Below are 127,500 nucleotides of genomic sequence, written 5' to 3'. Positions count from 1 at the left end.
TGCCAATCATGTGCATGCGAGAAAGAGAAAGTATATAGCTTTTGCGAAAAACCACTTCGTGCTTCGAATTATTGTGGCAGATGTGGAAAGGCCATCTTCCACAAACACACTACAACCATTTGTTCTGATTGTAAAAAAAAATAAAAAAATAAAAAAATATATATATGTATGTCTTGGCAGGATGCCACTGAACATTTTGAAAGTTGAAAGTGAAAAAAAAATTCAAAAGTGAAAAAAGTTGTCACACCTCAAAGCGCAACCCAATGTTGGACAAATACGTTTTATGTTGCATTATTTTGAAATGGCCATTGCAGAAAAAAAGCAGGCATGAAGAAAAATTCTGTTTCTGCGGTTTGGTGACATATTCAAGGCTCTATTTATGTCATATGCAAGATTTGGACTGGTTGTTTTTTTTTATTGACATATGCAGCAAAGTTAGTGTGTGATTGACACACTCCTGCTGCTGTGGCCCATAGAGGGCGCCAAATATAAATAAATAAAAATATATATGTATGAATGTCTTGGCAGGATGCCACTGAACATTTTGAAAGTTGAAAGTGAAAAAAAATTCAAAAGTGAAAAAAGTTGTCACACCTCAAAGTGCAACCAAATTTGGGACAAATACTTTAAACGTAACAATCTGTATTACTGCATAAGGGTTAATTGGGCCGTCTATGTTTCTCTTTTTCAATTTCATTTTAGCGCTGTTTAGAAGTAAAGGCTAATTTCATTCTCAAATGTATTATTTTAACTTGAGTACAGTAATAGGTAAGTATATAAGGTTTACCTGTATGCCGAAACATGAGCCTGAAACAATCCCATAAATACATTAAAGGAAGAAGCCGGATTTGTTGTCGCACTTACACACTTATACGAAAAAACTCACCTCTTGGTCTGGAACTTCATAAAAATCTGGAGGGAAAAAAGCCAAATTTGCGTTTCAGTGTCAATGTATATACATGCCAGTAGTTAATTTGATTTCTTTTTTATTGTATGAAAGCACTTTAATGTTTTAATAATGTTATATTCAGTTAAACACATCTACATACTGTGCATCTCACACACACACACACACACACACACACACACACACACACACACTTTTGACAAAGTAAGGCGAAAGTAATAAAAGTAAAAAGTCACATACAGATACCTGAAAAATACCCTAGTACAGTAACAAAGTATTTGTGCTTCATTACTTCCAATATTCATAAATCTAACTTATAAAGTTCCTCTACATGTATAAAAGATTTTATTATATCCATATTCATTCATTGTGCATGTACTTAATTTATTTTGTACTTGTCTATTTGAAGTTATATTAATCCACAGAGCGATGTGTTGTAGTTGCCTTGCTATAAATTGAATGGAAGCAAAAATTGGGAGGTGTGGCCCTTCAGAGCCTTCAGCAATTTTTGGATTTATTGCATATTGTTTCACCTACCTGAACTGGGTTGACACTTTGGTAAAGTTAGTTGGGATACGGGGTGGCCTTTCATGGTTCTGTTTGTATGAAACATCTTAGCATCTAATGAGAGACATACCCTCACCGGCCACTTTATTAGGTACACCATGCTAGTAATGGGTTGGACCCCCTCTTGCCTTCAGAACTGCCTCAATTCTTCGTGGCATAGATTCAAAAAGTTGCTGGAAGCATTCCTCAGAGAGTTTGGTCCATATTGACATGATGGCATCACACAGTGGGCGCAGATTTGTCGGCTGCACATCCATGATGCGAATCTCCCGTTCCACCACATCCCAAAGATGCTCTATTGGATTGAGATCTGGTGACTGTGGAGTCCATTTGAGTACAGTGAACTCATTGTCATGTTCAAGAAACCAGTCTGAGAAGATTCCAGCTTTATGACATGGCGCATTATCCTGCTGAAAGTAGCCATCAGAAGTTGGGTACATTGTGGTCATAAAGGGATGGACATGGTCAGCAACAATACTCAGGTAGGCTGTGGCGTTGCAACGATGCTCAATTGGTACCAAGGGGCCCAAAGAGTGCCAAGAAAAAATTCCCCACACCATTACACTACCACCACCAGACTGAACCGTTGATACAAGGCAGGATGGATCCATGCTTTCATGTTGTTGACGCCAAATTCTGACCCTACCACCCGAATGTCGCAGCAGAAATCGAGACTCATCAGACCAGGCAACGTTTTTCCAATCTTCTATTGTCCAATTTCCATGAGCTTGTGCAAATTGTAGCCTCAGTTTCCTGTTCTTAGCTGAAAGGAGTGCCACCCGGTGTGGTCTTCTGCTGCTGTAGCCCATCTGCCTCAAAGTTCGACGTACTGTGCGTTCAGAGATGCTCTTCTGCCTACCTTGGTTGTAACGGGTGGTTATTTGAGTCACTGTTGCCTTTCTATCAGCTCGAACCAGTCTGGCCATTCTCCTCTGACCTCTGGCATCAACAAGGCATTTTCGCCCACAGAACTGCCGCTTGCTGGATATTTTTTCTTTTTCGGACCATTCTCTGTAAACCCTAGAGATGGTTGTGCGTCAAAATCCCAGTAGGTCAGCAGTTTCTGAAATACTCAGACCAGCCCTTCTGGCACCAACAACCATGCCACGTTCAAAGCCACTCAAATCACCTTTCTTCCCCATACTGATGTTCGGTTTGAACTGCAGGAGATTGTCTTGACCATGTCTACATGCCTAAATGCACTGAGTTGCCGCCATGTGAATGGCTGATTAGAAAAAAGTGTTAACGAGCAGCTGGACAGGTATACCTAATAAAGTGTCTGGTGAGTGTAGAAAAGTATTCATCAGGAAAGTATTTTTGTCCATATAACCTTGAACAGTGAGGAGCATTTGGTACCAGCTTTTACTATACTCAACTTTCACATTTGTCCTACTTTTATTCAGAGGTGTAGCTTACCTGCAGTGGGATTGTCTTCAGGTTCCACATAGTTGTCATCCTCGGTATTGCCATCTGGACTGATGTAGTCTGCCTGTAGAGCCGCAAGGACAACACACTTTAAAGTCATTTCTTTGCCTGCAAGATAGCTTGAATTGACGGGCATAATTTCTTAATGCCCGTGACTTGAATCTTGATCTTACGTCATGACTGTCGATTTGTGTGGGTTCCGGGGGCAGTTGTCGAGATTCTTTGCCCCGTTTGAAGGCCTTTTTGTGTCCCAGATTTGGCCCATTATGGCAGCTGTCTGTAATGGAGAAGTAAAGCGTCAATATTTGCATAACGCTTCCTTCTGAATCCCCCTGAGGTGCTGGTTTGACAGTGTTTCTATTTAAAAATGTCACAAAAAGCACCTGGTTCAACTTGCTGTATTATAGTGATGATGTACAAGCTACAGTATTGTCAAAACTTAGAAACTATCAAAGTTATAGAAAAAGGATCAGACCATGTTTGAATTTTGAATATATCAGGAAGGATTTGGACTTCACTATCTGTGATAACGACGGGCACACTGACCAAGATAATCCCCCGTTAGGAAGGATGAAGAAGAGGTTCTGGTGAAGACTTTTTGGCTGGGAGGCGGCTCATAGTTGATATCGTGCTCTTGTGGATTGTCGTACATTTCATTATCCTGTGGACAACATACATTGGAAAGTGTGCCAGTTTAGAAAGAACTGTTGAGCTGTGTGAATAAAGTAAATTTTTCAAACTTACATAGTCTGGTTCAGACGCATCCTCTGGACCCACCATGTCTTCATCTGCAATCACCATATTGTATTTTGTATCTATCTATCCATCCATCTATCTTTACACTCTTAAAAAGTGCTATATATATATATATATATATATAATATATATATATATATATATATAAACAAACCTGAGAGAACATGCAAACTTTACGAAGGAGAGCCGAAGCTGAGATTTGACCTCTCAACTTTGAGATAGACAATCACTAGGTCACCGTAATGCCTTATGAAACGTTATGTTAAAAAAAAATAGCATATGTCATATTTTATCAATTTTGCACTTGTCCATCATCACAGTAAACGAGTGTTTTGACAATAGGCCAATAATGAATATTTTATTATTATTATTTTTTTTCGAATCAACAGTTTTTATTTTTTTTAAATCATGTTTTTTCTAGCAGCAAACTGTATTTCCTTGTCTAGAAGCAAAGATGGAATCATAATAAAAAGGTAAAAATGTAGATCTACAGTACCAGTAATATAACAGGCCATTGATTGTGCAGACTTCAAAAATCAAAATCAAAAGTTGGGGCTATTGTCAAGACAAACAAATAACATTATTGATTTTACACTAAACTACAAAACGGAGCCTTGTACTATTTAGACACATGTAAATTATGACATTTAATCAAGCAACATTTAATATTTGGTGGATTAGTGTGGTTGGTAAAAATATAATGGTAAAATTAATTACAAAACTGTCTCAAATGACAAATGAAATGATCAGTCATTGACCTGAACCCGAACATGAGAAAAGAAAAGGTTTGGATACTGAATTCATTCTTAAAACTTTTCAATGAGTCACGGTGCCCCTGCTGTGCCTCAGTTTGCCTTTTCCATCACCTTACCTCTGTAGTCTCTCACAGGTACCTCTGGACCTGGTTTGCTTTTCAGTCTGCCATATGGAAAGACAACACAAACAGAGTATTTATGACTGAAAAGTGATTTGACATGTTTTACACCCAAGCACCCACTCGTTCAGGCATGCGTGCGTTATCCATCCATCCATCCATCCATCCATTTAGTCCAAGCAACGAAAACCCTTGTTGGGTCTAAAAATGTGAGAAGGTGGAAACAGTTTTGAACCGAGCAGACATGTACATCGGTTCAATAACACAAATCTTCAGTGTAGCAACTCTGTGTGATCTCTATCCTTAAGGGGATTCAAATCAGAAAAAGTAAGTGAGACAGAGGCCATCTATTTGAGCTATTTTTGGCTTCATAGTCTTTCCTGTGGAAATTACTGTGAAAGCAGAAACATTTGTCACCAAGATTCATTTTTAGATGTTAACAATCTGCCATTGTCATGAACAACGCACATGTAATTTTATTTGCTGTAATAGTAGGGCAGCATATCGTTCATTTTCCATGCACAAGTACCTGTAGTCCATTTTGGGTCAATTTAGCCTCCTGATAGTTGTCTATATCGCAGCACAGACAGATCTGGGGACTGTTTCAAACTCCCCTGTGAAATCCATCTCCACTGATCCATAAAAATTCACATATACATGACTTGGACTCTTCTTGCTTTGAGATTCTATCATGACCCTTCAAAGACCAACAGGGGCATGTCTGGCAGTAACCTGTGCAAATATAGGGGGGCACGGAGAGTTCTCAGGACTGTTTCAAGTGCACTCTGGTACCACAGTCTCATAAAAAAAATGACACATATTTATGACATGTACACTTTCACAGTTTCAAGATTCCCACCATGAATTACTTTCATTTTTATGTATTTGGGGTCACCTTACAAGAGGTTTTATTGCAGTCTAATATCAAGGCCAGTCCTATTTGACCAGGGCAGTATGTAAAGGAAAAAAAAAAAAAAAAAATCAAAAGATAAATGTACCTTCTAAATTTATTCAGGTAGCTGGAATCATTCTTCTGGATGTCCTGAGCAATCTTTTGAAGCTGCCTAGAAAACAGATCAACTCTCTTGGTCAGTGAGAAGCTGCAGTATAAACATTAATGGGGAAAGGGTTAAATGCGGTGTTCCTTTTGTTCGTTTTTCTAGAAAGGCAAAGGCACATAGGCTATAGTCCTTTTGGTGTTTGCACCTGTAACACATTCCTATAAATATCAAAATAAAACTCGCATCATCGTTCACATGGTGTCAAAAATTCACATAGCTTACCGAATCTTTGCTGTGGCAGAAGCTGTGACTTTACTAAAAATGTCCATGTTTGTCGTCAATCCCCCTCCTCTTTACATATTTAAGTGTCAGTTATGTCATACTGTACAGTAGGTTTAAATAAGTCACACCTTCGTCACCAAGAGGTTGGAATTCATTATAGTGCTAAAAAAAAAAGAATCACTTCTCTTTTCTACGTCAATGTCTCCCCCACACTTAACGTAACACACACAAATGTTGATTTGGGTGACCACAGTTTTCAGCAAAACCTTTGTATCAGCAGGTGCATTGTGGGAACCGTCCGGTGTTGGTTAAGGTTGTTATCGCGCTTCCTTATTTTGGACGATTGCAATGAACACATCTGAAGGAGTAGCGTAAGTGCATGTTAGACCATTGGATTTTTAGACTCACTCGTGGAAAACTAGTTACATTTAATGTAGTTTGACTCAAATAAAAAAACATACGCATGTGCTGTATGTCCAAGACTAATGGCATCTCTATGTGATTGTGTGTACTGTACATACACACACCTTCAATAGTCTTGAGACACACATTCTGTATTGTTGCTGCTTAGAGTGAAACAATTTGTCTTTGATTTCTAAAGATGAATATGAAACGCAAGATCAACATTTCCAAATTCATTTTCAGGTTTACAAAACACAGAAAATTGGATATGTTAAAACAAAGTGGACATTTTGAGATGATCAAAAGCATTGGACCAGATAGACCTAAAATAGACCGCAAGTGAATAACACTTGCAAATCCTTTGCGTGTTCTAACTACACAAAGCCTGCTGTGGCCCATTGAAACAACCAAACTTTGGCATTCCTCTTTTGTGAAGCCTCTTGAAATGTGTGTGTCTGTGTGTGTTTAATGTTTACATCAACAGTGGAAATAAGTGAACACATCCCAGAAGAAACCAAACTTAAGCCACACAGTGACGTGAGGTTAGATTCATGACTGCTGAGTCAACTCCACACTGTTCAAGATAGTCACTGCTAATACAAGGTCACGTTTGTTGTTGCTGTTTTGTTTTCCTTTCTGATCTCTCTTTTTTAAAATGTAAAAGCATTTGAACTTACCTTTATACTTAATATGTTTAAAGCCCCGATAATAAAATTACCTATGTTTCTGGTGTCGTAACTGTGTGTCTGATGTTTTTGACAAACCAATCCGTGTCAGAATTGGTAAAGAATTGAATGTGTTTTGATGAGTTTATTGGAACCAAACACAGTGACCTCAATACAGGTGAATGGAAGAGATCTCCCGTGGACTCCAGGTTCAAGATGATGTGCACATCCTCAACCAGTCAAGGCTTCCGATGCAAAAGTGTCAAACTCGCAGCTTGGAGCCTGATCTGGCCTGGAACATAATTTAATGCAGCCCGCTAAAGTAACACATTCACTTTTTTTGGAGGGGTTGGGGGTGAAAATACTAATACTGTAAATTTTCTGAACCTTTAAAAAAAAAAAAATCATTACCAGGTCCTTTTTTAAAAAGAATTTAATAACAGTTGAGCACTTTTCATTGGCTTCTGATTTTGAAAGTACGGTAGTTAACCATCAATTTCATGTGTATATCTAATAATATGATATGAACATTCATTTAAATGGTTTCACAATTGTAATGGCCCTCTGAGGGAAACCATAACTACAGTGTGGACCCTCATCATAAATAAATTTGACACCATGTGCCATGCCCTGTGATTGGCTGGCAACCGGTTCAGGGTTTTCCCCCGCCTACCGCCGAAAGACAGCTGGGATAGGCTCCAGCCCCCTCCACACGGTGACCCTTGTGAGGATAAGCGGATCGGAAAATGTGCCAATGGAGCACAGCACTGCCACATGCTGGCAGTGGCAATGTACTTCCTTGACTCCAGAGTGCACCCAGTTGCTTTTCTGGCTGACAGGAAAATATTATTTTTCTGGCTGACAGAAAAATATTTTTCTGTCAGCCATTATTATTATTTTTCACACACATTCATTAAATATATCAGACACACTGTTGAACATCAGCATGTGCAGTACATGTGTGATAAAACACGTCCGTATATTGGTGATGTAAAGGCAAACAAGCAACGCCTTTTGTGTGTGGGATCCCGCCAACTGCCGGCGTTGGCAATTCATGGGTGTGTAGCTGCTGGAGGCACTCAAAGTGCTGTTGAATAGTATGGGAACACTAATGTGGGTTACAGATTTAAAATGAATCACTTGCTTGCAATGGCCCGTATCGTTGACAAAAAAAAAAAAAACATGATATTGGAATTCAAGCAAAAAAATAAATTAAAGCAAAATAAAATGCAATGTTTTGATATCTCTAATCATTCGTAAGCATGTTATACTGTACCATAATCATTTTACTTTAAACGACAATGACAATCTGGTATGAGAACAGTCAGTCCTTTACTCAAACTTACAACATTTGCTGCTGTAGACTGCAAATTTCCCCAGTGTGGGACAAATAAAGGTTATTTTATCTTATCTTATCTTATAGTGTTGTCAAAGGCATTTTGACATTTATGTTTGTTTTAAGGAGGCTGAGGTGAGTAATAAGAGTGTAGTCCTTGGTACTTACGGTCGATGGAACTTGCTCATGTCGCCATCTGATATGGTCTGTTCAAACAACAGAGATTAGCTGCATACAGATCTGATAAGTAACAAGATGGCTTTGTCGAGGTAATTTTGCACGTCGGCCTGTTTGCAAACAGTGGATGGCAGTATTTCACTTCGTCATGTTGTGAATGCCCTCTGCCTTCGTTGCAATTTGTTCCTTAAATCCAACATTTAGAGGTGATACTGGGGTCACCCTGGGGCATTTCTGGGGCACACATTTATTTCCATATTTTAATAAGCAGCACTGTCTCACCAACAGTATGATAACAACAACAGACAATGAGCAGCATTGCATCAGGAGGTGCCCGTGATGAGTGCTACTTGACACTGCGCAGTCTTATATTTGTAAACCGTGTGGTTCATATGAATGGACACCATTTGTGAACGATTTTAGTACACTATCTGCAAAGCAAATTATCTGAAAAACAAAGGTGCCGTTGTTACATGGTGTATGCAGGGCAATTAAAGACAGACCACCATCAACTGAGAGGAAACTGAGACTCTTCATGGGTGTTTTCGGAATGTGGGAGGAAGCCAGAGTAACTTGAGAAATGCAAACTACACAGAGAAAAGCCCACGGAGAGATTGGGATCTGCTTGGACTGCGAGACAGACACTTACCACCAGGCCACGGAGATGCTATATTAGCACCAGCAATAAATGGGGAAACAAAAAATGTACTGGTAAATTTTCTGGTGTCTAACTATTTCTTTGGAGCAGCAAGGCAATCGTAAATGAAAGGGAAAATGATTACCATAAAATATGCAACAATATCAACTAAATTATGTATTCCTTCTTCATTCATAATTCATTGCTCCGGGTCATTCTTTGCTCCAACTCTCTTACTCTCTTTCTCTTTGTTTTATATTCGGCCGAATGTTAGGGAACTCTGTGACAGTAAAATGCCATGTAAACAAACAGAATCAAAGAAACACATTCATATCATATTCCAAATAAGCAGTTTTTACATTTAATGAATAGTTATTTCATTAAAAAAAAACTGCAGTGATGTTCTACTAAGACTATCGATGTACAATTGTATAAACCACTTCAGGGAGGCTTTTAAAGCCACTAACATGACCTTTATTGTTTGAAGGTAGGAAGCTCCAGGTAAGAGACATCACCCAAAATAAGCGCCAAGTGAATGCCCTTTAAAGCAGAGTCTTATGATTTAACCATTTGTAAATCAGAGAGTGAGATTGCTTAATATGAAAGGCTTTACCTCCTTCAAAGAAAATGAACCTTGACCCCACACTTCATCATCATGCAATTTCCACTGGGGAAAAGGGTGTCTGTGTAAATCAAACTTAGCCTTCCGACACAGAATAAAATATCAAATAATCCACCCCAGTGGATACTTAGGCATCGTCCCAGTGTTGAATTATTTATAGGAGTGTCTGTGCTTGTTCAAATGAGACACAACTTCTCTCAGAGCTGCAGTCTATATCTCTCCTTCGTATTGCACACTGGAAGCCTTGTGGAGAGCTCCTTTCAAATCTTAATAACTCACCAGCTGTTAGAATGGTGTTCAACCACAATTCGTCAACACTTCTTTTAAGCATGACTTCTCTTTTTGTATGACGGCTGTGTGAATATAATACAAATATAATCTGTTTTATGGTGAATTAAACAATGTTCAATGTCATTTACCAATTCATATTTCCATCAGTTTTGTGCTCTAGTTATATTTCGCAACTGCACCGATGGCTCAAAATAAGTTGGCTCAGTTGCTTAAGGGGCAATTTTTTTTGTTGTTGCCAGAAATCTCTCCAGATCCCAGATTTTCATCTTTGCAGGTTGGTTAGGAACGTATCCCCTGTGACAAACGGGATTGACTGTATACAGTTGTCCCTCGCTGTATTGCGGTTCGCTTTTTGAGTTTTTATTGTATCGCAGATTTTTAAACAGATAAAATTTCACAGATTTTTCATTTTCAATTTGTTTCATATGGACTCTCACTGCAGAGCAATAAGCGGGAGAAAAAAAGCGCCAAAGGACATCATCTCCACAGTTTAGGAAAATAAAGGAGAAAAAGTGCAAAGTTTATACTGCATAGTTGAAGTGGCTTCCACAACTGCACATCTATGACAAAGTAAAACTTGTTAGCTAATTACATATAGCCTTTCACTGCTAGTTAGGATGAATCGTAAACCCGCCACAGGCAGTCAAGGCAGTTTGGTGCACTTTTCAGTCACTTAGTGAACAAATGGTAAAAAAATAAACATGAGCACATTCATAAACGAGGTCCCGATGGCCAACAGCTGACACCAGGTTACTCAACATGCAGAGTGGCTAACAGGTGAGCCAGTTCACAGCCAGCCAACTCCAAAATTTCATTCTCTGACTCCCATGTCACTCAACAGGCCAAGCTGCGCTTTTTATAGCCACACACATTCAGTCATCGAAAGATACTACTGTATAGTGTAGAAAATGAAAATGACAACCCTCAAGGTCACAAAAATAATACCTGCACATCACAGCCATAGTTTGTACTGTTATTGTTCACAGAGCTTAAAAAAAGTATATATACACATACACACACACACACACACACACACACACATATATGTGTGTGTACATATATATACACACACTTTCTTTTGCAAGTATATATATATATATATACACAGCCAATGTTCTCTCTTATCATGCCTCAAAGTTCATATTGCCTACTTCATATCTGTTGTGTGTGTGTGTGTGTGTGTGTGTGTGTGTGTGTGTGGATAATGAAATAATATATGGTTGCTACTTGATGGATTTTGGCCTATCATGGGGGGTTTTGGAACAAACGAGGGATTACTATGTTTCTTGTAAAAACTCAAAGACCAGATAAACCTTCGTACAATCATGAAAACTTTTTGTTTCTGGAACTTCAACCTAGATGTGCCAAGGTAGTCATATTTGAATCGCCTTTGTCGCGTCACATGTAACAAATGTTTCAAGAGTCTTTTTCCCAGGGCTGTATTGTTATATAATTATTTTCCAACCTTTTAAGGCAACTTATGCATAAACATCTACATGAATATGCAATGACAAAAAAAAAACAAACAAACAAAAAAAAAACGTCTTATTAAAAATAAACCCAAACAACTAATGCAATTAAATAGCTGGCACTCTTCTGATCAAAAGTCAGCTAAGGCCAAATAATTGGTTGTCTTGATGTGTTAAAAGTTAGTTTTCTTCCCCACTCTGTTTGGAAAACGGTCAGAGCCTCCAATTGTAAATGCAAAACACGTTCAATACTTCTGTTTGTAAAATCCTCGTGTGTGTTCAAAAGATGAGGAAGAGGAAGAAAGAAGACTCAGGATTGCATGCGTCCAGGCAGAATACATGTTTTGTGCTGTTCGATCATCTCAAGTAGACTATACACGCGATCAGAGCAGTAAGAACACACACCAGCCAATTTTTTCCTCGTCATGAGTTGGGTCTCTCACATCTTAAAAATTGCCCTTCAGTGATGTTAGTAATCTAATCAGTGTGTGTGCACTGGAAACATGTCATGTGTTTTGTGTGATGCTGCGGACTAACAAAAAAGCGTACCCTGCCTCACTTTCACATCGGCAATAAAACTAATAGCGATCAAAACAAAACCTTTGTGCCGGGCTAAATTTAAAATCCTCTCATGTTAATGTGAATATCTATTATTGGGAAGGAGAAACACAATAACAGTGTAGCTGTTTTGCTAGCCTCGGCATCATGTGATTACTACCACTTGGTTTGATTTGAAGGTAATAATAATACAGTTTACTGTCTTAGTTTAACAAGATGCAATCACACAATTTAGATGATGGAATGTTTGACAATGTCAGTGAAGATAGAAGCCTCAGCCCATTAGGTATTTGATGAGTTATACAGTTTAATGGGGTGCCTGGTGGTGAACCGGTTAGCACATCGGCAACAGAGGTGCAGGGTTCGATTCCGGCTCTGGCCTTCCTGTGTGGAGTTTTCATGTTCTCCCCGTGCCTGTGTGAGTTTTCTCTGGGTACTCCGGTTTCCTCCCACTTTCCAAAAACATGCGTGGCAGGTTCATGGAACACTCAAAATTGTCCCTAGGTGTGAGTGTAAGAGTGGATGGTTGCTCTTCTATGTGTACCCTGCGATTGGCTGGCAACCAATTCAGGGTGTACCCCACTTACTGCCCGAAGACAGATGGGATAGGCTCCTGCACGCCCCGCGACCCTTGTGAGGTTAAGCGGATCAGAAAATGGATGGATGGATATATCAGCCATGGTAGAGTTACATGTAATATATATCCAGAGACCAGGCCCTACTCATTTATATTCTTTACAAAACCACATTGTGGGTCGGATTAAACCCGTTTGCAGACCTGATCCGGCCTGCGGGCCATAGGATTGATACCCCTGGCATACAGTGTGGTCAAAAGGGACAAAGCAGTGAGAGACTCATTACTTTTTTGTAGGAAAGTGGAAGCAGAAGTGAACAATTATGGCCACTGACTACATCCTCAAGTAGAAAGGGAGAAGTAGGGCAACGGAATTGTTTTATACATTTCATTTTGCCTCTATCACAATGGTCATGTTTACAGTGCATTTAAAATGTAAAATTGACAACTGTACTTGAAATATTGTATGTAATTATGAAAAGACAAATGGAAAATGTTGCACTGAATGTACAGCATCCCAAACTGCCTCTTAATCATTTTTGACAAACAGCCTCTGTATATGTTATCATTGTGCTGTTGTAACAGCATAATCTTATTGCTTGCTAGGATTTGTCCATTTGGAAGTAATTAGAATGACAAATTGCTTAGCTGCAAGCCAGATATGACCCTCAGAAGATTAAAACATGAACAAATAATGGATAGTTATTTTCAAGTTGAAGCAAACAAAAACTGGGAGTTACAGTACTCACCATGAGTTTCTGTCCCCATATTTTCATTCTGTTGACAGCTGCAGCACAGTCTTCCGTATTGTTCTGGCAATAAACATACAGAGCTGAACAAATTTATTCCATCACCATCCAATGTAAGATTTATGCCACTGCTCTGCTCAATTAACAGCATTAGTATTCCCAAAATATACATTTTTTACATTTCTGTCATGGTCAATCCGCTAATACCAATATGTAGAAACTTTATCAAGAAACCATTGATGCTGATACTGCATACTTTAAATTATGAATGTTATCGAATAATGTTGAAGAAAAAATCTTTTTTTCATTATTTTTTAATGTTGACATTTTGTGTTACAAATCAACCCAAATTAGCTCTATACTGAATGCCATCGTTTATATTCTACTCATTAAAATGCTGTAAGTCACAAGCGGAGCCTGATTTACAGAGGAAATAGGTCAACTTGCCTTCTTGGCATCCATCTGCACTCTCAACGTACTTCATAATGTTGCTCTTATCACTCACCTTTCCCATAAATAAGGCCACTTGGCGCTGGTCCCACCCATCACACTGCTCTCTGGATGGCAAGTTCATTTCATTCACAGCAGGGGCACTCCGAGTTGAAATGTGTGTGCCCCTGGAAGTACAGTAATAGACTGACCTGTCACATCCTGCAGCTCCAGCTTTAAGCCTCAGCACAGAGAAGTGCGCAGTGGGAGGTCATTTCATTATTAGTCTCCCACATCCTTAACTAATGCAGCAATTAATGGTCCAAAACCTACACTGAGATTCAACTGATACATCCCAAAAATGGAAGAAGGGAGGCTCTCTGTACATTTCTCTGTATTTCATTTTCAAGGCCTTATTCTATTCAAATAAATTGGTATCGATTTCAGGTTGGACTGCCAAAAACAAGTGTAAAAATTGACATGTTTTTCAGTGTAAAAATAATCATAATCATAACAACAACAATAATAATAATAATAATTGTTGTTTTTATATGAATTATTTATTGCCCCGATGCAGCACCTTGCCACAAAGTTTCGTATGCTTGTACAAACCAAACCAAAGAAACACTGGATTTACACTGTCGGTCATTGTGATTAAGTGCTTATCTCCCAAATGTATAAAGGCGCAAATTCCAAGGAGGAAGCATATTCACATTTCCTCCTTGGAGATGTGTCATCTAGCATAATCTCACTGAATTAATATGGTGGCAGTGTTGCTATACAAATACCGTTGAAATGATGCTGTTAAATAGCCTGTTAAAAAAATACAGTGTTTGGCTACACTCTGGCCGTGTTATACATACTGAACCCGTTAGGGATGATTAAAGGGACGGACGAAGACCCACTTCCGTCCTTGCTTAGTCCGTCCTATAAAAAATAAATAAATAAATAAAAATTCTCGTCCTCCATCCCAAAAATGGGCCCGTACGGATGGACCGTTCTGTCCCGGGGACGGAATGCCCATCTGTGATTGTTACATCATTGTTTGAATGTTTAATACTGTACTAGGTTGTGGCGAGTGGCTTAAAAGTTGAAGTAAATATATACTGAAGACAATATATGTCAACGTTAACTTTCCATTTGCAAATGAAGTGCAGCTCTGTATATTCTGAAAAAGTAGAAGATCATGCAGCGGCAGATGCACCCTCGATGCATCATGGAAATGCCTCGTAGTGGCTGAATAGACCTCAGTAGATATCACTTAACAGGAAAGGCTTTGCTGTCATTTGCACTTGTGGTCTTAAATAAAATGTTCCTGTTTCCCCCGGTGTTGTCAGAATGCACAATGCTGGAAGCGGCCAGATCCCTTTAACAAGGCACAGAAAGAAAGAAAAAAAAAACTAATCCAGGAGGATAGCAAGAAAGAAAGAAAATCGAGCCACCTGGAGATCTCAATGGCCAGGAACCAAGTCTATATATGCCAGTTGTATGAAAGCCAGCAACAAATGGTTTTAGACAAAGGTTGGGATTTGTAGGAAAACTCTGAATAGTTATTGGACGATGTCATTTGGCGTCGACATTTGACTGCTGTGAAGGAAGTCGGTTGAGAAATTGGGTTCAATGCAATTTCAGACAATGCTACAGCGCGTGAAGTCATTTGTCTCAGTGATATTAAAATGTAATGGTCCTCAATTTGACAGGAGGTCAAACACCTTCATACCCAGCTGAGTAATTGAGGGTAAGGGGTAAACTGTCAAATTAGTCAACTCTGCTCTATGACATCCGTTAACCTAGAGAAGGCCAAGCTACGTGAGAGCAGTGTAATAAATTCTGTCAAGCTAGCTGGAGCAAAGTGAAGAAACCTTAATGAGATGTACTCATAACAGACAGAGTCTGACAGAGTATGTTATGAGTTTTCTCTCTCTTCCTCATTTAAAAGATGTTTTGCTGTAGTTATAACAGTGGAACCAAAATCACACAAGGTAATAGAATGTCTTCCTAAATAGTTATTTGAAAAGAAAAACATGAAGCCTGTAATCAGTTTGTGCTCCTGCCCACTTCTCCTTCAGCCATATTGTGGTCTGCTTTGTCTACCGGTGTGCGCAAAGGTTGTGGATGAAATTCCACAAAGACTCATTTTTCGATACGAAGCTAATTAAAGTGGTGCAGCAGATGGTGCTGACTTGGTCTGGACATAATGTGTGAGCAAGTGGCAAAATGAACTGGACATGGCAGGACAGCTGTGTGAGGTGACCAGAATTCAGGCAACTCCTTGGAGAGAAGCTCCACTCATTCCGGACTGTACTTGAAATGAAACTTTGGAGTTCATTTGTTGGGCACAACCACTTAAAGCCCATTATTGGAACATATATTTGGCAAGAAAAAAACAAGCCACTCAACATTGCAGGTGTTTCTATGGTAAACACCAAAACTTCATCTTCAACACCAACACCTGTTGCCAGACGCTTTCTCTGCCAGCAACTGTGACACTGTTAGGAAAAAAAAAAAAAAAAACAAGAGGAAGAGTGTCTTAGTTTTTTTTTTTCCTTGATGGAAGAGATGAGAACAAAGGCTGCAGAAACACTTAACTCATTCCAGAAAAGATGTTCCATGCTGCCGTTGGGCCTTGTGTTCGGAAGCGGTCAAAACCAGCGAGCGTCAGCGTCCCCAGGCATGCGGTGAAGTTTAAGGAGGTCAGACTGTACCTAGTGGAGAGGAAAATGGGCTCCAGCAGGAGAAGTTTTCTGAGCCAGCTGGCCAGATCAAAAGGCTTTATCGTGGATGACATCCTCAGGTTAGGAAAAAAAGTGCTATTTGTTACTCTGTGTGCTGGGTAGGTCTTCAAAGACTTAAATGATACCTTTTAATTTAAGTTACGCTCACTGTAGCTGTGAATTTCAGAGTATGTTCAGTTTTAGTAACACGTCTTGTTATTATCATTATTTTTTTAACACAAAACACAGGAAATGTTTTTTTTATCACACACACACACTCATATTTAAGGGGAGAATTTTTGTGTAAAGTTGTTTCAACTCATGATGAATCAGCTGTAGTGTGTTACCTGTAGATGTGACAGGCCTTCATTGTTGGTATTCTCTCACTAGTTGAAAGTATGAAACCCAAAACTGTGCACACATTCCTCTGAATGATCGAAAACAAAGGATCAGTCACTTTCCTACGAGGAGATGTTGTTCATGCGGTTCATGCGAATTTCTCCATCGTGAGACAAATAAAGTTTCCTTATCTTATCTTATCTGACATACATACATACGAGTTAACTCAGTTTACGGTGCTGTTCAAATGAAAGTGGAGTATTTGTCTGTCTGTGTGTTAGCCTCGATAATTCATCTCTATGTTTCAAACCCAAAATAATTTTTATTATGATTTTTATGATTATGATTTAAGCAGTATGTAGTGCACGCTGTTAATGAAGGGTCCTCATGAGCGTTGTGTGTGTGTGTGTGTGTGTGTGTGTGTGTGTGTGTGTGTGTGTGTGTGTGTGTGTGTGTGTGCGTGCGTGTGTGTGTGTGTCTCTGTGGCTGCCAGCAGCGTGACAGCTTGGTGATGGCAGCATTCCCAGAAACACAGCTTGAACGCTGCTTTGGTTACACTCGGCTTGATACAATAGTTTGAAACCAACTGCAGGAAATAGAGCATGCTTGCCTCAAACTGACATTAATTCTGCAAGCCGACAAAAATGATATAGGCTGCGGTTTGACAGCAACAGCATATATTTCTAGTTTTACGCAAGTTGAAAGCACATTGCCCTCAACATACGGGCGGATGTAATGGGTGCAATGGGGAATATGCACATGCATGCACTTGCCTTGTTCACAGTATGCTCACGAAGGTCAAGAAAAAAAAAGATTCAGTGTAAATCCATGAAAAGCTAAAGTAAGTGGTATGCCTGTTATATTTGCTGGAATATTTGTGAGCTCTTCACTTTTCGCAGGTGATATATCCCAACTTTTAAAAGGCAAAATGAAGAATAAATACCGAGCTGCAGGCTGCATTTATAAATTTGAGTGAGCGGAGCATTCTCTGCAACACGGCAGCGGATGAGGTCGATGGAACGTTGGCTAATAATTACGTTCAATGTTTCTATTTATCCTAAAATATCTTACCTTAACTCCAATCCTGCATCGCATTGTAGCCAAAGGTACAATCCTGGTAAATGAATGTTTCTTTTAAATCCTTGTTGTGCAAAGCAAAAGTTAGTTGTCGAGGCTCCCGTTGCTTCTTCTTCTTCATCATCTTTTTCTTCTCTCTTCTGTTTAAGACGACGAATGAAAATCCGTGATGAGTGATTCCGCAATAACCGAACCGCAAAGTAGCGAGGGAAGACCGTGTATGACATGTTATATCAGTAGATTAAAAAAACAAAACATCTAACTAAATGAGGAAAATGCAACCTGCGATTTGGAATTCCCTTTTCAAAATTATTTGTTGTTGTTTTTACAACTGAGCTGGATTTTTTTAAGGCCACTTCATCAGGTACATGTGCAAATTTTTATTGGAGAGCTACATCACAGCTCGACAACTTCCCATAGATAGCCCCCGCTAGAATTTGCCGCGGATTTCGAAGCTCACCGCAGATTTTTTTTTTTTTTTTTTTTAAACCCGCTCTTTTTATATTCTCCTTCGCATTGCAAAAGAAATGTGTCCTCTAATGTTAACTGAACGCGTCCATGATGTGACACGCATGCGCACGAACACAACATCGAGTGACACGGGTAACAGAGGGCGACACGTGGCGGTGTTCATGGAAGTAATCAAGTGATCCAGCGTGTGCCCATTTTTCCTCATTGAGAAGGAAATGGAAGCTATTGGCTGAAAAAAACAGGGCAGCAGAGAATTGACCAGAGACTTCTCCATATCTAAGCTCTGTGACTTTTATGCATCCTTGTGTCGAGGCTCACTTTCAGTCAGACTCAGCCCCATTTACTCTGGCAAAAAAAAAAAAAAAAACAATTCAGCAGTGGTCTTGCTGTCTTGCTAATTTGCATGTCAGTGTGACCTTTTGAGTTTGGTGTGCTTACACATTAAATCACAAAAGAATGCCTGTAAAATAGGCAAACATGCAATGTTTTTATTTTTCACATTTCAACAATGCCTGGTCTTTCAGAAGCAAATAGGCTACCCGATGTTCAATGCATTAAGTTTAATTTTTTTTGATGTCTTAAATGGAATATATTGATGGACACACAAGTGTACCAAGTAGGTATGAATTTGCTTGGCATAGGCATTGTAGGAAGTAGTATCTGAGCAAGGTCATGGGATTGAAACGAATTTTGAACTTTTCCCCCTGAGAAATAAAATGCAGTATCGTAGTGCAATGTAAACGCCCACCATACAATATAACCCTCTTTCGTTCATATTGTCGGTTTGTTGGTTGTTGGTTAGCAGCCTGGGATGTTAGTCTGCTCGTTAGCGTACTTGCTTCTCAGCCTGGGAGATGGTGGTAATCTAGGTTTGAGCCGAATGCAGAACCTCATCGGAAGGCCCCGTCACACGTACGTTCCAAGATAGAATGAGTTCTTTAATTTTTTGCGGGTACTCAGGACCTAATTTTAGCACCGGGTCCTTGTGTGTGGCCACAATGGTACAAAGCATTGAAGTCATTCATCTTCATTCACAGTGATGATATCACTCACGTCGTGTCTGAGGACAGCAGGGCATCATCCCTGTGGGCGTGGCTAAAGGGATGCGGCCTGAAGAATCTTTCCAAGATGCAAGTCCTGCACATCAGCTGGTTCACTGAAAGCATGAGAGTGGGAATGCCTGCTCCTGTGGAGAACAGACACGTCATTCAGGTTTGGGTCATAAATCACACAGAAAACTCTTCAAAGCAAGCAGCTGGTTGTTTTAATGATCCGGATAACCAGACCATATCCACACAGCTGACGTTCAATTGATTTTTTTTTTTTTTCACAATTTGACAGATGTGAAGCAGTAGATGGCTTTGCGCAAGGGACCACAGCCGACTTTTTGCCATTCAATGGAAGCGGCTCCCCTCATTCCCTTTAAATTTAGCGCAGAGGGAGGCGTGTGGTCTACATGGCAGAAGGACTCAATCAAGTCCATGCAGGAGATTGACAAGCGCAAATTACATTTGAAAGGCACTGCAAGAAGCTGCACTGAGATCAAGATGCAGCAATTTTTACACTTAGCACATAAGCAGTGTCTTTGAAAAGAGAGCCCAAAATCTTAATTCTCTCTTATTGTCTGGTGCCTCTGCAATACTGTCCACACACACGATCAAACTATAAAGATTTGCTTTATCTACAATACGATAGGGGGTGCAGTAACCCTTTTTAAGCCTCTCTGAGTACAGTATTGGGTTAATTGCAGTAGCAAACTATTCCCATGATGAACCATGTTGGAAATAGTTACCGCTTTGTATATTTTGTATTTGACAAAATACAAATACACTAACTACATGCTTGTCTTGCAAATGAGATGCTTGCAATTTATTTTGGAATTCGTGTATTCTCACTCGCTTCAAGTCTTCTCCGTTGTAGGGAGGAACTGTCGACTAGAGCCCATGTGGAAAACTGTCTGCAGTTGTACTTGTAACATATTGTCCTTGTGGGTTACGATAACCAAAATGAATCTAATTTCCTCTGGTTGAGATGTCTTAAAAGCCTGAAAAACTCTTATATGTATTTTGAGCTTGACTTTAATCAATATGAATCCCACAAGTACTATTACCTGGAGGACTCATTTAACTTCATTTCAGTCTTTGCTCTTGTTACCATCTCGAGAGCAACTTCCATCCATATTATGTGGAAATGTAAAATGAACAGACAGACAAGGGAGCTAACGGAGACTCATACATATGCTCCAGAAGATGACTCTATAGAGATTTCACTACAAAAAAAGAAATGTTATCAAATAAAAGTTTTCCCAGACATTATCTACATTTTTGCCCCCGAAGCCTGTGAAAACTCTCACAACTTTCTTACTGAATAATCCTGAAATTTCTTTGTCGCCTTCATTATGGGCACATGGGCATTGTTGCTCTCTTCCAGTCAACCTTGTTATGAAATGACAGCGCTAATAATGCCACGCTGGCATTTATTGATGCATGTCCCCAGGCCACGATAAACCCTCTCCTCTTCTTGTTGTGTGACGCACATTTCTGCAAACTGAACAAGGGAGCACGCTGTGGCAATTGAGCATGAGTGATAAACTCATTCAACCGGCTATCACGTAGAGATAAAATAAAATTCTGCAAATAGGCTGTGACTGAGAGGCATTTATCTCTTTAGCTCTTCTGGATAGCGAGGAAATAAAGCGCATTTTATGTCATAAATGGTCCAAAGCAAGTCAGAGTATATTTGAAAGCATATATCTCCTTGCTGTGCAATATTTGTAATTGGCCCGCCGAGGCACATTTCCGTTATTTGTATTCTAGTGTGTAGGCATAAAAAGGCAGGTGTGAAATTCAAGAAGAGCAATGACCTTGATGACATTTGCAATTTTTCTTTTTGCACATCAACATCCCAAGGAGTAACGCGTATGCTTTTAAGTATAAAAATACTTTTGGTGCAACAGTGTAAGCAGTTCATTCAACCAAGTGGTACAATACAATACAATACAATACATCCTGATTTATATAGCGCTTTCACAACAGCTGCAGCTGTAACAAAGTGCTTAACAAAACGGTTACCAAGAGAATTCTTCGCATTAATTTTTTGATGCTTACTTCTTGCAATGCATGGCTTGACTCACCGCACCTTTCTCCGATTCCGGTCCTCATGCTAAATCCAAGACTAATTGGATGTTCACAATATTCCTTGTGATGTCTAATTATCGGAATATATTTTATTATGCCTTTGACATATATTTCACAAATGTTGAACCATTTCTTCACAGTCTGAAAAAGGCAATTTACAGGAGGCAAATGGGATGATGGCAAGCAGATTTGTAATGCCACGGGTTCAGCGTTGTAATGGATTTGGATGCCACCAGACTGTGAGATGAGTGTCATTAGCCTGTTGCCCCGGAGACACGCGGTTATGAAATAACTTCAAGTAAAACGGTTACATTTTTATTCTCAGCTTGACGCTTGCCTCGGCTGCTCGGGGATATACGTAAATCCTTAGACACATCTAGACATTTAGCATCTCGGCAACTTTCAAGTACCTGCCATGATATGATACACAAAAGCAATACACTGTTTGCCATGCATTGATTTGTTCTTGAGTGCCTGGTTATGCCTGTACACAGGACACACCGCCTGCATTGCAAGAAGGATTGGCACCCACCCCCATGGCTCTGATTTCTCAGTATGCCTGCAAGAGACGGACCAGCACAGACAACAAAAACAAGATTTTGACAGTAAGAAAATGCTACCCCTCTTTACTACATGACACATATTTTGCTCTATAAAAACGAAAAGTTTTAGGAGGCAGATCTTTTCTCTCTCTCAATGTATTCCGATGGTGGCCAAGACCGATTAGCTCAACCGGAATCTTAATTCAAGGCTTGAAATAAGTGGTCACAATGTATAATTTGCGTTTCATATGGACATGTTGAATGGCGCCAACGTCACACATGTGCAGGAAGTCCGAGGCGAAGCTATTTGATTGATGGTGCAAAAGTGTGGGAGCATTCCGGATTAAAACACAAGGCGACCATTGTGGCATATCATCGTTGCAACATGGACCTTGCTTTTCACTGTGTAGTGTTAAGCCGCTTGGGACCCAAAAATCAACATCCCACAAATAAGTGAGATATATGTTAATGTACCATACGAACATAACATTAGCCCTGTGCTGATCTGCCGTCTATGCCCATGACATAGAAAGTGCGGTGTGTCCGATTTTTTTCTTTCCCTCCTACCTCCCACCCTCGCATAGTGCGATATGTGCAATACTATTTCGATGCTGAAGCCACTACCTCAAGACCTCAAGTGCGAAGCTACTCTTATCCTATATGTTTCCTTGCTCTTACTGTCTCTACTATAAGCCGCTCTTGCACAACTCTAATTGCCCCACGGGAATAAATAAAGTTTTCTGAATCTGAATCTGAATCTGAATGTCTCACGTGGCCCCACTATTTGTTTGTAGACATTAACCAAAAGTGTGATTGAGAAAAACCCTTGTCACTCCTTGACCATGTGCTCGAGCTCCCTTTTCTGCACAAAATGTCTGCTGTGTGATCCCGGGCATCGTCATTCGCTGGGCGCATGTGCAAAGCCAAGCTCCTGCGCAGATCTGCACTTGTGCATGCCCACAAAGTGTCTCTCTGGCGCTTGGACACATTTCTTTTTGCCTGCCTCCTCGGCAAACTATTCGGTCAGGCCATGCTCTTGGCAGAAACATGCGATGGCGGGCGGGGTCTGGTCATTGTCAAACTTGTACTGTGGCCACTCATTCGGTCCAAGAAGACACAGGATTTTGTGACACCTTGTCTGGTAATATGCAGAAGTAGGTACATTTTGCCCCTCTGTCATTCATCATTTGCAAGTGTCCAGGCCACCCGTCCGTCATTATTTTAACCTGAAACAAAACATTTGTTACTCCATCGTCATTATTTTAACCAAGCTTCCATCATCGCCATATCGCAGTCTGTCACCACTATTTTAGGGACCAACAGGCCTTCTTCTTCTTCTACTTTGTTTTCTACTACTTATTACATCATATGCATTCGCAGCACAAGCAGTAAATCTATTCAGATAAAGAACCACACCTCATACTGGGAAAACTAAAACAATAATATTGCACAGTATTTACAATCAATATTTAAAATCATCTCTTTGAAAAATGCAATAAATGAACAAAATATTACATACTGTGTGCGCCTTGTGACCCAGTAGTAGATACAGTAAATCGAAGATAAGAAAAGTTCATCACATCACATGATGTGTCGCTCTCCAGCGATCTCTCTCTCTTTCTCTCTCTCTCTCTGATATACAACCGTCATACCTGACCCAAAACGGAAGTAATTGTTTCATCATGTCACCAAATTTAACAGAAAACCATAACCATAAAGATTTATATGCAACTAAATACACATTAAACCAAGAGTGCAAATTTCTCTTTAAAAAAATGCTCCCTGAAGAAAGATAGTTATTTTGATCCTTGTTAATTAATTAAAATATCAAATAAAGTGCAATATCAAACATCATTTGTTCCCTTAAATTTTCTTTGGTATAAATGGACAATAATCCCCAAAGGCCAAAAATCCCAAATCTTGTAGAAATTCTTTTGCAGTCAAGTTGAGGTTGTATCTGTTAAAAGTACTCTCACTATGTTTCCATTTCCACTTCATGTAGGAGTCCCATTTTTACAATACGGTGAAGCTAGCTTACTCCCCCTCACCATCACCATCACTTTCAAATATACGCCGCAAAATGGGTTAAAGCGACAAATGAGATACTTCTGCAGCTGCGATAATCTGGAAGCGTACCAGATGACATGTTCACAAACCCGTGGCACAGAGCTGGCATATACTACATACCCTCAGGTGCTGGATTGGCCAAGAGGATGATGGACATGACAGTCCCCACCAGGAATGATGAATCTCTTACTCCATCTTCATGAACAGTGTTGGAGGGCTGGAGCAGGTTGGGGAAAATGACACGAAAAAAAACACTGGGAAATTATGAGGCCAGCACATAGCTTTGTTCTGTATCTTGTTGACTGGAAAAGAACTACCCAGAACATGTACAGGTAGAAAGATCAAGAAACACACAAAAATATATATTTTAATGGAAACAATTTATTTTTACCTAATTGAGCATCTATCCATTTTGCACTTTTTGAATCCATTTTCTTTCCCTTCATTAACTGAAATTAGAAGCCGCACTTGATTTCTCTTGCCCATAATGAAATCATTAAGCTCATGTCACTGTACCTCCTCATGAGAGATGTTACTTAGGAACGTCCACATTGAAATAGCTTGCTGGATTTTTAAATTTTTTTTTTTTATTGTCTAATGTTAAAAATGGAATTCTATTTCCCTTCCAGTTCCACGATACTTCCAATTATATAAAAAAATACATATCCAGCATGACGAGCATAATTGTGACAAATCTTTTTTTCTGGTCCTGACAGGTATTTGCACTTGTTGCCACGCAGACTTTGTTGGACGACAGCTTAATTGCTGGATAAGGCAATAAAAAAAAAAATTTAAAAAAAAAGTATATTATACAGCATATCCAGAAGCTTCTCCTTCTCGATAGTTACGGTGCAGCCTTATTGCAAAATAGATGAAATCCATTTTTCTGCTCATAAAACCATCTCAATTTTTGGAAAGAAAAAATGTCATGTACAGTACAATCATAATGCAGATATTTACAGAAGCTCAAATTTGAGTTTTGCTGCATCCTGTTTTCAGTGATTATCCTTGAGATTTTATACTGCTAAATTAGAGTCTACCTGTTGCAAATTGTTTATTTGACACGGTCTGGAAAAGCCTGCACATGTCTACAGTGGATATAAAAAGAAAACACTCCTGTTAAAATGACATGTTTCTGTGATATAAAATTAATAATGTGATACCACTAACCAGTAACAAGGCAAGAAGCTTTTAAATGCATGTAATTAGATGTCTTCTGTAGCAGTGTGAAATCATCTTCATCTCAGTATGGTCCCAGTGAAGAGAACGAGTGACTGCACAAGACAAAAACATGAAACATTTGCTACTTTTCCAAGACAGTAGGAGGTATTTGTGAGATTTATACATTTGAGCCAGTCACGTGATATAGTGTGCTGTGATTCGACTGGACTAGAGGATCAAGAGAGGAGCAATCATGGCCGACAGGATGTGTTATAAAGAAGGAAGAGAAAGTCGATGGTGCAAAACAATGTTAGACTCAGCAAGACAGAATGCGCATCACTCAGTTACAGCCCATTAGCAAGTTGTCAACCATACACTGTGCCACACATGCTCTTTCTTTGATGTTATTATACGACTTTATTTCTCTGTATCACCTATTGCACACCGTTTGACTTCCGACCACAGACAAGGCTGCTCACTTGTCACCTTCGTACCACTGAGCCCCAAATGTAATCGTTTTTGCCACGCACATTTGACCGAGGCAGACACAGAAATTGTCATCACACGTACATCATAGTTCAATATTTGGATTTTACATTTCTAGATATTTTCAAAACTTTTCATTTATTTTGTTTTATTATTTATCAACAAATTCCCCACATATCTAGCAACAAGACATTTATTTTTGTTGTAAATAATTCCTTCACCTAATTACACTGGACTCACCCCCACTCACCCATTCTGAATATGCTTATATATATTTTTCATAATTCATATTTACTTATATGCTTTTTGTTCTTTTACTTCTCCCTTTCATGATTTTTGCTGCTGTGAATTGGGAATTTCTCCATTGTGAGACGAATAAAGTTTTCTTATCTTATCTTACACATTTTTTTGGTGCAATCATTTCATGTAAGTCACTGGTACATAAGATAAGGGTAAATAAAACCCATTGTTGCCGTTAATTGTTCTTAATTACTTGTCAGTGGGGTTTCTAACTTGGTTTCACACTTTCTTTGTACACATGCAGCAAAGCAGGTTGTTGTGTGAGCATGACTCACAGGCATGGCCGCAAGGCATGGTGGTGGGAGGTAAATTGGCATGCTGCATCAATGTGTCTGCAGTGTTACTGGAGTGTTCCCCCCAATGAGCCATAATTCCTCATTAATAAGATGAGGGCCATAGGGTGTTCTATTTGCTCACTATGCTAAACTCCATTTAGCTGATACTATAACAGAAACTGATCGACTGGCTTCATGTGTGTTCGTGCTAGCATAGGTTAAGGAAAAATTATGATTGTTTTGTTGCTTCATCATTTCCTCATTATGGTTAACTGGTCAATTTGTGAGGGTTTTTATCAAAAGACACAGGGCCCTATTTTTGTGCTCAGTGCAAGTCTAGCATGACATGCTAAGCGCTAGACAGCAAAGACGCACGAGGCAGGCGGGGCGTGTTTCCATCAGTGACAGACTGACAGGGCCGTTGGTACTCGACCCGGTTCGTGACGATTACACTGTCGGACAAAAACCACTTCCGTCAGCACTTATATTTTATATATTTTTTAATTAATCATCATAAATGGGCAGAAAAACGGATGTCCATCAGTGCTGACATAATACCCACCTCTGTGCAAGATGTTGACAATAATGCATTCAATGACGTGATTTCGACAGTGATTCTGATTGTTTTTGGCATATTTCTGAATGAAATACAATGACATCCACCACACATCATCAAGCGCACAATCTGTATGACTGCCCTTCGATCAATTCCACACACATAGCAATACACTACCGGTGCCACAACTTTGACCTGCTTTTGTCACCAAATTTTCAGACGCGCTGGGGGCGTGTAATAGAAAAACGCCCTTGGTCCATTGAATCGCCCAGCACAAAAAATGAAGATGCACTAGTTTTTACGCCGAGCGTGCATGCGCCCGTCTACCTAAATAAAGCCCACACTGATCATTCCTAAAGACTCAGTCCTTAATACCATGGTTTACAATTTAACAGAAAAAAACATGATCTAAATGAAACACTCAAACAAATGCATCATCCAAACTTTGCATTTGATGAATTTTGTTTACCACTTAGTCAGTTCTGAGTCCATTCATCCATATTCCACCACAAACCATTGAGGGTAACCACTGAGTTGGAGCCGATGCCAGCTGATATTAGGGTGACCTGTTCACGATAAAAAGATTATGAAAGAGATTATTAATAGGTAAATTGATAAAAGTTGTCATCTCAAAGTTGTACCATAGCACAGCAACCATCTCATTCTGACAAACATGTACATGCTCTCTCCTCCATCGCGAGCCCGGCTTGTTGTGTGTTGCATGCTGTATAGAGAGTCATCTGTGAGTGAATTAGTTGCTCCATCTCCATGTGGTGCATTAAGCAGGTCAGTGCATCCTTGGGCGAGCTAGTGTCCTGTTTACTGACATGAGGCTGCATGTCTGCACGAGACAGCGGGTGGTGCAGTGACCTCAAATGAGGGCTTGGCTTCAGGCATAAATATGGAGTCTTCCTCGGCCTGGTCAAATCGAAGAGCATTAAATCCAGGCCTTATTTGGAAATCGTAAATGGCAAACTAGTTTGTTCGAGAAACATATTTTAGGTGACATTTATTACAAAAATATCAGCACACTATGAAACACAACCTCAAACATCATAAGAATTTTTTTTTTCCTGAAGACACACACTTCCCAGTTTTCAGGAAGCATTGCAAATCTATTGAAGTTATATTCACATCAAATTAAAATCATTGAGAAGTGAAAGCATTTCTCATAGTGCTGCTCTTAGAGATCATTTTGTATTCAATGTAAAGCATGATAAAAGTGGCATGTCAGCTCCAGTCAAGTTCCCCTGTCAGTGTGTAAAACTAAGAAGTGAGGAAGTTTAAGTCTTTCCGTATACTGAAGCGCACCAAAAGGACGTGTACTAATTAAACGTAACTAAAAGGCAAATTGGCTATGTCTGTGTGACTTATTTGCTCTATGTTTGATTCCCATTGCTCACCTTTCAAGGTCTCTGCCCTGCCATCCAGAAGAGAGGCCAAGCCTTTTATCTTACTGTACAATTACTGCAGCTCCTTGTCAGGTTTCCGACATGAAGGAACCTTTGATACATGTTTGCTTGAACATGCTTTGCAACCACATTTTCTTCCATCCTTTCCATCGTTTTGTACTACTTGCTTCAACAGCTGATATTCTGTGGAATATACATTTAAAAAAACAATCAGCATTACGTATCGACAAGCTAACATGTCCCATTTTTCTTTTTTTGTCTGTCATGGCCTTCTCTGCCTGCAGGATGCTTTTGAAGTACTGGCAGAGAACTACAAATTCAGTGACAACAAGAGTTCATGCCTTGTCTTCAGCAGAGCTGCGTCTGTCTTGAAGAGTCTCCCATGGACTGTGCAGAGTATAGAGGCCACTCAGGGCCTGCCCTGCCTGAGGGAGCACACCAAGGCAGTCATGGAGGTATCATATTTAGTCTTTCAATTAATTTGCAGACAGGGGGCATATATGCATAAGGAAGAACACATTTAATTTTCTTGAGGATCTGGTTATAAAGGTGTGGCTACAAGAAATTTCTTCTCACCTTTCACCATTCTATGTGACCAGTGGACTTCTCCCCAGCCCAGAATTAAAATGCGTACTACATTCTGGTCCGCCAATTCACTTGAAATACAATCCATTACATTTATTCTGTATTTAAACTTAAAGGCACCTTCTCTTTACCTTATGAGATCATGTGCAATATTATGCATGTATGTAACCTATTTTCAACAGTCGTTACGACTCAAAATTCTCAAGTTTATCTGAGAGAACATGCGTTGGGAGCTGCTGCTGTTTGTATTACCAACCAAGTTCAAATTCTTTCATGTAATTTAGGTCAATGTATGAAATATGGTGAGATGATTACATTGTCATATACAGAGCTGTATATTTCAGCTGTTTATTGGTATGTATCTATCCGTCTATCTATCTATGTGTTGATGGGCATCATGGTGGACAACTGGTAAGAACATCCACCTCAGAGTATAGAGGTCCCAGGTTCTCTGGCCTTCCTGTGTGGAGTTTGCATGTTCTAGCCGTGCCTGTGTGGGTTTTCTCCGGGTACTCCTGTTTCCTCCGACATTCCAAAAACATGCGCGGCAGGTAAATGGAACACTCTAAATTGTCTCTAGATGTGAGTGTGAGCGTGGATGGTTGTTCTTCTCTGTGTGCCCTGCGATTTGCTGGCAACCATTTCAGAGTCGCAATGAATCCCATTTTCTACTTGTGTTATTTTCCACAAAGCTTGTAACAGATATTTACGGAAAATCTTGCAATTAAAGTGAAATCATTAAATAGAAAGGATAAATCGATTCAAAAATGTTTGTGATTGATTTCTTTGATCCTGAATACAATCCTTCACCTGTAAATTACAACTGTTGAACAAAACAATTAAAACTGACTCAGATTTGCAGGCATCTTTCTTATATTTTGCTCACGTAAACACTTCTCAAAAATTCTCACTGACAGGTTAAGTACTTCCCACGAGCACCACACTCCAGAAGTGTTGATTTGCGAGGTCCCGAGGAGGTAACTGGAGCAGGGTATTTTGCTCTGAGATGACATGCCAAAGACATCTTTATTGTGGTATTTTACACAGATTATTTCACATTTCACAGTGCTGTCTCATGTTTAGGTCAGCAATCTCCTGTGAGAGATTATCAGGTGTGCTACGAGAAATGATCATCTAATCTATGCCAGAGACGTACAGTATAGATACTGTACTGCCAGAATCATTAAATGCTCTTTCCCAAGTTGTCAGAAGGACCATTTCATCTGCACATCCGACTCTTGCCATTCATACAACAGACTATAGCTTTGTATTCGACTAAACAGGTCCAGATTTCACACCAAATAAGTACATTTATGAGTAATTCGATACAAGATACAATTTTTCTTCCCAGATATATTCCTTTGGTGACATCCTTTTTTTTTTTTTTCTTGGTGGTGCTCCATGAGATTTTTCAAATGTACAAATATGGTCTGAATAAAGTTAATAAATAAACACAATCTAAATAAATATGCCATATATAATATATTTCTAATTTTCCCATCTAATCTTTCAAAATGATTTTCACATCCATATACATGAATCACATATATTTTTGACAATTTTTGGGCGGGTGCAAAAAAAATCTTTGTGGGTCACTTTGCCTTCATTGCCTCCTCTTGTTTGACAAGAAAATGTCCGGTTGTCAGGCAAACTATTGCGACTGTGCTCTTGAGGCGACAATGCAAGGTTAGTTGACACGTTTAATCATACAGCATAAAGTGCGTCTCTTGGTGCATGTTTCAAAATCTGTCATATCTGTCAGCTTTGAGCTAGAATCTCTGAAGAATATAACATGAATATCCCACAATAGACAAAATTAGACTGGCAGTGAATGCCCTCTTGTTCTTGTTGTCTTTGCAGCATGCATTCAGATGCTCAACCACCAATACCATTTTCTTCTCACTTTGAGCAGATGGATCACAGATCAAAGCAAGAACATGACATGGCACATAAAACAAAGTGAAAGCAGACAGAGTGAAAACAAAATGCTTGATATGGTTGTGAACATTGGAGCGACACTCAGATAGCAATGACTGAAGATTAAAACCTACTGATGTGAAGGTCTGACAGCACTGAAGCAGTTTTTGTGATGAATAGTCTGTGTGTGTGTGAGTGTGTGTGTGTGTGTGTGTGTGAGTGTGTGTGTGCACGTGCGCACGTGAAAGGCAAATATGGTGAAGGTGATGGCAGGCTAGTGGGTGTGAGCTGCTCTCTGTTGTGCTGTGGTTCCTGTTTCGATGCGAGGGTGACCGACTCATTGATTTGTGAGGTCATCACTGAATTCTCCATACCAAAGAAATATATTGTGGAACAGAAATACAATCTAAATTTCAAGCTTTAGTAGATTTAAAAGAGATGATGACTGACATAACCCATTTTGTAGAAGACCAATATAGTGTGGCCAGCTAGCTAATTAGTTGTGCTCTATTGAGGCAGACAATTAAAGTGGAAACATACTGAGGTTTCAATGCAAATAATAACTTACTTCTTGCTTCTCAGCACAAAGGTTCTGGTCTTCAGGGACAAACTTGGACTACATAAAAAGTCACTGGACTGGCTCTATTTCCTTGTCTCCTATACAAAAAACACCAACTCTCATAGGTTAAGAGCTATATTGAAAGAGCAGAACAATGAGGAACTAAATAAACTTTCCGACAAGCAGTGAGATTTTCCACAATGCAGTGTATGCCTCAACTGTTGACCTACTTGATTGTGCATTCAGTTGAAAGTGAATGGGGTGCTTGCGTCTTCCTGTGTTGTGTTGACATGTGTATTGACATCTGTGTTTGTGCTTGTTCTGTGGAGGTACTCTAAAATATAGCTGTTAATTTGAGTAGTGTTTTCACAAGGTGGATCAGTCTTGTGATGGACTGGTGATCAATCCAGGGTGCACTCCAACTCAGTCATCAGAATCATAATTGATTTTATTGCCATTGTGAGTCAAAGATATAGAAATAAAGTTACAAACATTTCACTGGTCAATGTGTTCAATGAAGGTGTTTTTCCAATTGTAAAGGAGAAAAATACTGTACACACAAAAATATCAATATGCAGCATGGATGCGTGACCAGAAAGTGGCTTTATCCACCAAGCGGTACTTGTTTTTCAACCTCAGAGTGGAAGAATGGTAACAGAAGTGTCACCTATTGGAAACAATGTAATATGTGTCAACTATTGGAAACAATGTGAGATCTCAGCGTGATAATTAAAATGCAATATATTGAAATGTGACACACTCACTCAATTGACTGCAGATCACCACGAAGGTGGAGTGATACTATTCTGCATGTCAAGAAAAAAAATTCTTGGAAAGGTTTATTTTATACACATTGACACATGTATGGGCAGCACTGTGACAAAGTGGTAAACACATCCTCCTCAGAGTTCTCAGGTTGTGGATTCAAATCTGGGTTCTGGTGTGAGTTACTTTCTTTGAAGGGTAGACTCCTCTGAGTCTCTTCCGAATGATTCCCATGCACGGACAAAAAACTAACACAGCTTGCTTTGGTTGAAAAAGGCTGAATTGATTGAGTACAAGCTTGTGTCAAAATAGCTGAGTTCTGAAAGTGGTGCATGCTTTGAATCTTGTTTGAACCCTTCATAAATGCTTCTAGGTTGGCCCCATAAGGTATCTTTCTTTCACTTCCTGTATATACAGTAAAAGTCCAGAAATGACACACTAACTTCCAATACTAATGCCAAGCAATACCTCATCTCACCTCATGAAGAATAAATTGTCTGCTTTTTTTAATGTGTTCAGCAGGCCCTCAAAATACGAACACTGAGAGACTGTTCGTAAGCTGAATCGATCATATGTCCGGACACATTGAATTTCAAACTATTAAATTGTCATTTGAGGTCATTAAAAAAAATCTGTCGTGGGGTTCCAAAGAAAAGGAGACACGGGAGTCATGTCGCAAAATAATCTATTATTCACTTTCTAAAATCAGCAAGTCAACTGGAAGTCGATCATACATGAACTATGGTATTTTCTGTATTATAAGGCACATCTGATTATAAGCGGCACCTTCAGTGAGTGACCTATTTTAAAACTGTTTTCATGTACAAGACGCATTGCATTATAAGGCACATAGAATAGAAGCTACAGTAGCGGCTGCGGTTGCACTATGCATCCACTAGATGGAGCTACGCTAAAGAGAATACAATACAATTCAGCATTATTTATATAGAGCCTTCACAACTGCTGCATCTGTAACAAAGCCAGGAGACCTGCTCACAAACACTGATATGAATCATAATAATACAAACGGCATGCCAAAACAATAAATGGAAGACAAAAGTTGTGTAGACAATGTATTCAACAAAAAGTCACACAAACCTCATGGGCTCACATCCACAAGAGGCCAAATAGCCTTAGAAATCTTGCTTGTCTCCTTCCTTCGTTTAGTCAGTAGTTAACTATGCTTTTGGTATTTTCTTCGTTTCATAATGGCTGCGCAGAGCTCACAAAGTAGTGGTCTGTTTGATTGTGTGTTGGACAATGCACATGTCAATTAGTGTTGGGCAGAACCCTTTTTGGTTACAATCGGCTCCTGCTAATAATCACCCCTAGATGCCATAGGGAAACAACTCAATGGGGAATATAAAGAGATTGTACCACCATATATAGGGTGCATTGGCTTATTGGGCGCACTGTTGGCTTTTGGGAAAATTGAATACTTTTAGGTGCGAAAAATACGATACTCAATTATTAGTTCTGTGCAGGAATTACGTCAACAAGCACCACAGTACGCAATACGTATTATAACTAGCATAATGTTTAGACCAAAGTCGGTGTGCATATATGGGTACGGAGGAGTAGAGATCATCACCGGAGATTTCTTATCTTCAGTGCATTCCTCCAAGTGCTAAGTTCAGATAAGGCTGCTGAGGTGGCACCGTTGGGGAGGCACGTGCTGATGAAGGCAATGCCGAGGATTTGGCAGCCTGAGTTGTCATCATTTTTCTTCTTTGTGGTGTTTAATGGCAGCTGGCAAGTTGACGAAGTAGTCCTCCTCTTATCATGTCGGAGTGTGGAAATGCGCATATGGAGCGGTACTGCTTGGCATGGGTTAATGCGGAAAGGGAAAGTACGGTACTGAACAGTATGACGTGTGGCAACTTTCCACCTCCATTTTGGACTGTACCAACTTTGGGGTGAGTGTCAGGGGAAGTGACTGTTCTATTTACACTAAGCGGTGACGATGCAATAAAAATACTATGCTTTTATTTTTATTCTAATCTACACCGCAAGTCATGTCATCACCAGTACTGCGCCACAGTGCTTGGTAATTAACATATGGCTGACAAAACAAAAAGTTGTCCAAAACAGATTTGTTATTCTGATAGCCTTTGCAACTGACCATATAAATACAAATAAATAAGTAATGAACTGAAGTCCTATGCGAGAATAATTTTTGCTCTGCCAAAGCAGGTTATTCCCCGCCCACCCAAAATGCACATTGCAGAGTAGCGACAAAACAGTTGTAGTACAGTAAAAATTAGATGATGGAGAAAAAGTGAGTTATTTGTCAATGGTTAAAAGAACATGATATATATATATGTATAACATGATCAACTTTTGTTTTTCAGGAGATCCTCCAATTTGGCCATTCATTTGAAGTTGAGCGAACCCTCTCAAGTGAGCGGTATCAGACCTTAAAGGTCAGTCTAAAAAACAAGTTCCGGTACTCTTTATCTTCATCATCACTGCAACCTCCCTTTGTGTTCTCAATTGAGGTGCTTTGGAATTGCATTTTGTCCTCTTGAATGGCCATCCGTATAGCATTTCAAAACTCTGGCAGCTAACCTCTTCTAAAAAGAGCTGTAATGTAAGAGCTTCTTAATGAAACCCTTTCTTATTTCCTGACAGCTGTTCACAAGTGTGTTTGGGGTTGGACCAAAGACGGCAGAGAAATGGTACCACAGGGGGCTGCGCTCATTTCGTGACATTCTGGCAGAGCCCAGCATTCAGCTCAACCGGATGCAGCAAAGTGGTATGTCAACATCTCATCATCTCTACTTTTCTATTCCGCTGATTATAGAGGGAAAAATCCACCTGGCATTCCGAGCCAAGAAAAATGTCACAAATCGTTGGATTCTTACTGCCGTCCGATATCAGTGGGGATTTTGTTTTAATTATTTTATTTTAGGCTTATTTTGTGTGTGTGCATGGGGAGGGGGAGGGGGGGCTACGCTGGATGTTTTCTATAAAGAGAGATGACAACACCAGGGAATCCACAATTGAAAACAGAATAATGAAAACAGCAGGGGATATTTTGAACAAAATCCAATGGTGATTGTAAAATGGAGCCCTTGCTGTGAAATCTCAAATCACATGCAGTAAGCTTTTAGAATTCAGTAGGAGTGGAGCTTGGACATTTTTTTTTTTTAATACCAGTAGCTTGCTGTACATGAGGAATAAGACTGTCCTTGGTATTATGAAGGGTTTGTATGGAAAACGTTAAGATGTTTCCAGAAAATTAATCAATGATATGCAGATTATTTACATGTATGAGTGTTGAAATGTATTTTTTTTGCCTGTCCAGTGAACCTCTTAAATAGCAACAGTTTAAGCTTTCGTCTCTATTATCTCCGTAAGAGTACTTCTAATACTAACTGTGCAGTTATTGTCTTTGGTGTTTAATACAATACAACAATAAAGTACGGTAACAACATTACAGAAGTTTCTTTTAACCACAGCACCATCTGCTGGGTCGGTTTCACTGGCCCATTTAGACCCAGTACTCAACAGCAAATATACAGTATGTATTTGTCTGCAAAAGATGTCCCGTGCTAGTAAGTGTTGTAAAAAACAAACAAACAAACAAACAAGGTTTAAAAAAATTCCACATTTGCTGGCTTGGCGGAGGTAATAATCTAATTAAAAATTAAGCACCGACTTAATGAATTCAAGATTTGAAGGTGTTGACTTTTGAGCAGTGAGTCAACAGGTGATTCACAGAAATACACAAAGAACTGAGGTCGACTTAGATAAAGAATTAGAGAAAACTACAGGCGAACTGTGCAATGCTGGGCAATATCGATATCTCATGATGTCAGACATTTTTTACCTCGCTTGACTTGCCTCAACAACTTTGCATTTTTTTGTTCTAGTCCCAAGCTGAGGTGAAGAACGTGATTTCTCTAGGCAGGCACACATGTGCTCGACGTAAAAACGGATGCATCTTCATTTTCGTGCAGGGGCAAGTCTAGTTTACCGTGTTTTCTACGTCTTTCCACGTTGCACCTAACTGAATGGTCTGGCAGACCGAGGCCGTTTTTTTTTTTTAAATCACACGACCACGGCACTCCTGACAATTTGGTGACAGGAAAGTAGACTACAAGATAGACCACACATTTTATGATCACTCCAATATATGTTGTGACTGAGCAAGGGGCAAGATTGTGACTTGACTCGACTTGCTTGCTTGAAATTCGATGGCCACTCGACTGAATGTGCTTGATATTTTTTTCCCCCACCGTAACTTGGGACTTGCTTGAAATTTGAATGTTATGACCTCTGTGAAGTAATAATGCCATTTTCACAAATTTGTTGTTCGATTGTAAACATTTCACGTCGCCTCGTGACATTAAAAAAATAAAAATAAATAACTAGCAACAAATCCAATAACTTTTCCAGTGCAAGTGAATCACACTCCTGCGAAGCTGCTGCTCGCTGATTTTAGTGACCCCCTTTTTAAGGAGAGCATGTGTCAGTTTCGGGAAAACTGAGAACCATTGTTGGAATTGAAACAATTATTCTGATTATGATCATTATTAATTCTTTTTTTAATTATTTTTATTTTCTGCAAATGAAAATGGTGTCCTGCTATAATAAACTTCTAAACCAGATGTCAAACTCAAGGCCCGGGGGCCAGATCTGGCCCGCCACATCATTTTATGTGGCCCCCGAAAGCAAATCAAACATGTCACCTTCCATCATTGATGCTTGCTAAAATATTGCAGAATTTCAAATTCTCATATGTAATAAATAACATATTGTAAGCATTTTCTTGTAACCAAAGTCCTCATCAGATTCACTTCAACAGTCGTTGAATAAACCATTATTCTTGACTTCTTCATATGGTTTGACAGTCATAATGGCCCTCCAAGGGAAACGGTGACTCCAATGTGGCCCGCAACAAAAATGAGTTTGACAACCCTGCTCCAAACTATTGAAAAGAATTGGGTAGACAAATTGAGATTCTGACTACTTTATCCCCATGGGGCAATTAAGTCTCCAGTTTCAGAGCTTAATCTCACTTTTCCGTATTGTAGGCACTGAATAAAACCTTTTTTGTGATGCACGTTTGCACATTTCTCAAGCTCGGTTGCCGCTCACGGTGCAGGTGGATGCCTGAAATGGAGTGCTGCAAGAAGTAGTAATTCAAAATATTAGATTACACAGCATGCACCTCCCAATTTACTGTTGTGACAGATATCTCCATCAAACGGGTCGCCATCCGTCATTCTCAACAGCGTAGTGACCGCTCTGTGCCGACAAATTAGGGTATTTTTGACAGAAAAATATGTCTGAACGCCATCATAACACTCGAGTATACACATTTAGAGGGCTGGAAGAATGGCTCATATCACCAGGCATATTTACGATTTTTTTTAGAAATGTGTGGTTCGTGTTCTTCCAAGATAAATAGTTAGCTTTCCCATGTAACAATGTGACAAAAACAAAATGAATGGTTAAGATACAGATGAAACCAAAATGACATCAGTTCATCATTTACTGTACTGACATGCACCAGTAGTCGCCTTCGAGCACAACACGCAGAATCAAATCGTATCTTCCTTGTAATTCACCCTGACTCACCACCTCACCAGAGCAACTGGCTGTGATTGATGGCTGGCTCCCAGACTAATGACCACATGGTCTTTTCCCTGCAGGTTTTCTGTATTATGGAGATATCTCAAGGGTTGTCACTAAAGCGGAGGCTCAAGCTCTGGGGAACATTATTGACGAAGCTGTCCGTTTGATCACATCGGACGCCGTAACAGCACTGACGGGTGGCTTCCGCAGGTAGGAGACTCGTCCCTTCCTCTCTGTATTGATGTGGTGGTTGACATAGAACAACTCTTCTTGTTTTGTGATCGACTTATATTGCATGCTCATGGGATCGCAAAATGTATTCCAGGGTCTGCTTCAATTTTAAAGAGAGCAACTTCATGTTGCAAAGTGCTTACACTTATATGTGTCTGATTTGCTGTGTTTGAGTCATTTTAGTACATCCATCCATCTATCCATCCATTTGCTAATCCGCCTATCGTCACAAGTGTCACGGGCATGCTGCAGCCTATCCCAGATGTCTTCTGGCAGTAGGCATGGTACACCTAGAACTGGTTGCCATCAGCTTATCATGTGATCAGGTTACAGGGTGCATCAAAGGGTTAATAAGATCAATGGGTTCCCTGTAAAATAGCATGCAATTGTTTTTTGTAATTCTACCACGCCGAGTAAGATACGTTTGAATCATGGGGTCCAGTTTTATTTATTGGTTCAATACAACTGGTCAATAAATTCCTTCAAACTAGTTGCATACGCTATTTCTTGAGTGTATGCTTGCACGTGAGTCAGCAGGCTTTGAAAGGCACACAGTTCAGTTGCGGGATTCACATATTTTGCGAAGCGAATGCTGATCATTTTATTCATCTGAAAAGTTACCCAAAATAAAGATGTTCAATTGCTGCTATTTGCAGTGAAGGTTAATTAAGGTCAAGTACCATACATCAAGGGTATGCCCCCAAAAGTATGACTGTTTTATCAAGAAGTTATCATTTTCTACTGTGAAAAGAGGCATTTATGTACTTAGGTCTGATTGGTTTGGTCAACGGTGATGGAGGAAGACAAAGAAAAAAACCAACTATAAACTTTTTTAAGATCATTAGCTGGTCTTGTGACGGCTGTCGGCCCACCAGGCAAATGCCCATTTCGCACAATTGACAGTTCACACATTAAAAACAACAACAACAACAACAAACATTGTCATACAAGTGTAAAAAGACAAACAACTGTTAAAAAAAAAAAAAAAAAAAAAAAACACCACACTTGGCAAATACTATGGGTGACAGTGCACATGTTGATGCTGGAGCCTTACCGCTTTAAAAAGGGTGTGTTTACTTATTTGCGGTTTCACGTGTTCTTTTAACATTCCTTGTTGATCCTCATTCACTTTTTGGGATGAAGTGTCGCAAAAACGGCAAAAAAAAAAAAAATGGAAAAGACATTCAGATATAATCCTCGCATGGTCACTGAATTGAGGTCTCAGTGAGGTACAATATGCTGACATCACAAATGATGTCATGAAGCTTTGTTTTTGTTTTTTTTGATTTTATTGCTTCAATTCCAAATTGTATATTAAGTTCCAGTACATTTTTATCACTCTTTACTTTACTTTACTTTTACTTTACAAGACATAGGCCTGCGCCCAAGTCTGCTGTGTCCATAGACGTTTTTCGTTCGGACAAAACTGGTCCCGATTATTTCGTCCCATTTACAATGTGTAATTCTCACTGTATGGCAAGGTAAGAACAACTTGACGTAATGATGTATTGGCATATCTATTAAAAAGTATGAAGGATACAAGATGGCCAAGGTAGCTGACCTAAAACTACTATAGTCAAGTGTAATCAGTGTGTGAAAAAAAATAAAAAATGTGAAAAAAAATAAAAAATCACACTCTGAAATGAATTTGACATACAATACTTTTTCTTTGCACAAGTAGATTCTTATTAATATCCATTTCAAAATGCTCCAGGAAACTGGGGTCAAAGGTCATATTGGTCTTTGACAATTCTCCTTTTCCCGGCGACCCAAAACTTCTTCGACTAAGTGCTCTCACCCACAGTATGCAGCTATTTGCACCTTCTGTTCCCTTTGAGTTCATCGCTTCTTTAAATATCGGGCTTTTTGCCAGAGTATGTTTTTCTGTGCTGTAAAAATCCACTCATATTCAGGGGTGTGTGTGTGTGTGTGTGTGTTAAATAATTCAGAAAAAGCAGTGTGGGGCAGTAAGGAAAGGCACTTAAGTCAACAGGGGTGACTGAGCTCCCACTTTGTTGGTCTCCAATAGTGCTTGGTTGACCAACATACATATATGGTCCCAAGTAGTGTTCAGCCTCATGACTTCTTTTCTTCTTTGTATGAGTTGTATTCATCCCATATTCAATTCTCCTCAAGGTGACCACAAATGACATGGGTAGAGAACTTCAATGCATCAGTCTATAACCTAATACAGTATTACAAAAACATTAAATGGAAAACCATCATTGTAACCCAAATGAGAAACTCCAGTCTACCTCGCGCTCAAATAAGTAAGAGGAGCATTTGTGTCCATTTAAAACAAGCCTGACATACATCTGTCCCTTTTCTATACTGCTTATTTTTTACCCCCAATTTTGCTGCTGTAGACTGTAAATTTCCCCAGTGTGGGACAAATTAAAGATATCTTATCTTATCTTATCTTGTCTTATCGTATCCTCATTAGGGTCACGAGAGTGCTGGAGCCTATTCCAGCTGACCAAGGGGCAGGTACACCCTGGAATTGATGCCAGCCAATCACTGGGCACATACTGTACACTGTTAGACAAATAAGCATGCATACTCATATTCACATCTAAGGACAATTTAGAGCAGGGATGGCCAACTGGCTGACCACAATCACACACTGAGTGGCCCAGTGATTTATTAAAAAACACAAACACAAAAAAGTGTTTTTTTTTAAGCTGCTGAACAATCAAGATATATTTGATAAGCAAATGAGAGGAAATAGGGAAAAAAATGCCAGAAAAAAATGGGAAAATTCCTAAATGATAATCTTTTTTAAAAAGTTGCCAAGTTGTAATATCCCCAATCACCACTAGATGGCAGACACGTCATAGTTTCGCTTACCACGAGAAAACCCACGCAAACACTGGGAGGACATGCCAATGCCACAGAGCAGGACCGCATTCCGGATACGAATACAAAACCTCCAATCTGTGAGGAAGATGTTCAAACCAGTCGGCCACCATACTGCCAAAGCTGACTTTCTGTGCAATTATGTTGACAATTTTCCAGGAGTGCAAAAATTGTTTCTTGTTATTGTTATGTTGTAATCATTTGTCCACACTGGCCTAGGAGAAAATGCGAACAGATACACACTAGCACAAAAATAGTGAGGACACCTCCATAGTTTAGAGCACAGGTATCAAACTCAAGGCCCAGGGGCCAGATCTGGCACGCCACATCATTTGATGTGGCCCGCAAAAGCAAATCAAACATGTTGACTTCTATGATGCTTGCAAAATTTGTACCATAATTTCAAATTCTCGTATGTATAAGAGAGCTATTGTAAGTTTTCTTGTTACCAAGACCCTCATTACATTAATGGTTTAGAGAATATTTGCAAAATAAAGTGCTTGAAAGTGCTGATATGAATTGTCCTCAAATATGGAATTCATGTTACCTCCACAACCATACAGAAAGTTTTGAGCAAATCAATTAAAACAGTTATAGGTGCTCTGTGTGTGTGTATGTGTGTGTGTGTGTGTGTGTGTGTGTGTGTGTGTGTGTGTGTGTGCGTGTGCGTGTGTGCGTGTGTGTGTGTGTACAGTGAAATGTAGTTCTCTTGACTTGAGAGAAATATAAGTGGTGGTATCCTCCTTATACTACATCGTAACACTTTACTTCAAAGGGCTGAGTGACACTTGGAATGATGTCTGATTATGTAAATAACTGCTCCTCAAGGGAAAATGTGGTAAAAGAGATTGGGGGGCGGGGGGATTGGAGCATCATGGATCGTTAATATCAAGATGATGGGGAGCAACAGTAGACAATTTATCGTAGATGAGTCTGCTGAAAAGCATAACAGGCCCTATGAGAGAGCTTTTATGACTTCAAACTCGGCAAGATGGACACACACTTAAAATCCTTCTCATATTTGGTGTGGGCTTGGAGAGTATTCCTTGAAATCTAATTGGAACCATGCAGAGTTACATAGAAGAAGAATGACTGAAGTCGGTAAGTAGTGATTAGTAGACCTTAAACTCGGTGAAACGCATCATTATCTTTTTATAAATAGTAGACACATCAAAATAGTTGATGTGCTCATTTAAATGCCAGCATCGCCATTAATCACACACTAATCCTCCCCATTGTGACATTCTTGAAAAAGCACCCTTCTAAAGTTTCGACAGATTTAATAATTACCTACAATTTCCAAGCATGGTTTGATCACTCATATTAGCCGAATTACTTACAACCAATAGCCTTTATTAAATCTCTTTAAATAGTTGCATCAAGATAACATACACTAAAATGTGAGTCAACCCTTGCAAGAGATAACTGACATACTTCAGGAAGTCAAGTTGTCATCTACTTCCGAGCAAAGCAGCACGACAAGGATTTGGTGATACTCCTGACATTAGCCTTATTGAAAGGACAGCTGTGCAAGGATGACAGGTCTCAAAGAAATGTGTGTGTGTGGGGCGGGGGCGGGGGGGTTAAAAATAGATCAGGCAGGAAAACACAGATTCTGCCAGCAATGTATATGAAACGCTCAAACGGTACCAGTAAGTCTTAGCTGTGGATCTTAGGCAAAATCAAAATTGTCAGGACTGTCACTCAGTGACATTGAACAGCTCTCGAATCCTTGAACGGCAGCAGATTCTCACTGCCACACTTTATGTACATTCGCTGGCGAGCAAAGCCAACGGCGTCAGTGTGTGGACAGAAACAAAACCAAAATATAGTTGTGCACAATCCGATGCAATTTCAACAACTTATAGCAAATGTTCTACAAAGTATTTTGATAGTAGCTACACATTTTGGCATTGACAGAAAAAGAAAACTGCATGAAAATTGGTTGAGAAATGTAGAAATAAGCAAGTTATGACTTACTTTCTTCATCGGTCAGTCGTCTTTGATGGGAATGTCGCCCCTGCCAACATGGCCTCCACAAAGGCGCGCCAGTTAACGCAGGGGTCCCCAACCGCCGGGCCGCGGACCAGTCTCGGTCCATGGGTCATTTGGTGCTGGGCCGCACAGAAAGAATGAATAACTTCCATTCCTTCTGTTTTATTCATTTCGGAATCTGAAAGATGTTTTAATTTGAAAAATTACCTGATTCTCTGTTATATCAGTCTACAGTATGTCACTCTTGACGCAGGTGAATGTGCGATTCTTGGTCACGTGATAGGTTACTGCATAAAAAACAAATGCCTTTGAAAAGTTTTTTCGGGAAGGGGAAAAGGCCCAGTCAGGAGACAGGAGAGGAGCCTATGACTTTCAAGAAAAAGAAGGCTACATTTAATAGACAGTATCAGGAGTCCTATTTCAAACGTGGCTTTATCTCAAAGGGAGATTCACATGCACCAAGCCTACTCTGCATAATAAGCGGCGATGGTGAGTCATATTTTTCATGCACTTTTTATTTGCGGCGTATCTTATTTTGAAGGCACGTTTAAACGTTACCATAGCGAACAGAAAATGTTACGTTCCTCGTGTCATGATTCGTATTTATTATTATGTTTCGAAAATACCACACTTTTCATGCAGGTCACATCATATTATATTGTTGTATCTATCTGGCCTTAAAGGCCGGTCCCTGAAAATATTTTCTGACATGAAACCAGTCCGTGGGGCAAAAAAGGTTGGGGAACTCTGAGTTAGCGGACAAACCTGTGGCTGAAACATACTGATGTTTTCTGTTCAAAGGGACATTGTTAGTCATGGGTCAAATTGCTTCAGAGCTTCTGTTGAGCAACCCAGGAATGAATTTCTGAGAAGTGTTATTTATTATAGGAAAATAATGCCTTCTACAAAACAACATAACACCACAAAAAGGGCTTTTGATAGCAAATATATTTATCTGCACTCTGTTGAACTGATGAAATGAACTGTGAACAGAAGTGAAACGATGAGTTGAGTGAATGTGTGCACGTGTGTGTTTGCATGTGGAAGTGCACTGTACGTCCATGTGTGCACCTCTTTTGACGGCTGCTTCTTCCTTTTGTGCGGACAAAGCATCCTACTTTCAGCAACTTCATCTCCCTTGTCATGCTTGGAGGAAGATTTTCTTCCCCAAAAGCAATAATCCAGCGTTAATTGTTTTGATTTGTACATCGCTACTGTCTTTGAACACACTCTCTACTAACTCCACACACTCCACGCCACTCCACAACTTCTCCCCTGCATCCCGCCCCCTCTACTTCTTCTGCAGCGTGATCCTGGCTTATCGCTTACACCTGCTGCCACCTGCTGGACAGATTTTCAATGATTTCCTTTGCAGATACACTTGATCCTGAGTCAGAGGTTGCGTCAGACACTTTTGCACACGATGATGCAAAAAAAATGTAAAAATACATCATAGGTATGTGGTGTGTTTCAAGACGTATTTATCCGTCATGGGAAATAAAAGAGTGAATGAACAGAGGAGGCGCTGAGAGTACCCACTCTTGATGGAGTCCTTGGAGGGGGTCCTGGAGAGCGCTCCCGCTGGGAACTTGCTGGGGAAATCCAGTGCTCACACGAGCAATGATAGTGCAACCCGAAAGATCCAAACCGGGGTTTTCTGATTTAATTTCTCTGTTTGTCACAGATTGTCCATAGCAAACGCCGTGCTCAAGCATAAGGGTGTTCATACATGCACTTAGCACCAGGACACATGAGGGGGCACAGTTTGATGACTGACATTGTGGTCGTGTCATTAGACTTGCGCCCACATGTCTTGGACATTACAGTGAAGAAAGGGGTGGAGCTGATATTGTGCAGCTCCATCATCATGGCTGTCCCTGTATCATCCACCTCTTCAAAACAGGTCTCTTTGATCACCCCATTGAGCTTTGAGAAGAGGGGGGACAAAAAATTACGCACAGCCAGGTCAGGTGAGAACATTCATACAAAAACCCTGAATGGTGAACTCCAAACCAGACTTGTCAAAAGGTGTGTGCATTGAAAATAGAATTTGTGAAATTAAGCGTACGTCAAACTTGAGGAACAAATATTGAATACAAAATAAATGTCGACTGAAAAGGATAAGAAGTATAGAAACTGATATGCTTTCAGGAAAATGAGCATAACTCACTTTCTGTCATCATGTTAACCCCTGAAAAGTTGTTTTTTTCATGTGAGACCTTTGTTTCCACTTCCAATTTCTTGCAATGCAGCAAAACTGAAGATGAACTGACACATCACAGCCAGGGAAGCCAATTTCTTCTCTGCGGTCATCTACTTTTAACTGCGACTGAACTTTTCTTTTCTCGCGTTCTGTGACATTTCCACAAGCAACACTTCCCGGATCTGTATTATTCATACACGTCACCCTGTCATCCACACAAATTTGTAAATAACCTTTAATATTTCATGCGCTTTGTGCTGAAACACTTAATAATTGATCATTTTTCCTCACGCAAAATAAGTGTAGACCAGCTGAATTTACACTGTTTCTTCTTTTAGCGTGTGGTGACACAGCTGACCGTAAGTGGAGGCATTATAGAGATTGCAAAGAAAAGGAGAGAACCACCCTCTTAGCTTCAAAGAATGGGGCTTGTGTGTGATCACACATTTTTCTGCTGACTAAAACTATATTAGTGGACGTAGCAGCACAGCTGTGCTACATACTAATAATGCACAGCTACCGTCCAGAGAGTGGAGTCTATGTGTACATGTCCTACTTCACCACCCATTCCTATGCTATGCACGCCGCACCCTGATTAGAGGTAATGCGTGTCTAAGAGAGCTATGAATGTATGCTGATAATTTCACTCTCTCTCCGTGTTTATGATTTTGCTATTCGTGGCACACATTTATGCGGTGCACTTGTGAGATTTCCCAATGAAGCCGAATCTGCTCATCAGCTGGTGAGCTTCTCTTCTTGTTTTTTTTAACACCCGACACGCACTCGAAATGTCGTGGAATCTTGGCTTTGCCAATTAAGAGTGCTGCAGGCTTTAGGGGAAGTTGCACATTCAGCAGATGGGAATCTGCCATGGAAATGAATGTGTCCGACAAGTCAAGTCATTAAAGTTCTATTTTCACATGCGACACCACGCCCAAGCCTAAAAGTGACTGAGACACATCTGCTCTAATGGAAGAATACTTTCAAGTAAGAGGGCAAATGAAATGAATGTGACAAAAGCAGCATCTGCTGAGCGTGCTTGAGAGCAAAGCACTCACAGTGTTACATGCGCCCTGCCACTAGCGCTAACCATTAACATTCACATGCCTTGGTAGAGCACTAATGGCTGTTTTCAATGACTCGGTTGCTCCTTGAATTAGCGAGGGTGAACTCTGAACCATTCCATAAAGCCATTCTGTCGTGCATTAACCACTATAGTTGTTTGGATGTTGTTTGGATGCACAGACTTCCCGTACCTTGTCTTGCAGGGATGTCAAACTAATTTTTGTCGCGGGCCACATTTTAGTTACCGTTTCCCTTGGAGGGCCATTATGACTGAAAGCATATAGAGAAGTCAAGAATAACGATTGATTAAACTCCTGTTTAAGTTTCTATCATGAGGGGTTTGGTAACAAGTAAATGCTTAGAATATCCCTCTTATTTATAACATATGAGAGTTAACATTTTTGGATGACATTTTAGAAAGCATCATGGAAGTTGGCATGTTTTTTATCTGCTTTTGCGGGCCACATAAAATGGTGTGGGGGGGCCAGATCTGGCCCCCGGACCTTGAGTTTGACACCTGTGTTGTATTGCCATCGACTGCGCATGTGTGAGAATGTTCTTAAAATGTTTAAGGCTCCTTCACCATGTTGCTCATGCATGGAACTCACGGTCAAATATGTACTGTACAATAGAAAATGCATGTGTCTACCTCGTCATTGAAGACACCATGTTGTCCTCTCATGTTTCTATCATTTGGTAAAAGCAGCAAATGAGATCGAGCCCAGAGCCTCGCAGCAAATCGTACTTCTCCCGGAGCCGTATCATCCCTGATGTTCATTGTCATTTCACTTTGCTGTTGGCCGTGACAATCGTGCTCATGTGTACAAAAGGAGTTGAGAGAATGTGTGTGTGTGTGTGTGTGTGTGTGTGTGTGTGTGTGTGTGTGTGTGTGTGCGCATAATGATGGGTATGAAATGGCACCTGGCCTATTTGGCAGCAAGCAGAAGCAAAGGATCGAGCTGAAGTGGAGGCCAACTTTGATACATCAGGAACCTTCTGTCAGTCACTCGTGGCCTTTGTTTGCTGTTTGTGTCAGCACTGTTCTCATTGATGACAAACTGCACTCTCTGCTGTTTTAGTGGGGCACCATAATCACAAGAACACAATGTTTCTTTTCATCATGGCATATGAGAGCTTCAGTAATGAGCCCAAAGCGAGCCAATGGCAAGAAAACACCTTTTCCTTCTCCTTTCCCTTCCTTTCCTTTCAAATAAAATGTTGCGTGTTTGAAATCAAACTGGTAGACAGCAGGTTAATTTGATCCTGCTGGATCCTCAACAAACACACTTTTTCATAAACAAAAAGGCTGTTAGTTCATCAGAACAAGTGTCTGATTTTGATATGGAACATTTAGTAGGGTCTGTCCACAGAAAAATGCTTTCATAAATGTTTTTTCATAATTTCAATAGTACGTCCAAATCGAGCCTCCATCTGGTCCATGTGGACAGCCAGTATTTATCCGAGTGGCAGGGTACATCCTGGACAGGTCGCCAGATAACAGGACAGATACTGCATGTCTTTAAGTACCCCCGCATAGTGCAAGAAATCCAGCAGATGAATTTTTGTTTGATAAGATGCACCCTATATACAGTACGTATGTGTTGCAGAAGTGCTTCCACACCACAGAGCATAGGCGTCCAACGCCGGTCCTCATGGGCAACTATTATGCATGTTTAGCTTTCCCTCCTCTGACGCATTTGATCAGCTCATAAGCAAGCTCTGCAGGAGCCTGCTCACAAACCTGATCAGTTGAATCAGGTGTGCTGGAGGAGTTGGTGACCCTTGTATCGCTGTAAAAAAAACTTTCAATGACTATTTAAGTGAGGAACGACTTAACTAACCTCAAAAGGTCACACGAGTGTTTTCAAAATATTTGTAACAGAGTGCTGTGTCTGATTCGGTTGTCATTTCCATGACGGATTCATTCAGATTTGCTTTTTGAGCAAATGCCATGTGGACATATCGGTCTTCTATTCTGCGTAAGACTTTTGCCTGATCACTTTCTTCTCAATAAACTTTTGTGCTGACAGCGAAATTGCACGATGTAAGAATGTGGGAGTATATTTGGGACTAATTTTGATTACACAAAGCCAGAAATATGTTTTTTTCTTCAATATTTCCCTGCAGAATTAAAAGAGATGTCAACAATCTTTCAACATTCAACAATGTGCATGATGTAATACCTAAATTATAATTTCCAACACACAATAAACGTGTGCGGCCTTTGCAGGGGGAAGGAATATGGCCATGATGTGGACTTCATTGTCACAACACATGAGGTGGGGAAGGAGGAATTTGTGCTACGTCACATCATCGATTGCTTCAAAAAACAAGTAAGTTCAAGTATGAGTTCTTGCTCTTTTGGTGCCATCATTCTAAAATGTTGAAATAGTTCAAAATGAACAATTTGCCAACTTGAACATTACGGATGCAGTTGAGTCAATTCATCGTATCTCAGTTTTGCAGAGAGTCTGGGTATAAAAATGAACACAATGAATTTAAATACATTTAGCAAGCAATGTGCACATGCGGGGTGGGGTGTGTGTGAATGGTTGTTGGTCTCTCTGTGATTGTGATTGGCCTCGTGTCAAAAACTCACCCATTGAGCCTAATGAGAAACAAACAGTGCAGAAAAAGGGATTAAAAAAAGCTTCTTGACAGCGATTCCAAAATGAACTTCAAATTACTGTCATGCTACAAAAAAGACCTTCAAAGCCATTTCAAACACATGGTTTTAAAATGTGACCCCGTCACCCTCAACCCTCTGTCACTTTTGGCATCCACACCTCCACATACCCAATGTCCTTCAAAGGTCCAGTGTAATAATGACCTCCTACTTGCCACATACGTTTAACAGAGCTCCCACCATTTGCAGCCACTTGTTCCCTACAGGCAGAGCAGGTGGGCCAAAGTTGTGAAAAGCATATCAAATGTGAATAGTAGTTGTGAACATTGAAGTGATGAGATGACTTTTGTAGAAGTGCCGGGTGTTAAATCAAAAGTCCCAGGTGGCCAGGAAAAGAAAGAGATACAGCTTCCAATTTTCCTCTCAGTAGGCTTGACCGGAAAGGGATTCTGCCAGCGTGGTTAGCAGCCACCAAGACAAGAGACAGTGATTAAATAACATAATAAAGATTGACTGCGAGCAGAGTTATCTTGCCATTGAGAATTGTGTCCCTGAGGACTCGACGCAGCTAATGCTAGAGACAGTCATCCAACTTGTGGGGAGTTACAGATATCCTTGCAAAACAAATGTCATCTTCATTTTCCTGCTGATTTTGAATCCACAGGCAATGTCAGTGCCACATTCAGCAGCAGACATATGAGTCACGGAGCATTGCTTCCATTCATATCATCAGCGCCTTTCAATACTGTTTAGTGTTGATTTCCAAAGGCTCAGCCCAGTGCGCACTGCCTGCCATAATAATACGATTCCGCTTTATTGTTATGTATTTGTGCCGTCTCAATGCAGTTAGAGATTCAAGTGTTCCACCTCTGGTTGGATAAGTGATTCAAGCAGCGCTGCCCATGCAGCCGAGATTAGATTTCTCTTTTATGTCTAAATCAAATCCGAGCGGTAAAGTCTCTGGCGTTTAGGGTACACATGCATGCATGCATGCATGCACGAGCACACGCATCACTGTCAAGAGTCAAAGCCCAGTTCAAAAGCTCATGGCTAAAACAAGCTAATCTGCAACTTTCAGGCAGATTTTTAGAAGTTTCCTTGCTGTGAGTCAGACAAATTACAAGATGAAATCACACTTCTATGCTTCCCTCACAACATTATGTATGTGCTGAGAATGTTGGCTGTTGTGCAATGACCTCTTGCTGTCATCTAAACGAAAAGGCCGGAAATAGATCAAAAAATGGAAGTAAACATTCAGATTCCAATCGCCCCCCTCCCCCAAACCCTCCCTCTCCTCTACTCAACGAAAAGCTTTTGGGGAAAGATTATCTTTGCGCCTGCGTCACTCACTGTAATTCCCTCTGTCACAAGCTTACTCTCAGATGTTTTCTGATTTACCTGCTGCTTAGGAGATGATTACAGACCGCCATTGGGCTAAACAGTCCACTACCATACTGAGACGACAACTTCATGACATCCTGTTTTTTTCCTTTTCTTCTCTTATTTTAATTTATTCTTCAGTGTGTGTGTGTCAAACAGAAAGATCAAGACAGGAAGAAATCAGAGTGACCGAGACCCACACCAAAGAATATGAATTAAATGTGTTCAGGTACTGAATGGGTCATGTGACTGCTACCAGAGCCATTAATGCGTTTATCCAAAGGCATCAATACGATTAAAGGCCAAATGTAATGTACTGACAGCAGGGAGTGAAAAATCTACTAAAAAAATAGAAGTGACCTTCATTTGTACGCTCGCAAAAAGTCTTTCAACATATCTGTCTGTCAGAAAGAACCTGTACAGTGGTTGAGGTCTTTTATGCTGCTCTACTAGTCTATGACTACTCTGCTCAACACAAAGGGAATTTAAAAAATCTTTCTCCCTACCTATTGGAAGGTGAATGGTTATCTGTAATTGCAGAGAGACAGAAAGCAATCCACAGGAGCAGTCGAGGGTGACACTTGGAAATTTGACCCGCAGCTGCACAACAAATGAGTTTCTCACCATGGGTAATGAGGAGCTGTAATAGTGAGAGTAACGGCAGAATTTCGTTGCATGTCATTCTGGTCGTCAGTGTTTAAACGTCCTACATTTTTACATGATTTCTAAAACTCGGTGCTCTTTGGGAAGTGGTATGTCAGGTTGGCAAAGTTTATTTCATTCATGAATGCAGATGCAGTCCTAGCGTTTTAGTTTTTAAAAAGCCAAACGATCAAATGGAGTGAAGTGGCTATTTTCTTGCGAGTGCTAAGTTGCAGTGTAACTGCCAAAGTGAAATGTTGCCCGAGGCTGAACAATTTTCAAGACAGATATGCCTCCAACGTTGCACAAAACGCTTGGGTGTGTCTTGCAATCAGCTCAATTTTGCACCTAAAAGCATTCAATTTTCTCAAAAGCTAGCACTGCGCTTTCTAATGCTGATAATATGTGGTCAATATTTTGATTTCTTGGACGTGGTATTTTAAAGGGTTAAAACAGTTTTCATATACAGTCAAACCTTGGTTTTTGAACGTCTCTGTTCTCGACCAATCGGTTTTCGACCAAAAATTTCGAGTTTTTTATGCCTCGGATTAGAACAGAAAATCGGTTCTCGACCAAACTGAGTGCACTTGAATGCACCACTTGACTCCTCTCGCCTCCTCTCGAAGTGACGCTTCCTCGGGTAGACGAGGAAGTGACGCTTCCATTGTGAGCAGACGTGTTCAATAAAGATTTTTTTTAAAAAAAAGAGTGTGGTTTGGGTTTTCAAACAAATCGGTTTTCCAACAGCCTTCTGGAACGGATTATGGTCAAAAACCAAGGTATGACTGTATCCAGCAGCTCCTATATTTTGTTGTTCTACTTCTTCCATTCATAACTTTGCTGCTGTGAAATGGGAATTTCTCCATTGCGAGACTAATAAAGGTTTTCTTATCTTATCTTATCTTATAGGGTGCACCGCATTATTATAAGGCGCATAGAATAGAAACCGCAATAGTGGCTGTGGTTGCGATATGCATCCACTAGATGGAGATCCGCTAAAGGAATACAATACAATACAATCCCACTTTATATAGAGCTTTCACAACCGCTGCAGCTGTAACAACCATTTAAAATAGGCCATTCATTGAAGGTGCGGCTTATACTACAAAGCGCCTTATAGTGCGGAAAATACGGTATTTATGTTTTTTCAAGCCATTGAATAGGAGAGATGAAAGTCTATGGAAGGATAATATTTTACATCACAATATCTGGAGTTACGTAAAGGTGACTGTGATTCAAAGCATTGTTTGTTTGGAGGTAGATTATTTCACATTTTCACATTGTCTAATATAACAATGTAAGAAACAACCAACAGAATCTACCCAGTAAAGGTAGGGTAACAATTTGCAGCAATTTTAATTGAGCAAATTGTAATGACATATTTTGGGTAAACAGTTCCTTAAAGCTATGAACTACTTACATAAATGGAGGTAAGTTTATGTCACCTTAATTACATACCATGAATAAATTACTCATTAAAATTGAGGTAAACATGCTCAAGTTTTTTTAGTCTTAAGACTGCACTGCAATCAATTAATGATTATTGCTCAAAATTAAAAAAATCAGAGCAAAATGGGCTTTTACTCACGATTGAAAGCTCTTTTACTGGCCTTTTCCTTCACCTACTGATGACACGGCATCAGGAGAAACTGAAGGGCGATATCTTACTCAAGGATACAATGACATGGTCACAAGGGCTGAGGATTCAACCCCCAACCTTCGGGTTGGGAGTCGATCATTCGACCACCTGAGCCATGTGGAGCTGCCAAGCTGATGTGTTGCGTGATTCTATCAATTCCATTCACACCTATTTCCAGTAGCTTTACTCCTCCAGCGTACTGACATCTTATTCGGAAGAGCTTCCCATTATCCAAGGAGAGGAGGTGTTGTGCACAGAATAGACTTTAATGATCTGCCATAGCTGAATGTAGCCTTGCCTGACTCTCGTTTTCAGCCATCCTCTCTCCTCTCTAACGCTTAAATGAATCAAATAATCTTCAAAGTATTCCCACTTTTAACTTGTCTCTGGCCCCCACTCTCAATTATTGCATTAGTTGCAATTCTGTAGTTTTTTTTGTTTCACTATGGGATACAATTTGACGTATGTCCACTGTAAAATAAATCAAGGCTAACTCCTGAGGTACAGTAGGACCATAATTTATATTTCTTTTTGGGGAATTTTTATCTTGCTCAATCTTACCTCAATGTGAATCCCCGCCCCCCACCCAGGTTATTTATTTAGTGGCACCTTTGGCACCAGAGGGTAAGAGTGGAATGCAACCATCTTCAAAAATTTATCAACGTACTTAGCCTCCTGTATGATTTCATCTATGCCAGTGATAGTCAATGTGAAAGGGTCACGGTTCCTTTCAACGCATACTGTAATCTTGTAGCATTTAATGATAAAACTAAGGTTATGCAGCAATCAAAGAAAAACAGCCCTGAAGTAATTTAAAACTAGTCACTGCCTGTGAACCACACCGGAAGCAAAGAAGATTAATTTATCGGCAGTGAGAGGAATTTAAGAATTATTAACAACAGAGGGAATGAAAGTGGATAAGGAAGTGGGACCAAGTATTGAACCTTGAAGGGTGAAAGTCTCAATTAACATCCTGAACTCTGTTAGAGAGGCTGTTAGATAAACAAGTCAAGGGGTGACCCCAACAGAACATACAATTTATATTAAGAAGGACTGATCCACAAAGCCAAATGCTTTCATTTGGTGCATGAATAATGCTGCAAACTTTTTTTTAGCCTCGGTGCGTAAAGTTGCTGTCCTGCCAAAAGCACGTATGTACATTTTTGTCATTTTAAAATCATTTTTACATTAACGGGGTGTCTGCGTTTCCAAAAATGGACATACGTGTTTTTCACAGCATAGCGATGAGATTATCCTTTAGAGCAGTGGTTCTTAACCTTTTTAGAGGTACCGAATCCAACCAATTCATATGCACATTCACCGAACCCTTCATGACTGAAAAATAAAAATGTGATTCAAGATGTGTTCCTTCAGTTTTGCCGGTGCGAGACTAGAGTTGCTCAACTTGGCATGACCAATCATGCAGATAGGATGCTGAGTCCCATCACGTTCCGTGACCACTTTGTTTTTTTTTTTTTTGCTCGACATAATATGCATTAAAACATTCTAAAAATAAAATAAAAAAATCACACGACGTACGATCACGACATTCACACGTTGACTACTGAGCGAATTAAATTTCCCACAGCACTGATTGGACAAGCAATGTAATGTAATCATCTGCAGCCATTGATGGCCAAGCGGGCGTGTCATAACTAATTGACATGTTGAGTCAGCTGTGTCGTAACCTCCATGGCAGAGGCTCCGTCGAACCCCTGAGACCGATTCACCGAATCACTGGGGTTCGATCGAACCCAGGTTAAGAACCACTGCTTTCGAGTTTCCTTCAGCACTACCAATAACCACAAAATATTTTGATCCTAAAATAGTGACAACGCTGTTGGTACGAGTCTTAAAATGCTTTGGTACGAGTCTAAAACTACTTGTTCAATCTTCACATGATTTGTGTCACTTGTGACATGAATTATAAAGAAGTTTCTCATTTATTTGAACAGGTTGCAAATGCTTTGGTACCTCCACGTGATTATGTAAAACTGCTGTTTTTACATTAGTGTATATGTATATACACAATTTGGATTTGTTTGTTTTTGTTTGGCAGTACTTTCAGTTCGAGGAACAAGACTCTTGACAGTGGAAAGATCCTGATGTGTTCATCCACACACAAAAAGGATTGTGTGTGGATGATCATTGCCTTCTAAATGGTAATCGGTCAGAAGCCTAACAGTGGCAATGGTGTTCCAGTGATTAGTCTCCCCCTGGACTGATATCCTGTCAATGACAGAGCCCATATCGAAACAGACAATTCGTTCATTCTCACGTTCACACTGTCTGAGTGTGAATTGAGCCAGGGCAGTGAACCACCACACTGACAGTGACTCCTACCTCTCGATCCATTTTCTCTCTCTCTCTCTCTCTCTCTCTCTCTCTCTCTCTCTCTCTCTCTCTCTCTCTCTTTCTCTCTCTCTCGACACACACTGACACACCTATGGAATATTTAGTCCGCTTCAATTCAACAGGCATGTTTTTGAAATAGGAGAGGAAGTCGACATTCCAGGAGAATAGCCACACAAGTCATTTGCAGCATGCTGACCCTTTTAAATGCCACAGGTTGAATTCAAATTAAAATTTGGTTGAGTGCGCAAACACTTCTGAATTAGTCTACTCTAAACCAAGGCAAGCTTGAACTTCATAAAAAAGATGAGTACAAAAACAACTGCCACAAAGTCGAGCAAGCTCAAAGATGTATTTGCAAGCTGATCCTTTTTCAAAATAGCAGCCACAACGCACACAAATCTTGAAATTGTTCGGCGTTTACTGTCAAAGTACTGCTTTACCCTCCATCAAAATGTAACAAGAATGCTAAGTGTCGACTGAGATTCCCGTTGGTTGTGCTTAGCCAAGTCCTGCCAAGATACAATAAGAATGTCAGGATATATTTAATTGGAGGTATTTTTGTCATTAACCGTATTAATTTGGACTTTAACCTCATTCCACCAATCACAGAGGGAATCCTCTCACATTCCAAAAGCATGCATTGCAGGATGATTGAACACTCAAAATTGTCCCAAGGTGTGAGTGTGAGCACGGATGGTTGTTCGTCTCTGCGTGCCTTGCGATTGGCTGGCAACCGGTTCAGGGTGTCCCCCGCCTACTGCCCGAAGACGGCTGGGATAGGCTCCAGCACCCCCCGCGGCCTTTGTGAGGATAAGCAGATCTGATTGAATGAATGAATAAGAAGATATATATATATATATATTTCCATCCATTTTCCGAACCGCTTAATCCTCACTAGGGTCGCGGGGGGTGCTGGAGCCTATCCCAGCCGTCTTCGGGCAGTAGGCGGGGGACACCCTGAACCGGTTGCCAGCCAATCGCAGATATACCGTATATATGTATGTGTGTATATATATATATATAAAGAATATCCCCTTGTCCTGTAACATTAGTGGCTAAAAAAAAAAAAAGTTTGTGATTTACTTTCTGACTGAATCTGCACTCCCCTTTCCTTTAGGGCATTGTCCTTTACTGCGATTACCAGGCCTCTACTTTCCACATGTCAAAGCTGCCGTGCCAGAGTTTTGAGGCGATGGACTATTATGCAAAATGCTTCCTGATCTTGCGATTGGAGGCCAGCCAGGTGGATGGAGGTCTCACCTGTGATGAGGGGGACAACAGGGGATGGAGGGCAGTGCGTGTGGATTTGGTGTCGCCACCGATGGATCGTTATGCCTTTGCTCTCTTGGGATGGACTGGCTCCACGGTATGGTACAAACAAAACATGAAAACTAACAGAATAAAACAAGAGTCAAAATACGCCTGAGACAAAATCTCAATCAATAAGCACTTTTTCCAAAAACGTTTTGACCCATTTTTGACAAGGCATCTGCCTTTTCTATGTGACAATACGTTGCTGGCACGACAATAAGTGCGTCCGCCTGGATATTATCTACAAGTTCTTGATAATGTAAAGCATTAAGAGAACTAATAGTTTCATACAACCATATTTCTTACACTACAGTGGTCCCTCGCTACTTCACGTTTCACTTTTTGCGGTTTCAGTGCACTGCGGATTTTTCAAAAGCATTCATAAAAAAAATATATATACACATATATTAGTATATAACATAAAATAATGTTAATTCCTACAAACATTTACTTCTACATGCATTTATACCATTACATTTGGCATTATAAATATTATATACTGTATACTCATACATATGTCCATATACCTGTACAGGGGTGGGTACTTACTTCGCGGAATTTCCTCTTTCGCAGGAGGTCTCGGTCCCCATTAACCGCGATAAGTGAGGGATCACTGTACCTTGAAAACACAGGACATTGGTTTTCATGTGTGTGTGTGTGTGTGTGTGTGTGTGTGTGTGTGTGTATGTGTGTGTTTTTTTTTTTTGAAGAACTTATTTTCTTTCCCCACAGCAGTTTGACAGAGACCTCAGGAGGTTTGCTCGGTTTGAGAGAAAGATGACTTTGGACAATCATACTCTTTACGACACCACCAAGGTACCGTACATATCATAAATTCTTACAGTAATACTGGAAATATACCACCTGAAAAGAATCTTTGAGTGTTCTTTGTGAATTTTGTTAAGTACTCCTGCAAAATGTAGCAATTATATTCATCATATCACAGAATAAATACATATTATGTTATGCAGCAACTTCAGAAAATCTAATAAGTTTACTTTTCTAAAATCTACACTCTCTAAAAATGCAAATGTGATCAATCTTGCAAAATCTGCTTAAAACAAAAACAAAAACAAAAACATGATTAAGCTTAAACAGGCTTGCAAAACAGTCACCGGCTTGAGTTGCAGATTTCCTTTTGTGACTTATGTGACCAGGTGAGACTCTGGGGCCCTATTTTCCTGCCCAGCAGAATTTTAGCACAAAGCATAATCTAACTTTGTGCATGGGTGGCATTTTCCTTCAGTTGGTAGGCGACTCCTTACCAATTGAAGGGGCCCTCGTTTGCATTAAAATCAGGGCAGTCTCAGTGCATGTAGTGCTTGGGGGCTAGACGTTGCAGAAATAGCAAGAGAATAGACTCTCCTAGTTCCGTGCATGACACTGATGCGAGCAAAGTGCATTTATAAAGGTAAACTGCAAGATATCCCCTTGGGAATTATGTAGTTGGTGATGCAATTGTTGACCGTCATGAACCCACGATGGTGTGCCTGTGTGTGAATGGCCCCACCCACCACCTCAATACTTATGGATGAGTACCGCAGACAGAATAATTATATTTTTTTGGGGTGGGGCGTGAGTAAGGGGGGGTATGAACCGATTCAGCAGCGAGCTGTACAAAATTCACTAACACACTAAACTAGATTTGCCACAGCACGAAAACCAAGTCTCACCTGTTTTTTTACTCAGAGAGCAAGGGAGCCTGTCCACCAGAATAGGGCTGGCTCTCTTTGTACAAGGCTCAAAAGAGTTAAACCCAAGGACTTGTACATTTTTGGTGAAAAAATGTACATTGACCAAGTATAAAAATGTCACTTTATTATTTATATTTTTGACAAGTAATAAATACAAACAAAAATGAAAAGACCCATGGGACTCGAGCACACAACAACAAAGACAGGTGGAGAGGCTGTTCTCCTAACCCGGTAACTTGTCATTTATTTAACTCTCTGGGAGGAGTGTAAAACAGATTAAGCGCAAGAAATCCAATTCATCAAATCTGCGAGAAATTGCGAAGACAGAGTTTGTGTCCTGCGTCTGAAAGGTAGTCACGAACTGCACCACTGTGCTTAACCATGACGAGTAAGAACAGACCAGATAAGAAGCGACGGGGAGTATAGATCTTTTCCACGCGTGAAAACATGAAATGCCATCAACCAAAATTATTGTGGCATATTTTGAAATGGACTTTTGTAGCTTCTGAATAATCTTGGAACCAGTCACAAGGAGTCATGCCATATCACCCACTCCAGCTCCTTTCCTTGCATGTTGGTAATTTTAGTGCACTGGGACAATTTGTGCTGAGCTCACTCAGAGCACTTTTTTCATTTTGTGCTGTCCCAAGTTTTTAAGACATGTTACCGCAGTATTTAAAGCACAAAATCCTCTTCTGTTTAAGGTGGTCTGCACTATTTTAAACCTGTCACCAAAATGCATGAATGAAATCTCAATTTTGCACTCGCTCCTTGGCAGCTCTGTAAAAGATAACAATTTTACCAGATTACGTGCAACATGTCCACCAGTAGCGCAAGCAATCCGTTACTCGGTTAATGAACACGCACTTTTGCGCCCCCTATTGGGGATGTTAATAAACCAGGTCCAAAGTGTGCTAAATGTCATTTAAAGTCCATTGTCCCACAGGACTCTCGAAAAACCACACAAAGCACAAGATGGCTGAAGAAGTTTCCAAAAGGAAATAATTCATGGCCCAATAAGAGTATTGTAAAAACAAGCGATTGACTCCTCTTTTTCTGATTTCCTGAGGTAAAACAGCTCACTGTCGTGGGAATCGAAGCACTGATGACTGAAATCTGTATTTCAATTACGGTGATGAGAAGGAACATCTTAATCCCCATTTAAATAAAAGAAGCCCGTTCTGTTTAAGAATGTGGTAATGTGGTTAGCACATTGCCAGGCAGGATTAATCTAATCACCAAACAAAGGAGAAACTTGAAATCCTTTCAAGTATGCGTTTCTGTCATTCCAGAAACAAAAATTAGCCCCGAAAAGCTCCCACCCCTTTATATGGACAGCACCTTCCTAAATTAGAGAGCCTATCATACTCAATTCAACTCAACTGTATTTATGCAGCACTTTAAAACAACCACTGCTGTATCCAAAGTGCTGTACCTGCAGCAGAAATAATTCAATAACCAAGAAATTAATAACAAAGACAGTAGAAAGAACAAAAAAGTAACACTAAAAATCAATTCTGACTTTCTTGAAACACTTAAGTTGCCCTTCAAGTTGCAGGTTTGCAATGGATTTATACAGCTTTGGTCTGAAATTTATTTTCCCTAACAACTCACGCAGAGTGCGCTTGTTAATTCTTTGACTTCCGACTTGGTTGATTCGCTCGCACCGAGAGGGTCTCCACTGTTTTTATTCATAGTTTTGGAAAATATGTCTCAGAGTCGCCCACACATCCTGGAAATGTAAACAAGTAAATAAGATGAATTGAAGTAGATGATGAAGGTTATTTTCCTTTTAAAGATTCGCTGATATCCGAGGTTATCGGGGAGTTTCATACTGGAAGCCTATGTGTGGTTTTATTTCAGTCTACTGGCAAAGGGACAACATTAAAATGCAAACAATCATTCTGATTTACTTCAATTTCTTCTTACCTCATTGTGTTAATTAGGTTCCTTGGAGGGGGTAGAAAGTAATGTGAGCAACAAACATATAGAACTGTTGTCATGATCATTTTTGGTTCATATAGGGTAAATTAAAAAAAAGAAAACCAAATCCAACACATAGCTTGCTACACAGTTAAGCTATAGACTCGCTTATACAGCAGACTGGAGAACAAAAATTCTCGGCGCCCATCAATCTTTGAGGCAGTCATCTCTCAATCTCGTGTTGATCCTATCATTGGAAACTGTCTTTGCATCTTATCTCATTTGCGATGCATACAAAAGAGCGGCTGTTTTCAAGCGTCGAAAGACAACGGATAAAGCGTATCAGCGTGCAGATCGACATGGGCGCCATCCTGTCACTGCAAGGTCCCGTCAGCGTCTCCCTGAACACAGAGGTCAAGGTCTCGGGATCACTGGGTGGCAGTTTCATGACAGTTTTATGCACAACCAGCGAACTCAGATGGCGTTTATTAAAATGCAAGGACAAAGTCAGGCTTGTGACTGTGCAGTCATCCGTGCACTGAAATGGACAGGAGAAGTCAAACAAAAGCATATGCTTATATTTAAACATTGTTTAAAATGGCTATTATAGATCAGACAAAACGTACAAAAAATATTAGAAAGCATTGCCCTGATAGGGGCAAATGAAAGTGGAAGAAGCTGAAGTTGGCCACCCCTTTTCTGCACAGCATAGTTTCCATTTTTCTGCGAAGATGACGATATGTATGAGATATTGATGTGCCTGTGAGTCTTTCTCCAATTATCTGTGGGGGACAGGTTTATATTTGATCTGGATTTTTCACAATTAACTGCTTTTTATTTTGTTTTGACTTCAGTTTGCTTTTTTTTAATTCGTTTAGTTTTTATTAGTTTTCAGAGCAGGCTTAACAGTTGTTAGCTTATCAAAATGTTTATTAGTTTTAGTCTTAGTCTTTTTTTTTAATAATATTTGAAGTATTTGTTGCATGCATGGTTAAACAGAAAAGGTCACTAAATATTGTGCAGTAAAGTAAACAAATATTCCAGAGTCTGGCAATACTGAAATTAATACATTTAAAATGAGCAAAAGGTCTACTGCACCAGCTGCCTGTCTGTCTGCTATTCCAAGCCTCCCTTCCAGCATGGTGTAACTGACCTATGACAGATCAGCATTTCAGGCACCTCTTCAATCAATGAACCATCTCCGATGTCAGTCATAGATAGCAGCATTATTTAAATGGTAGCACTACTAATTGGTTCCAATTCATCGCGTTGTTTTAAAGTGCTCTATCAATACAGTTGAGTTGAGCCGAGTTGAGTAAAAAAATTGTAGAATATGTACTGTAAATGTTCTTGACAAGGTATAAAAGTGCAATTGAAAGATGGGTGGGTAGACAGTTGAGTTGAGCCGAGTTGAGTAAAAAAATTGTTGAAAGATGGGTGGGTACCTGAAGACAATTTTTTTAAATTGTTTTTTTGAGCATTTTGTCTTTCATTTTAGCACTTACACCAACAGAAAATTGCAGTACTGTATCGAGCGACAAGGCCATCAGAAAGCTTCAAATGTCACATTCAGTCAGGGCTGCACACTCAAGTATTATTTGCTTCCTAGCACAGACCACACCACAATGAAGATCAAAACTTGCTGTTTGGCTTTGAAATACAATATTGCAAGCCAGTGCTTCTTTTTGCTTTACGTGGAAGACGGGAAGACAAAATGTTTTGTTGTTGATGTTGTTTTTGCTGGTCTACATCATCAGTAGGATCAGGGTTATAAAATGCCATTCTTTCCTCCTGTCAACTCTCACTGACTTGAACTTTTGTGTCAAGAGAAACACAGGACTGATGTTTGACAAAAAGTGGGAGAAATGACTAAACTAAGATGGTCATTTAGAGGACTCTCATCATGTGGGTCACAGAAAGATAATAAGTCGATACAAGCTGGTATCGTTCTCATAAAAGGCTTAAAAAAAAGATAAGAAATAACAGCGTTTGACTCAATCTAATGAAGTGCTGGCTCCAGGGGGAATCTTCACGAGGCGTGCAACTGGCATTCCCAGATACGATAACTTGGGGTTCATGCGCAGTAAATTGACCTTTGTGTAGGGTAGAATAAGGTTAACTCAAGACAGAAGAAATTGTCAAAAATAAGACAAATTACTAAACATGACCCAAGGATTTTTTTTTTTCAGTCACATCCCTAAAACCTTGAAAAACTAAATAAAATCACTATAGCCAAAGCGAAGGACATGGTCTGCCAAGCATTTTCTTCCTTGAATGAACAGCCAGCCGCATTTAACCGAGCTAAATTTGTATTACATTGACGATTTCTTTTTCCCGCTGACAAATCTTATAATCTGGCATGTTGACAGTGTATCCGAAATGTTACTGCCTGCTGCCTCAGGAAATAAGGGCTTCAGAAAAACGCTGAATGAAAAACAAATGTGTTGTCGTTGGAGGAACTTGTGAGATCTGTGAGAGTAAAGTCACGCAAGTATGACAGAATTTTAATCACCTGTCTTCCTGGGGTCGGATCATCAACTCAGCAAGGCAGACAAATCTCGCAAGCCCGACATAGAATTCATCTGAATTGCTATTCACCTAAACACCGCAGTTGCATTTTTTTTTTTTTGTAGCCTACGTTTGTGAATCTGGGAAGCGCGGGGAGCATGCAAATCTGCCATTTTGGTGTTATGAGATTGAAATTCCTACTTACTGTGGAAATTGATCATATTGTCGCTGTAGGCGCCAGGCTCACTCCCCCACACTTTGCTCAACGTTAAAGAGAGAAGGAACAATTCAATGCTTGCAACTTTTTTTGTCCTTAGTTAGATACGCCGTGTGGCATGTACTCAAAACTAGCTGAATTAAAACAGTTTAAAAATATCTGTGGAAATAGCTACAGTACATCTGTTTTTCTTTTCTTTTTTTTTTTTTTTTTTTTACATCATCTGGAATTGCCGGCCAATCGTAGGGCACACATAAACAAACAACAATTCACACTCAAAACCACACCGATGGGCAATTTAAAGTGAGTCGGGGCCAGAATTGTTTTCTAACGACGTTATTTGCTTCACGCAAACTGTCTCTAGCCATTACTGCTGGTCTTAGTGTTATCAATGAGGCTCATTTGCATCCAGGTAGACCATTTTTCTGCCAAATAAATGCGTATTACCTCATTTAAATACACGCAAATAACAATGGAATACAATCTGTTTGGCAGCGCACTTAGTGAAGCATTTCACTAATGAAATGCTATATGTTTGCTCTATTTGTATCGGTTAGTGCCACACAAAAGACACACAGTCCTTTTGTGAATTCGGCCTTGAGACTTTATCCAGACATTAAGCTATTTGCGCTTACCCGAAGTAAGATTTATGCAATGTTGGTTCTCCTTACCGGTTCTGGAACTTAAAAGAGAGTGTCATCTGAGTCAGAGTACCGGTCGCTCCGTTGCACGGGTGCAGTGAGGCATAAATGACTGACTGTGACTTAGGCAAGCAGAGATGTTTTTGCTTCGGCAAGCGATGACTGACATCTCAACAATTTGTAGTGCCCCAGGCACTTGGAACCAGCATCAATAGGGTTGGATAAATTTACAGAAACAGGTCTGCTGTGATAGTACCGTAGTCTCTTCAGCAATAGCTTAATGTCAATGGAGTTTGGTCTGTGTGAGCAAATGTGTATGTCCTCTGCTGTAATTCTGAAGGTTTGTGATCATTAATATGTGTAGTGGGCCTGATGAATGAGGACAGGTGAAGGATTTCATCCTACCTTGATGGACTGATTCCCTCCATAACCTGTCCAACTCCTCCAACCACACTTAACTATAGCATGTGTGGAATGACCTATCGTTGAAACTCATTCTTTAGAGGTCCAGATGTGTGTGTGCGTGTGTGTGTGTGTGTGTGTGTGTGTGTGTGTGTGTGTGTGTGTGCGCGCGTGCGTCTTAGGGGGTAATTACTCTTTGTCATGTGTAAGAGAGTGTGTGTGTGTGTGCGTGCGTGCGTGCATGTGTGTCAGTCTTAGGGGGTAATTAGTCTTTGTCATGTGTAAGAGTATGATTAATGAAGTCCTACTGACAAGGCTGCTAGTGTAGATGTCATGGCAAAGTCTAGTTGCAGTTACTGAGATGAAAAGACCATTTCGACTCTTTTTACCAAGAATTTTTTTTAGCTGATGGAGCCGCTATGAGTGACTCTGAGCCGAAAGTACACATGTCCCATCTGTTTGAATTCAAACCTTGAGATGGGGGGATTTTCCCCAACTATAGAATACGGTTTTGGCCAATTTTATCCGACCTGCCAAATACACACGCAAGGTCTGAGATGAAATTGTGTTTATTCAAAGATGCAACGGAACAGCTTAAATTCTGCAATAAATTATGAATCAGTTCGATCCAGTAGTTAACTGCAATGTACCTCACTGTATTTTAGTTTGTGTTACTGTCGAATGAATCATTCAGTCTTCAGTAAACACAAAGCACATTTGTTACGGTAAGTGGAATATGGTAAGAAGCAAAGATAAAATACTCAAGGGATACATATGTGACAGCTTACACGTGTATGATATGATGTGGTGTGCTATGGTACAATTAAATGTATTTACCGTATTTTCCGCACTAAAAGGCGCACCTAAAAGCCTTCCATTTTATTAAAAGCTCACAGCGCGTCTTAAAATCCGATCCGCCTTTTGTATGGTTATTACGGTAATATGTCGACCCCAAAATGCCTCCTTACGCTGTTGAACACGGAAATAGAGCAGCGGCAAGAGAGTTCAACGTTAACGAGACAATGTTATAACTTGCTGTTGGTTAAGTGAACTGTGTCGCTGCTTTAGTAATACGCTTTTCTGATATCTGATTGTTCTGTTGGCATTTTCTTGAGCATAGCCCATCTAGTGGATGCATTGTAGATTGCCTCTTATAATGCGGTGCGTCCAATATATGAAAAAAATGACAAAATAGGCCATTCATTGAAGGTGCGCCTCATAATCCAGTTCACCTTTTAGTGTGGAAAATACGGTAATGTAATTGTAATAAAATATTAAATATTAATGTGCAACAGGGTAGAAAAAAATCATGAAATCTGTTAATTGATACAGATATGAAGTCTTGTTGAAATCATTAGTATTTGTCATCATCTGATTCATAATGAAGTGTTCAAATGAAATAAGGGTAGACATCTTTTGAATTGCAAATTTATTTTTATTTGTGTGCTGTTACTATTTTTTTACGAAATGTTGGATGAACCTTGGTGACAAGAACACAACAGTAAATCTCAATGTTATATGTTCTTAGATCCATCCATCCATCCATCCATCCATCCATCCATTTTCCGATCTACTTTATCCTCACAAGGGTCGTGGTGGGTGCTGGAGCCTATCCCAGCAATCTTTGGGCAGTAGGCGGGGGACACCCTAAACCGCTAGCCAGCCAATCGCAGGGCACATATAGACAAACAACCATTCACACTCTCACTCACACCTAGGGACAATTTAGAATGTTCAATCAGCCTGCCATGCATGTTTTTGGAATGTGGGAGGAAACCTGAGTACCCAGAGAAAACCCACGCAGGCAAGAGGAGAACATGCAAACTCCACACAGGAAGGCTGGAGCCGGAATCGAATCCCGCACCTCTGCACTGACAGGCCAACGTGCTAACCAGTCGACCAAGGTGCCGCCCATATATGTTCCCACAGACTCACACAATTTCTTCTTGCTCAAGATAACTGTGTAGAAACATCAGAAATATTGCTGTAGTCACTCACACCACATATTTCTTCAAATACCCTTTCAAATATGAGAAATTCAGCAGATGGCGTCGGCTCATTCACTTCTTCCCGACAAGCCTAAAAATGTTTAATTTAAAAAGTGATCAGCCTGTAAAGATAGTTCCTGTCATGCAGAAGTTCGTCGCCCCCCCAGGCGGAGAGCAGAAATTAATATGAAGCTCTCACTGTCAAATTAGAAAATCGAGGATGTGGAGTGCTCACAGCTCTTTCGACCCACCCCCCTGTGAGCAGTGGATGACTGGACAATAACAGGGCAATTGCACTGGGCTTTGGGGAGAAAGAGTTCCGAAGCTCCCCTCTGTTTCCAAGCTGGTGTGATGTTTGAGGATAGAAGCTGGTCATGAAAAGGATTTTAAGTGTGCAGGGGAAGGGGAGGAGAGGTTTAATTTAGCGGCTGGTGGCACATAGGCCCTCAGGGTTTCACTTATATTGTAAGAACCACACACCTGCGCGAGACCATTGTGACAGACAAGCGAACTGTGGAAGGTGTCCTCTAAAGAGTCAGGTGTGTGAGGGAGCTTGAAAATTAGCTGCTGCGAGTTTACACATGAAGGTGTGGTCCCTCGAACATTTCCTGTTCGCGCCGACAAACCTCTCTTCCTGTCTGTTCTTATGAATTTTAATTACAGTTCAATTAACAGAGACATATGAAAAGACCTGGAGCAGCTGGAGTTTCATTGTGATATACTGTTTCAAGGTCAGATGCGGTATTTTTTTTTTCAATTCTTACATTGATGTAGAATCTCAGCAGAAACATTCCACAGCAATTACAAGTTTGTGCAGAAGATGTCTGTTTTTTTTTTTTTTTGTAACCATGACAGTGTCCATCACAGGCCATTGGGTGAGAATCCCAATATCCAACTTTAATTTTCATTTCCATATGCATTAACAAACCTTAAAATTGTCCTGTTTGTTCCCCAAATTTAGAGCTATCAGCCATGGAAATTGCGGGAAACCGAATACTAAAATAAGGCATGCACCCAATTCTATTTGGTGACCTCATTAGAGCGAAGCGCTAGAGGGATAGTTTATTCCTCCCTTGCTTCACATGGCTGCAAACAACATCTTGCATTTAATTAGGTACACATAGTCATCAGCATTATAGTTTTCACAGTACCTGTATATAATATCCATGTGGAAACGGAGTACCGCAGAAAAGAAAAGCAGGTTTTGTGTCACTCCACTTTTTATTCAGATTGTATTGTTCATTATTTATATCACATAACTGATCAATTTGTTTCTGTTCTTAAACTGAACTAAGGAAAGTCAAAAGTCTCAAATGATGATCAATTTCGTTTCAATCCCTGAGCTGTGTGGTATTTCAATGTCTTTGTAGGCCTCATTTAATCAGGACTGCAATAAATGCAACATTATCCAGAATAATCTAGCTGTTATGTTGTGTTCGTCATAACAAATCAATTGGTTCTTAGAATGTATAATTATTCAGCTTGTGAAAATCCACCGGTTACAATGCAAAAGTCGCACCTGAAAATGTCAGCGTCGCAAATGGCTTCCTCTTTGGTCTGAAATTAGTTGTCATCCAATCATACAGTAATAAAGACGTAAACCCCTGATCGGCAGATTTTCGAAAAAAAAATAATGATGAAGATGAATTGTCAGATTGAAAATATCTCAGCACTACAGGATGCCTGCTCCCGATTTCTAATCTCAAACATTCCAGCTTCCCTCCACCTGTGGCTCGAAGATAAGAATGGGAAATTACAAATTACATCATCCATTTGGATTGGTAAATAGGATTAAAGAAATTGGACTATTTCAACTGTTGCAAACGTTTAGCCTTGCAATGTGTGGTGACAAACTCAAAACAAGCGTGAAGCACACCCAGCAGCCAAATTTAGCAGCTGTTATAATTGGTAGCAGGATACTGAAGTGAGAAGCTCTTGCGGGTGACAGGAGTGCTGCTGTGAAAGATTAGAAGAAAAAAAAACGTGATATCTGAAATACCGCTTATTTTTGTCTACCAATGAATTAGAGTTTTGACCACAGTTGATTTACCTAAAAGAACATACAAAACAGGGTGACAATAAAACAAACCACTATTTGATAGGTGAACTCATATCTTATTGCCTTTCAATTGATATGTACACCATTTCACAGAGCTAAAATTTTAGATACTGAACAGCTGTGGACTTTTGAAAAAAAATCCCATGATGTCACTGTTGTCCAAACAATCCCTTTTCGCAGCCATGCGAAAACAATGGCAACTCCAGCGATAGTCAGTGTTCCGACAGAGCCAAGGGAATTTTTAATTGCCGTGTGGTCAAATCTTTGCATCTACCAAAGCCACTACTTTTCAGGAAAGGCAACAACCACAAAAGCAGCATATTTCTTGAGTTAGCAAACAGTGTCTTGTTCAAGTTGGTATTATAAGAAACCCCCATTGATCTCAGACACCATCACTGATTGGTGTGTCCCAGTGCATCCTAGGATGTATCTCACGCAGCATATTTCTTGAGTTAGCAAACAGTGTCTTGTTAAAGTTGGTATTATAAGAAACCCCCGATGATCTCAGGCACATCACTGATTGATGTGTCCCAGTGCATCCTAGGATGTATCTCACACTTATTCATTTATGCAAACACATCTATGTCCTCCCTCCCCTTGAAGAGAACACGCTTCTTCTCTTCAGCCAGCCAACCAGTGACACTTATGACATGAGAACAAATATATGGACTTTCATTTTCAAGATACAGCAACTGCATGCGGTGTTGCGCATCGAGTTCCAGAAACAATTAAGGCACTTTAATGGGGATTAATGGAGAATGTGAAAGAGCAGCTGCATAAATGGATTGGCGAAAAGTCATTTCAAGACTGGTCAAAGCCCACAGCCTGATAACCAGTCAAATTATTTGATTACGTTTGGCAAATCTGAAATAATCCACATCCGGTGTTTGTGTCATCCAAAGTCTGAAAGGAAAACACACTGGCGCTAAAAGGACGCATGAAGAAGAGGGGTAAATACAATTAGTATTTTAATTAAACCCTTAAGATGTATTGTTTGCATGTAAACAGCCTTTGACCTTTACACTACAAGGGAAAATAATAGTGAAAACTTCTCTTCCATTGACAACTTTTGTTTTTTGGCTATTCAATGTTATCGTTATTGTTTGCCCAACAGATTTCTTCTGGAAAATAGAGCATATTCATCGCATAATGTGCGCATTGTAGAATGTGAACACACAGAACCACCAAAACCTCATTGGCAAGAATTAGTCAAATATTAGTGACTTCACAATCAAATTCTGATTTTGATGGACTGGTTCAATGGCCCTTGTTATTGATAAGCCTGTCCAGACATTGTTGATCAAGGTGAACATGCTGGATAAAATATACTTGGATGGGAAGGACTACAGTACTGGGTTGCTTGAAAAGTGGGGAAAAATCCTTGATGTCATAGCTCCATTTGTATCTGCCGTGTCCTGATTGACAACCTGTGAATGTTGCTAAGCGACAAGAGTCACGGTTTCCTGGGCTCCCATTTTATTAGCACTCTAGCATGAGGCAATACCTGACCTTTATCATACACAGGCAAAGAGGGGCAGATCCCTTTAACATCATAAAATTTTCTCGTTGGACTGGCAACATATTGTCGGTCACTTGCCAAAAAATGGAAACTACTGCATAGGACAAAAGGATCTGATCCCAGTGGTAGTGATGTCTTTGGGGTTAAAAAGTGCAAAATGTAATGAGAGAGGTGAAGCGGTGTTGCAGGATGAGTCTGAATCAAGTTTATCTCTCATAACAGAGGCAAAATGCGATCCATTATTGATGAACTGAAAGGCAGAAGGTTTCAGGACTGTCTGATGCTGGATCATGGCTTGCCTTGTCTTCTAGCATTAATTGACACTGAGCTGGCGGGTGCACAGACACACTTCCATTCTGGGCTTCTGTTTCAGTTTGGCCCATGCATGATTTATTTAGAGGAACACTCGAATGAACAATCACTGGGCTGGTTCAGGCTGATCTTGCGGTCACTGTGCAGCATTGGTGCGATTTGACTCTACCAGGAAAGTGAGCAGACGCGGTGTCTTGCTAAGAGGAGTGCTGACCTCAGACATGTTGTGACCTCCGACTTGACAGTTTATTGTGACCTCAGCGCTCATGTTGTGAATGAATATGACCTCCAATAGACTTTCCTGGAATACATCTATCCATTTAGTGTGTAAATTGTGCACTTTCGCACTCAGAACTATGTTTTTATTTATACTTTACTTCCCCTTACTGCGTGAGTAAAACAAATGGAACATATTTCGGAAGTTGAGTCATGCTGTAATCAACGTACTGTCAAGGCTAAATGCGAAAACATTTTCTTTGGCTTTTAAAAGAAAACCGTTGTGCAAAGTTACATGGACGCAAGCGTGCATGCACAATGTATTGCGGGACGGTTACTATGGTTGGCTGGTTTGGAGTGCTAAAAACTACTCTGATAATGCACCATATGCTCAGCAACACATTAAGCATTTCCAGTGGAAAGGTGTGGATTGTTGTGTGTTTTCCCGCCTGCGCCTGTTTCAAGCTACTGAGACACCATCTGGTGGAAAAATAGCCTAATTTTTTTAGGTGTTTGACATGGCAAGCTTGTATAAAATGTATATTCAGTTTGGCTACTAAGTACATGCTAACCAGGTGACTGTCATGCCACCGGTGAGATTTCAACACAACAAAATCTATTCATACCAATCATATAACACACAAGTGTTTCTGAATTGGTATTTTTTTCAAAGGGTCCTGCACAGTAAAACAGATTGGAGACCCCCGGTCCTTGAGCTGTCATGGTGTTGGGGTTTGTGTGCGCTAAGTTGTGGCAGCATCCAACACAAACTGTGGCAGGGTTTACTTTCTGAACCCGAATTTGACACCTCTGTCAGATGGTTTTTGCATTTTGGCCATTGATATGTATTCTTCCACAGAACAAGGTATTCCACCCTTATCCAAGTGTTTCCATCAATGAAATGAATCATCTGGAATCGTGACGTGCTCGCCACATCAGAGTGATTGTGACAAATGAGATCACTTCTCTCTGCTCATTTTAAAATGAGTCTGTTCCAAGTTACTGCCCTGAACTATTGTGATGAGATGGAAAAGAGCCTGAGCAAGAGCTCCACAAAAATTCTCTCCTACAAAAGCGTCTTCCTCAGAGACTCTTAAATCAATGGTAGTGTAAAATAAATTGCTATGAAAGGGACTTTAACATTTTTGTTGAAACGATCTCAGGCTGAAATACCTACTTTCTCTGGAAAAAAATATAATATATATATTATATATAAATATATAATATAATATAATTTTGCTGACTTTGCTCCCCTATATTCCACTGGCGTTATCACGACAGCATCCAGAGATCTCTAAGAGCGGAATGAGCCGACTTAAAGGCACACATCAGTTGACGCGAGGTATTTCTCGCTTGCAACTCACAGCCCGAATTCTTTTAACCTCCATATAGAGAATACCCATCATGTTCTTGAAAGCGCCTGCTCCCTGTTCAACAAACCAGTTAATTATTCATGAGCCTCGGTGCAAGAGAGAAAGTTAATTTTCTGCTATCATTAGAGGAGTGTGCCGTGTGGCTCCAAATGAAGGAGGGAGACAATATCCAACTGCAAGCTTGGTTGTCAATCTTTAAGCCCTTTAATTGTTAGCTGCAGAAAGAACAGCTTACCTGTCAGAGTTGATTAATTAACATACAGGCAATATAATCAACATTTGCAAGTGTTTGTTGTGAATGACACACAAAATAACAACAACAAACAAACAAAAAAAAAAACGTGTAGTTTGACACGTCTGTAAGTGAAAGGAGGGATGTTGTTGAGTGTGTTTCCAGGGGCGTCAAAGATTCGGTTTAAAAACAACATGATAAATATGTAATTAAAATAAAGTTTGCTCAGAAAGTGGGGCTATAAATAGGCGATTGTGTCACAGGTGCCGCCAGAACGTGCGTGAACTGGAAAGCATTGTTGACCGTGATGCTAAATTCCCATTACCTGTATTATGTATTGTTAATTCAACTTAATTGCCAGTCAAGAGAGTCCCAGTACATATCCCGTATCACTCAGGAAATACTCAAGTCCAAGGCTGTTTAGTCTCCTGTCAATCATTTTATGAAAACGACATGTGAAGTCGAGGAGCTTTGAACTCCGGTGTATTCAACAAATCGCAAGGCTTGAAATAACTTTTTTTTTTCTTTGAGGTGCATTTTTGCTCATCGATGACACATTTTGAGGAGCAATTCTTTTTTCTGTTAATCCCACGGACCCGAAGCAAGGATTTTAATGAAAAAAATCCGACAATATAACAGGGGCGACATGAATGTGGGACTGCAGATATGAAATCTTTTCATATTCGAGTATTCTACGAGGGAGCACGGTGGCCGACCAGTAAGCATATTCGCCATTCTGAGGTCATGGGTTGGAATTCGAGTTCCGGCTTGCCTGTGTGGAGCTTGCATGCTCTTCCTGTGCCTGCGTGGGTTTCCACAGGGTACTTTGGTGTCCTTCCACATTCAAAAAACATGGCAGGTGAATTGAATACTCCAAGACCTTCTTATACCTTGGCATTGGCTGGCAACCAATTCAGATTTTAGCCCGCCTCTCGCCCAAAGACAGCACACCCTGGACCCTTGTGAGTTTAATCATTTAGGAAAATGAATGGGTTGATGGAGTATCTTACCTAAAATTGCAATGAACAATCAAGTATTAGGATAAAGAATATTTGGAAGAATCCAAAAGAGGAAATAAAACACTTTGCATCAGAGCGAACAACCACTTGCAGAGCTTCCAACAAACCGAATCTCACTTCCAGAGCAATGTGTCTGAATTTCCATGTTTAAAATTATATCTTCTACTGCTGTGGAAAAAATATGGAACAACTCCTGAAAACTGTGGAAAATGAATTAACCAAATTAAAAGACTGGTTCGACAGAAATAAACTATCTTTAAATTTAACAAAAACTAAGTTTGTTATTTTTGGTACGAGACCTATTAAAGACCAAGTTAAAATAAAGATAAATTCAATTGAAATAGAAAGAGTTTATGAAAATAAGTTTCTTGGACTAGTAATAGACACCAAACTATCCGGGAAGCCACATATTGATAATGTTAAAAGGAAAATATCCAAAACCATCGGGATACTCCATAAAACTAAGGATGTGTTGAATATGAGTTCCTTGTACACATTATATTACTCATTATTACTCCCATATATGACCTACTGTGTGGAAATATGGGGTAACGCCTGTAAATCAAACACACTCCCTGTCTTAAAACTACAGAAAAAAGCAATCAGAATAATCAATTGGTCTAAATATATCGAACCCACAAATCCACTATTCATCAAATCAAATACAATGAAATTCTATGACCTGGTTGACTTCAAAATTGCCCAATTAATGTATAAAGCACATAACAATCTCCTTTGTCAAAATATCCAGAAGCTTTTTGAAATCAGAGATAGTTGTTATAATCTAAGAGGTATTAATCAATACAAAAAATCCAGAACAAGAACAAACATCAAGCAAAGGTGTGTATCAGTAATAGGAGTTAATCTGTGGAATAAGCTTGAGATGGATCTGAAAATGAGTAAATCTTTGGACGAGTTCAAAAACAAATTCAAAACATTAGTACAAAAAAACTACATAAAACAAAGTTAAGAAGATAAATTTTACATACTGGTACTTATAAAATATAGTAATACTATGGTTTGTTCTTGTTCTGGATTTTGAACAACTTATTGAATGTATTCAAGAAATGTGGTATATATAATGAATATGAGTTATTTGATATAAAAAGTAGAAAGAATAATGATACATATATACAAACCGAAAGGTGTATCAATAGGTAAGCATAGTACACAAAAGGGTAAAAGTATTTGATGAAATTTAGATTTCTTCCTTTTCTTTGGAAATGATCAATATACATTATTGCTCAAAAAGGGGTAGGACTAGATAAGTTTTATACTTCTTCCTACTCCTTTGAACATATAACTGTGATGATGTTTGTATTATTTACTTTTACTTTTATTTTCCTTTCATAATTTTTGTTTGCACTTTGTCATGTTATTGTATGTTTTATATATGTTCAATAAATAAACACAAACAAACAAACAAACAAATATCAACAACAATACTACAATACTGTAGGATAGTTATTATAGTCATTTATACAAGTTGGATAGCTATTATAGTAATTTCTACACGTGGATAAAAATAATTATTCATTCTGTTCAATTACACAACATAATCATTACCGGTACTCTATAGTCACGGTTGTTAAGAAATTATTGCTTGGGTATTTTATAAAATTAAAATGTGATAAAACGGAGACTGTCGTGAATGACACTTTTCACCACCAAAATGTGCGTAGAAAAGTGGTTGAAAAATGTTGATGACTGTTATCAATTATAATCAAAGTTTTGATATGATTCACTATTTTACATAACAATCCTCAAGAAGAATTTCAAGGATATAAGAACATTCTCTCAAATTCACACTTTTTAAATGATGATAAACATTAAGATTCAAAATTTAAGATGTCAGTACATTGTCATAGATTTAAAAGACAGGACAAAGTGGCCTCAATAACAAAACTGATCGTTTGTCGAGCAGCCAGGTGTGCAATGTGTTTCCCGTGTGTGCGTGTGTGAGCGTGATCCCACCTCCTCCTCACAGAGGCAATTTTTCCAATCCCTCTGGTATAATCCCCAACATTTGCCACCACTTGGTAAATTTCCACGTCGTTCCGGATCCACTGTGACTGGAAAACAGGTGCAGTGACAGAGAAAGCGAGGGAGCATTTACAAGGGGAACCTGAAAAATGGTAAATTCGAGTTCGAAGCAGTGAGTTCATAAAAAGGCACTCAGGTCTGTGAAATATCCATTCTTTGTTTTTAAAAGCTTCTCGTCCATTGCATCTCAAACCCTTTATCACAATCCCAACTCCCAAGTGCCACAGCAATGACCAATATTAAATGACAGTAGTAGGTTTTTATTCCCAAAACAAATAATTACTCTAATTGTAAATCAGTGTAAAATGGTGTTGGAACATTAACACCGTGCTTACATACAGAAAATGAAAAAAAAAAACCCTGTACTTAGTGATTCAATTCAAATGTATTCCACATACAGGTTGAATAAAAATTGGACGCAATAAATGTTTGAAAACATTTCTAAATAGGTCACGATGCTCGGGACCGGCCCTGAAATACCCCGGCCGTTACCATTTTTTCACGGAATTCCCGATGGCCGTGCCCACGGTAACAGCGTCACTATTGCAACATAAAAATTTCAATTGTTTTGCAAGCGTGGATAAAAATAAATGCTCATTCAATTGAGACACATTACCAAATGTTAATCATGCACAAACTTCCAATGTTTCGTTCCAGTACGGACTGAAAACATCAGGCTTTTTTTTTTTTTTTTTCCATTTCTCTCATCGTTATGGCTGGCCATTCATTACACTGGGGCAGCCAAACGCACCAAACAATTTTCATTTGCAAATGTTTGCTCCTCCACAGGCGCAGAGAGCAATACGATTTGCATATTTTGAGTTGGGACCCCTGTGTTTCTGATGAAGAATTCATTATTTACTGGAGCGCTGCCTGTTTTACAGGCTGATTAGTAAGCCAGGGAAAGTTGGGCAATGACAACAATATTAAAGCCGTTTTATAAGCAGCCATGTTTTATGGCTCTTTTCCTAATTGCTGGTGTGATTAGTGAAGTGCGTGTGCCCTTCCAGTGTCTGTCTCTGCTGTTTGACCTGAGGTCTTGCTGAGTGCAAGACGAGAGAACGGAAGAGCTGCGGCTGATCTTTTTTGGAGGACACGTGCGTTATCGACATCCCGCTTTCTGTGTCCCCGAGAGACTTTTTTTCTGCTGTCATCCAAAAAAAATTGAAGCACTGTACCTTTTTTTCCTCGCACTAATGATGAACAAGAACAAGTGTGAATAATAGTATTATCTGATTTGATTAACCGCAGTGTTCGAATCCTAAAATTGCAATAATTCCTATTTGGCAAAAGTGTATAACGCAGTTTGAATTTCGCTTCTTAAAATGATTGAAATTGATGCTTTTAAGGTCCCGCCTCATGAATTTTTATGAATTTAGAAGGAGTTTATACAAAAGCAATGGTGTAATTCCCAACTGCATAATATGTAGATTTTCTCATGGACCTTACAATCTTCTTAACATATTGTTTCATTACTACCGTGCCGTGTTCAAAATGATGAACGACATTGTCTTTGTAAAGTCAGATTATTGGCTATTGCTCTTGTATTTGATATCATTATAAAGTCCAAGTGTCCATAATGCAGTGGCCGGTCTGTACAGTGCAGTAGACCGTATATAAACTGTACTGCACAAAAGTCTTTTACCTTTAGATTTCCACTTTTGCCAATGGCCAAATAGTCTTCTATAACTAGATTGGCACGTAGCAGCGCGCGGACCTCCAACCAGACAAAATAAAATCATAGGGCTGTGTATTTGGGTTTGTTTATCCAGCTCTCTGTTTGTTAGCTGTTAGTTGTTTGTTGTCAATGCTTGATCCACTCTCGCATGTGTCCACGAATGTTATGACTTGGTCATGTGCAATAATGCTGACGTCGAAGTAAAGTATGTCTTATCGTTTCATTTATAATGAAAAACTTAGACAGGGTTCACTTTTTTTTCTAGATTAGCAAGAAAAAAAGCTCTCACGGGTGAGTTATATATATCCACGCATACAACCTCTTGCCCCAAATCCCTTGGAAAATGCTGCAGGTTCTACAGTATACACGTGACCCTAATGAGGTCAAGTGGTCTTGAAAATGGATCAATGTTCAGAAGCTGATGCGTTAATTTATGTGTTGGATCAAGGTTGCATTATTTTCTCACCACAACCAAACCACAGTGGTTCGTCTGAAACCATACAGTTAATAGGCTTCATGTGTTAGTTTAGAATTACTATGTACATTAAGCGGGTTCACTGTTGTATACTGTTTTACCTCCACATTGTGCCTTCAACCTCAAACGTCCAACAATTTGGTGTCCCTCAGTATACGGGTAAATAATAGTTTCCCATCGCTGTAATTTGGCTACACTGCATGAAACTACTGTGATTCTTAAATTGAAGCATAGAAACTCCTCTGAACTCATAAAGACGAACAGTCAAAAAGTGGCTCGATAGAGCTGCGAAGTCAAACCATCAATCTTTTTTTTTCCTGTAGAAAATATCATGTCCTTGGCGGCTGTTACACATCTCAGGCTCAGATTGACCTGAAAATGTCTCCTGGAAGAAGTTCATTGGTGTTAAAAAGCTGCACCTCTTAACCGCATGCAGACATTGTAAAACACGTTCAGTCGGAATCGGGTCACTGTTTGATTTCATAATTCAGCACACGCCCTGCAGTTTGTCCCAAATTGCACAAATTAATTGTTCTGCTTTGCCGCAGCCCAATTTTGTGCCCTGGCAGAAACAGTCTTGAACAGGGGTAGGCAACTCTGGTCCTAGAGGGCTGCAGTCCTGCTTGTTTTAGAAATTTCCCACTTCCAACACACATGATTTAAATGAACAGCTCATCAGCAAACTGTAAAACCCTGATCGTAATTTTAATCAGGTCTGTTAGAAGAGCGGCGGCACGGTGGTCGACTGGTGACCACGTCCGCCTCACAGTGCAGAGGTCTATTCTGGCTCTGGCCGACCTGTGTGGAGTTTGCATGTTCTATCCCGTACCTGCATGGGTTTTCTCTGGGTATTCCAGTTTCCTCCCAAATTCCCAAAACATGCATGGTAGGCTGATTGAACACTCTAAATCAGAGGTCCTCAACCGCCGGTCATTTGGTGCCGGGTCGCACAGAAAGAATAAATAACTTAGATTCCTTCCGTTTTATTCATTTCGGGATCTGAATGGTGTTTTATTTAGAAAAATGACCAGATTCTCTGTTATATCAGTCTACAGAATGTCACTCTTGACGCAGTTGAATGCGCGCTTCTCGGTCACGTGAAATAAAACCCAGGAGCTAGCAAAATGAATAAAAAACAAACTTTGAAAAGTTTTTTCGGGAAGGGGAAAAGGCACAGCCAGGAGACAGAAGGGGAGCCTATGACGTTCAAGAAAAAGAAGGCTACATTTAATAGTCAGTATCAAGAGTCCTATTTCAAATACGGCTTTATCTCAGTGGGAGATTCACACGCACCAAGCCTACTCTGCATAATCAGCGGCGATGGTGAGTCGTATTTTTCATGCACTTTTTATTTGCGGCGTATCTTATTTTGAAGGCGCGTTTAAACATCACCATAGCACACCGGAGAATGTTGCGGCCGGATAGGAAGTTCGTCCTGTCATGATTTGTGTTTATTATTATGTTTTGAAAATACCACACTTTTCATGAAGGTCATATCCTATTATATTGTTGTATCTATCCGGCCATAAAGGCCGGTCCCTGAAAATATTGTCTAACATGAAACCGGTCCGTGGGGCAAAAAAGGTTGGGGACCTCTGCTCTAAATTGTTCTTAGGTGTGAGTGTGAGCGCGAATGGCCCTGCGATTGGCTGGCAACCGTTTCAGGGTGTACCCCGCCTACTCCCCGAAGACAGCTGGGATAGGCTCCAGCACGGCCTGTGACCCTCGTGAGGATAAGCAGATTAGAGCGTGTCTTGTGGCTGGATGGATGGAGAATGAATTGAAGTTGAATTTGACTTTTATTTGAATCACAGTGGAGAATGAATTCTCACATCTAGCTATAGGGAGGTACCAAATGATAGGCTACGTTTGTCGTAAGCATTCACCTTACTGATGATAAGATGCGTGTTCAGTACTTGGAGAGGAAGTAACATGACGCAAATTATCAACACTGTTTTCCTGTTTTCATTTTGCTTTGATTTTGCTGTATCTTTATCTCTGATCTGTTTTCTCAAATGCGGAACGTGGTTGCGCATAAACCCTATTCCCCAACAACAAAATTGTGCATAGTGAAAATGCAGTGTGGCTCGTCACTCTAGGATATCATTAGCCACAGTGGCTGGTGAGCAAAAAAGGTCATATCAAGCCTTAGCTGTGAGTTTCTATACTGTCGGAGCGCAGCAGACAGTGCACGGAGTGCATTTCTGTATTAAAATCGATACTTGTGCTTGATGAGCGAGGTCCAGACCCAATTGATACTTGCGAGAGTTTATGTTCTTTCGATACCACAGAATTGACAAGCCCATGACTAAGTCAAAGCCTTTCTGACTGTTTTGCTGATCAGCTTTCCCAGTTTTTTCTTCTGTCTCCTTTTTTGTCATGCTTTGATGTGTCTGTGGAGTCAGTCGGGGCTCGGGCAGGCAGCCATGTCCATCTGCCCCCATCCATCAAGCTATGGGGCTGGGTGGCACACAGAGGGTGACGGGTAACAGAGAAGAGGCAGATGTTTTGCAGGGACTCGTATGTGTTCACACCCACGAGGGACTTCATTATGGGGAGGACAGAGAAACATGTAGCTGTTTAGCAGCTTATTAAGTCAAGGACACAGTAATCCACATTGCTTTCATTTTGGTCTGGAATGTTGATGGGATGCACATGCTTAATTTTCTTTGTAGTAAGTAGTAATCTCTGTTTAATATGGAAGTCAAGGTGATGCAGACATCCAGCAATTCAATACTGTATCTATTCAGCTAGCCCCCCCCCCCTCCCGTTGAGGACAGCAGTTACGGAGTTGAGGAAGTTGACGACGGCTGAACTTCAAGACCGACTAACTGATGTTACAATCACTTCCCATTTCACTGAGAAAAAAGAATTAATGAGTTCACATGTGCTTCACTTTTTCAATAGAGAGGTGTCATCAAGCTATTCCATATGCACAAATCAGTTATTGTACACTTTTGTTTTTTATTACAATTTACAAGAGAGGCGGCACATTGGAAAAAACTGATTAGCACATCTGTTTCACAGCGCAGAAGTCATGGGTTCAGGGTTAAAAATTTTGAAATTGTTTACCTTTAAATTTCATTTGTTTATTTTTACTTCTTACTGAATTGATATTGGAACATGTTAATTGACATTGAATTGAATGGCAACCAGAAGAATCAAATCAACTCATGAGATTCTTAACAATGCCAAGCTCTACCCTAAATGGCCAGATTGCTTGTCAGTCATTTGTTGCAGGCCACAAAAGTGATTGGTTGGCCTTCCACTAACTCCGCATGCAGACATAAGTCAGTCAATACGTTTGCCCACATGCAGCCTTAAATATTTACCCTCTGCACCAAAGGCACCCAGCCAGTAAATATTGAATATGAAGAAACATTATTTGGCAAAAAAGTCCAATAGAAGTAGATTGCTGCATATGGCAAAGCACATTCAGAAGACTGAAAGTGTAACCTGTTTTCACAACTAAAGTAGGTGATTCATGGTCACCACATCTATGTCGGAGATGTTATTTCCTTTATGAGGCAAAAAAAAACTGCTCTTCCCTCCGCCAAGGAGGCTATGATGTCGCTTAAAATATTGTCCAGCATATCCACAAACACATATTTCAATTTTGTCAACTACCGTATGAAACAATGCACAAAGCATATCCAGCTGGTGGTGTGAATTTGGTGCTGATGGAAGTTAGAATTGACCTGAATGGAGGTCTTTGCTTGGCTGAATATAGCATTCCAGCGTGAAGGTAAGTCTGTATCACCTCTCAGCTAGATACTTTAAAATTAACAGCTGCTGTTGTTAACCTCCCTTTGACACACCACAAAGAATAAACAACATCAAACTCAGTCTTCCTGTGTATGCCCAAGGCGGAAAAGTTTGAAACACATAAGACTTAGGGACACACAGTGTTGTGCTAAGCAAATAAATAAGCACTTCACAAAGGTATTGTGAGGATTTTGGGAATGGAGGAAAGTGAGAAGTGCACAAAAGAAAGGACTTAAGTTCTGATCCGTGAAAAAGGCTGAAATGGTAATGTTGAAAATCTCAAATGTGTTTTCCCCTATAGCTGGATGCCCTCAATTGTCCTGTCTTTCTTTTGAACAATAGGCTCTGCCATGCATTTTCAAAGAAGTGGATTTACTGCAAATCACATTAGCCATATCCAGGACCCCCCCCCACACCCCCACCCCAAGTTTTCTTCTACTCTGCCATCCAGCTCCAGCCTGTTATCATCTACAGGTTCAGTGTTGTGTTGCGTGCCGCACCATAAATTACAATAATACGTACGCATGATATTTGATTTGAGTTGTCAGACCAATAAATGGGCCTGAGGTTATACGCAAGGCAAAAACTAAAGGCTGGGTGCACCACTTAATGTCCCCCAAGATGATTTCACTATAATATAGATGTTCCATTCCATAACAGTGTGGGTTTTTAAAAAAATGTGAAAAAAACAAAATTTATTCGTCCAAATATTTTTCATACACGAGGAATTGAGATAAGCACATAAAGAGTAAATATTTATCAATTGACAGAGCAAACTGCGGTTTGAAGAGGTGGCCGTTTTAGGGTAATACATTAAATTACAGCTGAGGACTTATTTTTCTCAATCTGGACTTAACTTTTACTGCTGCCCCCAAAAAATAAAACAAAACAAAAAAAAACATCTCAGTCTGACAAGACTGGAAATGTGGAAAGTCAGATCACTAGAGAACTATCACCTTCAGAATTCAAGTGATACATTTTTCATCAATGCAGTCACACCTTCAGACATCACACACAGTATCTTGCCAAGCACTGAAAGATCCTCTCTCAATGTCTGATCTTGATGAAAGACAAAAAACAAGAAATGTAAGCGGGAAACATATTTAAAATAACAGTGCTCATACTTTGTGTTATGTTGCGCGGTCAAACTTTTTTAGTTTTTATCTATTTTCTTTTTTACTATTATTATTGTGAAACAGCTGGTGGCTCATATGGATGGCAAGAATTACTGAGATTCTCAATTATTGATCAAATATGTCAATAGATGGAAATAAGTCACAGTTTTCACAAGCTTTGTTTATACAGCACATTTCAGACACAAGATATTTCAAGGTGCTTGACATGATTAAAAGCACAACATTTAAAAGCATTACAAGAACTGAAGACAGCAAGAAAAAGATTTTTGAAAATGGAAAAATATGTCTCATAGGCATAGAAAGAATGAATAATTTGTAACTTGGACTTATCCTCCTGACTACCAGGAAAAAAAATGTTGTCCAATCACATTTATTTTGACATTCCCCAATCTATGTGAAGTAAGTGGACTCCTCCAAAGAAATTTTTGAAATCCCACTACATTTTTTAAACAGGCTCAAATACACTTAAAACAACTCAAACAACACTTTAACGTGTTCATAAGAGTCTTATAATTAAAATGCCAACAGCATTTCAAGACAAAATGTGGTCGATAAAAAGTATTACTTTTCCTCTTCCCATAAAAAGTGCTTGCACTGAGGGAAGCCATTTTCTTACTTTTTCTAACCCCTACAAATTTGGTATCATTGGAAAGCACTGAATGTCCTCTTTTGAGTAACAAAAGGAGTTAATGCGATTGGAGGCACTGGGTGGGAGATATTTAGGTTCACAAATGTCCTCTACAGAGGACAAATTTGAACTACTGGTAGTCAGGAGGTTAAAAGCATTCATGCTTGGGGCTAGCTTCATTTTGGCATCTTATTCCATTTGTGTGCAGCATGACAGCTAAATGGTGCTTCACAATGTTTGCTTCACACTTTGGCACGCGTCGGCATACTCCAAAGGTCTTCTGGGTTGTAATCCCATTAGCATTTCTTTCATATATTCAAGGACCAAAGTGATTTTTGAACAATCGTGTAATGCACAATGACACCTTTTAGGCTTCACTGCTTATAATATTTTCATTCCAATTCTTGTTTTGGATTTTTGATTTTGAAATTACTGTCACTGATCAAATCTTGTCGAGAAAGAAGTGTGAAATTTTATTACACCTGAGAAAAAGCATGCATATGCGAGCTGCTCACTCTGGGGAATCTTTGAGGATGAGCCCTACCATTCTGCAAAGGAAACTGATTTGCAACTCATGTATCCATAGTCGTGTAGTTCCGGCAACTGCCTTGATACTTGTTACCTGAGGTGAGGGCGTGTCAAAATCAAACAGTAAGCACTTTCTCTCCCCCACGCAAGAGATATGTCTGTCAATTTTGCATTTCATTTTCTGCCCCTTGGGAATAAATTCATTGACACTCCTCCTTTTGAGGTAGGATGTTAACCCAGAGGCTACATGCTACCCTCTACTTGGATTTGGAGGTACTGTTTCGCATCCCCAGAGCTTCACACTCATCTATGAACCATCACAGCAAACCATCAGGGCTGCATCATTGTAAACTGGTAAAAAATTAGATCCTCAGGCCACCACTTTTTTTTTAAACACTGAATTCACCTACATTTGGTCCATGAAGATAGCAGACAGAGCAAGTGACACAGGACACCCTTGGTGGACTCTTAACGTCCATGTGGAAGGCGTTCAATATAAATGGTGCAAATGAAAATCAAATTTCAATTTTCGGCAGTTGGCGGGCAGCTCATCTAAAACTAGGGAATGGCTGAGTGCCTTGCTGCATCGATGTAGGCCAATCAGATGACATGGTTGACGCGGCCCCGCTCGGCCTCAGATGGCCGGCGCTTTCGAGCGCTTATGATTTTATTCAGTTTTGATAGGTTTGTTCAGCAGTTGTGTGTGGTTTTTTGTTGATCTATTTTTTGTTTTTGAGCTTACAATACATGTATAGGGCAAAGGGGGGAAAAATACACTGAATGCCTGTATCTGAACCAGAGGTGCAATTCAAGAGCTTCACTGCATATACCTGGTTGTACTCACAGCTTTTTGCCTCATGGCCAACCTGTCCTTTGCATTATCTGTAACAAGCAAGGCGGGTGGACTTGCATTTCTCTCTTGGCTGACAACTTGTTGTTCCCACTTACTGTATGTCTGCCTTGAGCTGACAGCTTTGCTTCCTGTTCTTTTGGCTTTGCCTCCCATCCTTTTTGCACATGTCAGGTCCATTTTAGCACTTGAAGGCAGGATGTGTCAAAATCGCAGCTCATTCTCTCTCCAGGCAGTCCCGTTCCCAAGGTGAGTCAGAGCTCATCAGCACTCTCATGAAGACATAACCCCTCATCGCCTGGCATTGGTAGACAGCCAGCTGTTAATAACCTAGTCGTGTTTTGTCAGGGAAAGTGCTCATCTCATCGGCGGTAGCACAAGTGCTTACAGCAAAGTGTGAGGAGGAGGAAAGAGGATGCAAGGTGCGAATGAGCTAAATGGTCTAAGTGGGAGAGATACATGTGACACGCTTTGACTATCATGTAACACACAATAAATTCACGACAACATCTAGATGAACAAATACTGTGTACATAATGGATATTTCCAGAATGGTGTGGAGATAGTGAAGTTGTCATCACAAATATGATTGATGGGTTTGAGGTGAAAACATGCAAGGTCGTGGCCCTCGAGGACCGGAGTCAGCCTTCCCTGCTATAAAGTCAAACCAAATACATTCTTTCAAATACATCCTGTTGGTGCTATTCCGCAAAGACACAACACCTTTGAGGCCAGCGTAACGACGAGTCTTGAACGCAAACAGGACAAGGACTTCTTTGTATTTTCTATTGATTAAAGAAGAAAAGTATACAAGAAAGGCTTCTCTTTCTTTGTTTGTCTTAATTTCTCTGTTTGTTTGGTCAAAAAAACTATATCGCTTCTTGAGCTGCCTTCATTTGTCTCTCATGTCCAGATCACTCCTTCTCCGCATGGTGCCAGTCACGTGACGTTATAACAATTAGTTCCATCAAAGAAATACTCTTAACATCCTACAGTATATATTAAACAAATGGAATCTAACAGTCATAAAATAGTAATGATGATTATTTCAACTTAGTTCTGAAATATGCCAATTCAACATATCGATAATACACGGCTTAAGGAACACGCACACAAATCGACCAATATTAAATTAGCACCTCCATATCCTATTGACAAAAATACCACAACCGAATCCATTAAATCCGACCCCACTATGCTGTGGTGTGATCAGCTGAGGTGCCATATATCTTGCATCTGGTCCTGCCAAAGCTGGTCTGCTGGGTGATTCAACCCAGGCCAGCAGGATGGCTCTGAAAATGAAAAAAAAATAGACAGTGATCCCGCAGCCCTATGGCGTGTTAGGAGATCTATAATTTCCGACAGTCTGTGTATATAGGCTGAGTCCTCAACCCTTGTATTGGATGAGGAAGCCAAGGAAAATGCAGCCTTAGTGTGGGGCGCAGCAGAAGGTTGGGCAGACAGCTAAGGTTGTTGTTTTTACATACCTGTCAACTTGGACGTTTTCCCTGTATTTTATACGTTTTTTTATCATTTCAAATAATGTACGGCGTATTACAACTTTTATACGGGGGGGAAAAAAAAATCCAAAATTGTGAACCGATCTCACAAAGACCATTTTTGCTCAAATCCAGATCATCTGACCTGCTGGTAGCCAACGACAATGCCGTCGTCGATCGCTACTATTGTCACGGCAAACCAGCAAAAGCAATCCTCAATCGTATATTTTTTTTCATCGCTGCGTATGGTCGGATTGATAAAGCATGATGTGCGCATGAGCGGTAAGCCGTTGTACGAGTTTTTGTTGCTTTGTAAGGGGAATCGTAATCATTTATAAGTGCAGGTATTAGCCGAGGTTGACATGTATGTTTTTATTTTGGCATGGTTATGGCCAACAGCAGAGCTGAGCAATATCGCAGTATTTATTGCAGAGACCATAGAAATGTTACTATTGTGCCAATTCTCCCCTGTCGTCATTCAACCTCTTTTAGGAAAATATTTACACTTATATATACAAAAAAAAAACCAATCAAGAAATCACAAATACTAAACTTTAATTTTAGGTCATGCTTTGTTTTCGATCCAGTTGGTACAGTGTATGTCTGTGGGCATCTGGTTTCACAAATTCCCATGCATTTCTTTCCATGCCACTGACTTTGTATTTGTTTGTCTCCTTTGTAGGGAGAGTTCCTGACAGCTCGGAGCGAAGAGGACATATTTGCTCATCTGGGTCTTGAGTACATCGAGCCTTGGCAGAGAAATGCGTAGGCATCCGGTGCTCCTTGCGATCTGTGACACTTGACGTCGTCGTCTGATGCATCTGCTTTCAAGTTTCACTTTTGCTTTTTTAAAAAAAAAATTTTCACATACATTTGTTCATTGATGGTCCTTTTTGTTGTTTTTATGGATTAAATGCTTGTACATGATTCATAATGTTGCTCGTTCACTCTTATCAGGAAGAGAATAAACACTCTCCGTTCAAAGTTCTCCTCTCTCAGAGTGTTGTCATGACGCATGCAATACAAAAGGTGATTGCATGCCTACAAGGGAGACCGAAAGAAGAAGGAGGCAGAAAGAGAAATTGAGGTTGGGGGAGACAGGAAACAATGAAATAGAGGGGTGAGGGCTTGTCGAGAAAAATGTTGCAATCACTCTCTCGGCAGGAAAGTGCTCAGCGTGAAGCAGAAGCAGGACTCGTGGGAATTGAGTGGCGGGTAATGAGCTTCGGATAAAGAGCCTTCTGTGTCGCCATTTAGCCTCCATTTCGGTCTGCGTCCACTGCACATCATTTCGCTGGCATTCAATGATCCAAAGATTTGCGCTTCTCCTGAACAAACGAAACATCTCAGTCACATGTTAAAGCAAAATCTGTGGCAAACTGCTACAGTGTTAATCCAGAATGAATGTATGTGTGAGGTGGTCGAACTCTATCGAGCTATCTGTTTGTCCGTCTCCATATTTTCACGGCTTATTGTGCATACTGACTCTGATTATAATGTGCGGATTCAAAATATCTGATCACACATGACAGTTGGGCAAGAAAGCGTCACAATTTAAATTGCGAGCAAGAAGTTGCCTGCATCGAAGTGCAAATGGCCTTCGATCCTAAGCATTAGTTGAGAATGTCACATGTACCCTGTGAAGTTCACCAGATTCACTTCTTGTGATTCAACACCTCTTGAGCAAGGCGCCTTAACTCATCCAATTGCTCTGCTGTGACGGGGAAAATGAAGTCGTTATTTTTACTGAGTTTTAATGATTCATATGTCTCAATGTTAATATTTCTCCATTTTAAGTTGGGTGTCTGATGACTCAAGATGACTATTTGTGGCACCATGCAGAAACTGATGACAAACACTTTCGACTGTCCAAGCTGTGGGAAATAAAATTGCAAATTGATCTGAATGCATCATTGAATTAGATATTACTAGAGTGATCATTTTGGCTGTATCAAGATTATCTGGAGAGGTGATGAGAAGAGCTGGTTTCTTTGCATTACATAGCTTTCGGAAAGCATCTTATGCAAAATATAAATGGACATTTAAAATTTTGCTGTATCTTTTTTTTTTCTTCTTTTAAACAAAGTGTCAGGAAAACTGCGTGTGAAATCTGATTGAGTTGCATGACAACAGCCCAAGTCATGAAAGCAATTTTCAATCCGTGACAGTCGTCTGGGACAGCCTTCATTGGTTCCATCATTTTCCACATGATGGTTTTATCTATGTTTACTGTTAGCTTGCAGGAATTCTATTACCAATCACTGTCCAAATGTCAATTCATTCATGCGCTATTTTTTTTCTGAAGTTTCCAATTGTAAAACCACACACCACCTGTTTATTCATGACTTTCAGTCAATCGCGTGCCCATTTTCGATGCAAATTGTCGTCTTTGGCTTTTCAAAGACTGACATGCATAGCCACCCCCCCAACCCTCATTTTGATTTCTGAGGTTTTAGACCGAAGATGACTGGAGTGTGACAACATGATAAATTGCATGAAGTCATTTGCATGTAAGTCTTTTGCTGATTTCCCTACAAAACAATCATGTCGTTGGCGATTCAGTCCGTTTTACCTTTCTATACATGCAATCATATTCAATTTGCAGTGTTCACTCACACTGATGTAGCAAAGACCCCTGACGTTTGATGCATACATTATGGCACCGGAGGTCTGCATTTGAAACTCGGATTGTGCAGGCATTTGCAATCTTTATCCTGTGGTATTTCCCGCTCCTGCCTGACCTTTTGATAAGCATGCACACTTATTTTACGTGGCGGTGTAAAATGACATATGGCCGCCCCGCAGCTCTATTTGTCACTGCAGATATTACATGATTGACCGAGAGAGATGATGAAATGTTGACAGTTTGCAGTGATGGAAAGTGCTCAAAGATTAATGGTATGCTCTTTGAGAAGGACACATGCACTCAGGGGAACATGCATCAAACGAGAGTCCTCTCCAGAACAAACCTGAAGATTCCATTAAAAAAAAAAAAAAGTGTTGCTTTCCCATCCAAAGTTATGTGACAAAAGGTCAAACGAAATATGAGTCCACATCAAATGCAAAAATGTCTTGTTTTGAGTGCCATCACAATACAAGAGCAGGCCTGGTTGTTCGTACGGCATGCACAACCTTTTTTTTTTTTTTTTTTGCCTCCTACCCATTTTGATTTCTGATGTCTGAGAACAGGGGTGACTGATGTGTGACGTGATAAATCTACGCCTTAATTATGTTTTCAACTTTTGTTTTACATTTTCAAGCAGTCCTGAAATATTACCAGTCACCAATCAGCAGCCACCTCCCACTGTGTATTTTGTCGTGAATTATCTTCAATACACAACTAAACACAACTTAAGCCGAAACTAAATGAACTGCCAAGAACTAGCTAAAGCCAAATGAAGTTGCATCCATGACGAATGGGTTATCATTTAGTGAATGGATAGTCCATCACACTTTGCCTCTCAATGTCAAACAATAAGAATAAAATGCAATCCTATTGCTACTAATCACCAGCCCGATGCTATGATTCCATTTTCAGGTGATTGAACTTTTTTTTTTTGTTTAACTAAATCTAAAGCCATGAATAAAGGGGCTGTGCATGGATGTGGTGAGTAGTAGGGCATATTGATATTGTGATGTATCGTGTCATTTTCTGTTATGATATAGCACTGATGCATCAGCATCAAATATTGATCAACACCGCATAGAGAGCAATGGGAGTTGTTGTTTTCCTTGCTGCTGAAAAAAAAATGCATGGCTATTATTTCTTCGTGGTGCATTGGGATATTTTCTATGACATTTCTCGTAGATGGCGAAGATTCCCTCCGTTTGGATCCCATTCAAAACTGTATTATTGACCTTCTGTAAGGCAATGCCCATGTTCTTCATCATAGGCTTTATATTGATTTAGTTTTCTATTTTTTAACCATCATTATGAGATAAAAATGTCTGATTTGTATTTGAAATATCATAAACAATGCATTATAGAATAATAAAGGAAAGGATATTGATGAAAAGTATCACTTCTGATGTGATTACCATGATATAGATGAAATCGTGTTGGAGGGTGACTGAAATGATGATGATGATGATGATGATGATATTTGCAGTGCGGACCTAGAGTCATGAACACTTTTTGTTCAGGGTGAAGCCAGGAAACAGGCTCAGCGACTACAAGAACATCCTAAAAAAGTTGGCAGTCTAAGTATAGCTTTAATGCTAAGTTGTCAACATTGGCTACGGTGTATTCGTTCAATAATGAAACAACCAACATTATAAATAAGAGATTAAACGTTTGTTCGAAACAAAACCTAGATGAATTCTGAGCGGAACTGCTCAAACAAAGCTTCTTTTGTTTTCGACAAGAAGACAGTGATTTATTGGCTCCTTCTGTTGGGGCTTTAGTGCACTTTGTTGTATTCCAACCACCACAATTACACCTCCAAGACAACCATTACCTCTTGAAAGAAAGTTAGGGTAAAGGTGATGGCCTGGCCAACCATGTCTCCGAACCTAAACCCAAGTGAGCCTTTGTAGGATGTTCTCAAATAGAAGGCGGGCGGGGGGGAGCACAAGGTTTCTAACACCCACCAGTGCTGTGACGTTGTCATGGAAAAGTGGAAGTGGGTTTTAATGGCAACCTCTCTGGTTCACTGCATTCAAAATCGGGTGAAGATAGTGCTGGAAAAGAATGGTGGCCACACAAAATATTGACTTTTTCTGCCCAATTTGGACATTTTCACACAGGGGTGTAATTCAAGGCTTCTGACTTCAACGGCTATGTGTTGAATTATCTTGAAGTTACAGCCAATGACTACTGTGCATTGCAGCAATGTGTCAGTTCTTCAGCATTGTCACATGAAAATAATGAAGGGATGGGATGTATTCACTTCAATGATATTCTGGGATATAAAAAGTAATATCGAGTGGTCTGAAGTCAACTTAGCTCTGTTCAACAAATGAGACCCTGGTAATAATTTCAAAATGTTCTTTGCCATTAATGCGACCTATAACCTGTATAACTCGATGGAAAAAATCCTTTAGAGGTGATATTAAAATAATAACTGAAATAATGTGGTTGCACAAGTGTGCACACCCTCTTATAATGGGAAACGTGGCATTCAAACTGTCACACTTTAAAACGCCTCTGAATAACCGCAAACAAAGGTATCAGGCAGTGAATGAAGTCATCGTGTTTCTAAATTTGGATTCCGAACAAAGACTCATCATCATGTAATAACTCCAGTAACAGGAATCCATCCAGTTTGAAGCAAGGCAAGTCAGTGTGAATGAATTTGTCAAGGAAAGTTGAATGAACAGGGAATGGCAGCAAGCAGGACAGGCTTTGCCAAGTGGAACGAGACAGAATGAGAAAAAGCTCGCAAGCAGCTGTGTGGACATTCAAGCAGGCACGAGAAGACCCTGGAGCATAAGGAGAGAGCAATTACAAGCATGAGGTAGTAATACGAGCAATAACTTTGGGAATGTCGCTACCACGCTGACAGTGTGTGGACGGTTATGGAAAATATATTGAATATGCTCTAAGTCATTTTTTCAATGCTATTGAAAACCTGCGATTGGCTGGCAACTGGTTCAGGGTATACCCAGCCTATTGCCCGAAGACGGCTGTGATCGGCTCCAGCGCGTCCAAGACCCTCGTGAGGATAAGCGGATTAGAAAATGGATGGATGGATACTATTGAAAACAACATTATTTCAGTTCGTATGTTTTGCACTCAAAGTGTCATACCTACATCCGCCTGTCTTGGATTATTGGGTCCAGAGGTCATAGTGCACCAGCAGACCTTGCAGCTCTTTTTTTTAGGCATTGTTTCATTAAACTTTGATTGTGCTTTACAAATTCTGCAGTTGTCGGTGATGTGAGCAGGAAAAATAATCAGAATCATGTTTCACGCTGAACCTTGGTTAAGGGCTATGTCACTCTGGTGGATAAAGAGCAAATTAAGTTAGAAATGCTCACTAAGGGTTGTATAATGCCAGAGGGCGTTCAAATCTAGGCCGACAACTTTTTACACTCCTCAAAAAGTGTTTATTGTCTGGGTAACTACAGAGTATTGTCACCCTACTTAAAAGAAATTGTCGGGCAAGTGTCAACATGAAGACAAAAACCTACAAAATAAATTCAAGTCGAATGGAGACAAGATAACAACACAAAATGCCCCTGAACAGTTGAGATGAGCTCGTAATCTCAAATCACATTTTCTTTCACGCGCAGTCATTGTCTGTCTTGATGATTGCTTCTATTTTATAGATGAGGAAGTGTTTTCACTGGGGAAATTTCAGTGCATCTTTAATTGTCCGTCTCGCACAAAACGAGTTCTTGTCCTAATTTATTTGGCTTAATTTATCAACAGGCTCACTTGGGAGCTTGAACCTGCATTGATTTCTGGCTCTGCAGTGATTATAGCAGGAGTGTTTCTGAAGGTTGGACAAGAAGTTGCTTCCTGCTGTTGTAATGGTCTATGTTGCAAACACAGACTGTCACATAACTCGTCAATTTGAAAAAGACGTGCTTATAAAGCTAAAAACAAACATGGCTCTGTCTTCTGAAACACTCTTGATCCTGGCCACTCCCCCTCCCGAATGAGCTTGCTTCCTGTTTGTTACTTTGACCAAGCTGCAGTATCGTAATCACAGAAGGATCTCAAAATATGGATTTTTTATCCCCCCCACAGACACTGTTCATTACCCGCCTGTCCCAAAGTGCTGTAAAATAACAAGACAACTGAAAAGAGTGGCTATAAACTGACATATAACTGAAAATGACGAAATGTCGATTGTCTCGCTGAAAGTAGGTTTAAATGCCACGCTGCTCTCAGATGACCAGATATCAAACAAAATATTCATCTTTGAATGTGTCTGGTGTGAAGGGAAATTGATTTCATGCTTTCTAAACAAACGGTGGATCTCGTCTTTCTTAAGTGCAACTCTCCTCAAGTCTGTCCGAGACCCAGAAGTCGTCTCACACCAACATATTATCGAACATCTCAATTGTCTTACAAGTACTTTGAGGAGCAACCATATGGGAGGCTCTATGGAGGAGCTATAATCATATAACCACTTTTGTTTCCTTTGTGGAAAAAAAAATCTGATTTCAAAAGTACTTCCTGCTCTCTCATACACAAAACGATCGACCTCGTCCAATGGTGTTCCTCCACTGCTGATTTGGTGTTCAAGATGCTGAAGATGTTGAAGATGCGATGAAATACAAATTGAAATAAATAAATGGGATAGTTGCAGTTCTTCCTGCGGATAGAACAGACATAAAGTGACATCAAGCTTCAGTCGCGGTCGTAGAATTATTAATGTCATCTATACATATACACATATATATATATATATATACATATATATATATATATATATATATATATATATATATATATGAGCGAGCGAGAGAGAGAGATCAGTAAATATCACAAAGTTTCACTCAGTAATGTAATATTTTTTCAGTGCGGCTGTTTTATAGTGTTTACTACTAAAATAACAAGGTTTCTTCTCCAAGGGCTCAAGGGGCTCTCCTTCGATTCTATGGAAGCAGGAGTCGACAATGCATTGAACTTTATGGCCCTTGTCTTGAGGTCTGCAGGCTACCCTGAGACAGCTGGAGGTAATTCACTTTTTCTCCATTTTGGTGGCCATCAACAGCTCATGGGCTGATCATAGCAGGGCAAAACCTTTAATCATATTCCAACGTCTTCACGAGTATTTCTGTTTTTTATCACAGGTTATTGTGTGGTATATGATTATGGTTTGTGCGTGCATATGTGAGAAAGATTGAAAAGGGCTTGAACATCTGCATGTGTCAGGCGGGGGGCAGGAGTAGACGTGGGGGATATGTATCGTCTATCTGCTGCTTGAGGCTTGCTGTACACAAGATGACGTTAAAATGATCCATGGTCCTTTAACCTGGCTGTGGTGATCTTGAGATACTGTATCAGTTTGCTATTTTCTATCACCGGCTCATTGGGCAAATGTCTTTACCGGCCGGGCTCATGCACAAGATGACGGTTCATCTACTGAGTTGAGGTAATAATCTAATGGGGACATTTGTTTTCGTCTCTTGCTCCCTTCTCGCCTTCTCGGCTCCAAAACAAGAGCTGTCGACGTGGGGGGTGAATTTTGCCTCAGCGGCACATAAATAATCGTTGTGTGACAGCAGAGTAAGTGTAACCTGCACCATTTGGCCCTCCTGGTGACTCAGTCACTGTGATAGTCTAGAGAAAATCCACAGACTCTAACATACACACCCGTATCTACACACTCATGCAGTCCGTTCCAAGTGACAATGTAGATGCATGCATGGCAAGGCACTGAGGATCCGGGTAAGGAAAAAAAAACAACTCTGGGAGCAAATTCAAACCAAGAGGTGCCACAGTCCGCGACCACACAAGATGCCGCCACACAGTCCAGTTTGTTTTTTTTTTGTCAACAATCAGACCTTTTGTAGTTTTCACTTTCTATGCATTACCATTTATTTTTGTGTGGAGTGTCCACCACTGTCTAGTTTAATGGTATATGCCAGGCTGTCTAGTGGAGGAGAGTTTATTTATTTATTTCGTGCTTTGTTAAATTGACTAGCCCCTATGATGTCCTGCAATTTACAGACCTTCTGCTTGCATCTGTCATGCTGATGGAAATGCGAACCACACCTCAATGTACTGAACTGAGGCTGTTGTCAACGCAATAAGAACTAGCATATTTATGTTTTCCCGAGGAGGAAAAAAAAAGATGTCTATTTGGGGATAGACATTTCATTCTTTTATGAACATAAGAGGTTGAGACACAGCGTCTATTGCAATGGAGACTACTTGAGGATGTATGCCATTTCTACCAGACTACTGATTCTTTTTTTGCTTTTCTATCATTAGACTTATTTTGGTCCTATTAATACAATTTCTACCCTGCTATTGATTTTATGAGCAAAGAATGTTCCATTATTGAGGATTACTCACTTATTGATCGGGACAAGAGGATATTAATCAATGTAACCTTTGTATCTAACAAACTTTCAAAGCCCAAGTACAGTGAGAATTTGGCTGCATTTTGGATTGTAGAGCAGACATAAGACATTGTTATTGATCATGTGTGAAGAAGGGGCAAAACAGTCAATAGCAAATAAAAGTGATTTTATTTTTATTTTTTCTTTATGAGAACATCCCGCTGAGAAAAGCTGCCTAACTTTGTAATATTTGCTCTCTGCCAGTGGACCAGACATAGTTATCTTCAGGGGGCAAATTTCTGAAAACATTTAATCAAAGGTGGGAAACTTCTATTCGCTTTCATTTGGCAGATTTCATTTTCTATCCAACAGAGTCGCTGGTATTTGGAAGAACAATAAATTAAGATATGACATATCAGAATTGTTTTTGAATTAGCTGTATTATTTTATTATTGTGTGACTTTTTGTAAATGTCATACTTTTTAGATGATTACTTCATTTTGTTACTTTTTCAACAATGAATTTACCCATGTCTTCACAGAATTGTTTTTGAAATTAGCTTTATTTTATCTTTTTTTATGTGGTTCTTTTTGGTTCAAACTGGAGCACAGGGCGAAGCAGTGTGACAGTTTCAAAAAAATTAATTCATGTGGTACACACAAACGGCAATGTTGGATGAACCCCCTGTCGAAGTTTGCATACCCGAAGAACTGTTGGAGCTGCTTGCGAGAGTAAGATGCTTGCCAATTAGCCACAGCCTCAATCTTAGCAGGATCTGGCCCACACTGACCCTGGGCTAGTCAAGGAAATACAAGAGGAAACACTAACCTTTTTTTGCTTTGACATAGAGCTTGTACTCCAGGAGGCATTGTAGAACTAATCTGACATGCTGGCTGGATGTGTTCTTCAGGGACAAAGTCAAAATGTCATTGAGATAACCACATCAATAGGTGAAGCAGATCTCGAAGAACATCATTAATGAGGCCTTGAAGCAAAGCTGGAGCAGCCGTAAGACCAAAAGGCATCACTGAAAATTGGAAGTGGCCAATGGCCATCTTAAAAGGTTGTATTCCACTCATCCCCCTCCCGGATGCGCACCAAATGATACTTTAAGTGTTGCTATGTTTCTTCCATCTTCCAAACACAAAGAAGTATTCTCGCGGGGGGGGCAACTTGACAGGAGGCACATGACAAAACACAACAAAATTGAAGTCGACACTCTGGAATCCCACTGCCTTAATGCGACACGAATGAAGTGAACAAAAGGAACCAAAAGGTAGTTATGGTGAATTTCCTAAATCACACAAATGAATTGAGTGTCTAAACAAATGAATGGTTCATGGTTATAGCGAATAACTCATTTGCTCCACTAAAACAAAAGACAGTGGTACCAGAACGCACATGAAGAACAAGGGCTGACAAATACACAACAAGACAACACACACGACGCAGCGAGCCTCACGACTGATTACACTTAGCCCGACTCTGAAAGCAACAGAGTCCTTTAAACAGTACTGGTTAATCTTTTCAGGTGGTGGCACACCTGAAACTATTTGCTAATCTGGTCACTCTCCCCTGCACTGATTGGTTGGCTGAGGTTGGGATGGGGGCCACCAATCAGGAAGGAGCGGCGGAGAGCTCCTGCACACAGACAAAGATTAATTCCTGACACAGAAAAAACAGATTCAACATCCGCGAGATTCAACAACCGCGAAATATCGTGGGCCGGAACAGCTGCAAAGACCTAGTTTGGTGAATGTGTTGGTTTGGTTGAGAGGCGGAAAGAACGAATTGATAAGGGGAAGTTGGATACCTGTTCTTAATGATTATGTCATTAAGTCCTCTGTAATTGATAAGTAGTTGAAGGATCTTGTCTTTTTTGTCACAAACGAGAGGAGTGGAGAAGGTATGGATGAATCCGGCAGTCAGAGTCACTGATATAGTTCTCCATGGCCTCCCTCTCTGACAGATTGTAAAGTCTACTGGAAGGTAAGGAGGCTCCAGGGAATAAGTCGACGGCGCAGTCATACGGGCGGTAAGGGTAAGGAAAAGTCCTCGCGACTTTCGAAATACTTCCCCCAAGTCATGAAATTCACGGTAAACCGAAGAAAAATCAGGAAGATAAAGTGAATAAGAAGCATAGAACATAGAGAACACGGAATGAAGACGATGAGCATAACCGAAAGCGCTCCAACTATCTATGGATGAGGGCACCCAGTCTATGTGCAGGTTATGAACATTTAACGACTAACAATAGGAGGAAGAAGGAGGAGAGATTACTTCAACCTGATGCGCTCTTTGACAAAATGGTGTGGGAAAGGGAAATAGTGTGGTTATAACAGTCTCTTGGGCAGACATACCAAATGCACGGCCCACCAACCGGATCAGTACCACAAATATGTTCAATCCGGCCCACGAAATGATTTTGTAACGAAGTGGCTCAACCCATGTTATAGTTTTGCACAACTAATGTAATCTCTGTATTGATTACATGTAACTCAATACCATAAATTTGAAGACTGATATGTGTTTAGTGAATTTGTTGATAAGGTCAAGATGCCGACTTGTCTTTCAGATTATAGAAACTCTTACTTTTTACAAGCAATGCTCACATGAAAAATGCAAGTTGTACCATGAATTGACCTTGATGTAACTATTTTACACACAGCCCAAGGTCACAAGTTGTTTAAAGAGAAAATACAAACATAGTGCGACATATGTTCTATGTGTGACATAGAGGAGATGGGCACACACATGGACCAACCATCGGGAGGGGCAAGGCAGCCTCCAATTGGCCGCATCACACACACAACTGACGACATCCCTTCCCTGAAAGTAGATGGACAATTTCTCAAGGCCAATTGTGTAAATTAGCTCATCAGCGCAGCACGAAATGAGTCTAATATCATTTGCCTAATCTCCACATTCTACCTAATGATGCGTGCAAAAGGACTCCAATTATGGACAATGTGATTTCATCCTTTGCAATCCTACCTTATGTCGACCTGAACATAGCATTTAGAGCATTTTCCACTTACTTACCCTGAATGGAGGTAATAAACTACTTGGCTCAAACACTGACATGATTTACTTACTCTGTTTGAATTGACTTTTTACCAATATCCCTTAGTTCAACTCGAGTAAAGAATATGTATCGATATAAAACTACGTTCCACATGCTAATATTAGAGGTTGGTCAAACCAGTAGCCACAGTGTTTGGTGATGAAAATAGTTGGACTGTTTATCTTCCATTCCAACAATAATCCATCCATTTTCTTCACCGCTTCACCTTTTCAGGGTCCCGGGTGCTGAAATTCATCACAGCTGAGTTTGAGCTAACGGTGAACTGCACCTGAGGTTCCTTGACAGTCCGCGCAGGGTACGTATTGAGACGCGTAACCATTAGTATTCACTTTTACTTCATCCCTTAGTGAGAGCTGAACCCACACTGCCTGAACTGAACGAAGTAAAACTAATGTACGGGCAACTAAATTTTCCAGAGGTGGGCATTTTACAAAATTTTCCCGGTGCGTCATTCGTCAGTCCTTCAATTTTTTCAAGCCAAAACAAACTCTATTCGTCAGTCGGTCAGTCCATCGTGTTATTTTCAACGCGCTTCCATCACAGGTAAATTTCATTGGTCCACAAGTCTGTCAGTTAGTCCGTCAGTCAGCCTGGTTGTATTTTTTTTAAACGCCTTACTGTCCCTTTCTAACATATTTTCTTTCATTTTATGTTCCACCAAAACACCTGAGGTTTTCACATTTAAATGCATCTCATGTGTCTTATAACACTGTTCGCCAAATTGCATTTACTTGTAGCTGTTTTATTCTAACCGATGCGCTCAAAATCAGTTTTGTTGTACTTTTGTTTATATGAATGCTTTAAGTCATGCACATATCAAATAATTTGTTTTATTATCAAACATTGGTCCAAAACTCCAATTTCTCCACAATCGTAAAGTGTCTTTACACCTGTAAGGCAAGGTTTTTATTGCACAGACTCACAGGCAGGATTTCTCTCTGGCAGTAAAGATTCACAGGTTTTAATAAACTTTATACTTCAAACACGATAAATTTGACATTACAGAGGAACTTAAAAAAGGTTTCGCCTATGATTGCAGCTCACGATCCAGATCACCTAAAGGCACCATAGATTGTCTGACCTTTGCTGTTCTTACTAGTCAGAGCTGTAAATGTTGTGTGCATAAATGCATTGAAGTACTTCCGCAATCTCATTGTAACCTGATACCGATGATTCAGAATTTGACTTGACCTGGAAACTTCTTGCCAAGTCGTTGCCAAAGACAGTGAAAAAGGATTAGAAAAACATTGTAGCACATATTAGAACAATAATGAAAGTACTGACAGTGAGTGGTGGGGCATGGGCAAGTGTTTGAAATTTTGACTGGCAGTACCATATATGATTTCATTCATTCATTTTCCAAACCGCTTTATCCTCACTATAGGGTCGCAGGGAGTGCTGGAGCCTATCCCAGCTGTCTCCGGGCAGTAGGCGGGGGACACCCTGAACCGGTTGCCAACCAATCGCAGGGCACGCAGAGAAGAACAACCATCCGCGCTCACGCTCACACCTAGGGACAATTTAGTCTCCAATCAGCCTGCCATGCATGGTTTTTTTTTTGAATGTGGGAGGAAACCAGACTACCCGGAGAAAACCCACGCAGGCCCTGGGAGAACATGCAAACTCCCCATATATGATTTGACTAAGCAATCTTGGGTGTGATGTTGATGATTGCTGTTCTGACATCCATGAAAGAGTGAAAACGGATTAAGAATTCCAACCATTATCAACCCTTTACTACTTTGGACCGAATTACAATTGAACACAGTCATACACATAGTTTGTGTAGTGCGTACATGAAAGTACAAACAATATACACATGCATTGCTCGCATTGATGGTTTTGATGTCCTTATCGTTTCTCTTGTCGCAAGTCATAAAAATTTTACTCTTACCTTGCTGAATTAAAAACATGAGTAAGAACTCTCCTTACTTGTCCCAAATCTATTAATTTAGAATGCTTACAAAGTTGTTTGCAATTAAAGCTGCTGTATTTCAAATTTCAAGGAGAAGTGGATGGCATACGCAATCACGCCAAAATGAATAGTTCCCCTTTAGCAGGGTGAAATGAAAAATTGAGTCTACCTGACAAAACGAGATCTTTCAGCCCATAATTCCCCTGTTCCTCCTTACAAAGAACGAACCCTCTTAAATTGAAAGTCAAATTGGAATTCCCGCAAACTGAAGCCATTGATCGTTGAATTTCTCAATTATCGCATTGTACTCTGTAGATCCATGATGTTCTTTTTTTGTTAATGTTTAACTCAATGGGGCATGACTGCAACATTTTCCCATTTGCGATTTGGCATACTCAAATATCTATTTGTGAGATTGCTTTCGCCTGCAGATGGTTCAGGCTGATAAAAGCTCCAAACAGGTGGGTGAGCGTGTCTCCTAATTAATATCCTCATTGTTCCTACTTGGTCAAGCATGCATCAGTAATCTGAGCAGAGAAAATCACCCTCACTCCAATTGTGTTCCAACTCGCTAAAGCCCCACTACCATTTTGAATTACTCTGATGTTCTCTCTATGCCCTATTGAGATGAAATTGCTTGTGGTTATGGTCTATTGAGGAGTTACAGCTAATTGGGTATCTTTTGAAAACTGTTTATTCAATGCATCAATAATACCCTGCCTTCCTCTCTTTGACTTTATTCAGATGCAGTAATTTTATGTGTGATTATTCCTGTGCGTAGGGAATCGATCCGTCCATCCATTTTCCGATCCACTTATCCTCACAAGGGACACCCTGAACCGGTTGCCAGCCACTCGCAGGACACATACAGACAAACAACCATCCGCGTTCACTCTCACACACACCTAGGGACAATTTAGTGTGTTCCATTAACCTGTCTTGCATGTTTTTGGAATGTGGGAGGAAACCAGAGTACCCAGAGAAAACCCACACAGACACGGAGAGAACATGCAAACTCCACACAGGAAGGCCAGAGCTGGAATAAAACCTCGCACCTCTACACTGTGAGGCAGATGTGCTAACCGGTGGACTACAGTGCTGCCTGCAGAGGGAATGTTAATGACAATTCAAAGTCAGTCCGTCAACCAAGAACATTCAGAGAATTTGCATTTTTTGTAGTAGAGGTCAAACTACTCAAAAAAACTCTTTGATTAAAGCTTATCTTGAGCACAAGACCAGGAGCTCGATTACGACTGACGAATGATGTGCGTTGAACAGTGAAAGCCCCTTTGTTCCGGAACTCAACACAACTCAAATCAAGTATATGTGTTCATGGGGAAAAAAAAAGGACCTTTTGGTTTTGAATAAGACCTGGGGAGAATCACGACTTGCAAATCATTGTGCCTCAGGTGTTTACTACCTTGTTCTTGTGAAAACAGTCTCTACAAATCACAATACAGTGATTTTTTTAAATGTATTTTAAGTTCAAAATAATGAAAACAAGGAAGTCAGATCTTTCAGTACAATGAGTACAATTAACATTGGTTGAAGGAGTATAGAATTCAGGCCCGACAAATTGTATTTTTCATGTTAAATTATTGTATGGGGCGGCCCGGTGGTCCAAAGGTTCAATTCCAGCTCCAGCCTCCCTGTGTGGAGTTTGCATGCTCTCCTCGGGCCTGCCTGGGTTTACACCGGGTACTCCGGTTTCCTCCCACATTGCAAAAACATGCATGGCAGGCTGATTGTATACTCTAAATTGTCCCTAGGTGTGGGTGTGAGCGTGGATGGTTGTCCGTTTCTGTGTGCCCTGCGATTGGCTGACAACCGATTCAGGGTGTCCCCCACATACTGCCCGAAGACGGCTGGGATAGGCTCCAGCACCCCCCGCGACACTTGTGAGGATTAAGCCGAGTCCAATTTTATGTTGCTCTTTGTTATGATGAAAATCGAAGGCTCTAAAAACTCTTGTGTGGTGGGCTTTTCCATATTAAATTTTAATTGTTGCCAAATCAGACAAGAGAAAAGACAGAGGGTCCATTTAGCTGGAAGTTATTCAGGTATAAAGGCCAAGGTGCCTGCACATGTTGGTGACACAATTCAGATTCCCCACACAAATGCACTCCCGAACTTTTTGAGACAGGCACCTGCTCATTTGATTGTGACTGTGTCAGTGTTTTGCATACGAATAGCCTGTCAGTTTTGCTTGGATTAACGTGCTGTTGTTATTGTTTCTTTAAAAACAATCATGTTGGTTATTTTACAAACCGTGCTCAATGCACATTTCCCCTTTTCAGATTCCCAAATGCAAAAGAGGAACATTTTGCATGAACTTTATTTTTGAGCACAAGATGGAGTATTGCAGGTGTGCTTTTGTTTGGCAATCACATCTTTTGACACCCTCGTGTTGTATGCATGAAAGTTCACATTTACATTGTTGTGCCGACTGAAATGCTTGAATAGAAGATAAGTATTTTTACTCCTGCCTGACAGGCACCCACATTGATGTGAAAAAGTATACCTTTATGAACTCGAAAAAGACAGAAAACAGTGAATCATCTATATCTACAAAAACAGTCATTGCCTTTTACAAAAGAAGACCTTGCAGTAAGATAGTATATTTTTAATGACGCAAAAGCAACACAGTTGATCAAGAGCATCCAGATGAGGCGGTGTGAAGATTTAATCTCGATTTAAAAGATGAAGACATGTCATTAGATCATTTATCCATTGCACCAGTACTTCTTTTCACCAAAAGCCTTCTTACTTCCAGTTTAAATGATGTCCCACTGCACACTGAATTATTTAGTGTCCGTCTGTCCTAAGACTGACGACACTGAAACGGGAACTTTTACATGGAACAAAGCCACTTTGAAGGAAGTATATAGTATGTGTGTTCTCACTTGAAACTGTTCCCTTCGAGCAGGTTCCGCAGCGCCGAAGATGAATACTGTGCAGTTGACTTGAGCTGCTGTCATAGAACCTATTGTCTGCCGAGTGTAATTGTGTTGCTGAGTATATTTTTGCAAACAGATGGTGCTTGGATAGTCGTTTAAAAATGACAGAGGGAAGCAGCATTCCAGATTCTAGCAGGTAAGGAGTTCCAGCAGTGGTGGCTTACAGACCTCAAGGGCTTTATCACCAAACAGCCAGACTTGGGTGTTCGGGATAAAGAGCAGATCTGCATCTGGGCAGGGCTGTAAGGACATGGACGTATGGTGGTGCATAGGCGTACAGGGTTTTACAGGTCATTCGCTTAAGTTTGACTACACTCCACAACTTGAAGGTGGATGAGGGTCGGGGGAATTTCCTGCCACAATTTTGAGTAGGTGAGAACCTCATCAACGTTTTAGACATAATGAAGATTCTCCAGGACCTTGCGAGACAGCCCTTGCAGGACTCCACTGCGATAATCCAGGCGAGAAGTGATTGGGGAATAGATGAGGGTGCCTGCGAAAGAGACCTTAAGCGAGAGTCTGGAAATACTGTATTTTTAAGGTAAAAGAAAGCTGACTTCTAAATTAATTTAATGCAGAATTGGAACGATAAATTGGAGAACAGATGAGATCCCCAGGTTGCGGACTTCAGCAAAAGGTTGGATGGCACAGCCATCAATGTTAATGAGATTTCGCGCCGGTAGCTTGCTTGCGACGTATCTCTGACCCGCAAGAATTCCATCAACTGCAAATGCCTCTTTACTGCCCTTCCTGTCCATTTTAAAAACTTGTGCAGTGTTTTCTGCCATAATGCATCGTCACTCTCTCATTTTGTCCTTTTTCAGACTGTTGTTTTGCACAGTTCTGTCAAAATTTTGTCGCACAAATGGATGTGGCACAAACCTGGAGCAAAGAATTGATTTGAAATGCCTGGGGAAGCGTTCCATCATGTCTCAAACTCTAGTATGTTCTGTGAGTTGGTCTCGACAAACATTGGCCTTATGCACCTTCTGGTTGCCGTCAGACAATAGCTTCACAATTGCAGCAAAATATAATAAATACTATTTGTCAGGATGTGACTTTTCTCAAATTATTATCCCCCCCCCCCACCCCTCTAGCTTTAACATTAAAGATGAACAACATGTAAATTTCAGACAAAGGATACCCAAGTAAAAATGATAAAACACTGTTTATATTTGTTTAAGAAAAAATGCAAAACTATCTATCAGTGTGTGAAAAAAGTACTTTCCCCTCCAAACCTCATAACTGGTAGTCAAGACAAGTCTGGTCATAAAACAAAAAATTCGTACAGTATTTGATCCTGAACAGTAATGTTAGCCCCAAAGCTAGCTGTTAAGATCAGACAGTTTTTGGATCCAGATGGCAGAAAGCCATCCAAGCATCAAACTGATGCAATAGACAGGTTCAAGTAGCATTAGAAGATCAGGTAGACTGGGAAGTTTCAGATGAACAGGAAAGTCTTTTGGTGAGGCAGCGGGCGAGGTAGTTATCTCCAATCGTCTATGTCGTCCCAGAGCTGGAAGAAACAGAGCAGACTTGAATAGAATTTTGTGAATTCCACAGCTTGAGCCTGAAGGGGTTTCTGTGACTCTTCATTCACGACGCACTGGCAAACCGCAGTGCGCAGCTCAAGCATTTGTAGTGGAGGTTTACATTGGTGCAGCTGATCAGCCTGACTGGCCACCACCAACCAGCCTGAGGGAGGGAGAAATCAATTCACACTTGATTGGCAGATCACCACAGTAGCAGTGGGATTACAATTGGTGTATTTCAAGGGAATACAACAAATTAGAATTTGAGGAAAGACAAGAAACGTAAGGTATTTTCATTCATATATTAAACTGGAAGGATAAAACACAACGTGCAATTATTTATCAGCCTACATTGGCAAATGTTTTGTATGCAGCGAGACCTTAAGGATGTCTCAACTGCATGTTAATGCATTGTGTTTGTTAATAAGAATGCAACGTGAGGTGCATGGGATTTAAAGCTGCAGTTTCAGTAGCATAAGTTCGCAAGGACAGATTCTTTACTAAAGCAGGTTAGAATCTGCGCAGATACTACTCGACATCGCGTTGTGGCTTTTTATACTTTAAGACACAATTAACTTCAGCATCGGCTACAAAAACACTTGTTGTAGTACTGTACCTCTAATTTTATTAAATAAAATGTAACTTAGTTTTCTATGTGCATGTTTCAGTAACCATCTGTCCTCACTGAGTACACTACGGAGGGCAACGGCGACGGCCCAGTGACTCTGACAGGTCCATTACAGATGTCATATTACTATAAATGAATAAAGCATGAGAAGCTAAATGGCTCCATAGGAGTTCAAGTATAAATATTTAACGGACACAAGCTGTAGTTTTTCAGCAAGTTTCATCAAGTTTTGTACATAGTGTACAGACCTGATGGGTCAGACCTTGATGGTGAGATGAAGAGATTCCCCTGGATATGATTTGAGCGCTGATGACATTGGATACTGTACATTATAAAGTAAAGTTACTGACCATCTTCCAACCAGAGATTTTATGTCATGCAAATATATATATATATATATATATATATATATATACACACACACATACACACACGTCAAAGTCAATTGGATCAGCCCACTTGTTTCATACTCAGTAAATTTTACATTGCCTAGTGATCTGAAGATCAAAATGCAGGTACGTCGTATTGGGACAGAGTGTTGAGTAAATGGGATATGTTAAACCCTTATGCAATATTGTTTGTACTTACTGCATTGACAGCATCAAGTCACAATCTTTTCCAATGAGGGTTGGACTTCTCCAAGGCTGCCCTTTGTCACAGATTCTGTTGACAATAATTTATGGACAGAATTTCCCGGTGCAGCCAAAGTGTTGAGGACAAGAGATTTGAACCACTCCTTTGGTATGAATGTTACTCAGCGCCGGCTGAAGTAACAGCGTAAGAAAAATGCATTTCTTAGTTTCCATTCAAACGTACACCAAAACTTTGTTATAACTTTGGTTGTTTTTTAAGTGCTCTATGCAGTAAAAACGGGTGCATTACAAAAAAGGGTTATCATGAACAATGCTGGACTGCCAGCGCAAAATCACCTTTCTGTGGCAATCCTGGCCTTCCAGCAGCCGAAATAATTAGGACTTTGCCGGCATGTAATAACATAAGTCTGTCAATGGCCTCTGCTCTGTATATGCGCTTTTGCATTATGAGATTTGTGCAGGTGTGCTAAATTGCAGGCTCTAGGGTGCATAAATGGGTGATGAATGTCCGAGTCCATTTGCAGAAGTCTGTGCTTTCCCATAATCATAGCTTGAATTGAATCCACTGTTCAGCCATGAACGCAGTTATTTGTCAAGTCTTAAAAGCTAATAAATATGCAAACACATGCCCATATTCACAGCATATCCTGAAAAAAAAAGCCTTTACAACTCATCAAATATTTGGAGGCATGATTGTGGATTATTTAAACAAACACACAGGTACATGAATCATTGCCCGTCAATATTTATTTCACAAATTCATGAGATGTGGTCTCCTTCGATTGGAAATTAGGACCGGTGATGGATGAATGGATGAACGGACAGAAATAGTTTCATAAGGTACATCTATACAATTTTAAAATGGGAAAGTATTAGGTTATTAGAAAAAAAAATATGTTCCCTGCCTATCACAGTGTGTACTATGTGAATAACTTTCATTGATGGGTGAGTAATAACTGGTTGAACTCAGGTCATCTGATAAATGCAGCCATCTATCCATCATTTACACTTCTGAATTGGTTTTGAAGCCTGCCTGGTCGTTTGCACTCTTGGCCAGCAGCAGGCAAAGAACAGAATAATGAACCCCTACAGCTAGGTCAGATTTCACATAGCAATAAGGTGAGATAGTCCTACACAGAAAGAAAAAAAACTCAATTTTCACATGCCAGACAGACTGCCTATTACGTGCATGTGTTTCACATGGCAATAGGTGCCACATTGTCAACTCTGAATGTATGAACAAAACCTTGGCATGTCAATGCAGGCAGGTGCTGTTCTGATGCAAGTTGAAGGTCATTCTGGAGTCTTTGGAGCCTATTCTTGTTACTGAAGCAAATCTAGCGCAAAGTGCAGTCTAACTGTGCACATGAGAATTTTTTTGTCATCAAATTGTGAGATGCGCTTGGCGGCGCGAAAGTAAGACCCAGGGAGGCGTAGCACATCTACCAAATTCACAAACACACAGAACCATTGCCTTGGCACAAAACTGAAGATGCGCACAATTTTACGCTGACTGCAGACTACAAAGTACTTTCTGTCACCAAATTAGCAGAAGCGTAGGGGGTGAGGCTGCATCGTGCGCTGGCACGCCCAGGCAGGCACAACACGGCCCCAAACACACTAGACGCTGGCACGAAAATTAAATTACATCTGTTTTTACGCCAATCCCCCCTCATGCTAACCACTTCGTCATGCATTATGTTTATTTAATATGTATTATTCATACATCCATCCTTCGTGGAAGTGAAGCCCATCCTAGCTGACTGAGTGAAAGGCGGACTACACTCTAGACTAGTTGGCAGTCAATTGCTGGGCACCAATGGCGAAAGAAAACCATTCACACTCACATTCCAACCATTATTTCATGGAAACTGAACCCATGCTGCCTCACAAAATTGAAACCCTACTACAGTACGTCAATACAGTATATCAGTCCATCCATCTGTTCTCTGTACAGCCTCTCACTAGAGTCACGGGTGTGCTGAATTCTAGCTCACTTTGGGTGAGAACAAGGCAGCTTTATTTATACTCGGGTGTTACTAGTTTGCAAAAAATATATTGTCCTCACAGTTGATCTAATAGGATTAATTTTGATACTACAGTGCTCCCATGTGACAACACCCAGCTGGCCTCATGGATTATAGGTGAAATGTAGACTCCATGATTGGGCTTTGTTCAATGGATAATCAGAGCAATCTACAATTCAAGTCATCTGTACAGGGTCAATGAGCAGGAGAGTGAGAGGTCAGGAGGAAGGACATGATCAGCTGCCTCTTCAGCAAAACCATCATGTCGCCATGCTGAGAAAATAGCAGCCAACTATCATAAGAAATGCTTTAGATGTTTCATCTCCTTCCTCTCACCCTTATAAAAGTAAAATCATTGTTGAACAGAGTCATGAAGTTAAATGGAGGTGGTAGTTCATTGACCTTTTGATTTAGGTCTGCTATTGGGCAGGAACACTAACTATTAACATTAATATTGGCCATTTGCTTACACAACAATTGCATTTTACATTTTAAAAAGGGCCTCAAAATGAGAACTTTGAGCAAGGGTGAATAAAACAGTTATTGTTTTTGCTCCCTGAAAATGGTTATGTGTTAAGTGTGTATTCTCGGCATGTCACAAACAAAACAATGACAGGCTTTTGTTGAATTTGTGCTGTTGAAGATATTTTAGTTCGTGTTTTTTCAGGTTTTATTGACTAGTCAGCTACTGTAACCAGCAGCAAAGTATTTCATGTACTGTACTTCATACTGCATTTTTCGAATCGTGAAATGCATCGGTTTATCTTTGTGAAGCAATACATGTCAAAACGTTTCTTCTAATTGTACCATATTGACAGATTAGCACTATTATGGTAGGTTCAGACAGTGTCTCCCATGCTTTTGTTTGCTGTCAACCTACATGGGGAATTGCTTTGAGCGAAGCAGAGGAACGGCTCCTCCGTCAGTTGAAAAAAAAAAAAACACCGTTAGTTGATCTGGTGGCCGGTGGTTGTGTTGGCTGCTAAGTGCGATCTTGGTTGACAGCTCTGAACAATGCACACATCAGATACGGCAACTTCCTCACTTGCTATTATTCATGCTGGCTCCTCTTTTTTCCTCTGTCCCAACCAGTGTTGCCTCTAAGATGCGCATGTGAGCAATTGCGCTCTGCACTGACCCTCTCAGCACACACTGTGACTTTAAGTGCCCACCATGCACACACATTCCATTTCTAAACTCATTCCCTCATTTCCAAAAAATGTCATCTACAAACAGAACACCACACCATTCCCACTTCCCTTACAGTTTCAGTATTGGAAGGGTGCACACTCAACTGTTCTACAATAGTTTGAAGCATACTGTACATTGACACACATAGACTCACATTCACACTGACGAAACTGACACGCGGACGCCAGAGAAAAGCTGGGATCGTTTTTTTTTTTGTTTTTTGCGGGTGAATGACTGAGATGATATGGGGTTTAGGAGAGTCTGAAGGACAGGTGTTCAAAAGAGGAAGGGGGTTGGATGGTGATAAAGGTGTCTTTATGGATTTTCTGTGGATGGCAGCAATCCCACCGCCACGGTAGTCGGGACGTTAATTATTTAGCCGCTCGGGTGTGGAATTTGACTTAAAGATGACGACCTGAAAAGCCGACATGCATACATAAAGCGCACCGGATTGCAAGGCGCAGTGTCGATTTTAAAGAAAATTAAAGGCTAGTAGGTGCGCCTTATCGTCTGAAAAAAATGGTAAATCAATCTCGAAACCCGTACATATGCTGATAAAGGACATCAAAAAGCACTAAAAGAACAAAAGGTTGACACATAACAACACCAAATACAGACATATTTTAGCTTCTGTAAACTGAACTGCCATAGTTTGGACATTGTTGTATGTAATGATTACCTTTCCAATCAATCATGAAGAAGCACCAGTCCGTTACTCTGCTCACATTAAAATATTAATGAAACTCTGAATCCTATCTACTGTATTTTATATTATTAGGCCCTTCTGGATTAATTTCGACAAATAGAGTGAATGCAGTTGCTATTGAAACACTGTAAAAATAATCAAATTACAAAAGAACAGCACCACAAATGGCAACAGCGTGACGCAGTGGTTCTTTGTTGTTGATTGAAAATGGTACTGCGAAAGGATGGCCAGCCACGAGGCCGTACATGTGTTTGTAAGGACCCTTGGGAGAGGCGTCACTTGTTAAAACATGAGTCGAGATCGCTAATGCACTTGGATGATCAGAATGACTCACCTTTGTTCGACATGGAGGAGGTAGACTGACACAGTTGGTTGACATATGCACGTGTACCGTATGTGATCCGGCCAGTGTGCCAAAGAACTGGTTCTAGGCTTTAGAGGTTAAAATGCATATTAGGGTGACTCCTACTCATTTTGTTCTATGACAAACAATATCATCGGTGAGATGGTGAAAGGACCCCTGGTACAGGTGACACTTTCAATCTTTGGATGGGTGAAGCCCTCGCGTGACGCCGAAGGGGATGTTATAGTGTATGTAATCAGGCTACATTGTGATGGTCAGTGTAAAAGTATTTCATCCCAAAAGACCTGGTTCAAATTTGGGTTGCGGAAAACGCTGTTCAGATCTAACCGACACGTATTTCAATTTCTGCAGTGTCTTAGTACAAATCTCTCCGCAGCAGTTAACACAAGACAGAGCTGGTGAATTCCCATGCGGTGTCTCTCGTCTCCCAGCCTTTTGTAGCACTCACAGAGGGGCATCATTGTATTGACAGATAAAGGACGATGACATGCTGTGATGAAGAAGAGTCACTTATTCTTGAAGCAGCATGTCACATATGGTACATGCATACCGTTGGGAGGATCCACTACAAACATATTAGGTTCCCTCAGCTAACAAGACATCCGTCCTCTGTGTGCTTTCGGATTGAACTATCTGTACAAGCTGATGCAAGTTGCCCAGGGATTCGGAAACTATGCTCAGCTTTATCTGCTTCATGAAAATTTCATCATCAGGAGTGTTTTTCTTTTTTCTTTCAATTTACAGGCTGGGATGGGACAAGGCTGAACTGTGTCTATTATGTCGACTAGATTTCAGCCTGTTTGCAATCAGAGTTGTGCCACCCATTGGTGTTGAATATACTTGAACTGTAGCATTAGGATGCTAAAATATATATGAATTTAACAAATAAGGTGCTAGCATCCCATATATTACTGAGAAATGGACAAAAGTCTGGATCTGAAGTATGCCAGCAAAAAAAAAAAAAAAAATCAAGAATTAAAAATATATATATATATATATCGTTTCTACATGTGTGAGAAGATGAACGATTTGGTTGCACTCTCTCAAATTTTAGGGGCAAGATGCCACCGTTTTGGGGCAATCTGGAGCCCTGTTAATTATATTTCATGTAAGAGTCTGTTTATCAAAGCCTCTGAGTCAGCATGAAAAGTTCATTTTGAGCATGCAGCGAAGGAGCTCATCGCTGTAAATGTAAAGCAGGTGTCTGATAGAAGATTGAGCACATTTACATTCAAAACATTACTCATTGTTTTTTTTTTTTTTTTTTTTTGCTATACCCAATTCCACATCCTCAAGATATAATTGGCATTGTCAACCTTCAGCAGGCCTTACCAACACCATGCATTTGTAGGCCATCAGAGATGATCCCTGACTTCCTCGCTGTGTCCGACGGGCCTACTAAAATATAAATGAACCCTTCACTTGCCCTCTATTTGGCTTCTCTTATGTTTTTAGCCATCCATCTGCTGCAACATTTTCAGGCAGGAAGTCATCAGTGTTTTTGATCAGGTTGTTAGATACACACTGACCCGTCATAAAATGCTCTGAGGTATATCAACACATTTCTTTTTCAGAATCCCATTCTGACATTGTGCACTTTCCCTCTTTCCAAAGTGTGTTCCCAGAGTCTGCATGAGCAGTATGCTGGCCTTATTGTTTGTCATGTTCCAATTGCATTAGAACGTATTGTGTCCGTAGACGTATCGGATCGCCTTAAATTCTTTTTTTATTATTATTGTATTGTTGGCAGTATGTTATGTATTACATTGCTGCATTACATCTGTGCTTTTTTTTCTTGGTATAGCCATACCATACAATTCACTGTGCAATATGATATAAACTGTAGGTTATGAACAGAACTGGTGACAAATGTTAACCTCGGTGGAATCTAAACCTCACTGGAGTCAAATTCATTCTACAGCCTGGACGGAAACTGCACTGCTACTCCTGAATCTGTGATTTGACTTCCTGATGGACAGCCCTTCCACAACCACTAAATACACTTAACAAGGAGTGAACACAGGAGGTGCTCAGGTGAAATTTGAACCCTCAACCATATTGACCGTGAGTCGTGCTACCCACATGTCCCACAGTTTTGACTTTTTTATGCTTTTGTCTCATATATGAGACCACCAGGATGTCTGTTTTCAAAATATTTTCATTGGTCGGAAATAACTGTGATTTTGAACTGTCTGTTTTGTGGATATTAAAAATTATTCGATATGTAAAAAAGCTGTGCTCTGATTTGGGTCTCTTTTGTCTCTAATTTGATATGGAAAACAGCTCCTATTGATAGCTGCCAATATGTATGTGTGCTTTTTTCGGCTGGCCAACGCTTCTAGCTCCAAGGGAAAGCAAGCTTGAGGAAAACAAATGATTTTGTTTCCTGATTTGTGGTAAGTAAACATACAATTATATAAAAGGTGATTTTCCATTTTAATGTGACTTCCTTGCACTAAAACATGCATGTTGATCTCAGGATTGTGGTTGATCGTAGAGGCATCACCCATAAGTGAAGAGAGAACCTTGACCTGCCAGTACTCGCCCCCCCCCCTCCAGTCTGACACTTTTCTCTCATTCTCTGTCTGTCTCTCTCGCTCTCTCTCTTTCTCTCTATGGTTCCGTCCCTCTCTCTCTCTCTCTCTCTCTCTCTCTCTCTCTCTCTCTCTCTCTCACTCACTCCCCCCCTCCCACCCCCACCTCCTCTAGTTCCACGCGTGTCTGTGCACACATGCGTCAGAAGGAGCAGTGGTAGCGTCTCGACTCCCTTTCTCAACTGCATTCGTCTACCAATCAGAGAAACGACAGGAGCAACGGACCATTTCTTTTTCTTACCGTTTTCGTGTGCAAAAGTGCGTTCCATGTTTTGGCATGATCTTCATCCCCATCATCAACATCAACGCCGGAAAGCAAAAAAAAAAACACCAAGAGACGCGCTGACATCGTCACCGAGGTAACCACTTTTTCCACACCTTTCTGGCTTTGTGAAATATACACTGCGCGGTGTCTTGCACGTGTTTGTGACAACACCCGTGGGTTGAAATTGTTGCCCAACAATACACACAGGTGAGTGATTTCTCATCAAGAAGAAAGACAATTCTGAATCGCCTTGAAACAAGCCATTTCTTCAATTACAAAAACGACCCATCATTTATATTTCCTGACTCCATATCAATAAATTCCAAGGAGATCACATATTCATCTCTGTTACTGTACAGCCGTCGATGTTCCAGGTGAAGTGACCTTGATGCACTCCTACTTCTCCTTCTGCAGCATCCAGTCTCGGTCTGGTGTTTGACCCAAGTTCTGAAATTGCAACAGCCACTTGTTAACGTCATGAAAGTCAATTGCCACAGGCTGTGCAATTCACCTTTGATTATAACCATGTGGGTGTTAACTTATGGAATTTGTCAAAGGCAAAAAGTCATTGTCTGACTGGAGCAGATTGTATGATGAAATTGCAATGAAATACTGTGGCTTTTATGTATAGCAATTATATCCCAATGGTATAATTTGATGGCCATTTTTTTCTTGGTCTAACGCCAATTGTTTCACGTTTTTTTAAGCTTCTGAAGGTGGAGCGTATGTTATTAATGTTCTGGCAATAACTGGGCTGCAGACTGCCAATTAGGAGAGTTAATACGTCTTTCCATTGGACAATGGCTGGCTTAAACCTTAAAAATGAATACAGTATACTGTAAAAAGGAGCGTGTGCACTCAAACTCTTATCCGGGGTAATGATTGGCCTCCAATTTGTTTTTATTTCCAAACATTTTTTTCACAAAGGAATTGATTGACAGCACAGTGGACAAGTGGTTTCTTATCTTATTTGCTGCCTCACAGTTTTGAAGATCTGGGTTCAATTCCACCGAAGTGGAGTTTGCATGTTTTCCCCGTGCTTGTGTCGGTTTTTCACTGGCTACCCCGACCTCCTCCCGTGCACATTCTATTAACAACATGATGTGTGATAGATTAATTGAAGACTCTAAATTGTCCATCAGTGTGAATTTGAATGTGAGTGGTTGTTTGTCTACATGTGCCCTGTATTGACTTGCAATTTGTGTGGTATGCCTTGCCACATGCTCAAAGTCAGCTGCGATCGGTTCCAGCTCACCTGCAATGCCTTAATGAGCACACGCTCCATTGAAAACAGATAGGAAAAATGGAGATACACGGAGGTAGGCAATTTACAACATTTTGCCAGTCCGCCATTCATTACTGGCGGCATGTTGGTCCACTACATAACAGTGCAAAGGTCTGGGGTTCAATTGCTGCTTTCCTGTGTGGAGTTTGCACGGGGTTTCTCCTCCGCGTACTCCAGTTTCCTCCCACATTCCGAAAACATGCATGGCAGGTTTATGAAACATTCTAATGTGTCCCTATGTGCGATTGTGAGTGTGGATTGTTGTTGTTTCTCTATGTGTACCCTGCGATTGGCTGGCAACCGGTTCAGGGTGAACCCATACTGCTCAAAGACTGCTGGGATAGGCTCCAGCACACCCACGACCCTTATGAGGATTAGCGGATTAGAAAATGGATGGATGGATGGGCATCAAGTCCTGCTGTGTGAACGTAGCCTGTCTGACCGCAACATCGAGCTGATGGGATGAAAACTACACGTAAATGTAATATTCTGCACCTCACCCTTATTTCCGCGGACTGCTTTCAATTCCGTGCAGAGCTTTGAAATGCAGGTCAAAAATCCAGATTCCTAAATTTACTGACTCTAGTTTTCAAGAGATATTTTTCTCATTCTTTTAGAATAAGAGTTTTTAAATGCAACAAAAAGTCAAAGTAAAAACAGTGGAACCCATGCTTTTAAATTCCCTCAGATATGGTGCGATACACCGGTGGTTGCCGTAGCATTAAGCATGACAGCGCTTCACACTTTAAGGTTTTGTTTGCCTTTCACGTCAACATTTTGGTCAGCTTCTGAACTGTACTATTTAGAGGTCTTCCACTGTACAAGAATGTGTGTGAAATAAATGAACATATCTACATATTTTTCCAAAGGGGCTGTGTTTCAGGAGTGTAAAACTGACCAATAAATTTAAACGTGGGAACTACAAATATTTCATACACGGGCTGATGAATAAGTGCAGAAGTTCAAGCTGAAAGCGACGTCACTCTCATTAATTTCATACCCGAGTGATTCTCTTGAATAGAGCATCTGTTTATTGGAAGCTAAAATGGGATACTTTGTTTTCACTGTCCTGGTACTAAGTATGATGAGTGATGTTTGAGAGAAAGCAATATTTCCCTACATTAAGCAACACATCCTGTTGCATTTCATTCCAAACTACTAAAGTATAGCAAGATAAATAATACCTTCAACAATTTTGGGCACCTCTCTGGATTCTTACCTACCGAGAGAGTGGCATAGGACCAAAATGTGGAACTACACACACACACTGTAGTCCCAATGGTATCTTAAATTTATCTTCAAAGCACACACCAAAAAGCAAGAAAACAAAATACATGATCCCCTCCATCGCTTTGTTTACTGTGACACTGTCACACTATTCATCTTGCTCGTTGCAGCTATCTGCAGCTCGCCTACACACCCCGTGGTAAAAATTGAAGCCAGATCAAGCTTTCCCATTTGAAATCATAATGCGGCGAACTGAGCTCATCTGTACGGCTTGGTGTAACTTGACTTAAATTTGAACAAGCCTAAAAATGTAAAAAAAATAAAATAAAATGGCAACTGGCTTAATGGATTAAGATCTTGGGTCAGAGGATGTTACACTCCAAAATGTGAGGAGAGCCTTTATGTGGCAAGAATATAGAGAGAAGAGGACGTAGCAGGAAAATCGGTTTTCACTGAGTTATTTGCTGTTTATTTGATGGACTTGATCCAGATGGCTCCACTTCAGCAACGAATGGGCTCAGAGAAGGAAATTAAAAAAACAAAACAAAAACAACATTTTTCCCTCTCAATGTTTTTCTAATCAAGAGCAATTGAAAATTACAAGGGAATGGGATTAATATTTGATGAAGCTTTGTTTGTTCAATTAAGGAATGAACACTATTAGCTGCGGTATACAGAGATATTTGTTAAAATGCTAATTAATTCTGTTGGTTTATTCATCAAGATGGGGGGAAAAAAGATTTCTCACGGAAGAACAACAAAGGGCCTTTTGCTCAACAGTTTGAATGACTCATTTTCAAGGCTTTGACTTAAAATATAGAAATATGTGGGACATTTGAAATGATTTAGATTTTGAGTGTATGAGTTGATCAATAAAATATTGAGAAGATAACATTTTAAACATTTGTATGCCTTTATGGCAACGTATGGTACCATTTTTCATCTTCTAGCTCAGTGACTGCTTTTACTAATAATTTGAATCATATTACATTTTTTTTAGTTTGGAATTTTGTGACGTGTATTATATCAAATAACGTCCATTTTCGTATATGGAAAGCTATAAATATGTATATATGATTATGTTGCTGTGAGTCTTCACAGTCCATTGGCGCGGATTACAGGACGGCGGGGGGCATGTCATCGGCCAGTGGAGGTCTTCTGCGCAGAAGCGGAATGATTTGCATTTCATGAGCTAACAGCCAATCAGCGTGATCGGCATTTTGCATACCGCAATTGATGGCACAGTCATTCAAATCTTATCAAAAAAGCACAATGGCTGTTACTTCTTCACAATCCTAACCACTGCTTTTTAATTAAGTGTGTTCCTTCTTGTGTTTTGAATATGTTTAGCATTTTATTTCATGGAACAGTGACACTGATTGGTCTCACATACAATGACTTCTCAGCCATTTAAGCTGCTGACTATTTCATAAGAATAAGTGGAGTTGGTAAAAGAGAGTCCTTGGACTGTGGACACATCTTTGATTGATGTGTGACTTTTTCTAGGCAAGTGGAAAGTGAATGACATAATGAAGCAATGAATCAGATACTCTTGGTGATTCTTTTTTCTTGTGGTCCCAAAATTCTAACCAGTCACAAGGCTCCGCAGCTGTAACAATATTATGAAAATATAATGAATATCTCATCAGATTACTTCGCTACTGCCTGAATGTAATGCATGACAGTAATGCCGTAGGCAGTTTTACAGAGTGGCAAAAGGTGGCAGCTGCAAACTTGACTAAACGTTTTGCCACCCTATGTTGGCAATGAATCTATCAATATTAAATTTAAAAAATATATCACAAATGTTCCTTATGTTGTCTCCATAGTGTGTATAAAAAGTGTGTCCAGCGGCGGACGGCCCCTCCAGTCCACAGGTCGATCTCCAGCGCCAGAGAGGCTGCGAGCAAGCGTCCTCCGATTGCGGGTCAAGGCTGCCACTCAGTCGGTGTAGTGGTGGGTTGATCGAGCACGTAGTTGGGCAAGGAGGCCACACGTGGTGCATATTTCTCGGAGTCGTCCCGGAGGCATACGTGGAGCCCCACGCATTGGCCAAAGAGGCTGCTCACGGTGCTTGTTTTTCGGTTACCCAGCTCAGGGAGTCGCCCCGTAGGCAAACTGAATTGAAAAATTCCCATCGAGCACCGGGCGGAATGGCCTGCGTGTTGCCCCTTTGTCAAGCCGAGCAACAAGTTGTGGATAAAGGGTACATAAAAACTAATTCCTCGGTTTAATGTACAGTAGTTTTCAGTGCTTTTTCTTAATCTCACTTCCCTGTTTTATACATTTCTACTGTAGAAGACTGAAATATGTTTGCACATATTCATTTTTGTATTTCGAGAGAGTTTCACACTTTTCATGGTGCAAGTGAGCACAGTGTATACAGTAGTTTTTGGTACCATTTTAAAATACACTCAACCTAAAAAGTTTTAGGTCACAGTATTGCCTCTAATTTAAGTTGCACCATCATCAAGCTGCAATGTTCAATCAAAATTGAATGTGCTATCTTAATTGTGTTTTTTTTTTTTTTTTAGTTTGCACATACCTCAAATAATTCCGACTGCAAGCCAATGATGGCTATGCGAGACTAGGTGCATGCTTAGTGTGATATGCTACAATTTACATACGATGCGATCACTCGACTAATAGCACCTGCTGTCGGTGATGAGTCTACTCGCAAAAAAACCGTTTGTCCCAACAAAACAAACCCATAGCCGACAATGACTGGGTTGGTGTGCAACATCAACCCTTTAATGCACAAATAATGACAACTTCTAACCTCATAACATGATAGGTTGTCCACTGTAGTGACCGCTGTCCCCGAAAGGGTTACGCTGTTATTCACATGACATGCGGAAAATGTGTGAGGGTATGCAGAAAATTCAACCTGAATTAGAAGTGTATGTGTGTGTGTGTGTGTGTGTGTGTGTGTGTGTGTGTGTGTGTGTGTGTGTGTGCGTGCGTGCGTGCGTGCGTGCGGGGTGTAACCTCTGCCCTCCCACCTGAACCTCCTGGCACCACCTTGCCACCCCAGGTACTGTCTCCAACCGTCAGTGAGTCACGCGTTAACCCAAAACTCTGTGTATAGTATAATGGAATTTAATTTAATTTTCTTTTTATAAGCTTGGTCCCCGTCCCCCCACAGTTCCAGCATCCCATCTGCTCCCCTGTCACCGTCTGATCATTTGCCATCACCACAACTGGGCCATCGAGATATGAGCTAGTTGCTGTGAATAATGTGGGTCAAAGAAGACTGGGTGAGCATGTGCCACGAGTGTTAAAATAGAATTGTAAATAAAGAGTACAAGAACAAAGAGTAGGAACTAGAAGGAGTAGGAACGAGTGGCGTACTCGGTGGAAGAAATGTAATAAGACTTCAGCCTGGGGAAAACCTATAAACAAAAAAAACGTTCAAAAGATTCTTCTAACATCATATAATGTACATTCCAGATGCTGTACTGGCATTCTTTGAAATTTGGGGCAACTAAAAGGTGATTTTTTTTTTCCTTCAAAGATACCACACTAAAAATACAGTCGTATAGTGTATTTTTTTAAATTAATTATTAATTAAATATATATATATAGTTTTTACTGCAATTCATAAATTTGGACTATGTCGCAGCAGGACAGGCTATTGTTTTCAAGTACATTGGTGCGGGGTGGACATACATACTGTCGACAGAAACTGCAATGAGACAGTGATCACGCCAATGTTTGCTGGGAAATAGTCCTACTTACTGTCATATTACCGGTAGTACTCAACTTTTTGTCAGATTTTCATCCTGAGAACACTAAGTGCCTTAAAAACCAAAACAATCCACTGCGTATGAAAGAAGCTCTTTAAATGGACTCAAAACATATTTTTGTACAATACGGCTGTGCAGACTGATTGAGGCATTACAGACATGTTGCATACATGGTTTGCTCACTGCCTTGGCTTGACTGTCTCAAAATAGTTGTTGTTTATTTGACTGCCTAGTGCAGTCATTCTTGAATTTGAGACAGAACAACAATTCATTTTGCTGACCCGCCTCTCAAATACGACGTATCCATACACCCCTGGCTTCTTGTTAAACACAAGACATCCGCTGTCACGAGTTTGGTGATTGACTTTGACCACAGCTAATTATAGCTGCAGGGTTTATTTGATTCGGCTTTGAGCCTGCAGCTTGATGTATGATTCCAGCACCGAGCAGCAGCGGACCGACTTCTTGAATTAGCATGTTGACAACCATGATGAGATTTTTTTACAACAGCGCTCAGGTAAAATCAATACCACTGCATTGTGTCATGCAGCAGTACGATTGTGGGGTGTTTCATAAGTTGCCATGTTCTCCATCCTGCCTCCCCGGGCTCGTCACTGATCGCGTTTAACATCAGCCTTGTGGGGGGAAATTAGAGGATTAGCAGCAACTGCACACTTAGGCCCCGTGTATCTTCCAGGCTTCCAAATCCAGTGCAAGCCATTGTTATTTTAAGTCGCTTGGCAATTGAGTGCGGAGGCAGGCTCTAATTGTTCCTCGGAGTGGAAAAGAAGCTTGCGATTTGGAGCTACCTCTCCTGCTATTTATTCTCCATCAAGATGTGAAACTGTGCATCTGAGAGAAGCCGACTGCCAGGACCTCTCACTCCAATACTCGCTTCATACATAATAAATAAGTCACTGTTAGTTACAGTACAGCAGTATAACTAGGCTAATGCCCAGATTTGCATATTTGTGCTGAATTCCATAATTCATGAGAGTGCAGCAGGCAGGAATCCGTGGCACTAAGGCCTTTGTCCATATGCTGCACATCAGTTGCAGAATCATATCCACCATGTGCACCAACAGAGCCACATCAAAAGCAGAAGTGGTGCTGTCACAGACTCTTGGATGCTGCATCTTCATCAACAAAAGCCTCCGAGTCTGAACTCAGCCAATCGGGCAGAGTCAGACTCAAGCTTTTAACAGTTTGATAGATGACTTCAGTATTCAGAAAGCAGAGGAGCACTCGGGAGAGCACAGAGCTCGACCAAAGCTCAACATCCCCAAAACGTTTGAATGAAAAATAGTGACACTGCAGCACTGTCAGCCCTATCAGCTGGCCGCCGCCCCCTTTGGCCCTGCTGCAAATGAGAATATTTTCTGTTGAGAGATAGAAATTCTGAGGATTTTGACGATTTCAATTGAAAACAATGGCTCTAAACAATTAATCTTAGATTATCAAAATCATGGTCGATTAATTAATTAATCGATTAGTTCGGTGTATATTGATTCATCGGTGCACCTTTAGTAGACTAATACCATCTTATAAAAATAAAAAAAGCAGTAAAGGTCAAAGCATACGTCACGTCCTTGTGGTTTTCACCTTGGTGGAGGGAATCATGAAAAGAGAATTTGAGTGGATGTAGTGAGACAACAGAAGGCGAGGTCTAGGGCTGTAGCATATCACCTCCTCCCCAGATTCTCACTAATGATGATTTTGCAAGCGATACATATGCACACACGAAGACATTCTCGCTTGCCTGCACAACACTTAAGCTGAAACATATCTGAGAGCAAGAGCAGCAGCATGTCAGCCAGGGTGAGGACGATTTTGGAACAAAAAGAGGACTGACAACTCGAACCACGGGAGGGGTTGGAGCTCTACAAAGCCATCAGTGAAATTATTTGAAAAGTTGTGAACAAAAAGAAAACCTCTGTAGAGTATGATAATGACCGCATTAACATAACATGGGATTGACTGAATTTTGAGGCCGGCTATAAATCAGCAAGCAAGAGTTTTCCTGCGGCTGAATCACATCAAAAGCCGTGAGAAAAAAAAAATAATACTGTAGCAAGCTTGACATACGTTTTGGAAATTCCTTGCGTTGCAAATATGTCATCAGCCGCTCCGGACGTGCGCAACACTGTTCCATCTAACTCACTGTAACACTTTAAAGGTGAGCATGTTCTTCAAATTCTTGTACAATATAAATCCAACAAAAGCAATTTCATCAGAATTCTGTGCCAATGACTGAACGCATGTTTGGAAGTCGGTTAATAAAAATGGGAACATTGGTGATGACATGCGGCATGAGAGAATTTTGTTCGCCTCACCTTCCATTTCGAAGTTTAATAAAGCTTTACCATCATGCGATGGTAGATTAAGATATGTATTCATTTGTTCTCCAGCTGTCTGCGGTTTTCCTTTTCCGAGCCATGTCATATTTGGCAGATTAATGGTGGCTGTCCCTTCCAGCGGGCAATCACGACCCCGTCTGGAGGAGAGAGATTTGTTTGGATTCAGAGGCCCCTGCAAGGCTAAGCTGTAAATACCGGTTCCGACTGTGTGGGCGTGTGCAGTTTTCATGAAGCTGAGAAAAGCAAATGATGACGATGATGTTATTCATCACAAAGATTAAAGTTTGTGAAATGTGGTCTCCATTTGCCCAGTGACCTAATAGGTGAGTGATAAATAAATCAATTTAGCTTTAACTCTACACAGACATTTTAAAACAAACCTTGGAGATTAAATCTTTAGGAGTTTTAACTGCATTAAGGTGCATTTAGGTTGTAATTGTGCATTCAAAGGAGCTCTTCACTAAATCTATAATTTGCGAAGCAGTGGGTTCGAGAAACATTTGTAAATACACACTATTAAAACAAAATAAAAATAACAAACACACACAGGCTGAATACCAAACACACTCCACTTGGCTTTAGCACAACCCAGGTGAAATTCTGTTCTTGCGTCTTTCGGGTCACAACCCTGAGTCATTCTGTGCAGAAAGAGGCTATCACTGAAAAAATAACTGATTTCCAAATAGTGTCGGGCCTTTTACACCTTAACAGCCAGTAAGCACCCAGCAAATTTCCCATCCTAACACACTCAGATGAAGATATATGGAGGAACCTCCAGAGCGAGATAGCTGAGCTGCATTAATCAGAATCAGAATCATCTTTATTGGCCAAGTATGTAGAACACACAAGGAATTTGTCTCCGGTATTACAGGCTGCACTCGTATCATCATAAACAAGGACATGACAAATAAGTATGGAAGGACATTCCGTAATGTAAGGGTACCATTGTGCGGTGGTACCACTCAATGACAGCTGTGAGACAATGTGCAAAGTATCAAGCAGAGCTAAAGTGATCCGTGGTAGAATACAATGCTATAACAGTTGTGCAATTGGTGCAGAAAATCATTGCACCATTTTAAAGTGACCAGTAGCAGTATTTGAAGTAGAAGCGTGCAATTATGCAGACGCTTTAAAGTGTCTGGTGCCGTGGAATACAGATCAGTGACAGTGGTTCAATGATGTCTCACGCTCACGTTGATTGAGGAACATTTGGAGCATTGTCTTCAGAGGTTGTGCTTGGGAGCTGTCCCTCGCACTGAAGGAGACTCTTCGTCTTGTTTGAGCTTTGGTGAGATGTAGCCCTCCCAACCGCCACCTCGAAGCTGATTGCAGCCCATCCCAAACTTTAAATTGATTTTTCAAACTTTTCAATTTTCCACAATGGGTAGGCCTTGTTTTACAGTAAGAACCAAAGTTAAATGCTTGTCATACTGTGGAAAACGTATGACGTTTCCATTAAAAGCTATGGAGCCTATGATTGTGAGCTTTCTATCTTTTACGTTTCACAAACACTTGAATGTTGCTACTATTTAGTTAGTGACCAAGCTATGTCTCTTGCCGTGACAAATTAGTCAGAAAAATCCTACATTTGGCAACAGAGGAACAAATAGTCTTTGGAAAAAGGGACATCATTTCATATGCTGCAGGAACGTATTGGCATCACTCATTCAGTTATTCGGGGGGCAAAAAAAAAAAAAAAAAACCTCCTCTAGATTCTGAATGTAGACTTTATTGGTGGATAAATTATATGTCCAGCAAATTAGTCTCCGAATTACTTCGCTTTCCAACTATTTCAACACTTCACTACTGGATGACACAATAACCGCTAACCCCTTAGCATTGTCATTTTTTGTTTCCATTTATTATTTTCATGTTCTGATCTTGTAGCAATGAATGCTGATATAATAATTGCTTTTTTATTACCCTGCAAGAGAAGTAAAATTGAATAATTATTTTTTCAGTGAAATGAAACAAAACAATTCAGGCAAAAATGTTAGCAAGGCCATTTTTTTTAACTCACAGAAATGCAAAAAAATTACTAAATCCGCCATTCTTTTATCCTTCCATCTCCCTCTTGGATTGCGAGCATATTGGCATCCTCACGTTAATCTCTTAATCATGTTGTTTGGTGTTTGTATAAATCCACAGTATGTGTGAAGCAGCTGTTCAACATTTTTGTGTCTCTTCTCCTTGGCAAATAATGAGCCGTGGTAATTCTTATCAATTATTATGATTTTTCTTTTCTATCCCTGTAGCTATTTTGTTTGTATCCTCTTGGCATGCAAGCCATGGTCATGATATCGTATTCCATCTTTTCCTCTGCATTAAGCCTAACACAGTGGTGAACACGGCAATTATGAAACATTAGTAACACACTGGAGCAGTGTGCAGCTTTCAGGGTCCTGTGGCACAAATGGGGCGCTTTGAGGCTTTTTTTTTCCAAGGGCACCACAAATCTGAACGGACGGAGCCCCTAAGGCAGGGGTGTCAAACTCATTTTTTTGTCGCGGGGCACTTCGGAGTTACGGCTTTCCTTGGAGGGCCAATGTAAAATCGCAACGGATTTATTACCCATGACGATTTGAAATTTTGGTCCAGATTCCAGCAAGGATCATGAAAGTTGACATACATAATTTGCTCCCGCGGGCCACATAAAATGATGTGGCGGGCAGGATCTGGCCCCCGGGCCTTGACTTTAACACCTGTGCCCCAAGGGGACATGGATGAAAAAAAAAAGTTTGCGTTCCCTCGCAAAACTTTGTATTCCCTCGCAAAGAATGCGAGTTATCGCAATCTTTTTTTTATTTTTTTTTAAGGGGACGCTTTTTTAAAAATGCGCGATTTTGTACTTCCGGGTCAGCTTGGCTAATGTCCGCTTCACTCTCATGCACGGCTGATTGAGAGACGACACTACTTCAGAAAGGAGAGAATAATGGAGGAGAATCAAGAACAGGTTTCATGTCTTTGTATTTCAAGCCAATTATCAAAGTAAAATTCAATGAAACTCGCCAACGGGTGCAAACAAGCCATGTTTGTTGTTTTTAGCTACCCGGATGATGACCCGGAAGTACATCAACGCGCCTAAAAAAAAAAAAATCGCAATCTTTGCGAGGGAATGCAAAGTTTTGCGAGGGAACGCAATTTTTTTTTTCTTCCATGTCCCCTTAGGGCAGGGGTGTCAAAGTCAAATGGACGGAGGGCCAGATAAAAAATTTTGCTGCAAGCCGAGGGCCGGACTGATCGAATGTTCATTGAAAATTTTAAAAATGACCACATATTGTTTATTGAACCAAATTTAATTGACTGAAAACCTAACAAATACATTCCAATACGGTCAGATAAATAAAGCAACATTTTTTATGGCTATGTCAGTAAACTTTAATTTTCAACAGGCACAAAAAAATTTCCTTTGTATAAAAATACCCATAACATGAATGAAGAAGTAACAAGCAGCGAAAGCAAATATACTTTAATTTTTAAACTTGAACTGAGTAAAAACTCTTAGTATGTGATTGCACAGTATATTATAAGTAATATTCACTTCTTTGAGGCTGAGGCTTATACTCGGTGGTGTCTTAACTTTTCTACAAGTTCATCAATATTTGGGGTCAGGCTCTGAGCTGAGCAAATCCTCAACATTGAGTGAGGGTGTTCAGCAGTAAATCGACTTCTGTGTGATGTTTTGTTCAGCTTCATCAAAGAAAATAGTTGTTCACACACGTATGTGCTGCCAAACTTTCGACAACGTTTGAGCAGCCTGGATGCGCAGCGGGACCACTGTGTCGGGGAGGAAACCGTCAAACTGCGCAGCACGCACTGCCGTATCTTTGCAGAAACACTGCAATTGTGTTTCTGCTAATGCTTACGTTTAAAAAGAGTTCTTTTTTTCGGGGCAAACGTCGTCACAAACTTTAAGTATACCGTTTTTAATTAAATCCCCCTTCCCCCTCCACGTCCATGTTCTTGTTTTTGTTCGCGTGTTTCGTTTCATGATGTCGTCTCAGATTACACTCTTTCAATAACGCCACACTTTCTCCGCACAGAAGACACACAAGTTTTCCAGCTACGTCCATGAACATGTACTTCGACTCCCACCTTGTTTGAAACCCCCGGTTCTCAGTGTCCACCTTCCGTTTTGCCATTTTTGATGGGTATCTGAAAGCTAATGTCACTGTTATGGGAACGACTGCTAGACTAATAAATATTTAAATAAAGCGGCCGACTGCTTGGCGCGTCACCGTTGCATTGTGGGAAATGTAGTATTGGTGCGTGTAAAAGATCTGCGGGCTCTCGGCTTGCTGCGGTCCGCGGGCCGGTTCTAATAATAAATCAATATCATCCCAGGGGCCACTGAAAACATTCTCGCGGGCCGGATTTGGCCCGCGGGCCGGCACTTTGACATAGGTGCCTTAGGGGCTCCGTAGAACGCCTGAGCAATAGCAATGTATGGGGCGTCGAGCGGGTTATCCTTGAGCGACAGGCAGCCTTGTTGAGGTATTTATGATAACCGTTTGATCAATGTTATCATAAATGCTTCATTATTCACTGCTACATGTGTAAACGTGATAGCTGCAGATTCATACTGAAGTCTATTCTCGTCAGGAAAGCAATAAAACAAAACCATCATCATTTTTAGTGGGACACTTTTTTGCACATCTGTCATTGCCATGCCAACCGACAGTACTTTTTCATTTTAGTGGCTTTAATCGCGGTGCTTTGAGAGGCAGCTTGCAAAGCACATTTGCAATTTACAGTACAGTAATGTAATTTCACTTTTCAATTGAGTTTTCAAAGCAGATTCGTCTCCGCGTGATAATCTTATGTGCTGAATAAGACACAATAAGATTACAAGGTCTAAGGTGTGATCTACTTCAGGGGTCTGCTGTGGAGCAATCAAAGGATTAGGTATGGCTTTTTGATCGCAAAAGTGTATAACTTCTGCTATTTCTGAGCTTCCAGTGAGAATCACTCAGATTTTGTTTGGTTATTTAAAGCACATACTAAAACTGTCATCAATTAACAGAAACAAAGTTAGCATGTCTGTCTCACAGACGAAAGATTCGGGGTTTGAATCTGCCTGGGTGTGTGTGGATTTCCCCGGCTAATCTAACAACAACAACAAAAATGCATGCAAGGAAGCTTCAGAATTTTCCTTCTAAGTTTAAATGTGAGTCTGAATCGTTATTTGACAGTAAGCGCCCTGCCATTGGCTGGCAACCAGTGCCAGGTGGACCCCACCTCTCACTCGTGACCTTAATGAGGACAAGCTGAATCGAAAATGATTGGATGGATACATTTTATTTCATAATGAATGTAAATATTTGAAGTATGTGAGCTCATGCCTCACAATACTTTTTATTTTGTACTTCCCAGTGCAGCAGTTACACTGGCCTGTGATTGATTCATTGCAAGACACCCTTCAAAGGGTCAGAGTCATTGCAAAGTCATTGCCCAGTAAATGAAACAATTATCTCCTGAGTTGGAGTTAAATAAGGAAAAGTGACTTGTTAAATGTCTGATTACTCCCTAATAAAGTCATCTAAACAATGACAAGCACTCATTTCCACAAGTAATTTATGCCTCTTTTCAGAACGAGCACAGCAATTACGACCGTCATTTTTCCACTGCCGTCATTTTTTCACTGAGGTACGTTGCATGTAAAAAACTTGAAGAGCACTTGTCGACGGCTGCCTATTCGGGCGCCATCTTGGAAAAAAAAAAAAAAAAAAAAAAAAAAAAAAAAAAAAAAAAAAAGAAAAGACACAAATTCACCTGTTTCGCTTCAATATGAGATGACGCTGTAACCTTGAAAAAATAAAATCTTCATCGTCAAGCCAAACACTTGATGGAAAATGCAGTGCTATTTGCTTTCTGAGCTTCAATTTTCCAGCAAGCGATGAAATGCATCTTCTCACTTGTGTGGCAGAAGCGACAGCGATTTTCAATATACAAGCAGGAACGCAAAAGGTAATCATCAATTTGCAGCTTATCCTTGTCTAATACCGATAGAGCTTCATGAGTGTTGTGGAAGTGGATAGTCATAAAATCAACCAGTTCTGTGGTCTGTAATCAAGACAATCTGACACTTCTTGCTGATCTTAAGTAAAAGTTCACATTTGTTGTTGCATGGTTTGCAACAATATACAAAATATCCCTTCATCCATCCACCCGTTATCTGAACCGCCTATCATCGCGAGGGTCGCAGGCATGCTGGATCTCTCCTCTCTCAACATGTTGCCAACCATTCACGGGGCACACACAGACAGACAACCATTCACACACACATCTAGTTTGTGCCCGGAGAAACCCCACGCAAGAAAGCCAGAGCCCAGATTCGAACTCACAACCTCTGCACTGTGAGGAGCATGTGCTAACTAGTCAGTGGTGCCGGCCCTAATCAATATAATTGTTATAATGGCAGTTATCATGATTTGAACAACCTGTCAAAAAAAAGAAGTATTATACTCTATGCACAGACTCTTGATTTTTCTCTTGGAGACATGACCATGGTGTTTTTTTGTTTTAAATTTACAATCGAGTACAAGAGCCTCCTCCCCTAATCTGGAAATTACAGTGTAATTAAATTCCTCATTTCCTCACACAATATGCACAAGATCAAGTTCATGTGATTGTAATTATTCCCAGATCAGGTATAGTCAGATACAGTAACAGCATTGTTAAATGAAAGCTGAGCTACTTTCATCTCACCACTTCTGACATTTGTTGTGTTCTATCGCACAGTGGTACTAACCAGAGGTGGGCGCGTCAGTAAATTTTGCCAGTCCATCATGCATCATTCGCCAGCAGCCAGGCCACCTGTTCTTTGTTGTCAGTCCATCATTATATCGAGACAAACCAAAACTGTAATCATCAGTCCATCACTTCATCATCGTTATTTTAACCGTGCTTCTGTGATTGCTAAATTACAGGCTGTCACCGCTATGTTAGGACCTCCAGCTAGTCCGTCATCATCAGTCCGTCATGATTTCAAGCCGAGCAAAAAGTGTAATCGTCTGTTTGAGTGTACCAATAATCCTCGGATCGAAATTGAGGAGGCTTTATGCCCCTGGTAGTGTCGCCCATGGCAACCATGTCAAAAGATGAGTGATCCCTTATGACGAACAAGAAAAATTGATTCAGTTTTGTCTTGTTCGCACACGGGTTACTGTAGCCTCTCTGTGGAGTGTGGCCGAGAGGTCGTGCCCAAAGAAGAGCGTTTGGTGGCCGGGCCTGCACCCATTGGGCCCAGTTCAGGTGGACCACCTCTACTGCCCTAAGATGGCTGCGATAGGCTCCAGCATGACAGTTGACCTTGTGATATATATATATATAGAGAGAGAGAGAGAGAGAGAGAGAGAGAGAGAGAGAGAGAGAGAGAGAGAGAGACAGAGA

At 40.3% G+C, this 127,500-nt stretch overlaps 3 protein-coding genes across 6 annotated transcripts in view; 2 read left to right on the top strand and 1 right to left on the bottom strand.

Annotated features, from left to right (window-relative positions):
* The window catches only part of blnk (B cell linker), an 18,695-nt gene extending 4,776 nt beyond the window's left edge, over positions 1–13,919 (bottom strand). Inside the window, exons 1-12 of one of the 3 annotated variants that reach the window (XM_019881928.1) lie at positions 13,798–13,919; positions 13,293–13,355; positions 8,384–8,421; positions 5,528–5,593; positions 4,527–4,573; positions 3,644–3,687; positions 3,446–3,560; positions 3,073–3,176; positions 2,891–2,963; positions 1,445–1,528; positions 887–912; positions 788–807 (exon numbers count right to left, since the gene is read on the bottom strand). In XM_019881928.1, coding sequence (XP_019737487.1) covers positions 788–807; positions 887–912; positions 1,445–1,528; positions 2,891–2,963; positions 3,073–3,176; positions 3,446–3,560; positions 3,644–3,687; positions 4,527–4,573; positions 5,528–5,593; positions 8,384–8,421; positions 13,293–13,355; positions 13,798–13,866 — 749 coding nt within the window. In that variant the 5' untranslated portion in view covers positions 13,867–13,919. Of the gene's footprint in view, positions 1–787; positions 808–886; positions 913–1,444; positions 1,529–2,890; positions 2,964–3,072; positions 3,177–3,445; positions 3,561–3,643; positions 3,688–4,526; positions 4,574–5,527; positions 5,594–5,812; positions 5,965–8,383; positions 8,422–13,292; positions 13,356–13,681; positions 13,776–13,797 lie in introns of those variants that run through there. The other 2 variants (XM_019881930.1, XM_019881931.1) reach the window with 2 other exon arrangements.
* A 2,368-nt stretch (positions 13,920–16,287) lies between these two features.
* dntt (deoxynucleotidyltransferase, terminal) lies at positions 16,288–85,662 on the top strand. 2 transcript variants are annotated; one of them, XM_019881926.1, is made up of 11 exons: positions 16,288–16,515; positions 19,360–19,534; positions 21,954–22,064; positions 28,543–28,713; positions 34,436–34,507; positions 34,716–34,839; positions 37,745–37,877; positions 48,248–48,350; positions 55,777–56,025; positions 56,703–56,786; positions 85,358–85,662. In XM_019881926.1, the coding sequence occupies exons 1-11, from the start codon at positions 16,325–16,327 to the stop codon at positions 85,442–85,444; spliced, it is 1,500 nt and encodes a 499-aa protein (XP_019737485.1). In that variant the 5' UTR covers positions 16,288–16,324; the 3' UTR covers positions 85,445–85,662. The 2 variants fall into 2 exon arrangements, with proteins under 2 accessions (XP_019737485.1, XP_019737486.1); XM_019881927.1 differs by lacking the exon at positions 21,954–22,064.
* Positions 85,663–111,359: 25,697 nt separating this feature from the next.
* Positions 111,360–127,500, top strand: part of hs3st1l1 (heparan sulfate (glucosamine) 3-O-sulfotransferase 1-like1) — a 33,110-nt gene continuing 16,969 nt past the window's right edge. The window contains exon 1 of the mRNA XM_019881859.1: positions 111,360–111,587. The gene's annotated coding sequence lies outside the window, so the exon portion shown is untranslated. The remainder of the gene's footprint in view (positions 111,588–127,500) is intronic.

The sequence above is a fragment of the Hippocampus comes genome, unplaced genomic scaffold (genome assembly GCF_001891065.2).
Source record: "Hippocampus comes isolate QL1 unplaced genomic scaffold, H_comes_QL1_v1.1 scaffold36, whole genome shotgun sequence".
NCBI classification, from domain to species: Eukaryota; Metazoa; Chordata; class Actinopteri; order Syngnathiformes; family Syngnathidae; genus Hippocampus; species Hippocampus comes.
The sequence above is the reverse complement of the archived record's forward strand: the minus strand, read 5'-3'. Positions and strand labels throughout refer to the sequence as shown.

Excerpts from the sequence above, each read along its gene's own strand:
- dntt (XM_019881926.1), top strand. The coding sequence starts at position 16,325 with ATGTTCCATGCTGCCGTTGGGCCTTGTGTTCGGAAGCGGTCAAAACCA. Across the intron at positions 19,535-21,953 it reads AGAACAGACACGTCATTCAG|GACACACCGCCTGCATTGCA; the intron begins GTTTGGGTCATA and ends GCCTGTACACAG. Across the intron at positions 37,878-48,247 it reads CTGACGGGTGGCTTCCGCAG|GGGGAAGGAATATGGCCATG; the intron begins GTAGGAGACTCG and ends CGGCCTTTGCAG.